Consider the following 144,179-nt stretch of genomic DNA (forward strand, 5'->3'; position numbering starts at 1 on the left):
ATTTAAATAAACACCATTTGTCTTGACATTGTCTCTTCTAAGCAAATATGTATATTATGGAAATGAGAGTTTTTCTCTAAATGCCATTGGTTGAAAGCTGGTAAACCTCAGAAATACTCAACAAATAAAAATCATTTTCATAATGATAACTATTTGGGGTGAAACAAAACAAAAAAGTATGTTTTGAACTTGTTGGCCAACATCAAATACTAAACTGAAGTCAAAGAGTCACACAGATGTGTATGTACAGTAGAACCATTGTGCTGAAATACTAACAATAAAATAAGTACAAGATTTCTGTTTCAAATAAGCATTCATTCTTTCTAATCAATAAAAAAATGTATAATGGTTTCCACAAAAATATGAAGCAGCGCAACTGTTTCAACCTCTGTGAGCATAAGAGCAGATTTCTGTGTATTTGTATATGTGTGTATAACAGTAAAGTTTTAAGAATGTTTTTCCCGCACCTCTGTATGTATTCCGTGAGTTTGTTATGGCATGGCTGAACGGTGAATTAATGTGGTGTCGGCAGCAGGCAGTGAGTCTGTTGGAATTTGAGGTAATTCCTCGGCACTAACACAGGCAAGGGGGCTTTGCTCTGGGAAACAATGTCACTTTCCTTCAGCGTTTCTCCAATTCCATAAATCTCTTCATCTGGAAAAAATGCCTCACGGAAACGAAAGGGAAAAGGACCCATGGAATAGCCGGCAGCTCTCCAGTCCATGATTGGAAAACGCATTAGGCGACGGAGAGAATGTATTTGACGGTATTCTGAATACTAGCAAGAACAAAGAGATAGTTCACCTCACTCCAAGACTACCAGAGTACTCATCAAATGGCGCGTGATTTCATGTGTTCTCTCTAAAGACTCTCACGTGGATGCTCACGATCTTCTGTCGCTCTGATCTAAAACCTCACTTCTTGAGTCGCCTACTCAGAGAGCTTTCTGGCATCATCGGGCGCTTTTTTGTTGTGATGACTGTTCAAAATTTTAAAGATAACTAATTTTGGCCAAATTCCAAGGCAGCACTGCATGTGTCCTCCATATAAAAGGCAACCCCAGAATCCCTTGCAAAGAACTGGAAGTGGGGGAAAAAAGTCTTTTTGGGGACATTTTCATTTGTAAAAACGGTATAGGCTATATAGTTTTTTTGGTTACACTTTTTTAGATGTCCTTGTAAATTATGCACATAAGTACTCAAATAAGTAATATTATTTAACAACAATACTATATAATTAAGTTTAGGGTTATTGTTTGGTTTATGGTTAGTTGCTTGTAACTATGCATCATTTATTCTTATTACTATAGAGTAAGTAGGCTACATGTAAGATGTGTAACAGCACACTGTAAAATAAAGTTGTTTATTTTTTTAACGATCCCTAGATGTCGACACTCAAAACTATATATGTCTAACTTGAGTAATGTATGTGAATTGCATATAAAATTTCCATCCATTTTTAGCACACAGTTTCAACATTAAACAAACTTAATGTGATGCATATTTGTCAGCCCTACATAAATCAAACAAGTAAGTTTTCTGTAATAGCACTAACCATGAGACCTCCTTGACAGGCTCCCGTCACTTTTTCGGCAGAGGCCTGGGCGTACGTAGCTCGTACATCACACCATCCACCTCACTGACTCTACACCTTTAAGACAACAACCTTACACAGCCTTGGGCAGAAATAATATTCATGGATGAGATTATTAACGTTATGTAGTATGTAGCAGAGCAGGATCACTGGAGCGATTTCTAATGAGAGACGATTGTGAGGCGCGACTCGAGAGCAGCGGAACTTTTATTATACCGCAGGTTCATTTGCATTTGTCTGTTGCAATGCGTTAATCTGTGTGTTTGCTCTGCGGCTACTATGAGACACTTGTTGCACACTGCACACGGTCTGTGTCCGGGTTAAAATTGCTTATTTCTCTGGATTTAAACATTCTTGGAAACATCTGGGATAATGTAAGTAGACAAGTCAAAAATATATATAACATAGTGGTTTTTGGGTGCCTGACTTCGTCATACTCATATTCTAGTCAGAATGTGAGTCTGATACCGCTCCATAGAGATTTGATTATGGGGCGTGTCTCAACCGAACCAGGAAAAAAAAAAAACTCTGCACTCAATTGGATAGACCTACAACCAATCAGAGCAACGGAGTAAATGACGCATGTTCTTCATTCATATTTTCAACCAAAAAAATGTCGCGGGCGCGGCTCTCTGTTCCTCTTTTAAAATGAATGCGCTGTTGGATATCTTCTATAACAGACGCAATGGCGGAATCTACACATCATGTTTCATAAACAAAGTTTGGGAGGAGCACGTACAAATAATCAATCCAATATCAACTTGTCATCAAACAATACCATGTCTAACGTTACCCTATCTATCAGCAAGAGGAAGCATATTCACTCTGTCAACTTACCTAACACTCCTTGACAGTTTTTCAGCATCCCTCCACCACCCCGAATCCTCACTCTTGTCTTGTTCTCTCACAACCAGGAACACGGGGGGAGTATGGCTACCGAGCCCACAGCCCTCTCCTCGGACAGCACGTCATACGCATTTATTCTATCTGACTTATTTGTGTGAACTCGTGAAATCTTATATACGCATTTATTCTATCTGACTTATTTGTAAATGTGAACTCGTGAAATCTCAATTCTCCAGCTGCAGTTGTCTTTGTTGTAAACTAATTCAAATCAAGCGCTCTTTGGTGACGTGAGTGATTACGTAACCGCAGACCATCTGTCCATCATCGATTAAAGCCCGCCCTGGCAATTTGATTGGCTCGGCCTTTTGGGAGCCGGGCATAATTACTCCTCAATGGATCGAGTCCAGACCGAACTTCCAGACCAAGAAATGTTGTGGGCGGGGTTCGGGCTGGCACCCAGGCTAGGTTTTTGGATTTTTTTAATCCAAATCTTAGATATTGTTCCTTTAACATATCCCAGAAAGACTACGGAACCCTTTGAAGGGAGAGATACTGTAGAGATGATGATGATCATACATAGACTGTCATCGAAGCCTCCACAAGCGAATGGAGTAGCCCGATCGTGATTGTACCAAAAAAAGAAAGATCGCTGCGTGTCTGCGTCCACTTCCACAAACGGTAAATACCCAATCGAAGTTTGATACCTACCGTATGCCAAAGATCGAAGACCTGTTGGAGAGGATTAGACAGGCCCACTAGATCACGGCATCGGACCTGTGTACGGGGTACTGGTCGACTGGAACTCCAAACCTCCAACCACCTGTTGGACTATACTACTAGTCTACTGTCCTACCCTTTGGTCTGCAAGGGGCACCTGCCACCTTTTAGCGGCTAATGGACCACATTCATGGTCATCTACAGCCACAACAGGGCAGACCACCTGAACCATCTGAGACAGACACTGGAGAACATCCGAGCAGCAGGTCTGTCCTTAAATGTCAAAAAGTGTGAGTGGGCAAAGCGTGAGAACAACAACCTTGGATACCAACTGGGCAATGGCAAACTGCGACCACAGCTTTGCAAGGTGGAAGCAATCCGGCACAGTCCTAGGCCTAGGATGAAGAAGGAGGTTCGATCCTTCCTAAATCTCCCGCGGAATCAAATCGGACTTTGCTATGATTGCAGCACCGCTAACGAAAGCAGGAAAGGACCCGATGGAGTGGACCGAGGCCTGCGAAAGGGCGTTCAGCACCTTGAAAGACAAGATGCGTTCTGAACCGGTGTTAAAAAGCCTTCACTTCAACCAGTGATTCCGGGTTCAAGCAGATTTCTCTCACAAGGGGATTGGAGAGGTACTGGCCCAAGGGACTACCGGTGCTGAGAAGCCTGTGGTGTTCCTGAGCAGGAAGCTTGTGTCCGTGTAGACCAGGTACTCAACCATCGAAAAGCAGCGTCTCTGGTCCCTGGAAGCCCTGCGCTATTACCTCCTAGTACGGGAATTCGACCTGGAGACCGATCATCAGGCACTAAACTGGATTCACACCATAATGACTGAGTTCCCCAATGGTATCTGGCTCTCCAGCCCTACACCCTCCAGATCCGACATTGCCCCGGGAGGAAGAACCTTGTGGCTGACGACCTGTCCAGATTCCCTAACAGTGTGCGGATTGGAGAGAGGGGGGTGGTGATGTGAAGAAGCGACCTTCTTCATTGCTGCATGCGGCAGCACTGGTGCTTATAAATGTACACACACACACACACACACCATGCACCCTTCCGTTACCTGCTGATGCCGCTATTGGAGTAGCGGGTACACACTCGATCCCGATAGCACTTGGTTGTTCATTGAAATTCCATACTGTCTGTTATTCTCTCCGGACATATCACACATACTCATTGTTTATTGTTTCATGTTTTATTGTTGAATTGTTTGTGTTATATGTTGGCGTAATCGGGATACTGGGAGCTGTGCCGGCCAACACGATCCAGTTATGACATCGCAGGCTTGTTTCTATGTGGGGTACCAGAAAAAAAAAGATAATTGTGTTATTCTTTCTTTGTTTACTACGATTGTGTCTATTGTTTAATTAATTAATTAAGTTCATTTGCATTATGTTTATTTTGTTATCATGTTAAGTTATTTTATATATCTGAATGTGTGGATATGTAATTACTTATGAAACTTACCTTGTAATGGTAGCATCCCCTGAAAAGACCAGCGGCATTCAACGAGTCAGGGTAATATTCAACGAGTAACATATTTTTTCATTGCTTTTACTCATCAAAATAAGTCAAGGAATTTTCATCTGTTTTTTTTTTATGTTATACAAGATTAATTTAATTCATTTTTCATTCATTCTTTTTTTTTGTCAGTTTAATGTAATTTAAGTTGCAATGACTTAAATATCCAAATTTATTGTACTTACATTTTTTTAAGACAGTAATGTTTTTTGGGTCTGCCAGAAGTATCAGCATCATACATTTTGCATCACAAAACAGTATCTGTATCACAGTATCTGTATCATACATTTTAACCAACTGAATATTGCTTATTCCACAGTTAGCCATATTTTAACCATATTCATAATCATAACTGAATAAATGTGATTGTTTCCACAACATTAACAGATTTGTGCTGATTCTTAGCTATTTAAAAAAAAGTATTTTAAAAATATGATTATTTGTATAAATAAAAATGTAATAGTTAATAATAAACTAAACTATAGTTTATTTATGTTAAAACTGTGTAATCCAAATGGATGGAAATTTTATACGCAATTCAAATACTTACATCCTAAATCTGAGCCTAAATCATTTTTTCCCAGTTAGAATCTTTTCATTAAGATAGCCAATTAAATTAGTATAAATAGCAAATAAAAAAACTCAAATTAAGCTGGTCTATTTCACCAAATACTATTCCACCAAAACGAGCGACCATTAAGAGGGTTTCTGCCTATATAAAGTGACCATCTGAATTTGTAGGCAAGGAACAGAGCTTGTGTTTTTAGTGGCTTGTACATAACACAAAAGCTATGGCGTCATATTTGACAAAGTAATTGTTCATCGAACATCAAGTAGAAATACTCAGTGATAGCTGCTCTATTCTTAGCATGCACTAAAGGTTGACCCGTCTAAAGGTCTGGTTGCCCCGGGTGACTGCTGATGTCATATCTATGTCCAGCAGACTGTGGCTTTACACAAATGTCATCTCGCTAAGATATATGTTTATTGCTCACTGAGTGTGGCTGCTGTCGAATGCTTGACCTGCTGTAAAAGCAATGGAAGTCACAAAGTTATTGTGGTCGTTCTGACGCAGTTCACCCTAAACAACCTTTCGATTGACCTGTTTTCGGTTTGTGCTCAAAACGTATAATTCAGAGGTAAAAAACTCTTAGTTCTGAGAACTACTGTTTTTCTAGCTGGCTTTTTTTCATGAGGGTCGTCGTGAGCCCCTATAGTCAGTTTTTCCCTGTGGCAACAGAGGCGTAGTTTGCACAGTACAACACCCCAATATATACCGCAGTTATTGGAAACGTATAGTTTGACATAGTGGTGATACATTGGCCATCACCTTAATAACTTTTGATGCTTTTGTGCAATAATCAACTCCGCCCCTAATATACACTATATTGCCAAAAGTTTTGGGATGTCTGCCTTTTTAATGACATCCCATTCTTAATCCGTAGGGTTTAATATGGAGTTGGCCCACCCTTTGCACCTATAACGGCTTCAACTCTTCTGGGAAGGCTTTCCACAAGGTTTAGGAGTGTGTTTATGGGAATTTTTGACCATTTGTCTAGAAGCGCATTTGTGAGGTCAGGCACTGATGTTGGATGAGAAGGCCTGGCTCACAGTCTCCGCTCGAATTCTTCCCAAAGGTGTTCTGTCGAATTGAGGTCAGGACTCTGTGCGGGCCAGTCAAGTTCCTCCACGCCAAACTCGCTCAATCCATGTTTTTATGGATCTTGCTTTGTGCACTGGTGCGCAGTCATGTTGGAACAGGAACATCCCCAAACTGTTCCCACAAAGTTAAGAGCATGAAATTGTCCAAAATGTGTTGGTAGCTGAAGCATTAAGAGTTCCTTTCACTGGAACTAAGGGGCCAAGCCCAACCCCTGAAAAACAACCCCACACCATAATCCCCCTCCACCAAACTTTACACTTTACACAGGAAAGTACCGTTCTCCTGCCAAACCCAGACTCGTCCATCGGATTGCCAGACAGAGAAGCGTGATTGGTCACTCCAGAGAACACGTCTCCACTGCTCCAGAGTCCAGTGGCGGTGGCTCTACACCGCTGCATCTGACGCTTTGCATTACACTTGCCGATGTAAGGCTCGGCCATGGAAACCCATTCCATGAAGCTCTCTACGCACTGTTCTTGAGCTAATCTGAAGGCCACAAGAAGTTTGGAGGTCTGTAGCTGTTGATTCTGCAGAAAGTTGGCAACTTCTGTGCACCGTGCGCCTCAGCATGTGCTGATCCCGCTCTGGCCTAGCACTTCGTGGCTTAGTTGCTGTTGTTCGAGCCCGATCTCACGGGAAAACGTACAAATTCTACGAGGTGGCTTATTCGTACGAATTCATACGACCTGACTCGTACGAATTAGTAAGTTTTTTGCAAAATCGTACATATTTTACGAATTGGCCAATTCGTATGAATTCATACGAATGACCTACCCCTGACCCCGCCCCTATACCCATCACGTGGGTTTAGACAAATCCTACAAATTCGTACGAGTGAGGTCGTACGAATTAGCCAACTTTTTATCATTCGTACGAATTGGTCGTGAGATAGCGTTGGTTGTTCCAAATTGCTTCCACTTTGTTATAATACCACAAACAGTTGACCGTGGAATATTTAGTAGTGAGGAAATATTTACGAGTTATTGCACAGGTGGCAACCTATCACAGTACCACGCTTGAATTCACTGAGCTCCTGAGAGCGGCCCCTTCTTTCACAGATGTTTGTAGAAGCGTCTGCATGCCTTTGTGCTTGGTTTTATACAACTGTGGCCATGGGAGTGATTGGAACACATTGTAAGCTCGCGCTAAATCGGCCCAAAGTCCGGCATCCGACCAGCGCGGAAGGTCTTAACGTGTTACTGTCCTTTTCAAAGTATTTTTTGATTAAATGCAATACATTTGAATATGTATTCTCTCGTTATTTCATCTGACTCCATAAATGAAAAGGTTTTAATGATATCTGTGGATCATTAATTATGAGCGAATGTTTGACTATTCCGTTTAACTCTTCAATGGAAATAATGTCAAAGTCAGTTAATTCATTTCATAATCAATTCAAAGATAATCGATAAAAAACATCAAATGCTCTGGAATAGAGAGAAAAGATGCAACCCAACATTAAGAAATACATGAGGCTGAGAGATCTCTCTCTCAGCCTCACGGGCGAATCTGAGTTACAGAAAAGGCCCTGAACTTCCTGCTGCATTTCATTATATAGATAAACCTTTCTCATGGAAGCATGTACTAACAAAAGAAATGATGTTTTATCAAAAAGGTTCGGGAGGAGCACGTTCAGATAATTAACACAAGTGGAAAGCACTCAGCAATCAATGGTGAGAGGTATAAATACTCAGCAGTCTCACCTCATTCCATTGACAGTTTTTTGCAGCATCCCTCCACCACCCCTTCTCCACACTTCTAGTACTAAACACTTACATACGGGGGGAGTACTCTGGGTTCGGGCTGAACTCCGAGCTCGGAGCCCTCCCTCCGGACAGCACGCCATATACGCATTAAACTTACCCATTCAATTATATGTAAGTGTGAACTCGTGAAATGTGCATTCAGAGGTAGCACCTCTTGGGGGTGAGTCAGTGACCATTTTTCTTGAGAGACCACCTTCCTTTGTAAGTCAGTTATCTTTAAACTCTTAAAAACCTTATTACCGTTTGTTTTACTTATTGAAAATGAGACATTTGTACCAGTCACACTGTGACATTTTAAATGATACCAAACATGAAAAATACTCTGTGGTAATCATTCACATTAAACTATACATTTTCTTGGGTGAATTCAGGTGATCATCTGAGCATGAGAGAGAGGGGGTGAGGGGAGAGGGAAAGAGATGTAGATTCGGATGACTCGGAGGGGAGACTTTCGTCTCAATGGTGCACGAGGGCCAGTTCAAATGGTAATCTCCAGAGAGGTCCTTTTGTCCTCTCAAGGTCTGGTCACCCCCGAAACTGTCCGGCATTTTGTCATTTCTCAATTCTTACAACATGAATTCAATTATTTGGAGGGGTGTCCCAATACTTTTGGCAATATAGTGCATATATATACATGTGTATTTTTATGTTAAATTGCTTTCTCATATTTCATAACTTTTTTGTTTTGCAATTTCATTAGATGCTGCATGTGTTGCAGGAATCACATGAAAAAAAAAAAAAAAGAATAACAGAATACAGTATCTAGTTTCTTGGCAGTTTTGGTTGATTTGGCACAATCTATGGGACAAAAGGTTTTGGTGCATGCAAATCCATTATAAAGTACATTTATCCAGCAGATTAAGCTTTCTTGGTGTAGTTTGATGATAGACCCTTATATTTTATATGCTGGAAACTTGGTCCAAAAGCAGAGAGGTGTTCAGATTTTCTGACATTATTGTCCATGAAATGATCAGATTTACATATTAAACAAAGTTGGGTAAACTGACAATGAGCACAATGAAATGTCTGTGTTGCTTGAGAAAATGTACAACATACAGTTAAATGCGACAAAATAACATTCTGCAACTGGTGCAATTCTTTTTTTTTATTGAAGAAAACTTTTCAAATCTTCAAACAATTGAACAAAACTTTTACACAAAATAAGCAGTTAAAAAAAATGACATTTAGCAGCTTGAACAAAGAAATCAAAGCAGAATGACAATTAAATTCACTGATACAAATAGAAAAACAAGCATAATGTTTGTTTGTCCTTAAAATAAATGTTTGTTTTTTTTTATAAGACATTCGACCACTAAGCGTTTGGCATCATCCGAAGAATGGCAAGAAAGGAACTCCAAACTTCACAGAGCGAGTCAAACATCCCGCTGCCAGCAAAATCCACAGGATACTGTCAAAAATGTTAAGACAAACATAACAACAAACTGGAGGGCGAGTGAGAACCACAAACTGGAGATGCAAATGTGTATAAAACAAAAAAATGTGAGATATGTGAACATGCAGAGGTGCACCATACGGCCCTCCTGATCAGCACAGACCCCACTGGTTAAAAACAAATGTTAACCCAAATTCTACTGACTGATATCAATCACTTTAACAACCATATCTTAAAATCTTTACAAATGCATCCATTGATGTTTTTAAAGGGGTCATATCATGTCATATATTTTGCTTCATCTTTTGAGGTCAAATATTTTGATGCACTATATAAAGTGGGAACTGCATGAGGTTCTCAAGTTCATGAAAATTTTTATCATAAAAATATAAAATCAAAATAAATAATTTTAAAGTTAAAATAATTAAAATAAAGAACTTTAAAGAGATTTGTTTACCTGCAATAAACCAACATTAGAGAACCATGAACATGCAAATGTGTTGTTATTTTTTGAAATATTATCTCGAAATCTTAGAGGATACTTCAAATAAATATTTTAGGTCAAAGGGATTCAGCTGGGAATAGCCTACTATATAACCATACTTTAACTTTTAGGAATCAAAACTTGCTCCCCAGTCCAAAAACAACATTTATTGAAACTAAACATCCACAACTTTCTGACAACAGACAGATGAATACATTATTTACACATCAATGATGTCTACTGTGTGAGCCAAAACTTGCAAAGAATGTGCCATTAAGAAAAAGACAAAAATACCCAAAAGCTTGTGTGTGTGAGCCGAGCAAAGCACAAGGTTTGACAGGGGTTTCTATGAGGTCCTATCAGGAATAATGGGTAAAGATCAGGAAAAGGTTGGAAAACGGTGATGAAGACTATTTTGGAAAGGAAAAAAGTGAAATGGCAGTGAAAAAGTATGATATGACCCCTTTAAAATCGCTTTCAGAAATGTTATGCATCACAAATGCAAGTTATTTCTCCTCATTTAATCTTGATAATGCCAAATAGTGTATCCTTTGATTGATGCGAGCACTTAAGCATTATATGATGGAAACTCGACTGCAAAGTTTGCATTCCATTGAAGATGGATTCAATGATCTGTGCTAAATACTTGTCTGTTCAGCCAAATTGCTCACAGTAATGAAATAAGCTCTATTGATTAAAATACATTTGTCGAGGGAGATAAACCCCTTCACCAGCTGCACCCATCTCTCCAGCCCTCCCTCTCTCACTCCCTCTCGTTTGAGTCCTCGCTTCTCTCTCGCACTCTCGCTTTCCTCTTCCTTCTCCTCTCAAGTCTCTTTGTCAAGTCTAAACATATATGCCACCGCTCCGCCTACTTCCTTCCGCAGCGCTATTAATCAAGCACAGGTTAACACTCTGTTACCAGGGGGGTGAATGAGGGGTCACGTTCAGAGCAGCTGTGAAGGGAGCGCATGAACACAGCCTGTTTTAGTTCCACCGCTTCAGCAAGAGCTGTCGAATTCCCTGCTTGGATGTTACAGCAAATACTGTCCCACCATCAAAGCTGCTTCTGCAAATACCTTTCTTCTAGAAAGTTAGGAAACGAACTTCGCTCTTGGCGCGAAACAAGTCTTTTCTTTGTTTTCAACCATGCATGCATGTGCCCTCAACGCTCAACTTTTTGCATCTACCTAGAGCATCACGTTTCTCATCTGGATGCTGCTCAGAAACAATAAATTAAGAGTTCAATCACAAGACGTACTGCTTCAGAAATAACGCAGAGGACCGCAAGGAAATACGACACTTGCATTGGTTGTAAATCAGGACACATCATGTACATTCACAAGCTTTTAGTCCCTTTGTCGTGTATTTCGAGATTATGAGGTTGCTTTGCTCACCTCAGCATACTGCATTGACATTAGGCACTTTGAATGCATTCACATGTACAAATATAGACAGCACTATCACATCATTTGATAGTCTGGGTATAAAAATACAATCTTAAAATCTTTGGTTTGTACAAACTGGAGTCGTACTTTTGGACTTTTCCCCCTCATTCAGAAAGCTTCTTTGCGATACATCGGTTTCTGTTTGGACTGAAGGGTGCAACGTCGCCTCGTGCTTCCCTTTTGATGCATCTAACGACTGAGATTAAATGTTTTTGATAAGTGTCAACCGGTCAGAAACGCATGTCAGTACGTTTAAAGCCTCACAAATTAAGCAGAAGTTGCCCTCCAAACTGGTGTTAGCAATGGCCATCTTATTTCAGAAAACAGCGCCAGTCTGCATGAACAAAAAACCCACTGGAGCTGTTTTACACTGAGCCCGGTTCATGTCACTCAAGCATCGGTGCACATTGGGGAAGTGAGACAATTGCGAAACAACTTCATCTCCCTTACGACAATGCAATGATTCAGCTCATCTTTTTCACCATCTCTCAGTTGCACGGTAGCCACGTGGAGTAGGTTTGCTGATGGCAGGTAAAGACAGGCTGCACTTGGGCAATGTAATAATTGCTAAAGTTACCATCTGCTACATAAGGGGCAGGCTGGTAATAGCAAGTGACATTGGCCACGTTGGGTATGACGTTCTGCTCGGCCAGCACACGCACCGCCAGCATGGCGATCAACCCTAAGGCCTGCCGTCGCTCGTGTCCCATCAGACACACCGTGCTCTCGTTCACCACCCCGTGCAGAGTCGTCAGATAATCGTACTTGCGGTCCTCCAAGCCCACAAAGTGGTTCTGGAGGTAAGACTCCAGCTTGCGCTGCTGTTCGCTGATGTCCGAGAAGTCGATGAAGAAGCGGGAGCACATGTAGCGCTGGAGAGACTTCATCTCCGACTCGGAGGCGGCGCGGAAACCCCTCACCAGAAGATGGCAGTACTTCAGCAGGCCTCCTCCTCGGATCTCCTCGGGGTTCCTCGTGCAGATCACCTTGTTGCGCAAGTGGTCCAATGCGGCGCCGAAGTCTCCGTACACGCTCTCGCCGATGATGGTGGGGTGAAACGTTTTGGCCATGGGGTTCTCGGAGCACTCGTAGAAAAGAAGCAGAGAGTCTAGCTTGATCTGGAAAGAATCGACACTGAACTCGAACTGCCGGCGCAAAGAGTCCACGAACTTGAGCTCTACATTTTTGCCCCGGTTGTTGGAGAGAGAGATGAGACTCCAGCGGTCCGAATCATTGCACACTTTCACCATCTTCTGCACGTATGCTTCCTGCACAAAAAGACGAGGAACTGTTGTGAGATCAGTTAGATCATTGTTTTATTCAAATAGAATTGCATCAAATACATTTGAATGCCATATCAGTTCTCCACAATTTCCTGTCGCAGGAGATCCAAGAGGCTGAGAATGCTCGATTGGCTTTAACCTGCTTTAGAGCAATCCTCTTAACGACAGAAAACCAACATTTCACCAGCCGATCAGTAAACTACTCTAATTGCATTTCTACTAAATGTCACTGGAGACTATAGGGATCCATGCAGATGATCTTAAATTACACAGTGAATAAACAAAATCACAAACAAAACACATGAAGCAAAGTCAAGCAAGGAAAGCCAATGTACTACAGTGTGACATGCTGTACTTTACACACCATTTTCTTATAAAATGATTATTAAAGATTTGGCTTGAACTGGTTATTCAAGGGTCTACTGATAAACAACAAATATTGTCCCATCAAAGCTAAAGTAACGTTTACTGTACTGTTTGCCTAAATTACTCACCTTTTTACACCCGTTAATAGTGAAAGATGAGTAGAATATCAATCTTAACAATTGGAAATAGTCCAAAAGCAAGATGAAAATAATTTAAACGTTTAAGACGGCAAAAAAAGGTTTTTCATTGGCATTGATGGTTGCACCAAAAACCTTTAAAATCCATGGAATCTTTCATTGTTCTTTAGGTTATTAAAAAGTTCTTCACACTAAAATAAAACATGGTTCTCCTGCCAAACTAAATGATCACTGAAAGGTTCTTCTATCTATGACAGCACTGCGAAAACCTCCCTTTTGAAACCTTTATTTTTAAGAGTGTAAATATAATGGAATGAATATGACTAGTGTTTCTTTATAATGCATGTTATATTTTTATTAATGATTATTTATTTGTTATATTACAAAAAGAACTTGATTCTTTATTATTTTTTTCCAGACACCTACACTCAAAACATTATGCATGGAATTATGAACTCATTGATTTAGGAGACTGATTGGATATTTTACATTTGTAGTTAAAAAATGCTTAACTGACAACTGTAAGTTAGATTAAAGTTTCAAAGAAATGGTGAGCACCTAAAACATAGGCCTAAACGTTTCCTTTTACAAATATGTAGCAACATTTGAAGCTGAAAATGTCAATTAATCAACTACTCTCATGAATCTGAACACTCACCTTCAGAGTCAACGGTGTGATTTTCTCTTTGTTGACCCCATCAGGTAAAAAGTCCAACAGACAGTCCAGCACTATGTTCTTGACGATCTGAAACTCCGTCTCTCCCTTCAGGTCCACGCAGAATATGAGGTCCAGGTCCTTGTAGCCGAGCCCGCTGTCCCCGAGCAGGACGTGGCTGGCGGCGGACCCGTTGAGCCGCGTGTCCCGCACATGGATGCCCTGCTCCCGCATGCGGCCCCGCACCGCAGTCACGATCTCCCGAGGCTTCATCTGCAGCGTGGGGAAGTTTCCTCGGCCGTGGATCGGGATGCTCTCCGTCAGGATGAGGTCCAGGCGCTGGACCTGCTCCCAGCTCAACACGCTAAAGTTCGTGCTGTCCGTGTTTGCGTCTGAAACCCTGTCCTCTTCAGCCATCGTCGGGTCTGTGTGAGGACTCAGAGGAGTGTGTTCGAGCGATCTGGAGATGTTATGAGGAGAGTTGAGGTGCATCACAGAGGAGACGCATAATGCGCTCGAGACTCTACTGAGGTCTGTCCTTGTGATGTGAAGAGCGTCATGCGTCCACAAAGCGTTTGAGAGTGTGTGGTGTGTGTGTAGTATGACAGCAGTGCTGAGGCTTTCTGTGCGCCTCAGGTCACGCCTATCTCACACACACACACACGCACACACTACTGTCACAACAGCAACCCACTGAGACGCGTCTCTCCACAACTGTGCGCTCATAGCACAAGGGTTTTCAAAACCGGGGAGGTCCGGGGACCCCCGGGGGATCGCTCGGGACTGCTAGGGACTAAGTTTAGAGAAAATCGATAAATTAAATAGATAACATTAACATAATTAATGAGGAAATAATGAATCTTACAGTATAGTATTATAAGGATGATGAGTGACTTAATGGAAACGAAATATTTTTTAGACATATTTATAATATTTTTTTCCTCAATATAAATTGGGTCTTTGGATATAGATGCCTTTTAAATTTTAGGATGGGATCTCTTGCATGAGGATGATCATATTTATTTGGAGTTCATCTAAAAGACCCCTGATTTAGCACAGACACAGACTAATATATAAATACATAATCTCATAATTACTTCCATTGTCTTAGAAATGATTAAAGGTTGCAATTTAGCAATATTTATATATAAATATAATCTTAATCTTAATATAAAGAATACTTTTTTAATAAAATAATTATCTTATTAAATTTACATGCAATACTGAATAATTACAGTTACAATTGTAAGCAAGAAATTGCAGTGCTTTAGTAGTCAACACAAAAAAGTGTACTTCGCTAAAGGATGACGATAGATCATTAAAATAATGATTTAAAATATAAAGTAAAAACTTTTTATTTGACATTATTACAAATTGTACTATTTAAAACTTGTTCACCCAAAATGTTTAATTCTGTTATCATTTACTCACCCTCAAGTTGTTCCAAACCTGTATAAATGAAGATATTGAAGACAAAAGAAGATATTTTGAAGAATGTTAAACCAAACAGTTGATGGACCCCATTGACCTCCATAGTATGGGGGGAAAAAGTGCACATCACACAATTAAGGGCACGTTATCTATCTTTTTCACAAGACAGACAGACAGACAGACAGACAGACAGACAGACAGACAGACAGACAGACAGCTTGTTTGAAAGTGCAATAAAACCAGTAATGTAGCTGAAAATGCAATAAAGCCATTCAACAATAGCACATCTGCACCTGAGAAGATTAAAACGTTTTGGAAGAAAGTCCCAACAAGTTGCAAAGTAAATTGAGGGTCAGTGTCAGGACATTTGGTGTCTTTTATTGCCCTCTAGGGACGTGATAGAAAAGCGTCTTGAACAATAAATGACTCTTTCCAGCTGTAGAAAACATTCAGCATTCAGTTCTAGAAACACCAGCAAACATGTCCAGGATTCATAACCTGAAGCCTGAGGTCTGGCTGTCCCGTATGTGGGACTGAGTCTCCAGCTCATGTCAGAGTGGGGCAGCTGTCAGTCAGGATTCATCCGCGGACACAAAGCCCTGCGTCACTGCACTCACCCAGCCCTTTAAATCGCTCTGATCCCATTTAGGTTAACACAGGCTAAACCCTGCGAGCAAGACCAGTACACCTACAGTACAATCATACAGAACCTATTACTGACCACTAACCCATATTCATATCTGTACTCTATCTATCTATCTATCTATCTATCTATCTATCTATCTATCTATCTATCTATCTATCTATCTATCTATCTATCTATCTATCTATCTATCTATCTATCTATCTATCTATCTATCTATCTATCTATCTATCTATCTATCTATCAATCTATCTAATTCCCAGAGTGGGTATACGTCACAGTCATGCTCTGTTTCTTTATCTTGATTAGTTCCTCATCATAGGTTTCCTTGTTACTGTTTTGCCCATGTTCAAGTTCATCTTTAGATGTGGTCACACACCCGTTCTCTGTTTCTTTGAGTATCATCCTCCTTGTATATGAGCCCTCAGTTTGTTCAGTTCATGGTCTCGTGTTAATATTATGTTCATTATTGCCTGATTTATCTTTAAAGTTACCCGTTCATTCTGTGTCCCGCATCTCTCTCTTGGATTCAACTAAATGTCTCAATATATTTTCGTGGTATTCCAAGAACTTAAAAGTAGGCAATATCACGGAATTGCAATGGTACATGACCAAAAATCCCTCACATGGTCCCAACCGCTTGCCCACAAGTGCTGCAGTTTTCAATACGTGACTCAGTCCTGACCGGGCCAGAAGTCTGATCTGTCCAGACAAGAATTGTGTCTCTGCAGCTGTAAACACTTCATTTACTGGGACAAGCCACATCTCTGAGTCACTCCGCTGACAAACACTCGCATCCTAATAAACAAAAAGAGATTGCAGCTGACAACTTCACAAATCAAACTAAGTGGCCAAATGTGTTTGCTGTTGAACTCTTTATCTGAAATAATCACCACGGGCTGTCAGCCATCGACTGCTATTGACACGGCAAGAGATTGCTTACACTCTCCCGAAAAAAAGGTACAAATTCTGTCACTGGGGCGGTACCTTTGTGACAGACCACCCCAGTGACAGATTTTGTGCCTTTTTTTCTGAGAGTGAATATATCTTAGAAATAACATGTGGAGGTGTCCTACATGTACGTGTATGTCCCATGAGGACGGCTTTTTAAGGATGGAGCTTTGTTTATTTTCTGTAAGTTCATAGGGTTAAACATACCCAGATTTAAAGACACCTGATCTTCACCAGTCATCATCAACTGGTAAATGAAACAAACATGTGTTTCAGTGCATTATGTTTACAATCAAGTTAAATAACTTCACTTTTCTTCAGAAACCCACACTATTGAAAGAGCTCTACGGAAAAGCCGAATTATAAATAAATAAGCATCATGTCTATGGTATTTGAATTTGCTCACTTCATGTGTTTTTACTGATCACTCAAACCTTTGATGATGTTTAAGTCTCATACGAGTTAAATGCATTGTTCATTAGCATTGCTATTGAAATTAACTATAGCATATAGTGTGAAAGTCATATTTATATCCCTATTGCAAATAAACATTTGTGTTTAATCGGACAGCAAACCAATAAATCAAGATGCATGAAGTGACCAAGTAATGCACCACATAATGCATTAAATACAAAATTACATAAGATTGAAAGGAAATAACTGACACTATTTGCACAATTTACACTTTTAGTAGTTCATGGATCAGGTCTAGTGGTGTTTAAACCTCCAATTGCTTAGTTAGTTATTATTATATTATATTATGTTAAGCTTTTTGTAAAACACTGGTGATTTATGATAGTCTTTTGCACTCAAGGTTATTCACGAGGTTTTTGTTCTGCTTCATACTTTTGTCTGTATGTGTAGCCTTCATATAAAACATGTGCCCAAATATTTGCCAGAATGTTTCGACTGAATGCATATTTACTAAATACGACTGTCTCACTGCAGTACATGGAGAAAGCAGGGAAATAAACATTAGAGTTAGGATGCGTCATTTGTCCTCTGCTTTTCTGTTGGACCAGTGGTCTCGGTAACTATAGTAACTTTTTCTTAGTCAGTTTTGGGAGAATACCAGAGTGAAAGTCATTACATAATCCCCATTCCCTGCTGAGTTCATTTATTCTAGTCATGTCAGGTCCTTAAAGTGGTGTAAAATAATTTCTCTTGTTCATACTTAAAGGGATAGTTCACGCAAAAATGAAAATAAGCCCATGATTTACTCACCCTGAAGCCATCCTAGTATATGACTTTCTTCTTTCAGACGAATACAATCGGAGTTATATTAAAAAATGTCCTGGCTCTTCCAAGCTTCATAATGGCAGTGAATGGCTTTGGAAGTCCATCAAAGCGCATCCATTTATGATTTAAGTGCTCGACGCGGCTCTCCGGGGGTTAATAAAGGCCTTCCGGAAGTGAAGAGATGCGTTCGTGTAAGAAAAATATCCATATTTAAAACTTTATCGACTGAAATATCTAGCTTCCGACAGACGGCCTACGCAAGTCGACTTACACCAAAGGAGAAACACTTGAATTGACGCACAACGCCATTGTCGAGCACTTAAATCATAAATGGATGCGCTTTGATGGACTTCCAAAGGCATACAGCCATTCACTGGCATTATGAAGCTTGGAAGAGCCAGGACATTTTTTTATAAATCATGGGCTAATTTTCCTTTTTGGGTGAACGATCCCTTTAGTCAACTATACGTGAGACATTCACTGTGTGCCAAAAATAACAGTATGGAAATAATGGAATAAATAATGGAATTATAGGCACACTATGCAGTTTCAGTTTTTCTCAAACGATTCACGTCTGAAATGCGTGCTAGTGTCTTCCATAGAGGCTGCTTCATATGTTGTTGATGTGACGTCGTGCCGTAAAGCAAGTCGTGATTCTCGCGAGATTTGTCGGGGCGCCCCCTCTCAAACCTGCATTGCTGGTTTTGCCAGCGCTTTGCTATCGGGATGATTCGCCCTACTACAAATTCGTTTACCATACAAAATGATTTCGAAGCTGTTATATTAAGGTACAAATCTTGCATAGTGTGCCTTTAAGGGAATTAAAGGACCTTCCCAACTTGCACATGTCACACAAGAGGTCGTGAACTCTATCGCAGAGCTGGACCAAGGCGAGCATTTAAAGTATGTACATTTTTAAATTAGAAAATGACTGATCATTTCACTTGAGATTACCCTTTTTCATCAGCACTTTAAAGCTCCCAAAATATTGATTTTGGAGCATAAAATATGGTTTACATTGAGCATCATTCACTTGCATTAGAGACAAATCCTGAAGTGTTTGCCTACAAAACTCTCAAAAGTTGGGAAACACTTCGGCTGAAGAAAGTCAGTCATAAACATCTTGGAAGGCCCTGAGGTGAGTGAATTTTCATTCTTCTATTAGTTAAAGGAATTTAACTAATTAGGACACTAAACTAAACAGAATGAAACATGATACTAAGGACACGAAAACCTCTAAACTGATGACCAATTAAAACAATATTCCCAAGAAAGCGAGTTTTAGTTTGATTAGATAAAGCCAAAGAGAACAAACTACTGTAATTATCACGTTTAACATGCATTTAAAATTTATTCTAATTCAATTATTTAGAATTAACCCCTTTATACTTTACATAATTATAATTACTGATGATTTTCATCTTTAAAATATAGGTCCGGTTTCACAGACAAGGCTCAGATTAAGCCAGGATTAGGCCTTAGTTCAATTAAAGCATTTAAGTAGCTTTCATAAACATGCCCTAGAAAAATTCATTACTGATGTGCATCTTGAGACAAAACAATGGCAGCATTAAGATATATTTTATCCAGTATTTTAAAACTAGGGAAGGCTGTCATTAGTATTCTCAGGGCTTGCAGGGGAAAAGGCCTATCCTGGCCCAGCAACACATGCTCATTTTCTCAGAGGTCTCTTTCTATCTACACACTAACCTATACGTAATGAATCCGATCTGAGATCCCGAGAGGCACGTGGTGAAACCCCCATGAGCTCAGCGGCGTGGGAGATCAGCGATGTCACTGAAAGGTAAGCACGTTCTGGGCACGCTCAGAATACACTGCACTCGTAGCCGTAATTATTCAGAGCAGTTCACTAACAAGAATCTGCTAATCCACACTGATGCTCCATGAGCTCAATGAGATCAGAAACAAGAGTCAGAAACAAGTCACTCTGACAGAACGGACTGTAAGAGTCGCTCTTCATAACGGCTTCTCTTCGAAAATAAAGAGTAACTAGTGTCAGAGGGGAAAAGTGATGTGCGATTGCTGACATGAGTCAAATAAATGCGGTCATGTAGAGGAATAGTTCACTTAAAAATGACAAATTCTGTCATAATTGTCGCACCCTCAAGTTGTTCCAAACCTGTATGAGTTTCTTTCTTCTGCTGAACACAGAAGAGGATATTTTGAAGAATGTCGGAAACCAAAACCAAACTTCCATTGTAGGAAGTCAATGGGGTCCATCAACTCTTTGGTTTCCGACATTCTTCAAAATATCTTCTTCTGTGTTCAGCAGAACTGACTACAAGTTTCTATGATAGGAGGGATTTAAGAATTTATCTTGCCATGATAAAACCTCAGAGCAAACAAATATGAACATATGAAAAATCAATTCAACACTAAGAGGATTAGGAGATCTAAATGTTTAGTTTCCATTTGCTTATCCAAGACTGTAATGCTTTCATAAAGTACACAGAGCAAATAGCGTTTTTGTTGATGATGGCATGGGTTTCTGGTGTATTTCTCTTTGTGGAGCTCCATATCAGATGTTTCTTCCTTTAAAACAACTACCAGAGTAAGTCATTTAAATCATCCTGCAGGATTTTCCATAACCAGAGTTTGTTGATGCAGCACAGCCTGGATTTTCAACAAACTGTCCATTAAACTGTAATCATGACATAATTCGTTTGTAACACAGTTCCGTGATTGGATGAGCCACGTTCAGAGTGGATGTGGTTGCCAGGCATCAGGCTAATGAGAAACATTACACAGCTATCAGATATGATGGATTAAACATTATGTGACGTAACATGAACAGCATGAAAAGCAGCTTGTCTTAAACATGTCAAGTGTCTGTATCGCTCTTAAAATGCTGATTTTGTTCTGTATCCAACACACACAGGTCATGGTTTTGACAATCTAGTGAAGTCATATTTAATTCATTGTAACACAAAAGTACATTAGAAACCCTTTACCAATTCTAGTGTAATTGTTTTTTTAATTTATGTAAAATTACTGTTTAAAAGTTTGGGGTCGGTAAATGTCCTTCTGCTCACCAAGGCTGCATTTATTGAATCAAAAATACAGTAAAACAGAAATATTGTGAAATATTAGCAGAATTTAATTCTCGATTTGATGATCAAGAAACAATATTACAAACAATATCCTTAATATTTTTTGAGGAAAATTTATTTGAAAAAGAAATCTTTTAATTCTAATTATTTATAACTTTTTAAGTTCACTTTTTTAAACTTTTTTCACTTCAGCAAAGTGTTGTCTTTAAAAAGAGACTAAACTTGAGTCTTATCTCCACAGCATTCAAGATTTATGACCGTTTAAGACCGTTTCAGTTCCATGCCAAAAAAGTGAATAAATGGATTAACTACAGCATAAAAATAATGAAGTACCATAAAATCCTCTAAAAATACAAAATATTAAATAAAAAAACATTATCGAACTAAAATATAGTACAATTAGATCACTGAAGAAAAAAAAAGTCTTTTTTTTTTTTTGAGCCAGAGGGTTAATGCATCCATGCTGAGTAAAAGTATTGATTTCTATATTTAAAAAAGCATACTGAACTGTATAGTGCATTGATGTATATTGTCATAAAACCACAAAAGCTGTTTTAAATGTTGTTAATTATATTAAAACACTGTATTAAGACATGTGGCAGCTTTTGAAACAGCTTTGCATACTTCTTCCCAATCTCCCGGGCATCATATCTCCTCTCTGACTAATTCAGTCAAGTAAGTGATTATCATTCCTCTCACTGCATGTCTGGCAGATGCTTGAACTGAAGCGTCGCAGTCATTACTGCACATTAGGACCCTTAACCATCATGCTCTTATTTATGGAGGGTCATCTGATGCACTCTGTTAACGGCTGCTTTTTAATTCTCTGATGATTGTAACATATGCAAAGAGAGAGGTTTGCTCGTAAGGAAAGGACTGTCTCCTAAATCAAATCACACCAAACATCAAATTCATTAGGACGGGCTTGAGATGACTGCATGAGTGCAAATTTGACAAATGAAAGAGAGGTGACATCACTGAAGTAACGTCACTGGAGACACGTTGTTCTCTGACCCCGATGACTGTAAAAACAGAGAGTCAACAGCGGTCTGCTAAAACAGGATGAGGTGGACAAGAGGTCCTTTAATAACTCATTTTCACATGAGCTGAGCCGATCATTGGGTGTGTTCGGCTTGAAAAGGCGCTGCGCAGACCGATCGCAGAATAACTAAACAGGGCAAATCGGCATAAGAGCGCGATACCACAAAAGTGCCGACGGGAGTGGAAAGTTGTGCACATGATCTACTTAAGACTTGCATATTAAAGAACACAGAGGATCATTTCCATAATGACCAACACAATCTACCAAGAGCAGCGCAAATTAGCGTCTGGTGCATCTTTTGCTCGGTAAATAATGGTGCAAATACCAGAAATCACCTCCCGTGATTCATACTCTCCTCCCATAAATGTTGCACCTGAAAGGGAAACTTCTACAAATGCATGTGTAATAATATCAGCCGCAAAAATAACCGTCCACGCCTTTTCAGCGCTAATTTTTCACTGTGTGTCATTAGTAAATTCTGACAGTATCTTTTAACGGCAAAAGATTTATGTTGGAGCTGTAAATCTGGCCCCTAATTTATACTGTCCGGACAAAATCCCACATCGTAATATATCGGAAACCTTTTACACCTTCATTGTAATTATAGCCATTTAGTGTGTGTGTACATATATATAATATATATATATAATATATATACTGTATATATTAAATTGGCCAATTAATATATATATATATATATATATATATATAGAGCATTGACTCATGTGGATGATTAGGCGACACAATTGAAATGGATCACTGAAAGATTTAGAGGAAAGATGAATTTTTATTCTAGCCATCACATTTTCAGTTATTAACAAAAACATAAATTAGCTTATTATAGTGCCACCTAGTGGGCGATTCTCATCAAATATAGTGCATAGCCTCATGTAGGAAAGTTATGCAAAACAAGATAATGCATTCTCTTATCGACCTATTTAATTTGTCTCTGTCCACTTGCTCAATACCTTCCATATGGAAATGTGCTAAATGTGCTACCCCTCTTTTTAAAAGCGGTGACCCATCTGATCTGAACAACTATCCAATTTCTATTATTTGCACTGTTGCGAAAGTTTCCGAGAAACTAATTTTCAATCAAATATCAAAATACATTAATCGGTTTAAAATTTTATCTCCATCTCAGTCCGGTTTTAGACCCACCTATTCCACCACTAAGGCCTTAATGAAATGCACCAATGATTTGTTTGCTTCCTTCGATAAAGGCCAACTTACCAGTGCAATCTTCATTGATCTCTCTAAAGCATTAGTCATGGTGGACTAAATTGCACTCTACAGGCTTTGATATAAACTCTCTCCTCTGGTTTAATTCCCATCTCCATTACAGACGCCAATATGTTCCTTTTCAAGGCTCTTATTCTGTTTATTTGGTTGTTGATAATGGTGTTCCTCAAGGCTCAACACTGGGTCCTTTGCTCTTCTGTGCCTTTATTAATGACCTTGCTCACAATCTTTCATTCATCTTTATGCAGATGACACTGTTATTTACTCTTCCCACTCTGATATTTCATACATTCAGTCCTCTCTGCAGTCAGAATTTTACTCATTACTGGATTGGTTTTATAAAAACAAACTTCTGTCTTGCAGTATGGTGTTTATCAAAAGATGCGTTTGTTCGCATTCCTTTGATTTAAATGTTAGTTTTGATGACGGTTCACCCCTCACTAAGGTTGATCTATTTAAACGTCTTGGTCTTTGGCTTGACCCTGAACTGTCCTTTAGCCTCACATTGATTTTATTTTCAAAAAATCATATGGTTGCTTGTTTTCCCTTTATCGCTCAAAATGTTAATCTCCTAATTAATTCTTCCTATTATTGACGGATATTATTTACCAAAACACTTCAGATACCAATTTAAAACCTCTAAATGTCATTCACAATTCTTTCTGTATTGTTTTGAGAACACACCATTGTACGCTGTATGAAACTCTTGATTGGCTCCAACCAAAATCCCGAAGGCATTACCACTGGTTCCAGTTTCTTCTCAAATGCGTTCATTTTAATGGCCCTTCTTATTTAAAACAGCTTTTGGCTTCATTTACATCCTCCTATCCCTTTCGACACACGCAGCATCCGTTTCTTTGTGTCCCGAGAATTTTTACTGCAGGTCATTCCAGGACAAAGCTCGACCGGACTGGAACAATCTCCCTCCTCGTCTCTAATCTAGGACTAATCTATTTTCTCATCTGAAAACAACCTGCTCATGTTTTTAAATCAAGGCTTTTATACCAACGCTTATCATCCTGTTCATTTTATTTCTTTCTTTATTTTTATTTCTGCCACCTCTCAGGGTGCAGGTATACATTTAGATTGTCATGTTTGCACTAAAATGTATGTCCTCTTGTGTGTACATGCTCCTGTTTGTCTAATACAGTTGGAGACTGTAGCTGGGAGAATAGGGGAGTGAGCTGTTTGTCTGTTCAAGTGATTTTTTTATTCATATATTTTTTTTGTTATTTGTTTGTTTGCTTTAAATGTGTTGTATTTTGTATTGTAGTGTGTATGCGTTATTGCGACCCCCTCGAAAATGTGGTGTTACATCTCAAGGGGCTATCCTTTCAATAAATTCAAATACACATCAAATTTCATTATTGTTCATTATTATTATTTCATTAAATTAAGTTATGACAGGTTTTCAGTTGTAGCGCCCCCTATTGGCAGATATTGATACACCTTGTCAATGTGCATCAAGTTTCATCAAGTTTGGACATTGCATTGAGCAGATTCAGGTCGAGTAGTCAAAATCAAAGATGTCAGACCATTTAATATACTTATGTCTTCACAACGCATTATTGGATCAGAATTCTTGTAACTTTTTGTCTTGAGGATATTGGGATGATACGTGCCAAGTTTGGTGCAAATCGAACCAATGGCCTTGGAAGATTTAGTAAAAGTATGTTTTTCAGAAAATGTTAAATGGAAAAAATGTCCCAGGGATAAACAATATTGGATATATATGTACTTTTAGAGCCGAAAAAGAATAACTGGCAAAACAGTAAATGCAATAGGGTTCAGCATCTTGGTTTCACGGACCCCTAAAGAAAAGAAAAGGAAGTCAATGAATCAAGGGCAATGAATTTAGGTTAAGGGTTTGGCGAACTTGATTGTCTGAACCAGAGCATAAAATAAATAAAAAAACCGAGGTACTAAATAATATTATAAGGTCTAAGGCTTGACCAAGCCACAGTGCAGAAGTTATGCTAGAATGACGGTGAATATTTTCATGTTAAGCTCCAATCCTAGATTAATATGTTACAATTGTAAGGATATGTAACATTGTATGTAATACGCAATTGTTGCAAAATGTATCAATCTGTTTGACCTACAGTACCAATGGAGATCTGGAGACTTTCACAGACCACAACATGTGGGTGAACTTTCCCTTTAGAGATGCATGAAGACAAAACAACAATCGCTGATGCTCACATTCACCTCTTTATTGCATGCCACTGCAAATATCTTCTCTTAACATTAAGCAAACATGACTAAGAGGTATTCAAAGAAAGAACAATAATCTTTTTTTTTAAACTATAGTGCCAATCATATTGTGATAATGACTTAAACATAATAAAGTATAATTACACCCAGCCCCAAATGAGAATGTTATTAATGTGGATTGCATGAGGAAGCAAAATATAAAATGCACATTTGTAAATCTCAGCTCCTTTCGTCGTGCACAAGTTTCTTTTAAACCAGCGGCCTCGAACAGACCTCGTGAGCAGCCTAATAAAGTCTTTATTGCTTTTCACGGCTGATTGGATTTTCTTCATCTTGTCACAATGGGTGAGTTTTATGTGTGTGTGCCTAGCCTCCATAAGACAGACAGACACACACACACACACACACACACACACACACACACACACACACACACACCTGTGAGATGTAGATCACTGCACCACAGGATCATCAAGAAAGAAGAGATACAAACATCCTTTGGCACATGCGGCGACTCTTCGGAGCTGAGAACAACAGATTACACTTCACGTTCCAGTCTTTTCTTAAGAGAAAACAGCTAAATGAATGAAAAAAGTGCACAGAAAGAAAAAGCAAGCAGTCTAGGAGAACAAGTGTGCATTGGAAAGCAGGACACGGCTTGAGATGCAGCTTAACACTGCTTGAAACTTAAGCGTGATGTGATGTGATGTGATGGGTGTTACGGTAGCGCTGTGCTAGTATCAGCGTTTGTTCCAGGTGGGGGTGGCGATTGGACCTTGTGGAGCTCTTTCCACCAAGATCAGCTCCTCTGGGTTATTAACGGCCTTGTAATGGAGTAACAGGTCCTGAATGGCTCGTTCTTCAATCTAAAGTAAAATGAGAAAAACGGAATTGAAGGGTAAATGACAAAAATATAAAAAAGAAATCTAGTGTAATACACATTTGCACAGTTCGTAGAGGCTGATCAAAGCTGAATTTCCAGCATCATTACTCCAGTCTTCAGTGTCACATGATCCTTCAGAAATCATTCTAATATGATGATTTGATGCTCAACAAACATTTATTATTATTATCAATGTTGAAAACAGTTGTGCTGCTTCATATTTATGTAGAAAACGAGATACATTTTTCTCAGGACCCTTTAGAAAGTTCAAATGAACAGCATTTATTTGAAATGGATATATTTTTGCAACAATGTAGTCTTTACTGTCACTCAACAGTGTCTTTTTCATAGTTTTACAATTTTATAACAATTTTATCCAAAGTTGAGATTTAAATACGACGTCAAGCGGTGTAAAGCTAAACGTACATATTTCCTTTTTAGTGTACATATCTTAATCATTATCATTCAAAAGTAGAAAACGTTTGAAGTAGCTTGGATTTTTAACCATTTATATCACGCTGTTTCCTCGCAGTTATACCATTTGACAACCTGAACTAACTAATGTCATTGCCAGGTTAAAGTTCCTGTTTTTAAGTCACATGCATTTACATTTACATTTATTAATTTAGCTTTTATCCAAGGCGACTTACAAATGAGAACAATAAAAGCAATTAAACTAACAGGATGACAACAGTATGAAAGTGCTATGACCTAACGCAGTACATGTAAAATTATTATTATTTTTTTTTTTAACATGCAGATAATGCCGAATCTCGTGACCTGTATGAGTGCTAGCGGCTTCTCGCGGCTGCGGATCAGTGCCGCCTCCTGTTTTCTCTCCTCCTCCACAATGGAGGCAAACGTAGAGGTGGACGGAGGGCTTCCGGCTGCTCTCAGCACCCAAGGGCTGATGGGAAGAAGAAAAAACACAAGAGAGAACAAGGTTCAATGCTGAGTAACTTCCTCCGAAGCGGAATAACGAAGTTGCTTCGAATGCTTCAATTGACTCAGGCGTGTGAATTGTGAGGAATTTAACCTGCTTCTTTTTCCACTGTTTCTTAATGATTCAGCAAACGACAGAAAACAGGATCGTCACAACAACGGCTCTGACACTTATATTGCGCACACACACACACACACACACTGTATATATATATATACACATATATGTACGCACACATATTATATAAACATTATTATCATACATGCGTTTAATCCCGATTAATCGATTTGAAAGCCCTATTTACTTCCTAAATCCCATCTCAAGCTCAACCAGTTGAACAATACCAGCATAGACATGAAACTGCTCTTAATTCTTTCAAATAAATAAAGTTGCATAAATTATTCCCTAGCTTTTAACGGGAGATGGTTACATTAAGAACACACATTTTAACATTAGATGATTAGATGTAAAATGTTTATGTAAAATCCACTACTGTTTTATATAGAATTGTTCTATAGTCTATACAGTATTCATTTCAATTACATCAGAAGTAACTAATTAAATTACAGAGAAATGAAGAGTAATCCCTTACATTACTTTTTCAAGGGGAAAGTAATTACACTGGTTGTGTTTTAATTTATTATTTTTAAATTTAATATAAAATATTTAATGCTCATTATTTTTTACATTTTTGCTCATTTACATTCTTCCACGATGTCTACAGAACAATGTTTGATTTGACTGACTTTTATGTTAAATGCGATTAATTTATTTGACAGCACTAGTAATAAGTAATGCATTTCTTTTCAGAGAGTAATTGTTACAGTAATGTCACGGTTGGAGATGTACTTCGTAGCTAGAAATTATTTACATCTGTAACTCACCCAACACTGTACACAACACAAAAACACCAAAGGTAAAACAACCGCTTTCCACACACTGATTTCAGCCTGCCTTCTCATCGCGCTCGTAAACACAGGTGACGTCGAGCCCCAGGGATGAGTGTGTTTGTGACAAAGTGTGCCCTTATCAATATAGATTACAATCACAGACGGGCTGCTGATAAATATTCAGACCTCTGCTCGAGCGCTGGACTCATAAACACAGGCCCAGCGGGCAGCTGATGTGACCGAGAGACGCCGGGCCCAGGGTCAGGTCAGATCAGTGCTGACACATGATGGAGGAGGACACGTCACACTGGACGTCCTGGAGAGCAGAGCATCCCAGAAAACACCACAGATAAGCACCTCTCGTGCACCACATATAGTAGACGGACGTCCTGTTGCATTCGGGTCCGTTTTTACCCGGAAGAGGTACATGAAATGTCTTTAAAAATTCCATAGTTTCTGGTTCAAAGATTTTTTTTAAGTGTGTTAAGACTGTCAAAATACACTTTTTTTCTTTTCTTTATTATTATTTTTTTCCACAGAAATAAAACGAAAAATTTAATTGTTACACCTTTTGCTTTCAGGTCCGTGTCTTTACACATGAAATTATGCTGTTTTTTTGTTTTTTTTTACATTAGATTTGTCTCAAATTACTTCTGTAAAATACATTTAGCGTTTTTCCTACACTGACACGCACATCATAAACAATAATTCAGAAAAATAAATAAATCAAATAATGTCTTAATGTTGAAATAATAAAAGTTCATCCAAGTAAAATGAATATATTTCGTTTGAGAGTACATTTCAGAGTAATATTGATGTTGTATTGGTGTTGTTTTGTTAGAAAAAGAATATGTAGGTTTCATAAATTTAGGCGGTCATGAGTTATACGTTTCATATGAATTTAAGTTAATTGAAGTCAATGGTGCTCATACTGGAAATTCTACTATTACATGCTCTTATAAATGTCATCTAACGATATATTCAAATACAATTTCTCATAAATATTGATAACTTGTTTTGCATCACACTGGGTTTTGCTGTCATTCTTGAAAAATTTGAAATTAAAAATAATTTCTCAATTTCTTTTATTAATACAAGGGGGTATATGAGTAATAGCATGGAAAAAAAACATGGTAACAAGCCCAACTTTAAAACCTTTTTTTCTGCATTCACTTATTAATGATAAGTTACTGATTTAGATAAAACATGGTTTTGAAAATATTAAGTTGTGACTTTTATAAGCTTTCGGTCCACCGGCTCCAAGCTGAAGGTATATACTGTTTTTTAAATGCATTAGGAGGGTTAAATGCCACTCTAAATCAGGGCTATTCAATTGGCGGCCAGCCAATCATCTCCATGCGGCCCGACAGCACCAACCTCCCTCCTCCTCTTTTCCTGGCGATGCGGCTAATTCAGTTTAATACTCGCTCCAATTGACCTGAGAAACGTTTTACGTGCGAATATTTTAGCAGTTATTCTATGTGTCCCGAATTTATGTCGACTGAACCAGCGATACCAATTCGTGAATGAATCATTCTTTTGGTTTGATTCTAAACGCGCTTGCATAACGGTCTAAAATTCGGATTCATTCGGACTGCTCCGTCACTGAATCATCTGAAGCGGATTCTCGGTCAGTACAGTAACAACAAATAGCGATGTTTTCAGTTGTTTCACTAGTTGTTTCAACACGGCCCAGCACGGGAGTTGCGTTTACTCCCGGTCACTATATTAAACAGCGTTGCGACAACCAGTAAGCGTTTCAGTTCGACAGAGATGTTTCGGATGAAACAGTCTCAACATTCCCAACAAGACTGATGAGGAAAGCAGGAGAAACATTGTGGCATGAATGAAATTAGAAGACTTTAAATCCCCTAATCACCCTTACAAACATTTACCATGAATGTACTGTAGTAAATTACCATGGGTTGGGCAGAAATGTATGAATACTATGTAGTAATAAATAAATATTGTAAATATATATACTATAATATTATATAATAGTAAATATAGTGTTTTATATTGCATTAGATTTATTAGGTGGGTAGAGGAATATAATTAATGTTTGTTATGAAATTATGTCAGTTTCTTTGTAAAGGTGCGTATAGTTTTTAACTTGTGTTTAGGCATTTTTTATACAGTGGGAGCGAGTAGCCTGTGGTTATCAAGTCTCACTGTCAGAATATTTTCATTTAAGCATAACTATTATAAATAAAATAATTATTATTTCTCACCAACAGCTATAAGTTTGTATAAATAATTTATTTGTTCCATGGAAAAGAGTTGTACACAGCTGTAAATTATCAAGTTTTTATTTATTATGGTTTTATATATTTGCATACTGTTGGGTATCACATTTCCAAGTAAATAGGCCTACCACACTTTTTTAGGGTTACTTTAACTTATTTATTGAAACTGTTATGTTTCAATAAATAAGCTAAACCCCCAAACCAACCCACCGGCCCACCTCAACTTTTCGATTTGATAATGCGGCCCTCGAATGAAACTAATTGAATAGCCCTGCTCTAAATCAACTGAACTTCAGACGACACTGGGTTTGCATAATAACACAGTGTACTAACCGCGACAAAGCAGATAGTGCCAAGACATAATCACTCTGGTTTCCATTTCAATAATTTCCAGATGAATATTTCAACACTCTATCGGTTGAAATCGTGTGTGTGTGTGGGGGGGGGGTCTTACTAACCCAAGAACAAAAACATCCGTTACTTCTTTGAGAAATCAGCAAATTAAAAGTATCAGCCTAGAATCACACCTAGAGAACACACCAGTAAAATGTCAACAGATGAACTGTAACCATATATAGACAGTATAAGAAGTGGACAGAGCCATCTCATTGGAACTCAATTGAGACAAGTGAAGCCCATTTTTAGCGATTTTTTAGCGATTTTAGGACTTCCGTTCCTGACGCGCAGACTCAAACCGACTCAAACTGAGCTTGACGACGTAGATGTGACGTGAGCAACCCGACTGTCTTCTAGTAGCTGTGCCGAGAGAAATCTGAATCATTCCCTTCCCGAATCTTGCAGAGACGGAGAGCGTGAGTAGGAGCTGTCCATGAGCTAGGAGCAGGAGAAACTTTTGCTAGGTATTCTGATTAATTATTTTGTCATTTTGCCTCCACGTCCTCCCGATTGCCCGCGAGCGTCTCCTCCCGTCCATACGGTAATCTCTCTACTGTGCGACAGAGAGTCGCGTGGTTATGACGCAATCGTTAGCCTATTTTTACAAAAACTGCTTCTACGGGGCCATAACATAAGCTACAAGGTAATGGAGCATTTTATACATTGTCGTGTTTCTTTAGAAATAAATAATGGACAAATGGAGTCTTCAAACGCCTCAGATGTAAAGTTATTCGCTGTCAAAGTGACACCAAAATGAATGGGAGTCAATGGGATGCTAACAGCAGGTGAAGTTCTGCTACAAGATGGTGGCACGCGGCCGGCTTCAACTTCCGGTCGACTTCCTTCGCGCTTGACTGTAACATGTGGCTTCAGTCCTCACTGACTACAGCATCTCAGTCACATGACCGATCACTCACAGGCCTCGTTATGAAGAAGCATTACAGCGCCATCTAGTGGAACATACAACTGAACAAGAATCAGAATAACACCTAATCTCACACACAAGGTCTGATCCAAAAACTGGTGAGTGTTCAGTTCAGTTCAGTTCAGTTTATTTGTCATTGTTACAGGATAACAACGAAATGTTGTTAGAGCAAAAACAGACAGGCATATAGTTTTAAGTTGTCCACCCATTTGCCTTATCAATATATGTCCCCATAAATTAAATTACCCATACCTAATTTAACACCCCATAAAGTGCTATGTCCAGTAAAGTGCATGGTGCAATTAATACATCTAATAGAGGTAAGGTTGTTGGAGTGTTTTTGCAGCAATGCAAAGTCCAGGTCACAGATATTGAGGGTGTAGGGACAGAGACATTATGTCACAGAGGGATGTCCGATGGGGAATGGGAGGGTAGACTGCCCATTAAGCAGCCTGACTGCATGGGGGTAAAGACTGTTGGCCAGCCTGCTGGTTTTGGCCCTGATGAACCTATATCTTCTCCCCGAAGGCAGTAGTTGGAAGAGGTGAGTGTCTAGAAAAGCTGAAAATTAAGTTATCATCGGTGCACTACAAGCAGCCCGTTTCAAAGGGAGGCAGCGAAAGACACCTTATTTTGGCCATATTGTAAGGAAGCACTGCATGTGTGCTTCGGGAACACAGAACGCACAGAACTATTTTTGTGCTTGGAGAATTGTGGCGTTTCAATTCCAGATGATCGATATCCTTGTTGCTAAAATCGAATGACCATTAAGAAATGGTTTAAAGGTGCAATGTGTAATATTTCTGAGGATCTATTGACAGAAATGCAATATAAGATCCATAACTATGTTTTCAGTGGTGTATAAAGACCTTACTTAATGAACCGTTATGTTTTTTTTACCTTAGAATGAGTCTTTTATATCTACATAACCGAGTGCACCCCCCTTCTATGAAGGTCAACATATCGTGACGTCATGTTTCTACCGTAGCCGACAGCGAACAAACAGCGCTACAGAGTGCGCTTCGTCACTAACTTGAATGAGAAGCAGCAGAATACTCAGGTTGTCCCTGACTCTGCAAACGTGGAGAAAACATGCTGTCTGAACGACGCCTCGGACATCGTAACATTAGCTATTTCCCCTTACCTGCTGCTTTGATGCTCTTATCTTACACTAACTAGCATGGAAACAAGCTATGGTAAAGTCAGTGAATAAAAGACTAACACAATGATGAACAAGTAAAAAATAACAAATCGCAATATCATGTGGTTTTACTGAATATTTAAGTAAATATAATTTAATATAAAATATAATATAAAGAAACACCATTGCTTGACTTGCTACTACTCTCTGATGACTCAGACTTAGACGACGACATCTTCCGATCCTACGTCGGCCACCGTAGCTTCTCCTTCGAGTTTGCAAAGGGAGGGATAGGCAGTGAGTGACTGTGTTTGCAATTCGCAAACCTCACCACTAGATGCTGCTAAAAATTACACACTGCACCTTTAATAAAAGCGGGTAATTGAGTAATAGCATGGAAAAAACATGGTAACATGCAAAACTTTAAAACCTTTGTGCATTCACTCATTAATGATAAGTTACTGATTTAGATAAAACATGGTTTTGAAAATATTAAGTTGTGACTTTCATAAGCTTTCAGTCCACCGGCTCCAAGCTGAAGGTATATACTGTTTTCTTTTTTTTAATGCATTAGGAGGGTTAAATGACACTCTAAATCATCTGAACTTCAGACGACACTGGGTTTGCATAATAACACAGTGTACTAACCGCGACAAAGCAACTAGTGCCAAGACACGGTCACTCTGGTTTCCATTTCAATAATTTCCAGATGAATATTTCAACATATTCTTGTTCTTACTAACCCAAGAACAAGAACATCCCGTTACTTTTTTGAGAAATCAGCAAATTAAAAGTATCAGCCTAGAATCACACCTAGAGAACACACCAATAAATGTCAACAGATGAACTGTAACATGTGGCTTCAGTCCTCACTGACTACAGCATCTCAGTCACATGACCGATCACTCACAGGCCTCGTTATGAAGAAGCATTACAGCGCCATCTAGTGGAACATATAACTGAACAAGAATCAGAATAACACCTAATCTCACACACAAGCTTCACAGAGAAAGCAATCCCAGAACGCACTTTTTGTGAACAGAGAACGCACAGAACTATTTTTGTGCTTGGAGAATTGTGGCGTTTCTATTCCAGATGATCAATATCCTTGTGCTAAAATCGATGTCCATTAAGAAATGGTTTAAGAAGTCTTGTGTGGACTAATCTTGTGTACCTAGCTAAAAGGTAAAGCATGTCAAGCGATCAATAAGTTTATGGTGACGTTTAGGGGTGGGTAAATACCACTACAATAACACAATGTGCAACCACACATCATTCATTCAAGATCGCAACACTCTTCATTAAAGGGTCATTTCACCCATTTGAACATTGTTTTTTATTTAAAGTGGGTCATATATGTAGTCGAAATGTAAAATAATTTTTGAATTTGGTGCCTTCGTGACCGAGGAAAGACAAAAAATAATTTCAGGACGCATTTGTATGAAAGACAACAACTCCCACAATGCACCACATTGCACAGCTCCGCAAGCCACTCCCACTAATCCAGAAAGCGCATATCTGCCTATAAGAGAAATCACTCTTCCGACTACAAGGCTAGCTACTACCAGAGCTTGAAATTCATTTCACATTCACACAAAATGTCTAGTTAGTTGGCGAACTCATATAATGCATTACTCCTCGTTTGTATTTCTTTCGAAAAGGTGAATTATTGCATGGTACCTGGATGTTCAGTCAGAACATATGCGGAGCGAAACTTGGATAGTTCTCAACACAAACGTCCGTGTCCTCGTCTGATTCAGAGATTTCGTCCAGGAGAAATTGTCATCGTTGAAATTCTTTGCCGCAGACGGACTCTATCTCTGTGTTCGTAGCGGTTCGTAGCTGCATTGTGAGATCACCGGCGCCACCGGTCCGCCCTAACTCGAGCCAGTCCGGGCTCCTCGTCCGCGGCAGGCAGGTCTTCTGCCTCGGCTGCTCTTCGCTATAATGCGGCTTGTAAAGGTAGCCACAAACACCTGATTCAAGCATCAGACTTCCGAAATCCTCTTCTTCTATATCATATTGAGCACTCTCCTCCGCTATTGTCATAACTTTACATCTGTCTCCACAGCGCCTGTTAGCTTAGCTACAAACAAGATGGAGGATATTGCTTTCAGTTTCAGAGAGTAAAGTCCCACCCACTGATCTGTAATAGGTCTGTAGCGTGAGCGCGCCCCACCCTGGGAAAGATGAGAAACTAGTGTCTGTAGTCTTAACAGAAATCCCCCCCTCTAACACTTCCTCCTACAATGACGCAAAATGACGACTTTTGCGTCATTGTAGGAGGAAGTGTAAGAGGTAAATAACAGATTTCTCCCATCTCAGGGGAAAATGAGAGAGTGTTGCACGACCATTCAATAGTATGACTGGGTTTCTAACAATGCAAAGCTTAATGCAAATGGGTGAAGTGTCCCTTTAAAGCACATGAGAAATTTGTTCATGTATTTGTTGATGTCAGTTTTTTTCTCTGGGTTAAAACTTTTAACCCAGTTGTTCTGTGATAATATGAATATTTGTAACACAGAGATAACGACACTGTGTGTTTGTGAAGCTGTTTCATACCTACACATGACAACTGCTCTCTCTGGGTCAGCGCCAACACAGATCACAGAATGTTTCGCTGTGATTTTGTCAAAGGTTTAATAGACACAGGCGAATCGATGTCATTTAGGAATGAGAACACGATTTTTTAACAATTAATCGTGCATCTCTATTGTGTTTATTTATTATTTTCATACTTTTATACCCAGCTGAGTGAAACGACACTTGCGTCTGCTGTTTGTGTGGCAGGCTTTCTGCTGCTGTCATACCTTACATACGTCTTGTTGAACTAATGATGACGTCATCAGCTAAAGAGCAAGCACAGGTTTCTTTACTTCCTTAACAAGAGCGCACCGAGTCACGCCACAGTTCCAGTGCATCTGAACTCAACTTTCACTTTAACAACAATTTCATGCGAAACATGCCATATTTCAAACCAAACTGCGGGTGTGAAAGCATCATCGGACTTCTGACTTTGCGAACCCATTTCCAGTTTAGTGTGCCATACGCATCCATCATTTAGTGAATGGATAATGTGCACTGAATGAGATGTTCCTCACCCCGCGGGTTTATCCGGGTCGCTGCCCTCGGCACATTTAAAGGTCACTCTTTTGGCACACAAGGGCGGTCCTGCAGTGGCCACTGGACTGCTGGCCTTCACTGGGGAAACTGGAGAGGGTTTTCCACGCTGTTCCTCCTCCACTAAAAGATCCCGGAAGGAACAGGAAGAGGGCGGGGACTGAACTGCTGTCGACCTGACAACACAATGATGCAAGGTGAGTGAGGAACTGACAACAACGGTAGGACAAACATCATTAGACAATCACTGTTTCCAAATGACACAAAGGTAATGGCTCTGGCAAAATCCTTTTCACTAATTCCCCTTATACAGGGTGACACTTTGTGTATTTATGTTCCCACCTTTTATTTTTAAAATTGATGGTCTTGTACTTCTTAATGATAAAAAACTGAGATAAAATTGTTAGCAATAGTTTAGGCACTATTTAATGCATTAGGTATCACTGATCTAGCTATAAATATGCTATTTATACAACATATTAAATGTTAAAATGTATTAGTATCAGATTTATTAGTTTAATAAGGTTGTTCACACACTTGTAGTTCGGTTCACTTGGTCCAGACCAAAAAAACAACAACATTTAGTCCTGGTCTGCTTAGCGTTCACATTGGCATTTTATCACCGAACCTAAAGATACCGAACCTAAAGGCATAGGGATGCATTCACAACCTGGTCGGCTTTTATTACATATATTTCGCAACAGAACAATACTGTGTTCTGGGATAAATGCGCTCACTGTATGTGCATGGCTACATATGATGTTATTCTGACATCAGGGGACGCGGTTCTGATGCCTGTAATGAACTCAGACGGGCAACATCGAGACTATGACGAGAAAAAACCGGTACTTGAGCATTCTGTCCTTTATAGAGTCACATGTTTATGACATCATGTCCGTCCGTACCGCACCAGAGTTCGTTAGGACCGAGACCCATCTTTTCAGCGTCTCGGTCCGCTTGTTTGGTGGCTCCAAGGTTCAGATGGCAGCGTTCACACTTATTCACATGAACTGCACTAACAATCGCACCAGAGTTCATTTTAATCGAACCAAACATGCCAATTGTGAACACACCCTAAAACTTAAACCAAACCCAACAAAAAACATTGTTACTTGAAATAAAATAAATGTTAGCTGAAATAAAGTAAGATTCTTAAAGAAAAAAGATGTTCATGTGGTTTAACTTCCATCCATTCATTCTGCTTTTATCCTCTACAGGGTCACGGGGATGTTTTGTGCTTTGCTGGACTATAATGCGTCTTTGTAAATGGTTTGCATCTTCATTTGCTACTGACACCAGTTACACTTGCAGGGGGCAATGACTGAAAAGCGATTTGACCAGTAGTCTGCAGGCATTGTGCGAGAGATGATGGGATCAGAAATTGATCAAAGCAATGCAAACACGTGTACAGCGTTTAGAAGACACTTAATTATTCAGTAATATTATTCATTCAACTCCACCAATACTATCAATACTTGAATTGACTGAATAATGACACTATTGCGATATGAAGAGCTGCTTATAGCTGAATCAAATTTGCAACATTGATTTTACAGCATAATTTGAATTTGTCTCATATTTGATGAAGTTTGCATCACTGAATTTGTTATTTTCCTGTTTATTATTGTGAGGCTGCTATGAAACAATCTGTATTGTATAAAGTGCTGTATAAATAAAGGTGACTTCACTTGGCATATTATGTATGAGGACTGTAGAGAGCATGTCAATAGGAAAGCCAAGCCAAATTTAGAAATCCCAAAGAGGCCGTACTGTCACCCTACCGTTTTCCCATTTCTCAGGCATAATGGAATAAGGAAAGCAGAAAGTGATCAGGCTCTCACCAGGTCTTCACAGGTTTCACTGGAGGAACAGATGGTGGTGATTTCACAGACATGCTCTCCGTGCTTCCCTCTCTGGAGGCCAGAGCCATCATCTTCCTCTGCTTCTGAGACATCCTACTGGGAGTGACCGCGGCTTTACTGCTGCTCGATCTGGCATTTAAAAAAATAAATGAAGTAGAGACACTATAAGGAATAGTTCACTTAAAAATGAAAATTCTGTCATCATTTACTCACCCTCAAGTTGTTCCAAACATTTATTAATTTCTTTCCTCTGCTGAACACAAAATAATATATTTTGAAGAATGTTGGTAACCAAACAGTTGATGGACCCCATTGACTTCCATTGTATTTTTTTTCCCTACTATGGAAGTCAATAGGATCACCAACTGTCTTCTTTTGGGTTCAGCAGAAGAAAGAAATTCAAACAGGTTATTCCTTTAACTGTGTTCTGTGAACTACCATGACTTACGAGCTGGGACCTTTGGCTGTGGCACCCAGGGTCAGTGAGTTGGCCTCCATCTCCATGATGGCCCTGAGGTCCAGGACAGGAGCTGGTCTGGAGAGACTGAACATACATTCAGAATTACAGCGACACCAATGAAGAAGATCAACTGCTTGCGGTGACGGATATTTAAATCACCTTGCTTTGACTGTCGGGATGGGTTCAGGAGTGGAAGACTTAGTGGGAATGGGGCCATTTTTCAAAACAGGGTTGCCAGGAGGTGTCTTTAGTCCCACTGGTCCACGTCTCTCCTCCTACAAAAGACAATTTTTCTTAAATGGAGAGTTCACGCAACGATGAAAGTTCTGCCATCATTTACTCAGCCTAATGATATATGAGAACTCTCGCGGGAGGAAAAATGTTCAGAGAAAAATGACTTAAATTTTGGTACTTTCACAGCTATTTTATTACAAAAGATGTCCGACAGCAATGTTAGAATGTTTCTGTGTATCAAAGAATCCTGAAAACAGCACAACTGTTTTCAACATTGATAATAATTGAGCAGCAAATCATCATATTAGAGTGATTTCTGAAGGATCATGTGACACTGAAGACTGGAGTAATGATGCTAAAAATTCAACTTTGATTCAAAGGAATAAAGGAATATATTCACATAGAAAACAGTTCTTTTAAACTAATAATATTTCATAATATTGCTCACAATTCTACTGTATTTTTGATCAAATAAATGCAGAATAAAAGACTTCTAACCCCAAAATGTTGAACTATAGTGAATATAAAATAAAAAATAAAAACTTTAAAGGTCCCATGTTATGCCCCTTTTCACAAGATGTAAAATAAGTCTCTGATGTCCCCAGAGTGTGTATGTGAAGTTTCAGCTCAAAATACCCAACAGATCATTTTTTACAGCATGTTTAAATTGTCATTTTTTGGGCTCAGAAAAACGCGCTGTTTTAGTGTGTGCCCTTTAAATGCAAATAAGCTGCTGCTGGACGACCCAGGGGGCGGAGCTTCATGAGCTAGCGCTCAGTCTCTCAGGACAATTTCATCTCATGGAATGATGATAATATCAGAAACTCTCAGTAACAGTGTTCATTTCGAGTCGGACAATAATGCCTACAGAGTCAGAGTGCTGTATAGAGATGAAACAGGTATGGTTTAGTAGTTTAATTACGGTTATTATAACGTATTTGTCATCTGCTTGTATGTATCCATTATTTATTAATAGCCTACAAGTCTGCTGTCTGAATGATGATCAAACATACTGATGAGTTTAATAAAGTTTATTGTACATCACACAAAAGATGAAGCGTCAGTTTTACTTCAGAAAATCACCGTAAGAGCTGAGTAAACACACTAAGTTATACGAAGTGCGCATTCCTGTGGGCGGAGGTTAGTCAAAAAACGGTTCTAGTGACGTCATTAAAGAAGGAAGTAGAGGGATGTAGTCCAAACGGGCCGTTCGATGTAGTCAACTTCTGTTAAATAAAATATCTCGCTTGGCATTGAACTTTGAGCTTTATAATTTTACAGATATTATTTATATTCTAACAACAACATTACACACTAACTAAAGTTTGAAACATGGGATCACGAAGAACGGGACCTTTAAAAGGACGTAGCTGACATGATCAGAATCAGAATGTAGTAGTACATCTTTAAATTTTACTAATGGTATTGTTAAACTGTATATAAGTGTATAGAGTACAGTATATATTACACTAAGAATAATATCTTAATATTTAAATATTATATTACACCAAAAATAATTAACATTTTTGGAAATCATCTTGGGTTAAATATTACCCAATAAATAATATTATTGATATTAGTGAAACTGAAAACAACATTTAGTTTTTTTTTTTATATTAACCCTCTGGGGACCAAAAACGCGCCCGCGCGTTTTGCTCGTTTTTTTTTTTTGCAATGAAAATAAACACTAAATGCTCTGTTAATTTTGATCTTTCATTTTCGTGTAATACATCAATCGATCCTGTTCAGTTTCTATTTTTTTTCTGTATACTCATAAAAAAAATAAAGTGTTTTGCTTTTTGACAAATAAAGAAAAATTAACATGATGCGATTTCTGCCTTCTCTCTGTCAGTAAACTCCCATTTGAAACGCGTTCGAAAATGATCTATAACTCCGCGAAAATTCAGTCAAACAGGCAAACAGACCCACGGGCATAAAGCTTGAGATCACATCTTTTAAATGAAGTAATTTATATAAAAAACAAATATGCTCAGCTTCTGTAATCTGTATAAAAAGAGAGCGACTCCAGTCAAGCTCATTACGAGCCATTCAAAAGTAATGTGACCACTCCCCGGAGAGCGCGTGCTATTCAAATGCAAATTCTGAGAACCATTTCACACCTGTGAAACGCCCACATCAGCTGTAAACAAAGCGCGTCGCGATCGAGTGAGGCATAATATAGCCTACCTTATGGAGAAAAGATGTTGCTGATATGAGGAGCAATATATCCTGATATGAGGAGCAGATCCCGCTGAGGAGTGAGGTAGGTTGTTTTCTTTTCTCAAGTGTGGAATACGTTAGTGTAGGCCTATGCAAACCGCAAAAAGATGAATCGCATTTCTATAATATGACTCGCCTTTCTGTGAGATGAATGAAGGGTACATATTTGTAAAGACTGTTTAGCCTAAATATGAATCGCGCGTCTGTGTGTGAAAGAATAAACTGCTTTGCTATAGCCTACTGAGATGAGTAAAAATCGACTGGAATATGTTGAAATAAAATTTATTTGTATAAGCAACGTATTAAACTGCAAATTAGCATTTATATGCCCTAATATTTCATAAAAACAACGTTACAGTCAGTCACTTGTTGACTAGATTTGGGTACAGTTTTTAGGCTACTGTAGAATATACTGCCACATCAAATAAGCTTTTGTTTAGCAATTTCTGCTCATATCTAACGCGTTATATATATATATATATATATATATATATATATATATATATATATATAATTGTCAAAAATAAAGTCATAGACTAAGATGTTAGATGTTCCAATGTTGGCTATATTCAAACTAATGAATACATATGATAAAATGTAGGCCTATAATCTTTTTTATAAAGAAAGAGTACACTTGAAATATTGTTGAAATTGTAATTATTGTTGTAATTGTAACATTTTTTATAAAATAGCAAAACATATTTACAAGAGAGATGTAAGCGAAATCTTAAATGGTCAATATAAGTCTTCTTCTAAATACATCTTTTGTCCTTGCATTGTGGCTCAGTCAGTGTCACACCTGAATGAATGGCTAATTATGCAGAGTCATTATGCAGAGTGGGTGGGACATTGAAATCTAAGGTGTAAACTACTCCTCCCCCTCGCATATTGGCTTTCCAAGCAAAACCTGTTTTACACCATTTAAATCAATGTATTTTTTTTTTGTGAACGATAAAGCAAGACTATTTTCACATAATTTTGAAGCTAGAACTCAAAGGGATAACATCCATTAGTCAAAAGTCTTGTGGACACATATTTAATATGTGTTTTGTGGTCTTAATTCAGCAACTTTCATTTAAATTTTTTCCAATAACCACGCATAAACATTATTCTCTTAAAAATACAAACATCTACATACACGTTGCTCGCATATTATGGTAGCCCGGTTTGTGCTATATAGAGTGAATTTACACCTTAGCCATTAACATGTTTATAAATAACTGAAAAAAGCACAAATGTGAAGGCATGTCAGAACATCTCAAGGACCACAAAAACAGCTTGGTCCCCAGAGGGTTAAAGAATGAAATGTCTATACTATGGAGTATTGTGAGTTGATGGTAAAGTGTTGTGCTATTACCTGTGTATCAGGCCTGTCCTGGAAGATGGGGGACGGCAGGTCTCGAGGGCTGCCCACCTCCATATAACTGCCCTCCGAGTCAGACGTGATGAGCTCCTGCAGAGACTCCACTGAACTGGCCTTCACCGAACGACACAGACCTGGGGAAACACAACAGTCAACTAGATCCAGTCCAAACTAAGAGCATCTGTATTCAGGAAAACTACTGGAGTGATAGAAATGACTGAATCATTTACATTTGCTTTGTGGTCACATGATCTTCAGTGTACAGGGCACCATTTAGATCAGTGGTTCTCAACCTTTTTGTCTTAAAGGCCTTGATTGTACAACATTATATTCAGAGGCCCCTGATTCTAAACAATTCAACAACTGAAAATTCTTCTGTATGAATTTCTTTCTTCTGCTGTACACAAAAGACATTTTGAAGAATCAACAAACAGCTGATGGACCCCATTGATTTCCTACTATGGAAGTCAATGGGGTCCATCAACTGTCTGGTTACAGACATTCTTCAAAATATCCTTTTTTTTGTGATCAGCAGAAGAAAGAAACTCATTCAGGTTTGAAACAACTTGAGGGCGAGCAAATGATGACAGTATTTACATTTTTTGTGAACTACTCCTTTAATTTAAATAATTGTAATTAATCCCGCAACTCATATAGATGTTTGCTGAGGCCCCTGGTTTTTTAGATGAGGCCCCACTCAATTTAGATGATCAATATTCATTTTCGGAAGAAAGTGTGAGTGGTATTTATCTGTTGCGAGGGTATTTTGGGGTGGTTGCACACTGACCCAGCTCAAAAATGGCCACAGAGGGATTTGAATAACTCCCTATTCCTAAGTATAAGCAATATTAAAAGTGATGCTTGCCTTAGCAAACACAACTAATTAGTAGGGGTGTAACGATACCCTCATGTCACGATTTGATACATATTGAGAGACTAAACTCATGATATGATATTATTGCGATACTCCAAGACATATGGTAAAAGGGTAACAAAAAATGCACTGTTGATTAAAGGGTTAGTTCACCCAAAAATTTAAATTCTGTCAGTAGTTACTCATCCTCATGTTGTTCCAACCCCGTAAGACTTTTGTTCATCTTCGGAACACAAATTAATATATTTTTGATTAAGCGACAAGAATAGTTGAATAAAGTTGTCATTTTGGGGGGGGGGGGGGGGGTTTGCGCACAAAAAGTATTCTCGTCGCTTGATAAACTTATGGTTGAGCCACTGTAGTCACTTGGACTATTTTAACGATGTCTTTACTAATTTTCTGGGCCGGCAGATATTGATTACATAGAAGCCTATGGAGGAGTGAGACAGCTCTCAGATTTCATAAAAAATATCTTAATTTGTGTTCGGAAGACGAACGAAAGTCTTACGGGGTTGGAACAACATGAGGATGAGTAATTACTGACAGAATTTTCATTTTTGGGTGAACTAACCCTTTAAAATGCAAAAAAAAAAATTATATCTGAAATAATGTAGGCCACTTTTTACTGGTAACATAAGAGATTTGGCATTATCAGGACCCACAAATATTTTCCCATTGCATTATTATACATTATATTCAGCAATGCATATAATAGTTTAATTTCATTTTGGTTGAACTACAAACAATAAACATTGCCATTATCCCCGATACGCATTGTTGCATATTTGTATTGCGAAGTAACACGATATATTGTTACAGCCCTACAAGCAGGTCGGAGCGCATTAAGGGTTTTCTGTTAGAACGGTGTCGTGTTAGCGGCCCCTAAGTTAATAACTAATGATCTTTGCAACGGAAGTGAATCAATCAAAACTAACTTTAGCTGGACAATAACTTTATTCTAGAGCTGCTGTAAAGCCAAAACAATCTCTGTTACTGTAATTTCCCATTATCACTGTAAAGCTGCTTTGAAACAATCTATATTGTTAAAAGCTCTGTATAAATGAAGATGACTTGACTGACCTGTAGTGTTTGGGCTGTGTGTGACGTCAGTTGGAGAGCTCTGAATGACATCAGACAGGTTGTATCCGCCAAAGCTGTCAGAGCGGCGCCGAGGTTTCCTCTTAGCCCTCATTTTGGCCTTCTTCAGCAGGATATCACTAAGTTAAACACAGTGAGAACTCTTACAGATGGACAGTCCTTCATATCCAGATTACAGTGTTTCAGCAGGGCAGATTTCACACCTGGAGTGATCCGCTTCAGAGCCGCTCTTACAGTCCACAGCAGAGTCCCAGTCTCCGTCCTCATAGGCGCTGAGATCAGGAGCGTCGGCGTATGGTGTAATGAGGCGTCTCTGCATGGCGGGGATCTGATGGAGGAGTTCGCTGTCAGGATCTCTGTGCAAAGCTTTAATAACCCTGATAAGAACGATGATTTAAAACTTACCATCCTCCTGTACGCAGATGTTAGATCCCGGAGGACGTCATCACTCAGGATATCCAGCGATCTGATAGACAGAGAGACAGACACTTGAACAACATCTTTGATACTGTCATTACAATCTGTCATTAGAAAGCCACGTTTCTAGCATCTGTAAATCCGCATTCTTGCAAAAAAAATGCGTAATAATTAGTTCATGCGTTCATGACCTCAAGGCTAGATTATTGTAATGCTCTACTGGGTGGTTGCCCTGCACGCTTAATTAACAAACTACAGCTGGTCCAAAACGCAGCAGCTCGAGTTCTTACCAGAACCAGGAAGTATGACCATATTAACCCGGTTCAGTCAAAACTGCATTGGCTTCCTTTTAAACATCGTATAAATTTAAAAATCTTGCCAATTACTTACAAAGCACTAAATGGTTTAGCTCCGCAGTACTTGAGCGAGCTCTTAACGCATTATAGTCCTTCACGTCTATTGCGATCTCAAAATTCCGGCCAGTTAATAATACCTAGAATATCAAAATCGACTGCTGGCGGTAGATCCTTCTCCTATTTAGCACCAAAAGTTTGGAACAGTCTTCCTAACATTGTTCGGGAAGCAGACACACTCTGTCAGTTTAAATCTAGACTAAAAACACATCTCTTTATACATTTCTATAATTCAAATCAAATAAATGATTATTAGGCTGCATAGATTAGGTCAGCCGGAACCGGGAACACTTTCTATAACACCCGATATACTCGTTACATCATAAGAAGAATGGCATCTATGCTAATGTTAACTTTTCTGTTTATTCCGAGGTTTACTGAAGTCAGCCGGATCCGGGCCGTATCCTGATCAGATGAAGGACCAGCACCTGGACCCATCCATGACGCATCCATGAAGTGCCAGCCTCATCAGCCCTGTGAAGGCCTCATCGACACAACAGCCATCAGCACTGATCCTCAACAAACTCGTCTCCATATCGCTTGAAGTTCAGTTCACTTACGATAAGGATGTCATTACCTCGACAAAATGATCTTGTGGCCACAAAATATATTCTCACACTCCCACAAGTTATGTCATGACAACGATAAATCTAAACCCTTCCGGTCACCGTAGTAAAGGATCTCTGGGGGTTTAAGATTCTCGATCTTACTTGGACTCCAGCATTGCCGCCATGTTGAGGACGATGAACTGCAGGCAGGAGAGCTTGAGCTGATCAGCGTTGAACACGGTGGCGAACTCCAGCAACTCTGCTGCGTTCTTCAGCGTCACTGCACACAATACAACACTGAGAGATTACACTCGATATTTACAAGACGTGTCCAGGAATGAAGAAGCTTACTGGACGAAAGCATCTCATTTCCGTGTCTAGTTTGCACTGCAAGAATTTTAGACTATGTATAGTATGTTATATGCGATTTAATAATAACAAAAATCAAGTCAAGTGAAAGATAAAAGCTTAAAGGGGACCTATTATGCAAAATTCACTTTTGTATGGTGTTTGGACATAAATGTGTGTTGGCAGTGTGTGTACACAACCACCCTACAGTGATAAAAATCCACTCACTCCTTTTTTTTTAATCCCCATAAATCATAAGCAGTCTCTCCAAACGACCTGTTTTCAGAATGTGGCTTTAGTGACATCACTAAAGCCACAGGCCCCGCCCACAAGTGTTGACTGACACTGCAGTTATAACTTAGACCCGCCCCAATCGAGTTCACTGCGAGTTGTACACATCAGCCATTGCTGCAGCACTGCACTCACGAGAAGCGTCAAAGCATCTCCCAAGCGTTGAAGGTGTTGTAGCTGGATGCATTCATTCACATAGCTCTCTATTTACTCTTGAAATCTGCCAGCCACTGAAGACGAGGTGGATTCATTTTGTTTTCAAAGAAAATGCTCCCTCAACTCTACAGAAATTTATGTAAGTTACTTATGCACTTATACTGTTTACTCAGCTCTAACAGTGATTTTCTGAAGAAAAACTGATGCTTCATCTTTTGTGTGACATACAGTAAACTTTATTAAACTCATCAGTATATTTTGTGTCATCATTCAGACAATTCAGATCGTCAGACGGAGTCCTACAGCAGTCTTGCATTAATAGTGTATACAAGCAATGCCAAATAGGTTATAATCGTAATTAAACTAAACTATACCTGTTCCAACTCCATACAGCATATATTCTCTGACTCTGTAGGCATTTTTATGGTCGAAATGAACACCATTACTGTGACTGTCTGTTTTATTATTATCATCTTCCCTGTTCTGGCTCTGATCGCGGCTGCTTAGGCTCTGCCCCCTGTGCCGTGAACCAGCAGCTCATTAGCATTAAAGGAGAAGCACTAAAACAGTGTGTTTTTCACAGACCCAAAAAATGATGATTTAAACGTGCTGTAAATAAAATTCTGTTGGGTATTTTGAGCTAAAACTTCACATACACACTCTGGGGACATCAGAGACTTATTTTACATCTTGTGAAAAGGGGCATAATAGGTCCCCTTTAATAGTTATAGTTAACTTCCATGCAATTCAAAATTAAAGGGGCAGTCGTTCTTGGAAGCTATTGTTTCATCTCTAAACTTTACCAGAAATTTGATTTCTCTTGTTTTGTGTCGGTTCCTTTAAATGCAAATGAGCTGCTGCTCCCGGCACAGGGGGCGGAGCTACAACAGCTTGCATTCACACAGACATGCACTGAAAATTTCAACAACTTTTATGTTCAAACCGGAGTCAGACAATGATGAGAGACTCAAGAAGAAGTGACAACTTGTAGAAGCAACCGGTCATTTCTGTACGGTTAGTTGATGAATTTTTGTTGCTGATGTGTCTATCTTCTAGTCACTGATTAGCATATTCTGTCTTGATAATCTATAAATCGTGTCCCTACTAGAGGATGGATACGGACAGATATTCGGACAGATATTTAGAAATTATGTTCGGGTCGGGCTCGGTCACATTAGCGCGATAAGGCATTGAACATTTTAAATTTAAAACAGCTTATTTTGTAGGTAGCCAATGTACCTGATGCTTTCACTTGATGCAAACGTTTGTTTTTGTGATTAAAATACATGTAAAATATTACCATAACATCTGTCTTCCTGTGTGCGGAAATTTGTTTATGTAGCCGTGACAACGAAACACGTGCATGCGCGCCTGTGTTAAGTGCGCTTGTTGCTCCGTGCGCGCTGATGCACTCATCCTGTTGACATTTCTGAATGCCTTCCTTAAAGTTGCTTAATAAAAGCGGGCTTTCCACACAAACAAACGTACATGTGTCATTAGTATGAGAAAAAAATGGGATTTTATCTGTCGGTCTCGGGTCGGGCTTGGACATAAATATCTTTATGTCTGTCGGGCTCTTGTCGGGTTCAGTTACTGCTCTGTCGGACGTGAGCCGGACTCTGACAGAAAAATTCTAGTCCCTACCAGCCGTTTGTTGGAGTCCTTAAAAAGCAATTTCTTTAAAAGAAAATTTCTCCCTTTGCTTTGAACTTTGAGCGTTGTAACTTTGCAGATGTTGTTTATGCTCAAACAGCAACATTACACACTAACTAAAGTTAAAAAAGTTAAATTATTATCAACCACCCCTTTAAGGTACAAATTATACAAAACGAAAAAACTTCAAACAAACTTATGAAGTGGTTAAAAATGGTCTCCGAGCCACTCCATATTTCCCGACATATTGTATTCAATCCATTTCCACACCCTTTATGACGTATCCCATTTTCGATATTTTCTTTCTTAATTAACAGATTAAATTAAAACAAAACAAACAAATAATATCATAAAATTGTAAGGAAAATATGAAACCAAATAAATTTACTTAAATGGCTTGAACAGTAATGCATTACTTTTAAATTTACAACAAAATATCTGAACATGAACAACTTTCCCCAACACTGAAAGAGAGACTTACAGTTCTCAGTGATGGCGACCTCGCAGATCTCCTTCAGCCGAGTGATCAGCAGCTGATCGGCCACCACAAGCACGTTACACACGAACTCCACATTCACAGATTCTGAGATACACAGAGAGACGAGACATGGGTTACACAGGAGAGAGGAAGAAACAGCAGGATATGACAGAAAAGCACAACATCTGGGCTGAAACCTCTGACAGTGGGAGACTCGTCTGTGTAGATGTACTCCAGGATAACCTGCAGGACATCAGAGGTGGTGGGCATTTCGAGTGCAGTGCAGCTGGTGGCCTGAAGAGGGCAGAAGAGATTACGTTAAAAACACAGCTCCAGTTCAGAAAGACTAAAGATGCTTCATGTTGTTCAATCGTACCTCTATCCAGGGGCTGCCCAACATACTGTTGAAGTACTCTGAAAATTAATTAGTGCATCTATATTAAAATATGATCATCCACACTCCTAATAAGAACAGGAATCGTTCACCTTAAAATTAAGCATTTAGTTACGTTTATGTCACTTAAAATGTGTATAAACTTGTATAATTTGTATAACTTTGTCTAAGCTGCTGAATGAAAGTGAATGGGGACTTTCAACCATAAAATTAAGGATCTTCAGCAAGGAACTTAAATTTGAGTGTTTCGCACAAAAAAAAAGAACGAGTTAAAAGGTAGTTTTCTGTTTTCTAGTCATTTTTAGAGCTCTCCACTATCAGCTTAAAATCTCTTTGCTTCCACAGAAGTCATTAAACCTGTGTTAAATGTCATGAGTTTAGACAGAGTCAACAGATATACACTACCCTTCAAAAGTGTGGGATTGGTAAAATGAGAGGCATTCTCTCCTCCCTTTTAATAGTTGATAAACCTGTTTATTATGTTATCTTAACAATATTTTTAAAATAAGTCTCTTCTGCTCACCAAAGCTGTATTTATTAAATAAAAAAATAAGTAAAATTGTAAAGTTTTACAATTTAAAATAAGAGTTTTCTATGTGATTATTGTCAAATGTAATTTATTCCTGTCATCATTACTCAGCATCAGTCACATGATCCTTCAGAAATTATTCTAATATGATGATTTGATGCTCAAGAAACTTCTCTGATTATTATTATCAGTGTTGAAAACAGTTGTGCTGCTTCATATTTTTGATGAAACCGTGATATGTTTTTCAAGATTCTTTGATGAAATCAAAGCAATGATTCTGAGAATTAATTCTTTTGTAACATTATTAATGATCAATTTAATGCATCCTTGCTGAAGTATTAATTTCCAAACTTTTAAACGGTAGTGTATTTATTTGACAAAAATGAAACCGAGGCGGTGTAGGTCAGACATATACTGAGCTAAGTTTATGATTTTCCTGTCCAATGAAAAAAAAATATTTAAAGACATATTTTCAATGCTTCATCAGCAAAATGGTTAGTAATCCGTAATCAGAACACAATGTAACAGACTTCTTCACCTTCCTTCCAACACTCACAGCTTTATTTTCATTTAAGTCAGATTTAATATGGTATCTGAATCATTCTGAATAAAGTCTACGGCAGTGGACACAAGTGTGAAATAAAACATTTGATCTCACCCAGCCGAGCGCACAAAACGCATTTGTGACAGGGAAACTCTTTCCCATCTTCAGAGCGCAGTGTGACATCACAGAGATACAAGCTGAGGACACACAATGAGCAGATCTGTATTCACAGCCAATCAGAGAGTGAATGACATCGACTGATGTTTCTCAAAGGAACAACACACACCATTTTTTCTGGTTGAGTCGTAGTTTGTTGCCCGTCTTCTTCTGCGCCACATTGATCTTCCCATTTTCAAACTTCACTCCGTCAAGCCTAGTCAAACATAAAATACAGTTATTGATTACAGCAACAGCCAATAACAACTCATTTATTTATATTTATATATATATTTATCTAAAACAAACTTACACATGACAAATCAACAAAACATTATCCTGAATGTGCGTGAAAACTTGTGTTTGTGCGTGTGTAATGACGTACCCTCCCCCTTTAGAGGTGCATATTATACGCTTGTCAAAATGAAATGTTAATTATGATTCGTCAGTTTCTATTGGTCCTATTCCACAATGTTATCTTTACGACACAAGGTTGTAATACTTGTAATAGTGATTTGTGCAGTTGAATTTGAAAATGGAATCAAAAATATCAATTAGTGGATACTTCAAAAGCCTAAACTTGATTATGATGTGTTTATCTCCGTTTTTAACCATATTGCAGGAGTATGTACAAACATTTTCTCAATGTGTGTAGTTAAAATTCTAAACATTAATATATTAATGTGTATACTGACAAACTTGATATAAAAGGAAGAGCCACTGTATTGTTTCATGCACTGTAAAAAATTTTATGATCAGTAATTCATGGCAACATCTATAACTCAAATTATTTAAGTAATTTCAACTTTCTTTTTTAAGTTATATGGAACTCAACTTGATTTTACTGTCAGTTTTAATATAATATATATAAGTTTTATAAATATAAAATTAAAATTAAATATAAGTTAAAATGACTTACACAGCCAATTTGATTACACTTAATTTAAAGCAGAGACAAAGGTAATTTGGCATACAGTTATCATACTCTACACTTTGCCCACCCTGTTTTATTAAGGCTGTTTCAATTTCACATGTTTCAGTAATGTTTTTGAACAAATTATTTTAATGCGTTAAGAATTAGGGCTGTCAACGTTAACGCATGCGATTAATTCAAAATTCTTAACGCATTAAAATAATTTGACGTAAAAGCACTAAGATACCTTGCTTCCACTTAAGATACCTTGTTTTTACCAATTTATAAGGCAGCATGGCATGAATCCTTCATACAGATTGCATATAGGCTGACTATCTGACTTGTTAAAGCAAATAATGACTATTTTTGGAGCAAGACACCTTGATTGACATTGTAGGTGAACTTTACGCTAAAAATACGCTACAAAAAGCGTCTCACCGTGCGGAGAGACTCCCCAAGCCCAGTTTTTTGGCCACTCCCTGCAGCATCTTCACAGGGTTTTGTCCCGGTTGACCAATATTTCCGTTCTTGGCTTTTTTCCCAGACTTAGTGCTTTTACCCTTGGGCTTGTCAGCTTCCTCACAGGTCTTCGCAGGCAGAGAGCGGTACACCTCCAGAGCAGAACGGTTCTCCAGACCCAAAGCCTGGAGACTGTGGATGAGCTGCTGCTGTGGTTCGGGATCAGAGCTCGGGTTGGAGCGGGGCATGATGGGCCGGGTCCCATGCACCAGCATCTCACAGGAGTCTGTGTAGATGAAGTGAAGCGCTTGCTCCAGCATCTCAGGAGGAACCTTCTCCAGAACCAGCAGATCACAGCCCACTGCATCTTCCCCTTTCTTCACCTCTCCATCTCCCTCTCCCTCTTTGCAGCCCTCGGGGAGAAGAATTTTCCGGAAGAAGTCCGAGCGCATGGACAGAATGTATTTGTGCGCTGCAAAGGTGCGATCGCCAGCCTGCAGGGTCACGTCATGGATGCTGTCGGTCTCATCGGCTTCGGACAGGAGGCGCTGGAAGTGCTGAGAGAATGTGGACCCAGAAGTGGTGGGAACTTCATACAAGCTGAAGAAGGGAGAAGAAAAGTGAATGTAGGGCTGCGTGATTAAACTAAACAAAAGCAATATCGCAATATAGCTTAGTGCGGTTATTAAATCACAAAGGGTGTTATTTAATTAAATAAATATAAGCACTGTGTGTTTAAGAGTGAAGTGCGGCACTGTGTTCATTTACACGTGAGCAGATCATGATCCGCCGCCATCTCCATCTGCAGGGCTCCCCGCGGTTTCCATGAAAATTATGGTTTAATGTTTGAAAATGGAGAAATTAAGATAAATATTAGTATTGCAAATTTACATTTGTAATGTAAAATAAATTATTATATTATTTTTCTTTATTTCACAGTGAAATCACAATAGTAATCTTCCTTATTTTGTTTTTATTTTATTCGGCACTTTTTATGTTTAATAATTATAATTATTAAATTGCATTTTAAAATTGCAATAACAATTTTTATTAGAAAAAATCTTAATTATTTTTCCCCCTATTCGTGCAGCCATAGGTGAATGTATAACAAGACATGATTAAGATTGGGATCGGTTCAGAACAAATTACAGGATCTGAATGATTTTCATGAAGTTTGGTTCTTGAGAGTTTGCATTCTTACACTGGTGTAGACATAAATACTGTTTATTTTATTTTTTTGTACAGTGTTTACTGTACCTCTTTACAAGCAACTCTACTTAATTATTTACTCATATTTGAGTCATTGCAAAGGGGTTTGCTGAAAAACTACTCAACTTACTACATTACGAAGTACTTTGGTATTATTTTTCTATTTTAACCAAAATGAGGCGATGTTAGCAATATGGAGAGCTAAACATTCTCATGTAATTTCTGTTTCATTCATACTGGAAGCCGCAGGGTGCCCTCGTGCAGAAAATCCACAAGTGAGATTCATAGAAGTATTTAACTTATGACATTCCAGGAAATCCCTTAGATAGCAATCATGTGTTTATTGTCTTCCATGTTTCATCAGTCAAAATGTCTCTATCTGCATGTTATTCATGGCACATAGCAATATCTGATTTCCATGTTATATCTGTGTTAGTCTGTGTTCTTCAAGCCATCTCGGGTATATTCATAAGCATGATGTATATCTATAATACAACGTTAATTGACATTAACGTCACAGTATAGAATTTTATAAAATAATATAAACTGTCTCACTCTGTGTTAAGAAGCAAACTGGGACGACAGAAGTTATTTCAAACATGACTGACAAAAAAAAAACTCCTTGCTCCTTTTTTCTTTCTACTGAAAATGTGCCGGGAGCCCACTGTTGCTATAGTAACTAACTACACTTTCACATGCATCTAATTGACAGATAAATCATGCGATCTAATTTCACTGTTGTTGCTAATGTTGAGGTTATTTCAGCTCCATACAACGTTTGCTTTGCACATTTAGTTTAATTGCATTGTTAAAGAGGTCAAGCTTTATCATTAAACTGAACTGCGTGCATGGATTTTAGACACTTACATTGTTCTTGCTTTGTCCATGCAATAACTGCATCCTTGTATGTGCCCAGGTTTCTACTTACTTCAGCTGCTCAGAGCTCTGATAATATCAATAATGAGCATAGCTCACTTACATGCACTAAAATATTGAAATGTTAGCGATACAGATTCCAAAACGCGAGCGCCAGTGATTGAATGTCATAGTGCAGTTTGAACGCCCCGCCTGGAAGTTTTGATTGTTTTTGCACCCAAGTCAGACCTGTCTGTTATTGGCTGAAGCTCATCAGACCTGTCTGTTATTGGCTGAAGCTCATCAGACCTGTCTGTTATTGGCTGAAGCTCATCAGACCTGTCTGTTATTGGCTGAAGCTCATCAGACCTGTCTGTTATTGGCTGAAGCTCAGAGCTCCACCGCTGTAGTTTGAAAAGTGCCCTTCAAATAATAAATAAATAATACAATTGCTCAGTTGCTCCGTAGGCACCTTTGTCAAAGTACTTTGTACTTCTGGTGAAAAATAAATGTAGCGAAGTTGAATACTTTATTTTTATTCAACTCAAGTAAAAGTACCACAATTTAATTATAAAAAAAGAAAAAAGAAAAAGATGTACTCAAGTACGGTAAAGAATTATTTGTTATTAGTTACTTTCCACCTCTGCCATTTTCTTTAATATGTAGAACACTTGTATTATTTGATTGCTATCAGGATGTGTTTCAGTCAGTTTCAACCAGAATAACAAAATGTGTTTATGATTTTTTTTTTTTGCCTACCCTACCTTATTTAACCATAGAATGACCAAATAGTTAAGATAACATAATAAACAGGTTTATCAGCTTTTAAAATGGAGGAGAGAATGCCTCTCATACCTTTTGCTGCTGATATAAGGCAGTGAAAGAGTGTGTCCAATAAAACCATACAGAGTTTAGGCAAAGATTTATTGGGCTATTGGTAACATGGCTGATAGTGGTGTAATGTTTTATACTTCTGGTGTTGTTTGTCTTGAAAAACTGCAAATCTGGTTTTAAGGACCTTTTGTTTACCTTTGTACGATAAACAGCTTTGATGATCAGAAGGAACTGGAACCATTTACTGACATCAAAAAACTCAAAAATTCCAAACATGTCTTTAGTCATACACATCTGTGACCTTAGTCATAATTAACCGCACCTGGTTTTGGGATCGGCTTGCAATACTCCGAAGTTTCGTCCGTTAGAATCCATGGTGATGCTGACGGCTCTGTGGACGTAATGAAGCTTCTCCAGGCGGATTCGTTCATAAACAACCCCTCCGTCTGAGTGGCCGGACACCTCCATGTTATCTGACACAACACAGCATATCTAGTGTAAAAATTCTATTTTATTTATAACACATTTAGTTAAACTGATGGTCCCAGTACCTTTTTTGTCTACAGCTTTCTTGTACTGTCCCAGCCACTGTCCACTGAAGCCCTCTCCATCCTGAGTAACAAACATCATGCTGTTCTTACTCAGGGCGATGTCTGACATGAAGACCTGTCGTCCATAAGCCCAGCGACACTGCCTCACTGACGTGCCCGTGGAGCGCCAGCAAAACACCTGCAAGAACATCAGAGAATAAACTGAATGAATACAATACCAGCTAAATGGTTGTTAAAGAGATTGATAAAGTGGTTGAAAGGTGCCTTACTGGCTCAAGTCAAATGAGTCCAAGAAAATATCTAGGGCCTTATGAAATCGGTTTTACTTTTTCTCAAAATCAGTTTTTTACATTTTCATTTTTGGATTCCGGGACAAACTTTTCCGGGAAATTTATTCACAAGACAAATCGCACTAATCCACAGGAAACTGTGTGTAACGTAAACTGTGACTGACTGTCATAAAAAGTGTAATGGCTAACTTGTGAGGCGCCTCAGCCTATCATATAATGGCAGTGATGTCAGTGACGTTCAGCAGTGACATCACTGCCGTTATATGATAGGCTGAGGCGCCTCACAAGTTAGCCATTACACTTTTTCCAATGGTAAGAGCCACAGACCCTCTCATCTCCCAATAATAAGACAATCTCTGCTTACAAACTGTGCAGAACGGGGAGGCACAAGGACTGGAATTGGGAACCCCTGCACCATTCCATATCGCAATTTGATTAAGTGTACAGTCCTACTTTTTATTTATTCATCCAAAATTTACCAAATTCCATGACATTTCAGTCATTTTTTGTACGACTGGAGTATGCGATTCAGTCCATGTTTTCAGCATCACAGAAATCAAAGGGCCCTACATAATCTTAAATTAATCTTAATTGACTACTCAGAAAAGTAGCAATGCATCTCTCCTCAAAAAAAAAAAGCCACATGTTCAGAGGGATACAACATTAAATAAACTGATGGAGTGACAAGCTGTAAAGATATAAAAGCCTAAAACTCTGGCATATAACCAGACAATTACGCATACATGCTAGGCAACTAACTGGTGGCACAAGATTAAGCTTTTATTATAGTTTTTTTTTTTTATTTTTAATGTATAGATAAGAAAACTGGTGCAAAATTAACTAAACATTACTAAAAACTTGGATCCCATTCCACTAACTGGCCTGGTGCAGCTGATAGTCTTTTATCAGGCACGTATTGGCCCACAAGACTAAACATCTTGATTAAGCAGACATTATGGGGGGGGGCGACATTTGGACACTTAATAAGTAGCTGGAATGGTTAAGGGGTTCAACAAATAAAGATGAAAAACCGCACTCTCTAGTTATATCTCATATATTATAATATAATAATACAGTATATGAGATATAACTAGAGAGTGCGGTTTTTCATCTTTATTTGATAACTTCTTTATAACTCGCATCCATAAACGGTTTGGGAGTTGAGCACGCCTGTTCTCAGTACTAAGTGGTTCAACAACCATTCTAGTAGCCAAGTATTGCTCACAGCATTTTAAAAAGAACTTGACAGACAGACAAACTGCTAACTTATGTCATCTGATGCTAGTACCTTGGAACAAAGTGCTGATTTTGATACAATAGAAAAATGATTTTACACGGGCTAGGGAATCATGTTGGCAAATATGGACAGTCACTAGCTTGGTTTAGGTCTTACCCGTCCGACTGTTGCCACCGATTTGTGTAAATGAAAATATGCCTGACCTATTGCAAAATATGGTGTGCCACAAGCCTTGGTCTTAGGACCTTTGTTGTTCTTGCACTTTAGGTGATAATTTTAGGAAACAGAGCATTAGCTGTCACTGTTATGTAGACCACGAACATCTCTATTCTTCTTCCAGAACAGATTATTTTTTTCCAAAGATTGTATGTCAAGAAATTTCCATTTGCCAAATCCTGATTAAAAGAAGTACTTTATACAAAAGAAAAAAAAATCTAGTAGCTGTATTGAGAGTGAGACTTTTTGAGACTGACGGTGTGTTTACATCAGCATTGTTGTTGTTCCCCCCCCCCGAGAATAGAAACAGCATCTTCATCAGACTCTTGAATGATAGATTCTCTCCTTCAGTAAAATAACAAATATCACAACAGGCACTGTGCCAACTCACTCATGAACATTTTTAGGGAGGAATTTTTGTATGATAATAACACATCAGTTGATTATTGGAAAATATTTTTTTTAGGCTTTAACCCAATACCAGAAGTTTTAACCCAATCTCATCTTAAACTTAGTTATACAAGTAAGTATTGAGTAATATTTTTATCCTGTTAGAGTCTCTGATGTGCATATTTAAGTTCAGTTCAGTGTCGTATATCACTCACCCTTCCAGTTTCATCTAGAGCCAGAATCACCAGCTTCTCTCCTCCACCATCATGCAGAAGCTGAGAATCAATACGATGATCCAAACTACCACCGCTCACTAGCACTTTTTTCAGATTCATCTGTCTGGAGAACAACACAAATACAGTGTTGGACTTCCATCCAACTGAACTTTGAATTGTAATATTGCATAAAACATTTCCAAACAAAGCACCATTTCCATCTGCATAATTTTTATATAGTACCTCAAAATTTGCATAAAATAATGTGGATGGAAACCTAGCTTGTGTTAAGTGCCTGTTGCAAATTACATTTCAAGATCTAAAACTGTACAAAATCTGTATTGCTAAGGCAACATAATTGTCAAACTCTAGTCTCTGAACTCCACTCACTTGGAGGCCAGTTTCTTGCACTGATAATCTGCCAGCAGGTACACATCCCCCTTTTCGGACACACACACAGTGGCCCCATTGCTCGCAGCCGCCATAGTGATGGTCAAATCCTTGTGGTGCAGAGCGGACACCTGTCGAGGAACAGTCACGCACTTCTCTCCGTTGGGCTCCAGCAGGTAACCTGAATGTATCACAATGGTAGGACCACAACTTTTCATATGGGAAGAGGCAAATGAAGCAGATGCTCTGGTGAAATTGCACGCACAGGATTTGCTATACACCTGAGAGATTTTAGATCAGTTAAACAATCTGGGATGCGTTTCCCAAAAGCATTGTAAGCAGATTGCCACCAATGGCCTCTACGATCAACTTAGCTCACAATGCTTTTGAGAAACGCAGCCCTGATTGTTTTCTGTAAAAACAGATCTGGGTACTTGAGCCTCTTACCAAGTTGGCCACCATTTAATCCTACGGTATAAACCGCATCTCGGGTCCAAAGAACAGTGTGGAACCGGCCGGCTGCAACACCAATCACGGACCTCCCTTTCAGGGACTTAGATGTGACCTGTGGTCAATAGAAAATAACATAAAAAAATAAATGTATGGAATTACCTAGAGTTTATAAAATTTGTGAAACAGTGCGTCATACATAAAACAAGGGTTCGGATTCACAAAAATCTTCTTAAAGGTACACTATGTAACTTTTTTTTTTTTTAAATGTACAATTTATATAATGAGTGAGTACACCATGAATAATAATACAAATAATTTTCAAGAAAGTTCATTTCTTAAGTTGTCTTAAGAATGTGTTAGGCATAAACGATAAGAAAAATCTTAAGTATTTTTGGGAGTACAAAATATTCTTGTGTTTTTCTCTTAAGTAAGAAAATGGCAGTTAAGAAGAATTTTATTTTTAAGAATGTTTTGCAAATGTGGCCCCAGGCTGACCGACCTGTTTGGGAACTTGGCTGGATGCAGGAGGAGGTGCCAGACCCAGCTGATGGTGGGTGTTGAGCCCAAAAGTGTAGACGTACCCCTCCTCTGTCAGAACGACAGTGTGATCTCGGGCCGCTGCAATCTGTGAGCAGTGATGGGACAAAAGACCCTCCACCATTCGGGGAACCTTTGACGTGAACATGGACACCAAGTCTTAGAAAGCAGATGTGCAGAATATATGCGTTACCCCACACCAAAACATCTTACCAGATATGTCTGTTCATCACCATGTCCCAGTCGTCCGCCCTGTCCGTGTCCACATGTGTACACCTGACCCTTCTGGGACAGGAAGACCGAGTGGAACTTACACAACACCACCTCAAAAGACACAAACACAACAATGATGCCATCATCATCATTCAAGATCATGTTTAAACAGGCAGACATGGTCCTCTTTCTGATATAGCTCATAACATAAGCCACACTTATGTAGCACAAGCACGTTATTTTCAGCAAAAGATAAAAAAAATAGAACTTAGTAAAAGAAGTTAATGTAGAAGCTTTAAAAAATTAAAAAAAAAATGATAATTTGGTAACAAACATGTATTCATTACTTCAATGAGCTCATTGTTTCTGCCTTAAATTAATACATTATTAGCTAACTTTGTGATTTGTATACCGTATGTATTTCTGAAATAAATAACTTTGGACACAGTCACCTATGATAACAGATCACTCTAAATTGTAACAGACGCATTTTCTGTGAAGCTGCTTTGAAACATGTATTGTGAAAAGTGCTATACAAATAAATGAGAATAGAATAGAATAGAATAGAATAGAATAGAATAGAATAGAATAGAATAGAATAGAATAGAATAGAATAGAATAGAATAGAATAGAATAGAAAACAACGTGACAATTAGCATTTTGGGGTTTTTGGCCCAGTAAGTCGAGAAATTTGGATTTTGGTCAATAACTTTCACTTCAAGCATTTTCATTTTATTACCTTGGTCGATTTTTAGTAAGAATGTAGAAGGCATTAAGGAATAAATAACATGTATGTAACATCCTGCACACTAATATGCCTTAATCTGATCAATCTGAAACCAGAATACACTACAGTTCAAAAGTTGGTGAGAATTTATGTTTTTGAAAGACATCTCATATGCTACGGGGGCTGCATTTTTAAAATAAAAATACAGTAAAAACAGTAACATAGTTAAATTATTAGTTTAAAATAACTACTTTCTATTGTAATATATTTAAACAATATAATTTATTCCTGTGATCAAATCTGAGTTTTCAGATTTGAATTACTCCAGTCTTCAGTGTCACATGATCCTTCAGAAATCATTCTAATATGATTTGATGCTCAAGAAACATTTCTTATTATTGTCAGTGTTGAAAACAGTTGTACTGCTTCATATTTTCACCGTGATATACTTTTTATTTCAGGATTCTTTGATGAATAGAAAGTTCAAAAGAACATTGTTTGAAATAGAAATCTTTTGTAACATTATAAATGTTTTTACAGTCCCTTTTGACCAATTTAATGCATCACTACTTAATAAAAGTATTAATTTCTAGAGGGAAAAAAGTACTGACCCCAAACTTCTGAATGTTACGTATATGTGCAATGACAAAGAAATTAACCCATAAAATTTTCATCTTTCATCTCATAATTCTATTTTAACAAGAAATAAGTATTGTTGTCATTAAACATTTGCTCAAGATCCTTAGACAAGAGGCTATCATTGATATGAAATCATTTTACTTGGGAGGTAAAAATTCATTCACACAAACACACTTTCTGAAAAGACACTGACTAATTTGGTAGCTTCAGTTTTAGACACAACCATTGAGACAAGCTGGTTAAATGTCACTGCAAAAATATCAAAGCAAGTGCAACTGCAAAAAAGGCCTTTCTCTCAGAACCATTTCTGAGCTATGTATGCAATGACAATTAGATATCTTTTTAGACAAGTGTACCAAACACTTTTGATGCCACTGTAAAAACGACAGACAAATCCATAGTGGTGAGAATATTGGTCAATTAAGAACTGAGAGAGGAAAACTACAGAATGAATGAACCTGCTGCGTTCTGCTCATCATAAGGGCTTGACTTTTAGCCATGACAGCTTTGCCCTTTCTCTACAGAGCGTGCCAGCTCTGGATTGGCTTGGAGTCGACTACAGCGGGGCAGGGGTTTCGAGGGTCAACATCATCATTAATTTAACACACTCCTCAAGGCCAAAACAGAAGCAAGAGATGTTCTGTAAAGTGTCCAAACTCTGCGCCTGAAGAACTGACTGGCACCCGCTCTCCCTCGCTGCCATACGCACGCATTCACAGCGCTTATTTAATCTGCTGCTGTTATCCCTGAATGAATATTTTAATATTTAACTGAAAGCATCTGCAGAACAGCATGGCAGGACACAATGAGCTTAGGGGGGCATTGGAGAGCTGACGAAAGGGTCGGGAAACAAGATCCGCCATTACAATGGGCACTGTAAAATTAAAGGCCTGCCCTGCACTTCAGAAATTAATCACACACAACCGACTAAACAATGACAAATGAAAGGAGTTGCTGAAGTGTCTTTACATAGGTCAGAAGCATCTCTGGAGGTTTCCCATCATCCTAAATGGTTGACAGATTTGGCTTACTAAATTCGTTTTGATCGCACCCTTAACCTTCTTGTTCTTCTCCTTTCAAAAATGCCAAAATACCAAATGAAAGGCTGACAATGGGATCATGCAACACTACTGGATCACATTTCCCATCCACATATGAGCACATGTTGGTTATCCATCCAAAATGCAAATGAGTCCCCGCTATGACCACGGAAAAAAGGGAAGCTTATACGCCGTTCAAAGCATGATGTTGGCATGAGTTGAGCTGTCAGGGTCAAGTATGCCAAAGCGGTGACAATCACCTAAGTGCTCATGCAAATCTGCTAAATGCCCGAGTTCCAACACAAAGAGCTTCTCTCCATCAGCTTGAACATAGTTTTCATCCTCGAGGGCATTTTCAAGAACAATTTACAGAGAAGCAAAGAGGTCTAAAGCCCTATTCGCACTGGATTAGTATTACCTGGTGACCTCTAGTCATTTGTAATAATTGCGGAGGTTGTCTGTGATCTTAATCCCGTGTGAATCGGCCATGTCTGTAATTTGTAAAGTAAAAATTCCCCCGTAAATGCCCTACCATATTTCGCCGAACACCGAGGTCCCGTGATAACATTAGTCCCATGCGAATCGGCATCACTGTGATTTGGCAGGGTCGCATATCATTTTTTCAAGGTTTTTGTTTCCTGAGCGCCTTTTTATCTATCTTTCGTGAAGAATGGAGGCTGTGTTGGAGTGTTTGGATAGTATTTGGGGTGCTGGGTCATATCGCTATAGGCTACACCATTCAACTATAGAATTTGCAGAAAGAGAAAGCTGAAAACCATCAGAAGAGCAAAAACAAAAAGAGTGATTAGCTGGAGATTGATGACATATATAGCAGTATGCGGTAAAGAACATTCTTCTGTTTATGATATATCATACAGACCTATAACGACAAGACATTTCCAAGCAATAGCCTATTGACATCATATCCGGGAGATAAGTCAGTAAATTCGAGTAAAATCACAGGCTTCGCTTATCTCGTGCGAATGCGCCACACGAAATTCAGATGAGGGGGGGGATTTCTAAATCACTCGTGGTCCCCAGATAATACTAATCCAGTGCGAATAGGGCTCAAGTCTCCTCAGATAGTTTGCAAGGACTCTTGGAGAACTTTGTTTTGAAGGAGTTCCCCGTTGAGAAGCCCGTTATCAAGGCAACACTAGCAGGTCCTCTGTTTTTCACCGTCCTCTGTTGTCACTCATAACCCTGGGGAGTTTTAGACCCAGTTTGCATAAATAAACCCTGAGGAACAGCATTGCAGATGAGGATTTCACTGCATTATGTGCCTCATCAGCAAAAATGTATCTAAATAAGTAATAAGATGAAGAGAAGTTTGAGTGACCACATCGTAAATATTATCATTAAAGTCACCAAGAGATCAAAATCTTGTTTTTTTATTGCAGTATTTATAATTAATTATATATCAGTGCACATTATCTTTTTTTTTGTGGATCAAAATAACTTCTCCCTCTTGCAGCGACATCTCTCCTCTTCTCTGATGATGTGTTGACTGGCGTGAGGGCGGAGCAACCTGTCACTCACATGAGATCCACCAATAGCAAACCACAACCATCCAATCAATTCCCAATGGACAAAAAGAAGTTTGAAGCCTACATTTTGTCTTGCTACAGAAGCGGTTCACTCGTATATACGTCACAGTGGGGAAGAAAAAGTCTATCGCAACTTCCGTTTCATGGCGACTTTAATGAAAACTTTTGAAGAAGAAAACCAGCAAAAAAATGTGAAAATAGTAAATGAAAAAATTAAATAAAAAAAGTTACACTTTATTTAGATGGTTCTCTTTAAACATTCTACTAACTATAAGAATCTTTGCAACTACATGTCAACTAACTCTCTAAAGTCCCGATTATCTTGATGGTTCTACAGATTATCTTAACAGATTCTCCTGTGGTGTGAGGTGTGTTAAGACTAAGAGTGATTGAATCTGCTCGGAGGAACGCCGGGGCCTCACCGATATCAAATTGTAATCCAACATGTTGATTTTTGACGTGTGTGGAAGAAACCCAGAGGACAAACCCGCGCAAACTCTATAGATTGTCACGTGGAATGAAGCGATACCCAATCAGAAAGCAAGATGATGGGAGACAGACGCATAACACGACTTAATTCAAATCTTTTTCTTGAATTTTCTGTAAAACCCAGTGCAAAACACTATTATCGCCATTTCTTCTTTCCCGTCGTCCACCATGTTTGTTTACTCTAACGTCACGCAAGATCGTGAGAGACTTTGTGAGATTTCCTGTGTTCACAGTCGGGACTCTGGCTGTTTGTGAATAGGATCTTGGTCTACAGACTATGAACAAAACTGTTAAATCTATGATTTTATTTATCGTTATGTTTACGGACTCTAGTGGACCATCACAATAAAGTGTAACCTAAAAAAAAACCCTAAAAGACATTTACCTGCTTCACATAGATTCCAGACCTTGAAAACAGGTCCACGATCTCAGGATGGTGTCTGCTCTCCTGGTTTCCATGTCCAAGACTAAAATTTGTGTTGTTTCCCCAAGTGTACACTTCAGTAGGGTCTGAAATGAGATCAGAACAAGGACACAAGTTATCCACTTGCTTTAATGCACTGAATACTGTTTCTAGGTCCAAGCCTTCAGTCCATTTCATATCATACATATTAAGCTAAGCTTTTAAAACTCATGGTGTACACTACAATCTTTATGCTCACGGCATCCCAGACACCAATATTTTAACCATTCATAAAGAGATGAATCACTGCCTGGCCAACTGAGTTTTCGGTATAGAGATAAAGATTAAGATCATGCTATTTCTGTAGTATTACAGTGTATATTAGCACCATTTGTCATTTGCTTTTGGTATCTGATAGAGTGTTGGACCCGGAAATGTGACGTGTGACAAGTTTTGGTTTATTGATTTAAGGTTTAAGCCAAAAGTAAACTCTATCATTTTTCTTTCTCCTCATGTCATTCCAAACCAGCATGTTCCCTATATTTCATTTTGAACAATATTCTTGTCGTTTTTTTTCCCACTGAATGAAAGAAGTCAGTGACCAGGGACCGTGAAGCGTCCCAAAAGAGTTCTACGTGATTGCCAAATATCATTCACACTTACACTTTTTATGCTGCAAGTTTGAATGACGCAAAACACCAGTTTTGACATCAATGAAACCAAACACCATTGGTTCTGACAGGTCTCATAAGAGGATGCCATGCGTCAGCTACTGTTGTGGTGTTTTGTCATCATTTTTGGAGCATGACAACCACTGGTCACTGTATGCTTTTACTAAATAATAATATTTAAACGCATCATATTTCTCTAAAGTTCTAACTTTGATTTTAACTAAGAATCATGCAAGTTTGGAACAATATGAGGATCACTAAATGAGGACAGAATTTTAATTTCGAGGTTTTATAATTAGAAGTACTACATTAACACGGGCACAATCATAAATATAAAGAAGGTCATTGGCCCATTTTAATTACCAGTGTTTCGGAACACAACATGAGCGGGGCGGTCCTTCATGGTGAGGTCTAGGACAGAGAGACCCTCCTTGTCCTGGATGGACAGTCCTCCACCATGCTGGAACACAAAGATACATAGACCAATGAAAGACAACAATGCAAACCAATAGAATTGGGAGGAAAAGATAAAGCAGTTTCAGTGACTCTCAGTCCACTGGGTTTCAAAATCTGCAGGAATTTTCAACTGTGATTGACTAATATATCATCCAGGCCAATTAATCAGGCATCATTTGCTCATTTTGAGATTACTGGCATAAAATGATAATACCCACTTGGCTAAATTAACAGAAGTTTTACATTACTTGTGTGACAGCTCCAGAATTGCCCATTTTTGGATGAAAATGCACATTTTTGGTTTTCATATTTTAAAAGTTGAAGTGTCCAACTGCAATTTAATTTAGCAATTTCTGCATAATTTAAAGGCATAGTTCACCCAAAAATGTATATTTTGTCATCATTAACACCCTCATATTGTTCCAAACCTGTATGTGTCTTTCTTCTGTTCAACACAAAATTAGATATTTTAACGAATGTTGGTAATCAAACAGTTGGCGTCACCCATTGACTTCCATAGTAGGAAAAAAAAAAAAATGCAATGGAAGTCAATGGGTGACGCCAACATTCTTTAAAATATCTTCTTTTGTGCTGAACAGAAGAAAGACACTCATACAGGTTTGGAACAACATGAGGGTGAGCAAATGGTGACAGAATTCTCATTTTTGGGTGAACTATCCCTTTAACTTCATTAAATTCCTTTAAAATGTGTATTGACATTATACTGGCCATTGGTCACCCATCTCGCTAATATTGGCATAGGTTAATGAACCAGTTCTCACCTTGATGAGTGTCATGAGGCAGTGAATTTGCCCATAGAAGGCACTGCGGTGCAGTGCGGTCCACCCAGACTCCTTGTCCTTCGCCAGCAGGTCGGCATGTTTACGGTCCAGGAGCCACTGAAGCAGGTCCCGTTTCCCCAGGGAGGCAGCGAGGTGCAGAGCCGTGCGCCCAAACTCATCCCGCAGGGTGGCTGCGTTGTGACAGTGGACAGAGAGAAAGCCCCGCAGACGCCCCTCCGAACCGCTGGTCAAAGCGGCGATCACTTCATCGGCGTGCCTTTCAGAACGGCACTTCGGTGTGCAGTCTGGGCTTCCCAGACTCATTTTAGCTGAGTTACAACACCAGAGTTATCCGAAACACCCACAAGCTTGAGCTTAGATTTCTCACACTTTCTAGCAATAAATTAAGGAAAACAGAATGAAAAAACAGGGAATACGTTTAGCCTTGCTGTGAATTTCAGGGCGCTAGAATTGTGCGTGTGTTGAGGTTCCACAGCACCCTAGCGGCCCCGGAGAGAAGATCTACCTCATCTCAGTCCACCATCTCAGCAACACACTCGACAAAACCTTTGGAACAATCATTTGCATCAAAGAAAAAATAAAAATAAAATTCTGTACAAAATCATACAAATATATTCCAGTTGACTCAAAAATAAGTTAACCTGTAATGTGTGTATCGTATTTTACAAAAGGCAAATCCTTCAGTTCTTTGTACTGTCCAGCCAAAAAGTCCATCCACTTTGAGGGGAAAGGCTCCTTCCCCCCAAAACTCTCCACCATTTAAGCCTCCATAATTGCAAAATGTGCCTGAAAAGAGAGAATGTCTTTCAGATTAATATCCACAACAACAATCCCACCAAAACTCAAATTAAGCTGCACATCACCCTAGGGGTTGAACGACCTCAGAATTTTTGAAGTCGATAGGCAATGTGATTAAAGTCAAGTTGACGTTGACTAATCGCTGATGACGTTTTTAATAAAAACACAAGAGATGCGAATGCTTTGCAACATGCCACAATTTGCAACTAGAGGCTAAAGTTTGATGTTGGCTTGAGAAGCATGAACCTCGAGCTGGGCATATGACAGAACGATGCCCACAGTGCCATTGCGCTGACATAACAGCTTATTTTTATCAGTAACTTTGTATATGGGTCGTTATATTTCTTACAGCTAGTCCTAAATGACATACATATAAAGTAGCACCTAGTAAGATTACATTTATTTGAATGCATTAGTGTGAGAACAATTGCGTGCGTATATTAAACCTACCTGTCTGTGCAGTGTCTCTCTACTTATAGTAAAGCTGTGGGTTTTAGGTACTTTAAAAACAGAAAGAAATATACAACAGATCTTTTTGATTTTTAAGCTAATTGTTTGATAAATAACAGGACAACATTGATAGTAAGTTTCTGCGCTACAAATTCATTTGAACAAATGTAAAATGTATTCATTTTACAAATGTAAAAATTCATTTGTAGAGCTCTCTAATTGGAATTGTTACTAGTAAGAATTGAATTAGAGAGCTCTGTAATTGTAATTCTTACTAGTAATAATTGAATTAGAGAGCTCTGAAATTGTAATTCTTACTAGTAATAATTGAATTAGAGAGCTCTATAATTGTAATTGTTACTAGTAAGAACTGAATTGTAGAGCTCTCTAATTGAATTCTTACTAGTAAAAATGCATTTAGGACGAGTAAGGCTGGGTACAATTTAAGCTAAAACGGCTTGCCATAGGGTGCCAGCTGGTTGATAAACATGGCTATTTATATTTATTTTTATTATTTAATGTGTAATCAATTAGAAATAATGTGAAATTTTAAGATTTAAAAAATAAATCTGTAAAATAAACAGACTTATAGATTTTTAGATGACAACTTCTTGATTCTGTAATCCTATTACACTATTTTTTCACAAATAAAGAAATTATTAATAAAAAATGAAGTGAACACTGTAACCAAAAGGGCTCTCAGTAATCAGGTATGTTTGAGCACACTGGGAATCATATTTTTTTCAAATAACTAATTTAACATATAGCACACGGTGAAAAAGAAATGAATATGACATTGAGGGTGACTGGATATAGTGCACCATAGTTTGAAATCAAGGTTTTAAAGTTTGTTGATCGTGCGATTCTAAGATTACATTTTTATTAGATATATTTAAAGATTTGTTTAAATGATATAAATCCATATTTGCTGAATGATGACGGTAAATTAGATATTATTATAGTGCTTTCCTTTCTATTCTTTTTTGTATTTTAACTGATGGAAATGGAGCGTAAAAATTGACTTAAAAGATCTCTTCTCCTGTGGCCCCCTCTAATGGACAGTATTAGTATTATAGTCAAAGCAAATCTATGGGATTTTTGGGCATTTAGATTGTCATTTATACGAAAACCTTAAGTCCGATCAGCTAGAAAAGATATGGCACACTAAGTCTGAAGGTCTTCTGTCAGTAGTCTTCTGCAAGGCGGCCATGTTGTTAGTGTCAAAAATGCTTAAAGCATCATGGCAGAGCATTAAAGGTGCAGCAAGAGTATTCTGAGAAACGCTGTTGAAAGTGGATCGGACCGAGTACGAAAACACACTTGTAGTCAAACAGCAGTAAGGGGCGTGTCCACTCATGAGGGGGGAGGTGCCTGTGTTGAGATGCTTCTGAAATCACATACTTCCCTACTATATAGTAGGTGAAAGACAGTATGTGACAAAAGTAGTATGTCTGAATTCACAGTACTCATAAAAGAGTAGGGTATGAAAAAAGTACCCGGATGCCTTACTTCTTCCAGGAAGATTTTGAAGTGTGCATACGATGGACTTTACTATCTTATGAGTCCACGGGAGAGGATTTGTGAATGGCAGTGAAGCGACGTAACTGGTACTGGTAGGTCACATGATAATGACAACATGGCGAATGTAGTACGTCCAGATTACATTCATACTACACACACTCATTCTAAATAGAACATACTGTTTTAAAGGAGAACTCCGGTCAATTTTAACATTGAGCTCATTTTTTTGTACATTTGGAGTGCTGTCAATACAGAGAACAACGACAAAAATCGGTGTTGCCTACACCGTGTTATCCTCTTTTTAAAATTTGCACCCTGTTGACTTCAATGGGGCAAGTACTAAACCTGCTTTTAGCCTCTTAACATCCTTGATGTGTCATTACAAGTGCACAGCCATGTTGAGTGATTCCTTCAGAGTGAACACGGTGAATCTGACTGCAGTAGATGTGAAAGATATGAAAGAAGGATGTTAAGAGTCTAAAAGCAGGTTTAAAACTTGCCCCATTCAAGTCAACAGGGTGCAAATTTTAAAAAGAGGATAACACAGTGTAGGCAACACCGATTTTTGTCGTTGTTCTCTGTACTGACAGCACTCCACATTTACAAAAAAATGAGCTCAATGTTAAAATTGACCGGAGTTCTCCTTTAATGGTCGTGAAGTAATTTATTCAAAATAAGTACACTCAAGAGAGTATGCGAGTTCGGATGCAGCAATAACGAACTTGTGAATTAGGAGCTATCAAGAACGGGGTGTGATCCTGTTGACTAGGGGCGTGTTTGTTTTGGTGATTTCAAATATCAGCAGAGTTTCTCAGAAATTGCTTACTGCGCCTTTAAAGTCGACAAGTCTGTGCAACCCCTACATCATACTAAAGCACTTCTGTTGTGCCTTTATTTGTGACTAGACAACACACTTTGAAAATGTAGTCTAAAAATATTATCTGATTTAATAATGTAAAATTGTACATGTTTCTTCAATTATGAACACTTTTGGTCATATAGATTTTTTTTTTTTTTACCTCATTAGTTTGTCCACAAACAATATTCAACAGTGGACCCTGTTGCGGTAATAATAGTAATAAAATGTACTAATTATTATACATTTTATAGGTCATACTTTAAGATTAGGTTTGGTCTTATATAAAAAGTACGGTGACGCATTGCTGCCACATACTTATTATTTTTTCCCCTCAATTATGTCGTAATAACGAGATCTTATGTCGTTTTAACGACATCTTTTCTCGTAATAACGAGATCTTATGTCGTTTTAACGACATCTTTTCTCGTAATAACGAGATCTTATGTCGTTAAAACGACATCTTTTTCTCGTAATAACGAGATCTTATGTCGTTAAAACGACATCATTTTTTGCCCTTATAAGGACATGTGTAGTCATGTACAAAATATGCCTTTATCCACATACAATTGACAGCCTATCGCGCTTTTATCACACATTCAAAAAGCTTAAGCAAATAGTAGCAGCCCCCAATCATGCAAAATTAATCAATGAGGCTCTTTTTGAAAATATATTTTAAATAGGCCTGTAAGTTTTTTTTTTAATATAATATATTATATATAAGATTTATTTTTGTTAATAGGCTATATATATCTTCATTCATTACCTAGAGATATAATTAAACAAAAAGTAGTCAAAACACATCTAAAAGAAAATTTTACAACATTGTGTTCTTATTTTGCTTAATTAACGAAATGTCAATCTTCGCCTTTATAACAGAAGATACAATACAATACAAAAATCTTCAAGATACAGCCTACAATCTTCACATGTATAACGGATTGTCACCTTATAAACAGTCCTTTGTGTGGTGGAATAAGCAATGCTATATAGAAATATATGGTTAGTATTTTAATTTAAATTTTATTTTATTATTTTATTAGTTCATTAATTATGCTAACTCAGCTAATTAAATGTGACGAGCTGGATACTTACTAATAAAATAATGTCAAATATTAAATGTAGGCTATTGATTAGAGTTGCCATAGACTAAAGGATTTTTCTAGTCATTAATTTAAGCAATTAGGACTAATCGCACGTTTATATTCAATCCTGGGTGCATGTAGGCTATATAGCCTATATTCCGCGCTCAAGCGCATGCATAAAACTCGCCGCAAAGCACCAGCAAAAGTAGGCTAATGATATAATAAATGTATCTGAAAAAAATAACGAAGCATTTTAATTGTTTATTAATTAACTAGTCTTTTCTAAATCAGTGTAGGCTGCCTGCAAACATATCTCCATACATCTCCGCTGTAATGTAGCCTAGATGCGCCTTTATTACGGACAGGATTACTTAATCAGATAGTAGCTACCGTATTGCTTTCGATTGGATTTTTTTTTTTCGTTGGTGGGAATTTTTTTTATTAACTTTATAGTTATATTTCTCATGTCTGTGAGGCTTGTCTATACACTGTTTTTCAGTTCATTTTTGAGGCGCGCTCCAATTCACAGAGATCATGAAAGCGCGCCCTGTTCGTTTTATTTTGTTTTACAAAGGCACACCGTTTTCTTGTTGTTGTGAGTTTACACAAATAAAAGTAGTTGCGACTGATGTATTATTATGTTCTGTATGACCAGAAATGATGGAGTATTTTAAGTTGTTTCCACTGTTGATAATGCGAGACAGAAAATGCGAGTGATGGCACCGGCGCCTTCATCCATGTCTAGTGCGCGCTCCACACTCCGCACAAACACTGGATATGCGCTTCATAATAGCGAACATTTATCTAGGTTAACGTTAGAGCGAGCGGTCATGCCAGACAGATAATCCTCCTCATGTTTAACTAATCAAATTCTGTTGCATTTTATTGCGCCAGTTTGAAAAGGGCGGCTGAAACACTTAGCCTACAGATAAACGCCCAAAGCTGGTGTTTTTCTTTAAACAAATTCGTTTAGACTTTAAAATAAATATTGTTTATGGGCTAATTAATGCCACAATAATTTGTTTATTTTATTGGCTAATTGTATTTTTCATTTTTGTTTTGCATTGAATACCATTGAATATTTTCATTGAATGCATTGAATATTCGCTGTGCACCGCAATACCACCCTCCCATAGAAAGACACGTTAAGAGCCACCTATTTTCTTTATAATAAAGGGAAGGAAAACGCTTAATGTATAATTAAATGCATTGCGTTCATATTCTTTATAACTGAAGCGTTTTCTTTATTATAAGGGTGTATTATTCCATTAAAAAAAGGACTGTTTATAAGGTGACAATCCGTTATACATCTTGAAGATTTTTGTATTTTATTGTAGGCTATCTTCTTATAAAGACGAAGATTGACATTTCGTTAATTAAACAAAATAAGAACACAATGTTGTAAAAAATAAACAACTCAGGCTATGTTCTGTTAGATGTGTTTTGAATACTTTTTGTTTAATTATATCTCTAGGTAATGAAGATATAGCCTATTAACAAAAATAAATCTTATTAGGCCTATATAATATATCATATTAAAAAAAACTTAGCCTATATAAAATATATTTTTAAAAAGGGCCTCATTGATTAATTTTGCATGATTGGGGGCTGCTACTATTTGCTTAAGCTTTTTGAATGTGTGATAAAGGCGCGATAGGCTTTCAATTGTATGTGGATAAAGGCATATTTTGTACATGACACATGTCCTTATAAGGGCAAAAAAGATGTCGTTTTAACGACATAAGATCTCGTTATTACGAGAAAAAGATGTCGTTTTAACGACATAAGATCTCGTTATTACGAGAAAAGATGTCGTTAAAACGACATAAGATCTCGTTATTACGAGAAAAGATGTCGTTAAAACGACATAAGATCTCGTTATTACGACATAATTGAGGGGAAAAAATAATAAGTATGTGGCAGCAATGCGTCACCGTAAAAAAGGATCAAATCTATACAAAATAAGCATTAGAAAAGTAGTAAAATAAATGACAAAATAATGCAAAGTTTCTATATGACCATGTGACCATAACAAAAAAAGAAAAGAAAAATGTTAATCTGTGAACTAATTAATGAAAATAATCAAAATTGCACATAGTTGAAGAAACAGCCCAGCATAATCAAGTGCCTCACTTGGCAGAGCTGTAGTTTGACACCTTCCCAATCCCTCCACCAGTTAAATATGGCCTTAGTCTTGCATCAGTTTCTGGATATTTCATAACTTTGTGACCCTAAATCCAAAATCCAATACTTTAACCTATTAAAATCACATATTTGAACAAATAAGTCTGTTGAAAGCGTTTGTTTACATTTGCAGACTGCAAACCTCTCATGTAATGTCAGTCAGGGACAAACAAGCTACACACTCATCAAGCTTTAATATGTGGTGAAAATGAACTCGTTACAGCACGGGACAGTTCGTCAATATCAATAACAGGACATATGAGATGTGTGACGAAGTCTCTGTTCTGAGTCACTGACACATCATCATATTTTTATGAACCATATTGGGCTGAACTATGTACTGAAAGACTGCCAGATTAAACGACAACGCGCTGATATCTCTCACTCACCTGACGCTAGATGAAAGAAAAGGCCATGTTAGTGTTTTTCCCTATGCGACAGATCCAGAGAAACATCTTTAAAGGAAAGACTGGTGTTTTGCGGTAAATATGTTGCAGCAGAAGATACTAGTCGATTAAGTAAGATCTAGAGGCGGAGGCACACAAGAGTAAAACGAATTCTGATTGGCCCATTAGACAAGAATCCTTACATTTTATTGGACAATTCACCTTGCAGCCTTGTATTGTTATTTGTGATAGGACAGTTCGACATGTAAAAGACTTAGCAGTATATAACCAGTCTTGCACTTGACACACATTTTAATGGAGGCACTCTAGTAATTTATGATTATGCATCCATGGCTTGTTAGACGGACTAGCGAGTTGGCAAGGGAGTCCCCTCTCTTGCGTAGGCGCTGTGGGCGGGGCTTACGGGGCATACCTTCCACAGGAGTCACATGACTATCACGTCAACCAGATAATTGGTATGTTTTTTTTAAAAGAAGGAAATCTCTCTGCACGAATAAGTGTGCATTAATAGCGGTGATTAGAATGGAAAATTATTAAAGTGAAACATCATCCTTATATATATATATATATATATATATATATATATTTTTTTTTTTTTTTTTAGACTACCATTTTTTTTCTTTTATTATTTTTTTATTAGGCTATCATTGAAGCTGAAGAGTTTATAGTACCTCTTCAGTACTGACTTATTTAATATAGTATATATAATATATATAATATAGTACCCTGCCTTTCTTTATTGATTATATCAAAACTTAATTTAGGTGAATTTAGGTTGGGCACTTTATTCCAAGTCATCTCAATAGCAAAAATAATTTATGTAAAAAAATAAGTACTCGTGTTTATAAAGTAATAAACACAAGTTATCTATTTTATTTGTCCATTACTGTTGATAAATTGAGGGACATTTATGTTGGATAAAAAATTTAAACAACCTCAACATGTAAATGTAGTGTTGAGCTCATAAATCAGAGGTAATGTAAATCTTGTCTGGATGTTACAGGGACAGATGAACAGATGTGTGTTTATCCGGTGGAGAGTGGCTCATGAAGCTGAATGCTGCCATCAAAGGCTTTGAGTGAGTATACTACAGAAATGAATAACAACAACTATTTAAATACTAAGTTGTAGTTTATTTTAATTATTGTAATTTCAAACAGAGCTATTACAGCACTTTTCTGATTCTTGATTTCTGTGCATTTGCTGCAGATCTTTTGTGGTGTAGCAGGACCTGCAAGGGAAGATGATGGCGGCATTTGTGGAAAAAAAAAAAACATTTTTGTCTTCTAAATAATACTGAAATCAAATGACATTGTGTGGTTGAAATGACTGCTTTTGTGTTATGTTTGTGCATTTTTGTAGGATCTGAAATGTCAGCAGACTGGTGTGAGCACTGAGGATGAGGAGCCCAGAGCTGAATCCTGGAGATGGTGCCATGGACGAGACCCTCCATCACTCCACCTGCCCTTACGAGACCCTCCATCACTCCACCTGCCCTTAGGAGACCCTCCATCACTCCACCTGCCCTTACAAGACCCTCCATCACTCCACCTGCCCTTATGAGACCCTCCATCACTCCACCTGCCCTTACAAGACCCTCCATCACTCCACCTGCCCTTAGGAGACCCTCCATCACTCCACCTGCCCTTACAAGACCCTCCATCACTCCACCTGCCCTTATGAGCCCCTCCATCCCTCCACCTGCCCTTATGAGCCCCTCCATCCCTCCACCTGCCCTTACGAGACCCTCCATCACTCCACCTGCCCTTAGGAGACCCTCCATCACTCCACCTGCCCTTACAAGACCCTCCATCACTCCACCTGCCCTTATGAGCCCCTCCATTACTCCACCTGCCCTTACAATACCCTCCATCCCTCCACCTGCCCTTAGGAGACCCTCCATCACTCCACCTGCCCTTAGGAGACCCTCCATCACTCCACCTGCCCTTATGAGCCCCTCCATCCCTCCACCTGCCCTTACGAGACCCTCCATCACTCCACCTGCCCTTAGGAGACCCTCCATCACTCCACCTGCCCTTACAAGACCCTCCATCACTCCACCTGCCCTTATGAGCCCCTCCATCACTCCACCTGCCCTTACAAGACCCTCCATCACTCCACCTGCCCTTATGAGACCCTCCATCACTCCACCTGCCCTTACAAGACCCTCCATCACTCCACCTGCCCTTACAAGACCCTCCATCACTCCACCTGCCCTTAGGAGACCCTCCATCACTCCACCTGCCCTTATGAGACCCTCCATCACTCCACCTGCCCTTATGAGACCCCTCCATCACTCCACCTGCCCTTACAAGACCCTCCATCACTCCACCTGCCCTTACAAGACCCTCCATCACTCCACCTGCCCTTATGAGACCCTCCATCCCTCCACCTGCCCTTATGAGACCCTCCATCCCTCCACCTGCCCTTGCAAGACCCTCCATCACTCCACCAGCCCTTATGAGCCCCTCCATCCCTCCACCTGCCCTTATGAGACCCTCCATCCCTCCACCTGCCCTTATGAGACCCTCCATCCCTCCACCTGCCCTTGCAAGACCCTCCATCACTCCACCTGCCCTTACAAGACCCTCCATCACTCCACCTGCCCTTAGGAGACCCTCCATCACTCCACCTGCCCTTATGAGACCCTCCATCACTCCACCTGCCCTTATGAGACCCCTCCATCACTCCACCTGCCCTTACAAGACCCTCCATCACTCCACCTGCCCTTACAAGACCCTCCATCACTCCACCTGCCCTTATGAGACCCTCCATCCCTCCACCTGCCCTTATGAGACCCCTCCATCACTCCCCCTGCCCTTACAAGACCCTCCATCACTCCACCTGCCCTTATGAGACCCTCCATCACTCCACCTGCCCTTATGAGACCCTCCATCACTCCACCTGCCCTTGCAAGACCCTCCATCACTCCACCAGCCCTTATGAGCCCCTCCATCCCTCCACCTGCCCTTACAAGACCCTCCATCACTCCACCTGCCCTTACAAGACCCTCCATCTCTCCACCTGCCCTTATGAGACCCTCCATCACTCCACCTGCCCTTACAAGACCCTCCATCACTCCACCTGCCCTTATGAGACCCTCCATCACTCCACCTGCCCTTGCAAGACCCTCCATCACTCTACCAGCCCTTATGAGCCCCTCCATCCCTCCACCTGCCCTTACAAGACCCTCCATCACTCCACCTGCCCTTACAAGACCCTCCATCACTCCACCTGCCCTTACAAGACCCTCCATCACTCCACCTGCCATTATGAGACCCCTCTATCACTCCACCTGCCCTTACAAGACCCTCCATCACTCCACCTGCCCTTATGAGACCCCTCCATCACTCCACCTGCCCTTATGAGACCCTCCATCACTCCACCTGTCCTTATGAGACCCTCCATCACTCCACCTGCCCTTGCAAGACCCTCCATCACTCCACCAGCCCTTATGAGCCCCTCCATCACTCCACCTGCCCTTACAAGACCCTCCATCACTCCACCTGCCCTTACAAGACCCTCCATCACTCCACCTGCCCTTACAAGACCCTCCATCACTCCACCTGCCATTATGAGTCCCCTCCATCCCTCCACCTGCCCTTACAAGACCCTCCATCACTCCACCTGCCCTTATGAGACCCCTCCATCACTCCACCTGCCCTTATGAGACCCTCCATCACTCCACCTGTCCTTATGAGACCCTCCATCACTCCACCTGCCCTTACAAGACCCTCCATCACTCCACCTGCCCTTAGGAGACCCCTCCATCACTCCACCTGCCCTTACAAGACCCTCCATCACTCCACCTGCCCTTATGAGACCCTCCATCACTCCACCTGCCCTTACAAGACCCTCCATCACTCCACCTGCCCTTAGGAGACCCTCCATCACTCCACCTGCCCTTACAAGACCCTCCATCACTCCACCTGCCTTTATGAGACCCCTCCATCACTCCACCTGCCCTTACAAGACCCTCCATCACTCCACCTGCCCTTACAAGACCCTCCATCACTCCACCTGCCCTTAGGAGACCCTCCATCACTCCACCTGCCCTTACAAGACCCTCCATCACTCCACCTGCCTTTATGAGACCCTCCATCCCTCCACCTGCCCTTACAAGACCCTCCATCACTCCACCTGCCCTTATGAGACCCCTCCATCACTCCACCTGCCCTTATGAGACCCTCCATCCCTCCACCTGCCCTTACAAGACCCTCCATCACTCCACCTGCCCTTATGAGACCCCTCCATCACTCCACCTGCCCTTGCAAGACCCTCCATCACTCCACCTGCCCTTACAAGACCTTCCATCACTCCACCTGCCCTTATGAGCCCCTCCATCCCTCCACCTGCCCTTACAAGACCCTCCATCACTCCACCTGCCCTTACAAGACCCTCCATCACTCCACCTGCCCTTACAAGACCCTCCATCACTCCACCTGCCCTTATAAGACCCCTCCATCACTCCACCTGCCCTTAGGAGACCCTCCATCACTCCACCTGCCCTTACAAGGCCCTCCATCACTCCACCTGCCCTTATGAGCCCCTCCATCCCTCCACCTGCCCTTACAAGACCCTCCATCACTCCACCAGCCCTTATGAGCCCCTCCATCCCTCCACCTGCCCTTACAAGACCCTCCATCACTCCACCTGCCCTTACAAGACCCTCCATCACTCCACCTGCCCTTATGAGACCCCTCCATCACTCCACCTGCCCTTGCAAGACCCTCCATCACTCCACCAGCCCTTATGAGCCCCTCCATCCCTCCACCTGCCCTTACAAGACCCTCCATCACTCCACCTGCCCTTACAAGACCCTCCATCACTCCACCTGCCCTTACAAGACCCTCCATCACTCCACCTGCCCTTAGGAGACCCTCCATCACTCCACCTGCCCTTACAAGACCCTCCATCACTCCACCTGCCCTTATGAGACCCCTCCATCACTCCACCTGCCCTTATGAGACCCTCCATCACTCCACCTGCCCTTACAAGACCCTCCATCACTCCACCTGCCCTTATGAGCCCCTCAATGCAATTCATTCTGGGGTAATATTAATTTTTAATATTAATGATACTTAAATTTTTCAAGTATAAAATCAACAGTTTTCTCCAAAGCCGAACCTTCGCACACCTGCCTTTTGTGTAGACATTACAAACGCTGAGGAAAACCGTTCTAGGTAGGGCTGTTGAGTTATGTTATGAGGTATATATATATATATATATATATATATATATATATATATATATATATATATATATATATATATATATATATATATATATATATATATATATATATATCATGGGTTTGCATACATAATATGAGATTTTATACACAGGAAAAAAGAACCTACAAGGTTGAATTTCTTAATATATATATTCTTAAATTATTAATTACAATACTTAAAAAAAAAAGAACTTTTTTTTTTTTTATTTATTTATAGGCCTAGACCTGAGGGATGAAACGAGAGTTAAATTCAACAAGAAAAAAAGGAAAACATAAAGCAGTTAGCCACTTTTGCTTGTGGGTGAAAATGTTTGGATATAAAATAAAGAAATTAACAACATATTTAAGAGATGACAATTTTAGGGTTTCGTAATAAAATAAATAATATCGGATAAAAAGATAAAACGGTGGGTCACATTAGTAGGGTTAAATATAAGAACTTAAATCAACCCTAAATGTATTCACAAAATAAATGGGCAGCAGTTTCTTCAAAAAGACCACAAAATGAGTAAGTTTATCAAGATATTTACAGACAGATGAATTAAACGTGTCGTTCAAATATTTTAAGTTGTTGGGCATGTGATACGCGTCATAGGTCACATATGATAACGTCAACAAGGCAGATGCCCGGGTTCGCATTCATACTCAACGAGATCTGGCTATAAAGTACCTACTCTTTTAGCGCTCGTTAAGTAAGTACTTATTGAAATTAAGTACCTACTCATTGAGTATGCGGTTTCGAACAGCGGATGTCATCAAAGTCGTTGATCCATATTGGCAGAATTGAGAGACTGTACATTTTGAAATGCTAATTTTGTCAATTATTTTAGAGCACACTAGTTTATAGATAACAGTAATGCTAACATATTCACACTAAAAGCCAAAAAATAAAAAATAAAATATTTCATGGGGACTTTAAATACATAACACCTCGCCCGTTATGATTACTTGTATTTACAATGTCAATTTGTTATATCATAACTATATTTAGTTATTTAAATGAATGTACTCGTGGCGTGTTTATAGTGTTTTATGCCAAGAATGTTTTTATTTACTTGTAGCCTACATTCCCTCGAAAAGAATGTACCACCTGGCTGGAAAACTTCACAACTCTGCTGCTGGTAACGTGTGTGGTCCTCGACGCCCCCCGTACGCGTCTAATGGTACAGTCCGGTGAATAGCGTTCAGTGTGGATTCAGGGAGCGGCGGGGGAGACTCATTTACCGCGAGCAGCGCGAGCGTGTCGGGACGCTGAGATGACGAGCCCCGAGAATAACTCAACAAACGCGACGAAAACACGTTCATAGGTTTGTGCCCTTTTTAACATATCAAGACCTTTAATAACAAATCGGTATTGTTTTGGACAGGAATCGCTCGTAGAATTTGGGCACTAACGTTACTTTTGGTGGAACTCATGAAAAGAAGAGAAACATATTTGGAACTTGAAGAAACGTGCGGTTTTGATGCACATGAACTAAATCCATCTCATCTCTTTTGCGTTGTACTGGAACTGAGGAGGTAAGGAAGCTCATCCTGAATGAAAGAACAAAGAAAAATGTGAGACTTTACGTTCAACGGTCGTTTGAGAAGCGCGTTCGCGTTCCTTTCATCTCTGTGGAGAGAATTGCTTTCACGCAGTTTGATTTATATCGCTTCAAAATGTTCAATGGTGGATTATTGCGTTTGCTTCAACTTCAGGGGAAACACAAGAATATGTGTAACCTGACTCTCTGTGTTTTACTCATCCTGACGTGTTCCTGCTCATCTTTATCTTTATGTCCTGCCCATTGCTCGTGCGAAAGCACAGTGGTGAACTGTGTTAGCCAAAACTTGAGCTCCATCCCACAACCCCTTCCAGAAAACATCACCACACTTAACCTCAGTGGAAACAATATAAGGATTCTGAACAATGAATCTTTCCCCAAGCCCTTGGAGCATTTAACACACCTTTATGTGTCTGGAAGCCAAATGGAGCAATTGGACTCTATGGTGTTTAAAAACTTGCCAAGTCTGCGTTTACTAGACCTCAGCAACAACAGGATTTCAGAGTTTAACGTTGAGGCTTTACCTCAAGACAGCAAGATTGAGGTTTTAAACCTCAGCAAATCCTTATACAATAACTCCTACATGGGTGTGTTTGCAGTTATTTTCAAACGCAGCCTATCTAAAGTTTCCCATCTTGATTTGTCCAATAATAACCTGGTGATCCTTCCGGAGGGCATATTCACAGATTTGTCAGACTTAACTGTTTTGGATTTGAGGAACAACACCCTTGTTTCATTCGGGAATGAGACATTTGTGAATCCTGCACTTAAAGAGTTGGACTTAAGAGACAACTCGTTAAAATTCCTGTCAAACGTGACCCTGGCGGAGCTCAGTTTGATCCCTGATTTGCGAGTCAGTCTCTCAGGAAACCCCTGGCGCTGTGATTGCCACATCGAGGACATGTTGATTTGGTTAGAGAGACATGACTTTGTGGTGGACAAATTAAACTTGACCTGTTCTTACCCAAAAGAACTGAAAAATGCACCACTTTTACATCTAGAACAAACACATATCCCATGCTGGAGCAACAATGGAGATATGGATCGTGCTCTGGAGCCCTCATATGTGTTTTTGGGGATGGTTCTTGCCCTCATTGGGGTCATTTTCCTCGTGGTCCTTTACCTTAACAGGAAAGGAATCAAGAAGTGGATTTACAATATCCGAGACGCGTGCAGAGATCATATGGAGGGATACCATTACAGATACGAGATCAACTCAGACCCACGGCTAGCCAACCTCAGCCTCAACTCCGATGTGTGACGAGACATTCTTGGAAAACTGGCTTGCACAACTGGCACGCAATGATCTGACTCTAGCTTTGCATGAATACATATATAACTGTAGAGGTTTGCTGTGACATGCATTCTTTTCTGTCGGATAGGACGGTAACTGGATTCTGCAAGGATCAACCCTGTTATGCTCGCCTTCAGCTCAATCATATATGCTGGTGTGTTGCTATAATGTTGTCCAGTGATGCATGAATCAAGAACATTTACAATTCATATTTCCCTTTTTTATACAATGGATGATGGGACTGTGGATGGGTTTGTCTTTTCTGATGAAATCCGAAATTCTGATTACAGAGTAACCGGCAAAATGTCTGAACAAACTGTAATTGTTTAATGTTATTTTTATAGCTTAATTAATTTCTTCTGCAAAAAAAAAAAAAAATACTGCCATGCATGTATTTAAGTATTTTTTCATTGATGTAAAATTATGGCAATATCCACTTTTTTATGATGAGTTATTTGGTTTTATATTTACATTTGTTGACTGGACATAGATCAACTTTTTTCTCGGGATGCCCTGTTGAATTAAAGGTCTTGCACTGATCTTTTTTTCTCCAGTCCAGTGATTTTTAGGTTTAGAGAGGTGCGTAAAGTTAATGACACTTCATAACCACTACTTGATTACATTATCTGGTAAATAGGTCTATCACATATACCCAGTTTCACATTGAAGACTGTTTTATAGTATTTGCAAAACTGTTTATTATCCTTCAGGCTGTGAGGATAGACCACAGTAAAACAGGACCTTACATCTACTCAAGGTGCTGAAGCTGAAGAGATTTGCATAACAATCAAAAACATCTGTTTGTGAGAGGCCTAATGCGGATCCTCGCATTATATTAAAATGACAAACATTATAGACATTCATGCAACGCTAATCATGCCTGATCATTTCCAGAAACAGAACTAATAGCCAGCATTTATTAGCTTGTTATTTGTGATGTTTATGCTTGTGAAGCACTGCACATGAGTTAGCATGAAATTAAAATGGACTTCTTAATGCACATACCCTGGTCTTGTTGGGCATGTTTTTTTGAAAAATTATTTATTTATTTTTTTTCCGTTTTTATCAGTGTAATCATTTTGCTATCTCTGATACACAATTTTTTTTTTCAGCCAACATCAGAAAACTTTGAAGCCCCTTAGGGCTGTTTTTGTAAAAAAAAAAAAAAAATGTGTTGTTTGCATCCTATCTCATTTTTTTACCGTCGCATTGTCCCTCCCCTCGAAACCACCTCATTTCAATCTTTTACACAACACTCACTTGTAAAGATTCAATTAATTTCTGATGAAAAAAAAAACCTAATTTAAATTGTTGCATTTGCTAATATGTTGGACTACACAACTAAAAACAGCATTGCACATTGACTTGAGACACAAGCTATGCTCTCATATGTTGGATTCATTGGCTTTTCTGTCCATAACATGCAGGCAGTGGTTTGAGATTCAACAATAAGAAAATATGCTGTAAAATAATGTTACAGATGGTGTGATTTCAGTGTAACACTGGTAGCAGAACCTGAGCTGAGTGCCATATGAGCTACTTTTGTGGCCCACACAAACAATAGCAAAAATATACATTTTTTTCCCATTCATCATTTGACCCCAAAAATTCTCTGCTCTCATTTATCTTTGAATGATGGGGGAAAAAAAATCATTGTGATGTAGCTTGCCAAAAAAAAAAAAAAATAATAATAATGATTTTGTGTTCAATAACATGAAATATTTATTAACAAAGGCCTTGTTTTGTCTGTAGTTTTATAGTGATTCGAATTGTAACCATATTCCTGGTTTGGATGTCGTGACATGAACTCTGATCAGGTCCATGAAGTTAACCGTCCAAAACACATTTAGCATTCAAGGAATGCAGTGCATCAGTATGTGTGTTAACTGGCAATTGCACCATTGACCTTGGCATTGCAATTGCCATTTGATCTATGCAGGCAAACATCTTCCAGAGTAAGGTAAAGTTCATCTGTTTCAATGCCACATTTGAAAATAACTCCACCTGAAAGTATATTCCCACCGAACTAAAACAAACAGCATCATGTGCCTCCAATGAATGGGCCAAGCATCCACATATGTGTACTTGCATAGTATGTTTGTGGCCTAGTGTAGCATTAATGACAACTTTCCAACTGTTTGATGGATTGTTGACATCGTTGGTCTGAGCAAGAGCTTGATGGCTGCATCAAATGTGGCTCTTTGTGTTCAGTTTAATCTGGCAGCCGATGACACTCCAAGGATTCCTCTCTCTTTCCCTGGAGGAAAGGGCTTGGTCGCCCCTCTCCAGGGAAGGAACAGGTGCTTGCTATCTCACGTTTCCACGGTGACAATCTCGAACTTATGAACTCTCTGTGCGGCAGGTGACTCTCGGCAGACTTTTAATAATGAGTTTGAGTTACGTAGCTCAGACATGCTTGGTAGAGCAGGTGTAATTTGGATGGAGCCATAAAAGCTGTTGTACAAGAGAACCTTTAAAGAGGGAGGGAAGGAGGGGGGGGGGGGGTGCTTTCACTTTGCTATCCTCTTAATAACCCCTTGTGCATAGTAAACCTGGGCCCGTATCCCTAAAGAATTTTTGTGCAAAAAGTGGCTCCTAGCGGCCAAATTCTAAGAAAATTCTCAGAGTCATGACGTTTTCTTAGAATTTCCCCTAAAAGTGACACGCAAATCCCAGTTAATATAAAAGCTATTCCTCAAGATTCCTAGCGCTTAAAAGGGCTCCTAAGGCGAGATCTGCTAAGAGCAGGGAAGAGGACTTTTAGTGGCTTAGGAGTTCCCCTAAGCAGCTGCACAAAATGGCCAACAGAGGAGGCAACCTTTATGTTCGTTCACCAACTGGGCCAGCAACAAACCTTGCTCCTCAGTCCAGTTCGGCTTGCGATTCCTTTTTTTCTCCATTTTCTGTGTTTGTAGGATATTTGTTAACAAGCCTTCATAAATAGGCCAGCCAGCAATCACAGACATTGATAAAAGCTGAGCCGTGTTACCCTCGTTAAGACCACACTGAGTTGTAACGTTGCAATTTCTACTTCATTAAGGACAGCCCCTTGAGATAGGCCATCTTGTTTTCAATGGGGTCCATATGGGAGTGAAAGTACAAAATATGCCAGCTAGGATATTAATGTGAGCAAATAAGACACGAATCAATATTTGAACAGGGTGTAATGAGCTTAAGTTTTCACATATTTTAGATTCTAATGTTAGGCTATAACCCCTACAGCTTACTATTCATTTTTCAGATATTTTCTTGAATGTGAAATATTTACAATTACAGTCTGCATAAGATTAGAGTGTATAATTATGTTTATTGATCTGAGGGTACATCCTTTGCTCATTATCACCAAAAGTTCATTTTCATCAAACTTGTAGGATCAACCAATCACGGCTTTTGAAATGATGACTCATACCTAGCAACGGGGTCAACCACACCTCCTCACTAAGATAGGATTTTCCATCCATTCCTTGCTCAGAGTTCACTGAAAATGTTCTGGAATCACTTCTAAGCTAAAACTCCTGGCAAGGAATTTTTAGGTTAAGTTAGGAGCTCTCTGAGAGGATTCTCAGAATCTTTAGGGATACGGGCCCTGGACTCCAAATAGATGAAAGTAGCATTGCATATTTCAGTGTTTTTTCCCCTTACTTTGTCTTTTGACACTGTAGTAGAATCTGCTTCTCCTCCCATCACTCCCAGCTGCTTTTGTCCTCACTGTGTTGTCATCTGTTTTCCAATCGATGCGCTTACTGTCCGTTTAGTTTGAATGTTTAACCAGGAATACATAGCCTGCAGCATGAGATTCACATTCCCTTTCATTATTTCATTCTAGGGCTTGCCTAGGCTCGCAAAGCGGGGACATGGCACAGAGTCTGGCCCATAGTGCAGCTTATTCACGCCCACTGGAAGAGGACGTCATCTGACTGATATGTAAAGTCTGGACCTGTCAAAATACCCACTTTTTTGGGCTTGGCCACTTGAGTTCACGTGACCGGAAGTAAGGCTGCGCTTAAAAGTATTGCTAAGTTATGAAACGCATGCTGTTGCTGATGTAGAAAAGTTCATGCATTCATGCCTTCAAGACTAGATTACTGTAATGCATTACTGGTGTGATGTCCTGTAGGTTCCATAAACTCCTTAACACAAAACTTGAGCATATTACCCAAATTGAATCGTCGCTTCATTAGCTACCTGTTTTGTTCTGAAGAATGTTGTTGTTTTGGTTGTTTGCTGATATTTTATTGATCCTTTACAGGAAATTACATTGTCATGGCAGTTTCAACACACACACACACACAAAATCACAGCACCACACATTACAAACAAGTCATTTCTGACTCTGTACTGATCTGCAATATAAAAATGAAAAAGAAAGATATATAAAGATTAACAAGAAATAAGAAATGAGCTTTGACGTACTAAGATAAGAATGTGCAAATGATGTTATCATAGCACATTAAACTGTCTGATAGAAAGGACTTCCTGCTGCGCTCAGACTTGCACGTTGGTGCGATCAGTGTGTGACTGAAGGTGCTGCTGGTAATCACCCGAGGGCCTGGAGTGGATGTGAGAAATCGTTCATTATTGATCTCCGCTTAGAGAGTATTCTTCGCTCCGCCACCTGCTGGACCGTGTAGAATTTAGTCCCTACAACAGAGACAGTCTTCTTAATCAGTTTGTTGATTCTGTTTCTGTCTCCTGTACGGGCACACTCTCCCCAGCACACCACAGCACTGGCCACCACTGTCTGGTAGGTAGACGTTAGGGATGGGCATTTTCTTGCACTTAACTGCATTTCATGAATAAAGTGACTCCAGGCATCACTGCAGTGCGTTTCAAGTCCAGTTTCACTTTATTTTGCCGGTCTGGAAGGCGTGCTGTCTAATGCTAACCAATCAGACCTCAGGAACCACTCCAAATGCTGCAATAACCAATCAGAAAAAATATAGAGAGAAATATATTTTTTAAAGTTAGTGCGATCATCTTTTTCATGATTGATCGTCACTGTCACGAACGAGTACTTGAGTACTCTTACCCATCCCGAGTAGATGTTGCACAGTAGGGGACGACAGATGTTGAATGACCTCAGCCTCCGTAAGAAATGAAGTCAGCTTTGACCCTTCTTGTACACCGTCTCCATGTGGCTATTCCAGTCCAGCTTGTTGTCGAGCTGCTCACCAAAGTGTGCTCACTGTGGCTGGAGACCATCTCCACCTCAATGCCCTGGATGGTGATCGGAATTGATTGTCCTCCTCCTCCTAATATCCACATCCATCTCCTCAGTTTTTGAGATGTTAAGGTGGAGATGGTTGTGTGTTGTTCCAGACCATAAAGTCCTTCATTGTTTTCCTGTACTCCTCCTCACCTCCCTTAATTACTGATCAATAGATTATAAAATACTATGAAGCACTTAGTAAGTCTAGCTTCTCACTAAGCCGCGTTTCCATTACAGATTTGCGCAAATGTTTTGCGCTATTATTTAAATATCGCAAAAAAACTATTGCGAAATGGCGGCGTTTCCATTAACCGATGTTATGCGACTAATGGTGCGTTCACACCGAACGCGAATAGCGTGTCAGGCGCGAGTGATTTCAATGTTAAGTCAATGCAAAGACGCGTTACGCGCGTAAAAATTCCTGCGACGCGAATGAGGCGTTTAGTGTCCTGGAGGGTGATCCTCGCTCCGATGCGGGACAGCAGGTCATCGAACTGGATGCGGGACAGGCGGAAGTACCGCTGAAAGCGGCCGTCATCCAGGCGCAGCTCCTGGAGCAAATGATGAAACTCGCCGAACTGGGTTCGCCTCCGAAGGGTCTGGTGGACCCAAATACGGCGACGGTGATCCCTACGCCGCTGTTCTGCTCTCCAGAGCAAATACAGAGCGGTGACTCTCTCGATAAATGACCGATCAACAACAGACATCTTGTAAAAATATGCCCGCCAACGGGGTTCGAAACTTTTGAAACTTTCGCTTCTGACGCGTGTAAATTTCGCTTCAAACTTTTGATTTTACGTGCGTCAATTTCGCTCTTGACGCGCGAATGCACACAAAGTGGTCAAGCGTATAACTAGACGCGGCAGGCGCGAATTTGACGCGCTATTCGCGTTCGGTGTGAACGCACAGTAAAACGTCCTTTTTTCTCTCGCGATAAGTCATTCCAAAAATCACGGCAATGGACGTTGGTTATAATATCACAGCCACCGCATTAGACATTATTATTATTATTATTAATGGAAGGAGACGTGGCGTGTTATCCAAGCATTAATGGCATGGAAAGACCCCGAACGACACATATAAGGAGTTTCTGGGTGTTTCGCCCTCATTTCTGCTCCGAGGATTTGATTGTGGCATTTCTTTGAGATTTAGAATCCAGTATTCCTATAGGCTAATTATTGTTTCTTTTATGAATTTAATAAAGAATTCTGTCTTGTATTCTGTCCAAACAATCCATGTCGGCTACTTTTGTGTCCATTCGGTTTTCCTTTTTTAACCCCTAATTGAAAAACGAAAAATTAACGGTTGTTGTCTTTTTAAAACGCAAAGTTGAACACCAAAATTTTATTTTGAACTGGCTACACCAACTGCTGCGAAAAAAGTAAATATCGATGAATTTTCAGATTTTTGTTTATGACTTTTTTCCCCTTTATTAAACATTTAAAATATTCACAAATTAATATGGAAAACGTCGATTTTACTGGTTTTCTAAGGCCAAATTAGATGAGATCCAAATTCCTGAATGAGAAGAGCCATTAATATTATTAATAAACTATTGTTTTCTAAGTGTCGGCTAAAATCACATTTCCATCTCCGCTGTTAAGCAGATGCGCTTTTAGAGAGAAATGCACCTTTCATACGGATTACATAATCAGAAGGTATTAGCTTTCGATTCAAATTTGTTCGTTTTAAAGTGGACATTTCAAGCTTTAGCCTACATAGGCTATATTTTGTTTCAGTTTTCGCCCTCCAGTTTACGGAGATCATGAAAGTGTGTCTGATTGTTTCTTTTATTTTACAAAAGCACAGCGTTTTCTTGTTATTGTTTACACAAATAAAAGTAGTTGAGAATAATGTATTATTATTTTCTGTATGATCAGAAATGATAGAGTATTTTAAGTTGTTTCCACTGTTGATAGGAAAATGCAAGTGTTCGCGCCCGCGCCTCCTTGCCATGCAGTGCGCGCTCCACACTCAGATTTGTTCCTTTTTTTGCATAAAAGCGTCTTCTAAATATAGCCTATTAAATGTTATAATAAAATAATATAAAATTATTATTATTTGCGTAGCTATACATGGACTTCAAACACACCGCGTTTAAGTCAGGTGACTGTAAATGCGCAAAAACTGTTTCCATTGCAGTTTTGCGAAATATTCCTTTTTCGAATTGCCTGAAAAACCACCTCATGAGAGCGTAACAACTTTTTTTGCGATAAATGGGAGTTTTTGCGAAATTGACGTGTTTCCATTAAGCATATTTTCAATTCGCAATTTCAATTTGCGCAATTTGAAGGGTAATGGAAACGCGGCTACTGTTTGATCTTCTATCATTCCATAATCTGGCACACTCATTACGGTTGCAAAGCCTCTGTGGATCTTCTCTGAAGTAAGCTGTCTAGAAATGTTTGTTACCCACTCTCTGTAACGATGCATGCAGGGAAGCTGAAGACAGAAGACTCAGGTTCTCACAAAACACTAGTAAGTTTAATTCATACTCAAAAAGCAAGCAAACAGGCAGTGCAAACACATCTTAACATAACAGAGATTGGACCAAGAGTGAAGGCAAGGGTGAGGCTTAAATGAAACAAACTGAAACGAGCTAATAAATGACACACAGCTGAAACCAATGAACTAATAATGATGGAAACCATGGAAACTGAACAAAGGAACATGATCAAAACAGGGAAACAGATCAAAAACAAACATACTGTAACCCTGACACTCTCACAGTTTATAGCGTAGACTAACGACTAGTATAGATAATATCACTCTGGTTCTAGCCTTTACTGACCACTGCCTGCGTCTTTAACTTTAAAGACGTTAAATTAATCATTTTCTTTACAATTAAAGCATTGTCATCATAGACATCTTTGTTTGAGGGTTTTTGTTCTTTTCCTCATAGTTGCATTTGCTGTGTTTACTAGAGGTAGTAGGTAGTAGTTGAAAAGTTATAATTATTTTATTACTTATGATTACTACTTAGTTCCTATAATTATTAGAATGTCTAAAATTGACTATAGAAATAAAGTGTAATCAGGGATTATTATTTAAGATGCTTTGAAAATATATTGTGAAAAGCTTAAAAAAATGTAATTGATTTGTCTCAAATGCATATAGTGGCATATATACTGACATACTCATAGAGCATCCCTAGTCCTAATTCTAGATCCCATGTCGCTAATTATGACATTAAGTGAAAAGCTCCTCCTGCTTAATATGGAGTTATGATGCATTTTACAGTGCCAGTTCATCCCTCCCTGCTGAGTTTAATTAAATGACCATTACAATAAATGAATACAAATACGTGTCGACAGCCATGCCATTCTATTGAGGCAAGATTCCTGGGCTCCACAGGGATAACAGGAGAACAAAATGAGACATGTGCCTGGAGAAAGAAAAGGATGGCCTTCATTTATTCTGGTAAAACACTGTTCTCAACCCTTAAAATAATATCTTGAAGTTTCCAAGAAAGGTCAGCTATTACTGTGAACAGAGGAGAACTGAAATTCCAATTTGAATGGGTTTGGGCCATAATTGGAAGGCATACTTACTTTTTCAGTCAAAATGAGTGGTATGTCGTTACCATTTCCACTTTCTAGCCTTTTATACCTGCAGAAAATAAATTCAGAGGACCTATTACCACTTAAAGGTACTGTATGTTTGTATTAATTTATTTATTTTTACTGTACTAAAGGATAAAAATACCATATGTTTGCAGATATTTAGGAAACATGTTAAGTTCACATACACGTTTCTCCAAAAAACAATACTACAGCCAGATATTTTACTTTGAAATGTGCGTTCCGTGTCGGGTTTTTGTTTGTCAACGCTACCTCACGACCAATTCGTACGAGTGAGTAAAAGGTGGCTAATTCGTACGATTTGTCTAAACCCTGATTGGTAGGTTTAGGGGCGGGGTCAGGTGTAGGTCATTCGTACGAATTCATACGAATTGGGCAACTCGTAAAATATGTAAGATTTAGCAAAAATTGTATGAATTTGTACGAGTGAGAAATTCCGTGAGATCAGGTTGGGTCTGTGTGATCCCGCCCACTGCCAATTTACCCAATAGTATTTCGACACCCCGGGATGCCAGTTGGCGAAAAACGCAGCATCAAACTGGGCCAGAGATCACAGATTCTACCTGACCTTTTTTAAAAAGCCTCTGCATCCATCTAAAAATCTCTAGGAATGGGAGGATATTAAAACACGGCCAAATCAACTCATCAACTTACGTAAGTCTCCGTGCCTTCCTTTGTCAATTGTGGGGACGGGGTAAACCACCCTCCAATATTTTTGAATTTGGACTGCAGTACCCATTTCAACCGATAGCTGTCAATATTCCATAATGCACCTTTAAAAATGTGTTTGGCTGCAAGTTTTTTTAGTAAAGAATTGTTTGTGTTTAATGCTGTTGTGTTTGACATTTATAAAAGTTTCTGTTTAAAGGTGCTCTAAGCGATGTTGGGTGACGCCACTTCTTGTTGACGTTTGAAGTATTGTCAAACAAAACGGAGGCTAGCTCGACCCTTCCTCCCCCTCACGTTCCTTCTCCTTTTTCCTCTTCTTTGCTATTTGGTCATCGGAACGTTGTCTCTTTGGTCGTGTGTCGGCCATATCAAAATTCAAGAGAATATAATTCTAACGTTAGCCGTTGTTGTTGTCTAGGACATCTGTCCTCTAGCTAACTTCCCTCTTTCTCTCTCCTCCACTCCCCACACCCCCCTTCAAGTGCGCGCACTAACCCCCCAACCTCCACCCCCAAATCATTCTTGTCGGTTATTGGCTGGGACACTGTTTGTGGTCCAGGTTGGCCCAGTTTGTTTTTGTTGCCGTTTGTGGAGCCTGGGCTGTCTACAGAGACCATGTTTTTTTTACAGTGTGTTCAGGGGACAGGCAGCTAGCGGATAGTGAGGAGAAGTTTGCTGTATGTGACAAAAAAGGTTTCAGCCTAAAAAACGTGTGACATCGCTTAGAGCACCTTTAAGTGTTTGTGGTTACCATTGTGCTGAAGAATGATCTTGTGGTTAATTTGTGAGTGGTTATGAGTGCTAAGTGCATACAAGTCAGTGTTAACCTATAAGCAGAGCTGTACTGTTGGCACAAACCCAGCCCAGCTCATCGCACAAGAGCCCTCAACCCACTTTCAAGTACTGTGCTGATAGCGACATGCTGCAGCCACATTTCTGGGGGACGTCATGTTATGGTATTTAAGATTTCTATTTTTAATTGATCTCGATTACAAGATGCCTACACGTTAACCTTTAAAGTGTAGTTGTGCAATGCATAAAGTTTCAAAGAGAAACAGTTTCCTTTGGAGGTGCATTCATACACAAACGCTACTGGACATCTTTAAGTATTATAAAGTATTATAACAGAAACAGCTATAATCGAGCTGCAGTCTTTATCTGTCTTTCTAAATAGTCACTTTTGAAGGATTAAATACACGTTGGCCCCTCGTTAACGCAAATCATTTATCAATATGGATGTGAGCGATGGCTACAGCGATGACTCACGTCATGGTTTCAGCTCATGTATGCAAGCTTTTGAGTTAGCGTGATTGCCTGCAGCATAGTAAATCTCGAGAGTTGTAATGAGCATTTTGTTAATTTAGATTGTTTTCCTGACCTGCAACCAACGCTTTTTAACCATTCATTATCCGTTAAACAAAAAGATTAGATTAATTAGATTAATTAAGACAAGATTGTCAATTTAAAAATTAAATTGAATTAGAATATAGTTGTCTGTGACCCATTAAAAATACCACAATTTTTTTAAATAAATAACATGCTCCACAAACAAGTTCACAGAAACTGAGAAGGCAGAAAGTGCATTGTTTTCTTTATCTCTTTATTTTATTAAATCTAACTGATCATGCAAGCGCCTCACACGTGCACACACAACATACCAGTTCTACCTTTGCTAACTTGACATTTCAGCGAGTTTATCATCAAACCAAAATGCAGTAATTGTACAGCGTGCCCAACCAAACACATATTTTGGATGAATTACAAATTTTCAAGGATGATGTTTTACGTGGATATTGGTTAGGACATGACTAAAATGTGTATGAATAGCTATCTCAACTCTACACCCATCACACAACGAGTCTATATTTGGGGAAAATTTTGCTAACTTTGCTTTTGTCCAGTGTAGGCGGTAGAATACTTTAAATTGAATAATTGTATGTCTATTGTGGCTATTATATATATATATATATATATATATATATATATATATATATATATATATATATATATATATATATAAAAAATTAACAGCCCAATCATACATACTATAGAATGGTGCACAAACAAATTTATAAGGAAAAAACTGTAAATAATAAATCAGCTCCATATTGGATTCCAGCGATCAAGGGATTAGTGCGTTCAGTTTAAACACATTGTAAGGGTTCTGCCAGTAGTGGGCGCTCGTGCAACGTAAGCAATGACGTACATCTGTGTGAACGAGACAGGGAAGTTTGCGAGGGAAGGGCATAAACAATTGGACGTGAATGTTTAGGGCATGACGATAAATGAAGCATTTTTTTGAGCCGCCACATTTATCAACATACAATCATTCAAGTTTCAAGTTAAATGATTTATATAGCACCATTAAAACAGCAACAGCTTACCAATGTGTTTTACAACATCAGATAAAATAAATAAAAGGCAAAGGAAAAAAAATTAGAAATTTTTATTGATGAGAATCCTTTCAAATTTCTGAAAGAGAAAAAAAAATCTAAAGACAATTAAATCAAATTTAAACATCATAAAAAAAATAAAGAAAAAGGAAGTAAAAAATTTAAATTCCCATTTAAAATCAGGGACAAAGGCTATAACAAAAAATGAAAATCTAAATGACCAACAGAAGTAAAATGCAAAAATTGATCATCAAGGGACATTAAAAGCAATAGAAAAATTTGTTTTAAGTAAAGATTAAAAAATCTGTAATGTAAGTGCAGACCTAATGTTAGCTGGTAAACTGTCCCAGAGATCATTCACACAATGGGATTGGCAACATACAAATATTTCATGAATCACATGCACGTGAACCCTGTCGTAAGATAATTTCTGTGTTCGAATCTGCGCTTTTTACATTAGTTTGATAAATGAGGCCCATTGCATCACCCTCTTTTTGAGCAAACTGAATAATGTGTATATATGTACTGGATGAAGCTTCATTATCTCTGTCTGTCCTACTTCGAAAACAACAGATTGATGTGATTTCAGATAGACTAAAATGTTTACAGCTCAGCACTGAACTCGGAAGACTGGTGGAAATATTTTGCATGAGTCATATGGACTAATTAAAGTAAATATGGTCTCTTTGGAGTTTGACAATAAATTAGCATCCACTGTCTTTCTATGAAAAAGAGCAGCTTGCACATTCTGCTTTGAAAAGAACATAATTTGCTATTGCAACAACATGAGGCAAAGTAAATATTAATTTGGGGAAAACTGTCTTTTTAATCAGTAAATGGGAAGTGAATACACAGCGTATCTTTACAGCCAGGGGGTGTCTTTTTTAAGTTTGACATGGATCAGATAGTGTGACTAAGCATGGGTTTGTTCTCTGCTATATACAGCCCTATTTGGACAGGACTAGTTTTCCATGAGGAGATAAATCACCTACTGTTTTATTTATTTTTTAATATTTCCTTTTCACTTACTCCTCTGAGAAATCTAATCCTGTCCAGATAAGTGTCTCGTGTGCTCTTCGTCTGCCCGTCTTTAACAGTCCAGTCATCTCATAAGAAACTACATTTCCCAGCATCCTTCCTGTCCCTCACTGTTACTCTGGTAAAAAGGAAAGAAACACTGTTATTCTATATTCGTCTGCTCATCATTACTCTGACTGCTTTTTTTTCATACACACACAAACATAAATTGGCCCCCCATATTTGGAATCATATCGTTCCAAACTACTTTCTGAAACTGTGTGTAATGTGCAGTTTATCCTGTGGTGGTAGTGATGAAAAGATGAATTTATTGTGCTATAGCCTTTTAAACTCCGCAAAGAGGAATTACTCTGACCAATGAAGACAAGCGAAACCACATAAAGAGGCTGCGACACAGGAGTAGTAGTGATGGCCGTTCATGAATGATTCGTCACCCTGTCTGCGTTTTGTTCAGACTTTTAAAACGCAGAATATTAAGCAATGCACTTGATTATAGCCTACATTAATAAGCTCTCTTAGACAAGTTGTGTTGTGTGTAACTTTACTTATGTGCAGCAATTTTACTGACTTAATTTTACTGACTTGATTTGATGACTGAATTTCATTAAGCAAAACGAAATGGCTAATCTTTAAGTCATTTCATTCATTTGAGCGGAGTTAAAATGCAATTTTTCAATAGCTAATTTCTCAGAACACGTCCTCATACACAATCTTTGATCATGTTATGAATTATAAAGTCATTATAATGCAGCCAAAGATAAATTATGACTAACTGTTCATGAGTGACCCACCAATATCACAGAGACAGTGTTTCACATCTTCTGCATATGGAGATACTGGAGAAAAGATACAGGTAAAATTAAATATTTAGTCATGTTCACGTATTGTGAGAAATAATATTAATCTATCCAATTGTACTTATACTGTCACGGAGTCACTCACAACATCCACTCAGCCATCAGCACCAGATCTGCCCCCTCGTTCATCATCACCGGAATTCTAGTCACCTGCACCTGTTCACCCTCATCACCATATCAAGCCTGCACTCCCTTCAGTTCACTGTCTGGTCTCACGTTACACAGACTCTTCATGCTCTCACCAGAGATTACCAGCATTCCTGTACCTGATCTTCGTCTTCGTCTGCGGATCCTCATTACCTCCCTGTGTCTTCGTTCTCAGATCTACATCATCATCAACCTCACTTCCTTCATCTTCATTTGTGTTACAGTCAGCTAAGTCCTACGTGTCTTCTTGCTCTGTCAATAAACTGTTTATTTAACATCCACCGTCTGTTCCCTTCTGTGTCGTGACAGAAGACCAGACCCACCATGCAGAGCACCGCGAGCACGAGTACGAGCACGGATCCGTTTGCCGAACTGGTTCAAGCAGTTCGGCAATCACTGACACCAACTTCTTCTGCTGCTGCCTCTGCCAGTCCCATGGCCCGTCCAAAGACATTCACCGGCGAGGCGGAGGATTGCAGCGGATTTCTCCTTAAATGCTCACTGTACTACGAAATGCAGCCACATCTCTACCCCACGAATCTGCTCACCGCACCAATCCACACTGCATCCTCCGCCCACTGCAACATCTGTCGCTCTTCCAGCACCTGAGCCGATGCAGCTCGACTCCAACCATCTCACTCTTGCGGAGCATCAGCGGAGGATTAACAACCATCTCTGTCTATACTTTGGGGGAGAAGGACACGTTCTACAGAACTGTCCCATCCGACCACCACGCCCAGTGGTGAGTACAGTCCATCTTCCACCTAAAATTGCTCCTTGATGTTCCAGGATGTGTTCAGCAAGCGATTGGCAACCCAACTACCACCACATCGACCATGGGACTGCGCCATCAACCTTACCCAATGGCCAACAGCCATATCACCCTCTAGCCCAAGACTGGTTGCTCACTGAAGCTAAGCAGGGTTGAGCCTGGTCAGTACCTGGATGGGAGACCTCCTGAGAAAACTAGGTTGCTGCTGGAAGAGGTGTTTGTGAGGCCAGCAGGGGAAGCTCACCCTGTGGTCTGTGTGGGTCCTAATGCCCCAGTAGAGTGATGGGGACACTATATTGTCAAAGAGCAACGTCCTTCGGATGAGACATTAAACTGAGGTCCTGACTCTCTGTGGTCATTAAAAATCCCATGGCACTTCTCGTAAATGAGTAGGGGTGTATCCCCGGTTTCCTGGCTACATTCCCTCCAATGGCCCTTGCCAATCATGGCCTCCTAATTATCCCCATCCATTGAATTAACTCTATCACTCTCTCTCCTCTCTTCACCTATAGCTGGTGTGTTGTGAGCGCACTGGCGCCATTGTACTGTGGCTGTCGTCGCATCATCCAAGTGGATCTTGCACACTGGTGGTGGTTGAGGAGAGACCCTGACATGATTGTAAAGCGCTTTGGGTGTACAGTAATACATATGAAAAGCGCTATATAAATGCCTCATTCATTCATTCATTCAAGGGAAGGGTGTACCCGCTGTCCATCCCGGATCAGAAGGCCATGGAGGAGTACATCAGAGAGGCTCTCCAACAGGAGTTCATTTGTCCTTCGACATCCCCTGCCGCTTCCAGTTTTTTCTTCGTGGGCAAGAAGGACGGAGGCTTGCGGCCGTGTATTGATTACCGGATCCTGAACTCACAAACGATCAAGTTTAGTTATCCCCTTCCTCTGGTCCCAGCAGCATTGGAACAGCTGCGTGGGGCTTGCATTTTCTCAAAGCTTGATCTTCATAGTGCCTATAACTTGATCCGCATCCACAAGGGAGACTGGAAGTGGAAGATTTCCTTTGTGACCCCCTCAGGGCGCTATGAATATCAGGTCATACGATATGGGCTGTCCAACTCACCTGCCGTCTTCCAGAACTACATGAACGAAGTATTTAGAGACTTCCTCAACCAGTTCGTCATCGTCTACATGATATACGTCTACGACAATATTTTGATTTACTCCAAAACCCTGTCGGAACATCATCAACATGTGAAACAAGTTCTCCAGCATCTTCAGGATCACCCACTTTACCTCAAGCTAGAGAAATGCGAGTTCCACACTTCTTCCGTCCACTTCCTAGGGTATATCATTGACCAACATGGTTTCCAAATGGACCAGAGGAAGGTGGAATCCATCCAGAACTGGCCACAACCCACCACCATTAAAGAGTTGCAGAGATTCCTGGGATTCGCCAATTTTTACCATCGTTTCATCAAGAATTACAGCTTAATCAGTTCACCTCTCATCTCTCTCCTGAAAAACCAGCCCAAGTCTCTGTCCTGGACACCTCTTGCCCTCCTTTCCTTCGAAGACCTTAAGACAGCATTTGTCTCCGCTCCAGTCCTCCGCCATCCAAACCCTCGACTTTGTCGTCGAGGTCGATGCATTCACCACTCGGAGCAGTGCTGTCGTAGCGACAAGGTGATCCCCTACGCCTCCATCCATGTACCTTCTACTCTAAGAAGCTGTCCCCGGTGGAGCAGAATTACAACATTGGGAATCATGAACTCTTCACCATAAAGCTCGCTCTAGAGGAATGGAGACACTGGCTGGAGGGAGCAACTCACCAATTTGAAGTCATTACTGACCACAGAAATCTTGAGTATTTAAGAGAAGCTAAACGACTCAACCCTTGTTAAGCCTGATGGGCTCTATTATTCACGAGATTCGACTTTGTAGTCACCTACCGACCTGGAAGCAAGAATTGTAAGGCAGACGCACTCTCTTGTCTTCATCATCTGGATCCTAAGCCTGCAACACCTGAACCCATTCTCCCTCCAGCCATGATGGTCAGCCCCATCCAATGGGCACTCGATGACCAAATCCATCAAGCCACTTCGAACCTGCTCCGCCGGGAGGCCCTGAGGCTCTGAGGGACGTATCGCCTCCAGCTGCATTCCCACTTAAGCTCTGTAGCACATGAACTCCTTGTCGCATGTTTGTTTTGGTGTCTTATTCCTGCTGCTGCAGCAAATATAATGTTTATTGTATTTTGCCATGTGATAATCAACTTGTTTTACCTATTACCTATTTCCAGGGTGCCTACTGTACATCTGGCCTAGGACTACAGATGAAAACTAGCCTTTTGGCTAACTCTGGCATATTTTACAGTTGAGCTGTTATGTTAATATGCACTGTCCTTGCAAATAAATAAAATAAATAAATCTTTGTACCATCGGCCTATCGTCTGTCCCTCATGGACTCAGAGCCAGCGAACCCTTTCACTCCTCAGCCAACGCTACTGGTGGCCCTCTATGGCCCAGGATATCTCCCGACACGTCAGAGGATGCTCAGTCTGTGCCATTCGCAACACTCCCCGTCGACTCCCAAAAGGTAAACTCACATCATTACCCATACCCAACCGTCCCTGGTCCAATCTGGGCATCGATTTTATGACCGACCTTCCATCTTCAAACTCCCATACCTGCATCTTCCTCATACTCGACCGGTTCTCCAACTCCTGTAAGCTCATCCCCCTAAAGGACTTTCTACCACCTTTGAAGCCACAGAAACATTATTTCAACACATCTTTCGTCACTTTGGTCTCCCAGAAGACAATATTATTGTCTCAGACAGAGGCCCTCAGTTTATCTCCCGTGTCTGGCAAGCCTTCTTCAAACTTCTCGGTATCACCATCAATCTCTCATCTGGTTATCATCCCCAAACCAACAACCAGACAGAGCGGAGGATCCAAGAAATCGGTAGGTACCTGAGGTCATACTTTATTGGCACTGATCCTCAACAAAGTCGTCTCCATATCGATGTGATGACTCCGTCTTCCAACCAGATGGAACTGGATAATATTCTGAATGTTCTGATCCAATCTGACTTCTGACCTGTAATGCTGCCTGAATCATAATCATACACTGTTCGCTCGTTGGCTAGAGGAGAACTGGCCCCCGCCTGAGCCAGCATGAAATGCTTGAATGTAGACATGTAGAATGTAGTCCATATTTGTGTAGCCTATTACTGTCTGAACAGGGTAGGTTTTAGTTAAAAAACTAAGCATAGTGTTAAAACAATGTAAATCAATGTTCACGCATCTTCCCTGCTGCCGTAGCAGTTTCAAATGATATAAAACTAGTATGTTTGCATAGCGTTCTTCTTAAAATCTGATTTTATGTTTATATTTGTCAACTCAGTTTTTTACACATTTTGTTTTTTCTCACTTCAATATACTACAGTATATGGTACACTTGAATGATCAGTAATGAGTAGTGTAGCTATCAGTGTACAACAAGTTTTGGTAATAAAATAAAACATCCATCAGTGTGTCTAGATGGACCCCACTTTTGTACTTTTACTCAAGTAAAATTAAAAAGGAATACTTCATATTTTTACTGGAGTCATATGCCATATTATAAATATACTTAAGTACTCAAATACATAATTTGTGTACTTTGTCCACCACTGATATATATAAAAGTAACTGCATAATGGTGATTAGTGTTCCCTTTAGTTGGGCACTTGGCAATTGACAGAAAAAAAACAATAAGTAAAATTGGCTTAATTCTATATGTGAAATTTACTTCTTCGTGCAAAAATTTGCAAGAGAAAAATTAAGTAAACTCTCAACTAAGTAAAATTGAAAATAAGTAATTTTAACTTGGCCAGTAAAAGGTTGTTGAGTAATTTGTACTTAGTTGAAGTTTCCTTTGCAATACTGTAAGTGCACCTTCATTATGGGCTTTGACCTTTTTGCCAACTCTCATGGGGAAAATAATCTGGAATCCCATCTGACATAAGAGGAAAATTAAATCAAAGAGAGTCTGATCCTGGAAACTGCGCATGCAGAGCACTCACTGTATCGTCATACAATAGCTTCACATTAATAAATTTCTTTCATGCTAACACTTTATTGGTCAATATGTTAGAATTGGCATGAAACAGAAGTTATGGTAGTCTTTTCTTCCCTATTGTGACGTATATCTGTGTCAAACGGCTTCTCGAACCAGAAATAATGTAGGGCAGGGGTCATGGGACTTGATTTTGAGGACTGTGGTTTGCTATTGCTGCCATGCAAAGGCATTTTTAGATAACCAGAGGCCCCTGGGCTACATCATTACAGTAAGGCAAGTTTATTTATATAGCACATTTCATACACTTTCATTCTAAGTGCTTTACACAGAAATTAATTAAAATAATCACAAAATAAAAGGAATTAAGTAGGCCGACCTACCCCGAATAAAAATGCTGCTAGGCCATTATTCAATGCATAGACATTTCAATTTGTGCTCATGCATGAAAAAATTCAAATGACATAACTTTAGAAACTTTTTTCCTTGTTTTTCTAGCTTTGTTTGTTTTCCTTACTAAGGCCATTTTTGAGAATTTGAGTGTCAAAATATCCTCATATATGCATGAGCGTTCAACTGGATCCATCAACTACCAAAGTGTCAGTGACTAAAGTAATATCAAAGATGGTGACGTAAATGAAACTGTAAGGTCTTATCACATTTGAAACGACAAAAATGATGCGGAAGTTCATCCGTCAAATTAACCGACTGCAGCTTTGATACCTGAATAAAAGCGGAGCATTTTGAGTCATAGGCAGACCACAAGACTGACAGGTGGAAGACAGGAACTGGATATTAAAACATTTAGGCCCTGTTTACACATGGTATTAAGATGCGTTTTGGTTGATCGGATAACAAGTGTACAACACTAAACACAGGTGTAAACGGGGTCTACAATGTTTTGAGCTTCCAGAGGTAGATGAAAACACGTTAGACAAGATTGCTTTCGTAGTGTAAATGCTCATGTAGATGAATCGAACAGCCACAAAAGATGAGTGAACATTATGGGAAGAGCACTAGCCAGACGGGATTTTAACTTTTGTCAGCTGAAGACCCAAGTTTGGTTTGAAGATGAAAAACGTACCAAGCACAATATTCTCTCACAATTCCTGATTTCTAACACACACTTACAGCGTTCGGCTGGTCTTGCGGCTGTCAGAGCAGAAACAAAAGCTGATGTTCTTTGTGTTTTCTTCCGTCGTCTCTGGGCGCGTTCATATGTAAATTATGCAAACTTTTTTGTCCATTAGATCAAAATACCTGAAAAAAAAAAACATTTAACCCTCCCATATTTTTAAATTCACATTAACCCATATTAATAAATTCTGTTTGCTGTTAGTCCATGATACTTAATACATTAACTGAACTGTTAACGGTAACACTTTATTTTAGTGTTTTAGTGTCATTGTTACATGCAGTTATACTATAGTAATAACTATAAATTATGCATAATTTCATGCAACTAACCCTAAAACAAACCAAAACCTAATCCTAACCCTATAGTAAGTACATGTAGTTACTTAATATTACTACTCAGTACTTAGAGTTTTTCTCAATTAATTTGACACATTTCTCCAAATTAATGTAGTGCTCTCAAAACAATTAAAACAGCAAACTAAACACACTTTTATGTTGGCAAAACATTTCAGTATTCAATGGATAATGAAGCACTGCACTTTATTCTAGTAATGCATTTAAATAGATAAAAACATAAATAGTAAAATCAAAACTACAAGTGTGTAGTACTCTTGATTTTATCAATTCTGCTGTAGATAATAATACATGTTTTTCGTGTTCTTTAATCATGTTCTTCAAAGTTCTTTTATGACGAGTTTAGTTGTATAATGATGAGTTTCACCCCCGAAAAAAATAAATAAAATAAGTAAATAATTAAATGTACTGCAATCATTAAATCAATGAGCTTTATAGATCTTGCCTCTCATTTACATCTGGTCAAAGACTTTCATCAACATCACAGCATATATTTTCATGAGTCGTGCATCATGGGGAAAAAAAAAGCCATGAATGCTGGATCCACCCTTGTGCCTCAACTTCACCACAGGCCTCTTCCATCACTTGAAGAAGACTTACTTGGTTGTAAGGGTTGTGATCATATACTTTCCATCTCCAATTGGAGAATATGCTGGAAGGAACATCATCCTGAAACGTGGGTGATGCTCAAAACACTCTGATGCTGAATGGTGAAATCGGAAACTCTTCCTCTATCCTCTCCAAAAACCTCTCCCTCTTACACCTCTTCCTTTTCCCATTCTTCTTCTTTTTTATGCCATTTTTCTTTTCCCTTTTTATAGCTTTTGTAATTGAGATAGCTGTGTGAACAATTAGGAAATTTGCATTTCCTGTGTCGTGATTATTACTAACTAAGCAGATATTTATTTGTGGCTAATTGAGAACATTCCAAGTGCAACTGACAATTTAACAAATAACAGTTTTTGTTTTTTTGTGTTTTGGAAAAATGGTGCACAAATTATTGTGATTTTTGTAAAATCAATAAAAAGAGCTGCAATAGTTTTTTCCTGACATATTAAAGTTTTGGTTGGCTGTATGAACTAGCTGTATGAAAAGATGCATGTGATTTCACATGAAATTAATGGAATTTTACAACCTGTTTAGGACAATTACGAAGTGTTCAGATTACTGTATTAACTGTTTTGAGAACAGTTACCTGAGTTTTGGAGAAATGAGTCAAATCGGTTGAGAAAAACTGTAAATATATAATTACAGTGTATCAAAGATACCTTAAAATAAAGTGTAACCCTAATGAAAGTGTTAGCCTACCTCAATGCTTGATTATATACATAATGTAAAAGAGATTACATAATTATGTTTTTTTTTTGTCAGGGGTTTGTGTGCTGTGGTGCATATGCATCTATGACCTTCCATAACCCCTCATCCAGACAGTAGACACCATTTTAGTAAATTTACAGAGATCCTAATCCCGTCCCAAATCACTATGGAATAAGGAAATAACTAGCTCAAATGTTGTGCTGCGACAGCTGTGCTGTTAAGTTTGACAATCTGAAGTGACTATGAGCTTGTGGAAAGAGAACATTGTCATCAATCTGTCCTTACTGCTTGTAAAGGTAGCATCTGAGATAGAAAGCAGATTCATTAGGAGTATTGGAGGATATGTTTTCATTCTAAAGGCTCTGATGATTCAGAATCACTCTTAAGGGGCATCACACTATACACTTTTCGTTCTATTGACATTCATACGCATTCATACGAATGCTGGATACCGAAAACGCAGAAGGTTTGCATTTCAGCGCATTCTTCTAAAGTTCAAGTTTGGTGAACTCTGTCCTGGAAATGCGTATCATGTAAAGTCGTGTGACTGATAGAAGTTAGATAAGCCATGGCTTGACCTCTTAGCTGAATAATTTTTTTTTTTTTTTTTTTTTTTTTTTTTTTGCAGTAAAGTCGAGTAGATTTTATATTTTTACTTTTTGGATATATTATTATTTGTCATATGTTGAATTTATGTTTATAAAAAAGGCTTCGCAGAGTGTGATTTGATCACGACCGTTGCAGTGTCCGTAGAAATTCCACATCCTCAAAGTCTAGTGTGGCTCTGCATTAGATGATAAGGTTCTATATACAGTGGGGAGAACAAGTATTTGATACACTGCCGATTTTGCAGGTTTTCCTACTTACAAAGCATGTAGAGATCTGTAATTTTTATCATAGGTACACTTCAACTATGAGAGACAGAATCTAAAACAAAAATCCAGAAAATCACATGGTATGATTTTTAAATAATTAATTTGCATTTTATTGCATGACATATTTATTGCTCACCTACCAACCAGTAAGAATTCCTGCTCTCACAGACCTGTTAGTTTTTCTTTAAGAAGCCCTCCTGTTCTCCACTCATTACCTGTATTAACTGCACCTGTTTGAACTCGTTACCTGTATAAAAGACACCTGTCCAGACACTCAATCAAACAGACTCCAACCTCTCCATAATGGCCAAGACCAGAGAGCTGTGTAAGGACATCAGGGATAAAATTGTAGACCTGCACAAGGCTGGGATGGGCTACAGGACAATAGGCAAGCAGCTTGGTGAGAAGGCAACAACTGTTGGCGCAATTATTAGAGAATGGAAGAAGTTCAAGATGACGGTCAATCTCCCTCGGTCTGGGGCACCATGCACGATCTCACCTCGTGGGGCATCAATGATCATGAGGAAGGTGAGGGATCAGCCCAGAACTACACGGCAGGACCTGGTCAATGACCTGAAGAGAGCTGCGACCACAGTCTCAAAGAAAACCATTAGTAACACACTATGCCATCATGGATTAAAATCCTGCAGCGCATGCAAGGTCCCCCTGCTCAAGCCGAAGCATGTCCAGGCCCGTCTGAGGTTTGCCATCTGGATGATCCAGAGGAGGAATGGGAGAAGGTCATGTGGTCTGATGAGACAAAAATAGAGCTTTTTGGTCTAAACTCCACTCGCCGTGTTTGGAGGAAGAAGGAGGATGAGTACAACCCCAAGAACACCATCCCAACCGTGAAGCATGGAGGTGGAAACATCATTCTTTGGGGATGCTTTTCTGCAAAGGGGACTGGGCGACTGCACCGTATTGAGGGGAGGATGGATGGGGCCATGTATCGCGAGATCTTGGCCAACAACCTCCTTCCCTCAGTAAGAGCATTGAAGATGGGTCGTGGCTGGGTCTTCCACAGCATGACAACGATCCGAAACACACAGCCAGGGCAACTAAGGAGTGGCTCCGTAAGAAGCATCTCAAGGTCCTGGAGTGGCCTAGTCAGTCTCCAGACCTGAACCCAATAGAAAATCTTTGGAGGGAGCTGAAAGTCCGTATTGCCCAGTGACAGCCCCAAAATCCTGAAGGATCTGGAGAAGGTCTGTATGGAGGATTGGGCCAGAATCCCTGCTGCAGTGTGTGCAAACCTGGGCAAGAACTACAGGAAACGTATGATCTCTGTAATTGCAAACAAAGGTTTCTGTACCAAACATTAAGTTCTGCTTTTCTGATGTATCAAATACTAATGTCATACAATAAAATGCAAATTAATTACTTAAAATCTTTATAGATTCTCTGGATTTTTGTTTTAGATTCCGTCACTCACAGTTGAAGAAGAGTACCTATGATAAAAATTACAGACTTCTACATGCTTTGTAAGTGGGAAAACCTGCAAAATCGGCAGAGTATTCTGATGTATCAAATACTTGTTCTCCCCACTGTAGAACCTTAAAGGATTCTGTCAGACGCTTCATATATGAAGAACCTTTTAGCGGTTTTCCATCATGAGATCATTTTATGGATTTAGTTTGAATTCATACCTTGTTTTAATTACATTTTAGGAATTCATTTTTTGCTCATAAATCTATTTTATCAGTAGAAGGGGGAAAAAAATGATTAAACACAAGTATTATGCAGACATTTTTCCTTATATAGAACCTTTTTTGTCATAAAGCGTTCTTTAATATTGAGTCAGGAACCCTAGGGGTTCTGTACTGAACCACACTGAACCTATGCCTTCACCTTCTAAGGCCTCATCCTAACTGAAATGAAACCTTATTTTGAACACTGCAGTGGCGTCATGCTAATCCTCATGTGAAGTGTACTCGACTCAATTGATTTCAAGAGCATGTTGCTAAGCTAATGATGCAGGACTCTAATGAGCATAAAAATACACAAATGGAAAGGAAAAAGGAAAACATGCTGTTATAATTAGTTACATTCTGCTATCGCCTTCCACGTAAATTATATACATTTACTGCCTAATGTCCATTGACACACACCGCTTTAAAAAAAAAATCTTGATGCTTGCAGAAATTTCTGCTATAGTTTTAACTTCCTTTTCCATCAGTAAGAAATTCAAAGTTAAAAAAAAAATCTAAAGGTTTCAGTGTTACTGGGCTATATATATATAATTATATTTTACACTGTAGACTTTTCTTTGTTGTTTTTTTAGTTCAAGTTGCTATTCCTTTGGGAACAAGTTGGCAGGGGCAGGGGACAGGTCAAGGGAAAAAGAAAGTCTATTTCATGCCTCATTATGCTACAGCATAAACGGCTGATAAACACTGAATATTGCTTTTACCATAAAAGTGGAAATAATCGTACTGAGGAACAGCTCTGTGTGACAGTCGTAAGCCCACATTCACCACCATCCAACACACACATACACGCACATACACGCATTGGGTTTTCATGTTATATGGGGACATTCCATAGACATAATGGTTTTTATACTGTATAAACTGTATATTCTATCCCCTCACCCTAAACTTACGCCTAAACACAACCCTCACAGAAAACTTTCTGCATTTTTAGATTTAAAAAAACAACATCCCATCATTCTGTATGATTTATAAGCTGGACAAGGACAAGGATTTTAGATATTGCCATCTTTGTGGGGACATTTTGTCCCCATAACATAGAGTATACCTGAACCAAATTGTTGACAGCCACAGAGAGACAGATAAGTCCACAAATAAGTCCATATTTTCCTTTCATGTCCAAACAAAAGCAGGCTCATATTATGTTCTGAAAGTCATAGAAAGTCAAAAGTATCTTTAAGGGCCGTTAAACCTAGTCAAAGTAAACAAAGAATGTCAAAACACTACAATATTTACTATTTGCTAGAAAGCAAATGGTCTCATATTAATTATTCATGTAATTAGTAATAGTAATTAATAGTACATTTTGATTTTGATTTGTGAATGCATAGCGAATTAAAAACATATACTGGACATACATATTTCTCACTGGCCAGAGAAATGTAAATGATGTATATTGCTTTCCATTAAAAATATATTGTAGCCATGACAAAGTAATGTTAATGGCATTTGCCTCCCTCAGAAGGTTGGCATCTTTGCTCATGGGCATGGCATTAAGTAAATGCCATGCAGTCGCTTTGGATCCACAGCTAAATGACGTCCTGACATGCTAACAAAAGATTGTCTGCATAAGAATGATCCTGCTTTGTAGTGTTTTCCCCTTAGGTCCACTTTTTATCTTAGTCAAACAACTCATAATGAAGCTTTCTATGACCATATTCCACCCTCTCTTTGAATTCAAGTCGCCATGAAATCAAAAATTACCTTATTTATTTTCCTAATGCATGTTAGTACTACCAGTTAAATAAACGTAGCCACTATGTTAAGAATGAGTCTTAAAAGCTAGTTTGACCAGCTAGTAGTTAGTCACGTCCTACTTTTCAGGTTCATATTAGACCAAACTAGTTTTTACTTCTAAAAACTAGAACCAAACTTGAAGAAAAACAAACATGTGACTAACTTTTAAGACTAATCTAAGCAGTTTATGCAACCGACCACAGCTGCTGCTCTTATAAATTATTAATCTATGCATTTACCTGGTTTTATATAATTTGTTTTGTTTTTCTTTGAAATCTTAAAATGAATGAAATTAATCAAGTCTTGTCCTGTTTGTATCTTTTTCATTAGCTGTTTTACTCAGAAATCCATCACGATATAGTAGTACAGTCGGTTGCACAATCCATTTCAAGCCGACATTTAGCATTTTTGCATTTAACAGACGCCATGACGGGTTTTGCCTGTGTGTAAGAGAGCACGAATGACCAGCAGCCAGTCAGCGCAAGAGGAAAGGGTTTGGGAAGTGGGAACAACAACAACAAAAAGAAAACATCTAACTGCACGTCTCCCCAAGCACTGTCTTGTCTACATTTTTCGCCCTTTTTTTATGTTTTCCTGTTCTGTGCCAAAAAACATCCACAAGCCTTTCTTTCCTGTTGTCTGTTGGCATGTTGTCAAGAGTCAACTCTCACGCTGCCGTTTGTGTGAGAATGTATTCAGAAACAGTCAGGGAGAGGAATGATTATAATTGACTATAATTGAATGCACCAAGTCTGTGATTAGTTGTGTAGTGTCTGCATCAACATGACAGATAACAAGAGATTGTGAGTCTGTATATGTGTGCATTGTCACGGTTCAGGGTGTATCAGCGGCTTCCCCTGTTGTCTGTGTCTGTCCTGTCATGTTCTACAGCCCGTGGCCTGGTAAATCAACATTGCCTTAAGCTATTCTAAAGCCTGCTACAGATTGTGTAATTTCAGCAAACCTATAAGATCATCACAAATCACACTGTACAACATAGATCTAATCAACTTGGGTACGACATGTATGTAGACTGTACGATGACGACATCTATTGAATCGTAGTCTACAACGCAATTTTGTTTAGAAGTATAAAACGTCATCAGCATTCGCCAGTGGTGAACAAATAGAGCAAGGTGAATCGACCATTGGCAATTGTGGTTTTTATGTGCACTGAAAAAGAAAAAAGAAGAGGTAGAGGAGAATATGGACACGGTCATGGCTAGAGAAAAGAGGCCAGTTTGGCATGCCAACCTTGCAAATTGAGCTTGAGGTAAGAAGTTTTAAGTTTTAGTGCCATGTCGCGTTGATCAATGTGCCTTCATGTTGTATTTTTATTGACTAGTCAGTGGAAGTAGTTCGTAGAAGCAAACACACTGTGAGATGATCATGCTAAAGTTCTGACACTGTCAGAAAACAGACTAACAGATCACAGGCTAACTTTGGTCGCAAGACCACTCTCTCACTGTATGACGTAGGACCACCATTTATGAGGCACGACCACAGAAATCGACACGATTGGTCATCATATGGGACAGCCCGAAATCATACAATGTGTACCGGGCATTAATAGCGCTGGCGTGTGCAGATCATGGGATGATTGCCCTCACCTGTCGCTGATTCCATTTTCTCTTTATCTCCGCTGTGTCTACCCCTTGTTGTCAGTAGATCACATGTGCTTCGTCTCAGGTGTCAGTCAGGGCCCTATCATACACCCGGTGCAATGCTGTGGCAGGCGCGACACAAGTGTTTTTTGCTAGTTTCAGCCCGACAAAGTTATCATTTTCACGTCCTGCACCACGTTGTTTAAATAGCAAATGCATTTGCGCCTATTTATGCATCCATGGGTTGCTGGTCTGAAAACAAGGTGTGTTCAGGCGCATTGTTGGCACGTTGCTATTTTGAGGAACTAAAATAGACTGAGCCATTGACCAACTGAAACCTGGTCTAAAGTCAATGGCGCAATATTTTTTTATTTTATTTAAAGCGCACATTAGTATTGTGTGCCTATAGGCGGGTCCACAACGCCAGTACACTTTGTCCCATAGAGAGTCTGTTTGCGCTTTAACCTCGCGCTCGAGCAGATCCGTTCTCTCGCAAGAGAAGTTTTCAGTCTTTCCGCTTCATCATGTAAACAGTGGGGCGAGCGCAACTGGCTTTTAAAGGGAATGGGAGATGAGACTCTGATTGTTTTTTTTGCACGTTACGCCTAAAACACACCCATTAGTCATTAAGAGAATAGGGACAACCTTTTTAGACCATGCGCCGGGAGCACCGACCATTTTTCCCGTAGTTAAACTAGCAAAAATAGATTCGGACACGCTCTCAGTGCACTTGCTCCCTGCGCTTTAGACCATGCGCTTAGATCGTTAAAATAGGACCCTCTGTGTTTTTGGACTGATTTGTGTCTTACCTTTTGTTTGCTGCTGTGCCCAGAACATTTAGACGAGGAGCTTCTCGTTCACTCGCTGTACTCGGTCTTGTCTTTTTCCCCGTCCCGTTGGACACTGCATCTTGGATGGTCTCCACAAACTGTGTGTCCGCTGGTTGTTGTACAGATAGCACTGGAGCTCCCATACTATCTTTTATATTCTCCATGAGTGTCTGTATAAGTGGGACTACTGTTGTCAACTATTGTTAACAAATGAAACCTTATTCTAAAGTGTTATGCAAAAAATACTCTTTTGAACTGTGAATTATATTTCTAAAATTTGTTGTTTTAAGGTAAATTTGATTCCTCATGATATGAGCCCTTAAAACAAGCCATTTATTATAAAGAAATGTTACTAACCCAGTCGTTTACTATCTTTGCTAGGCAAGGGTTAATTTTGGCCCTGCTTATAATCAGTAACTACTGGGTGTAAAGAACAAATTTTCTGCATTTGAGAAATGAGTGGTGGTTCAGTCATAAAGAAAGGAGGGCTCTGGAGCGTCACGGCACACATTATTAAGTTTCTGGTAATGAGATGTGCATCAGTGGTGCATGCGAGACAGAGTAATGACTGCAGGCGGCCCACACAGAGACACACACTCTTATTACCACTTATATTTCAAGATATGTATTTTCTTCTTATTAAAATACTCAGCGGAGCTTAAAGTGGCAGCGTGACTGAGCTTCCCCAAGATGTGAACTGTGTGTCCTGGTCTCTGTCGTCTCCTCCTGCCCCAGACACACACACACACACACACACACACACACACACACACACACACACACACACACACACACACACACACACACACACACACACACAGGTTTACGCACCCTGATCCTGTCAACAGGGAGATAAAGCAGTGTTCTTTGGGATGCACAATATGTGGGAGATACTTAACAAACCGCTTTTAATTACTTAAATGTACCGCTTGCGGTCTGTTCTCAGGAGAGATGAACAAACAAGTTCCACTGTGACTCTTTAAAGAGAAGCTTGTACACACCTGTATACATTGTGAAAGTATACAATCAGGGGTGTGTTTCCCAAAAGCATTGTTAGCCAGCTGTGTATGCCAAATACTGTAACATACTGTAATATGATTAAAAAATGAACGACTTTGTAATTTTTGCAAATTAACTATCATATTACTTCAGCATAAATTATTACTCCACCACCTGCATGTTGTCACATGTGTGCTCTGTTTTGTTTAGCTTCTGTGTTCCTGTTTTCCTTAGTTCCTTGTTAATCTCTTTGGTTCTTAATTAGTTAACACCTGTTCCGTTTCAGGCAATTATCCTCTTTATCCTCTGTATTTAGTTAAAAGCGTTGTTAAGTGGTCCTAACCTACAGAGGATTGTTGTCACCTAGCAACTGTGACAGCTGCCGTTGATGAGTGACAGTAACATTTGTACTGGACTTTTTTGAAAGTTATTTTAAACGGTCTGAAAGCAAAAAAAGGGTTCACAACTTGTCTAAATATGTTCACCATGGTCCATTTCTGAATATTATAAAGAGTATAAACTACATTTAATTGCATTTTAGTAAGATATGTCAACATTTGAACGGCTTAAAGTTTTTTTTTTTTTTTTTTTACATTTGTATCATTAGATATGTCTGGAACCCAATACTTGTGTTTAAAAGTGTAATTCGTAATTTCTCTCTCCAAAATATTCCTGTCGTCACTGGTGCGCAATAAACTCTGGGATAAGCAAGTCTGCGAAGGATCCATCTGTTGTAACCTTCATTTCATGGTAAACGAAGGACACATTTGGAGGACCCTCCGAATTGGGACAGCCTTTGTCACGACGCAGTGAGATGAAATAACGTGTTTTAAACGACAGAGGTGCAAACGGTTTCGATAAACTAGTTAGATTGTCAGGGATATTCGGTCATTTGCTTGTTTAGTTTCATTATCATAGACTTTTAGTTTGCTTCTCATTATTTCCTGTTGTCTTTGTTCATGTTTCCCGCCATCATTAGTTGCTATGGATTTTCATTTGATCATCCCACCTATTAGTCTTTTAGCTCAGTGTATATTTAAGTCAGTATATTCTTTTTCGTCAGGGCCGTAAAAGACAGAGAAGTGACATTGTATGGGGATGGGAGAAGCCCACCCAAATAAGCTTTGGTTAAACAGGTTTATAATAATTTTGGTAAATGTGTAAGCTAGATTTATGCCTACTTTTTCACATCTGCATGGACACCACAATGATTTCCCTTGTGTGGAATATTTTTCCTTGTAATTATGTATGGTTTGCAAAAATGTCAACTGCTGCGTCTAGAATAGATAATCAAAGTGTATGCGCGTTGTGCACACGCTACATTATGGCCAAGCATGCGCCCTTAAAATAGCATCTGAATAACGTGCCACTGACTTTAGACAAGGTTTCTCCTGGTCTGTGGCGGAATTGTTTTCTGGAACTGCAAAATAGTACCAGGGAACGTTTGCGCCGGAACACGCCTCCTCTTTGCGCTGAACCGCCCCCAGGAGCGCAAGTTCATTCCCTAATTTACCAACGTGCGTCTGTGGAGGGAAAAGTCGGCTGTGCGTCGGGTGCAAAATAGGAATGATACATGCGTCGGTGTACAAAGTCAATTGTGCTGGATGCAAGATAGGGCCCAAGAAGTACATTGTACTTATTTTTTTATGTAAGTACATAGTAGTTGGACACCGGTTACACTTTATTTTAAGGTGTCATTGTTACAATGTAATTATATATTTAAGTACTGAGTAATATTAATTAACTACATGTACTTACTATAGGGTTAGGGTAGGATTAGGATGTGGTTTAGGGTTAGTTGCATGTAATTATGCATAATTTATAGTTATTAATACAGTAATTACATGTAACATATGTAACAATGACACTGTAAAATAAAGTGTTACCAGGACACCTAATATAAATTGTGACCAAAAGTAGTCAATACTTTTATGTTGTTTTGTATTTATTTAATTATTTAATTACTTTTATTCATTTTTTGGAGGTTGAAATTTATGGTCATTACGAAATGTCATTTTTTGGAAAAGAGATGTTTGAAGCATCTTTTTTTTTTAAAAAATCCAAAATTGAGTTTAAGCAGAGCAAGTCCTTTAAAATGCTTTCCCAGTAAATTCCTATGTCACACTGATCTAAGAGCCGATTAAAACAATGGGTTTCAAAATGGTTCACAATACAATCTTGTTAGAATGCTTTTAAGCAGGACCCACGCTGACTCTGAAGCATGGTACTGTACGCCTTAGCTGTGGCATTACGACTAATGACTTCTCTCAGAATAAATCATGAGATGGACTCATTCATTACTTTGCACTTGTTCAAGATTACTGTACTGAGAAAATGGATATTCCGCTCTCTCAAATATTGGGTCTTATTCACTAACCAGTGTAAGCACGCGTTTGTGTGTGATATTTGCGTATGGATGTTTTCACAATCTCCAATAATTTCAATAAAATTTGGTGTAGGATTTACTTCAAAACCATTTAAACTTCGAAATGGCTAGAAAATTAATTAAAAGTGAATTTTCAAGTCAAAAGACTGAAATTGTTTTTTCTTCTAGAAACCTAAAGTTCGAAAAATCATTTTTACAGTGTACAATTTATTCAAAATGTATGAAAAATGAACACACAAAAATCACATACTAAAACCATACTTTAAGATTTTTTTTTTTTTTACATATGTATTTAATCTTAATCTTAATTAATCTTAAACAGATTGCAAGTGAGCGACCATTTATGATACTCAAAATTCATTAAGAGTACAACAAGGTTAAGAACAAATTCATGTCCATTATAATTCAATGAACACATAGAGTACAATATTGTTATCTTAACAAACAGTGTTATATTTTCAGTTTTTATATTCAGGTTTAATTTTTAGTAATTGTCATTAAATATTGTTTTTTAATATATATTGCTATTCCAATTAATATTATTATTATTATTATAGTAATATTATATTACATCAATATATATATTAATTGTAATGCTTCAGTCTATTTCAGTTTATTGCCAAGGCAAACTTTCTAATTTTCGTTTAGTTTAAGTTTTTCAACTAATGGCTATTAGTATTAGTTTTATTCTGTTTCAGCTTCATTTAAATTAACTGAAATATTTTCTATATTTTTTTTATTTTTAGTTAACGATAATAACCCAGTTAAAAGCAACTAGCAACTTTTGAAATAAATGAGTCTCCACTGTAAATCAGTCATTGGATTTTTTCTGTGTAGACAGCAAGGCAGCTCACTATAGGTTTGAAAAACAGCTCCTGTCTTTTAAAAATAAAAACTTGACATAACATCTCTTCAGACGATAAAACCCTGTTTGTAGTTCCCTGTCCTGTTTGCACAGCTTGTCTTGAAGTGTTCTGGGCCTGTAAGTCTCACAAACGTTTGACATGCATGTGGGTGAGCAAGGTGAGCCACGCCAGACTACTGCTCCATGCAATTTGAGCATGTTTTGATATATTATCAGCCATCATCTGGTTACAATCACACTCCCCTGCTGAAAATTGGTGAGTGCTTCTCTTCAACAAGTGTCTTATAATTTACCTCCATCTGTGTGGCACAAAACTTCAAAATCAGAACTTAAAACTTCCTTGTAAATACAAAGACAACCTTTATTGAAATGGCTCACTCTATAGTTCTGCAGCTTTCCAGTGTTAGAAAACCAAATTCATTTACATCAATTTTAATGGCTATTCTGTGCTCTGAAACTTGGCCCAACCAGTCATGGTGAGAAGGACGATATTAAAAGAGGAATTCACCGCTGGCAAGATGGGATTTTTATAAAACTTCTATGCAGTAGAAATAAAATTGGTGCTAGTGGACTAGTGACAAGGAAAAAGGAAAAAGGGCTGTGTTCCCTTTTGCTAAAAACCTCAACGCACATAATTCACTTTTGCTTATGCCGCCACCACTCTGTTAATCCAACAGTGCATGTGTGGAAAAAAAAAAAATTTGGATCTATAGTTTAAACAAAAGTCCTGGAGCTGTCAAAAGTCTGCCGGATGACACAAAATAACACAGTTTTGCTGACAAATAAATGGGGATATCTGGATGCAGGTAGCATGGAGTAGCAAGAGTACACATTGTTCATTTACATATACTACAGACACTGTAACAATACAAACCTGGTTAAAAATCAGCGAATTTATGATGGTGAAGAGAACAAGTGCAATTTATTTACAAACGAACCAGAATCCAAAACAAAACATAAACTCAATCCTGACATGAAACAAAACATAAACTATGAACTTGACAATAAACAATGGCCTGGGACATGGGAACAGCGTAACGTTCTTCAATACATGACAAAGTTACATGGCAAACATAAGGACATAAATACAAGGCTATGGGGATCACATGATAAAAACAACCAATGAATAGACAGTACTAATAAAACAAAGGAAACAATGAAAACAAGACACATACAAATAAGCCAATTAGAACATCACACATGAAACAAGTAAAAACCAAACATAGACGCCCTCAAAGGATGGCCCCAGATGCCCTAACAGGACACAAAAATTCCAGGAGGGAAGAGGAAGCGGTCTAGGGGGCATGATGGAGGCCCAGACCCATAAAGGGAAACTCAACCTGGATCATAACATGGTGGAGGACATGGGCCGTGAGGCAGAGACAGACCTAGAGATCAATGCAGAGCCGGCAGTTTAGAGAGCCAAGGCTGAGCCGTCAAGGCTGGGCCTAGCAGGGATCCATGGAAGAGTTGGCACAGCAGGTGTCCAGGGCGGAGCGGACAGAGCAGGTGGCCACTACAGCTAAGCAGGCAGAGCAGAAGACCACCATGGCTGATCAGGAGATCACCACGGCTGAGCAGGCAGAGCTGGAACAGAGAGCATAAAGAGTTTATTGATGGCCTTAATGGCTGTGACAGGGAGCTTAGAGAGTCCAAAAGTGGCCTCCATGGGCATAAAAGGGAGCATAGAATCTTCACAGACAGCCTCCCTAGCCGAGACATGGGGCACAGAGTGTTCCAAAAGGGCAGAAACGGCCTCCTTGGCTGGAATAGGGCAGGCAAAGAGGTCCTAGATGACCTCCTTGGCTGGGATAGGGCAGGCAAAGAGGTCCTAGATGACCTCCTTGGCTGGGATAGGGCAGGCAAAGAGTTACTAGATGGCCTCCTTGGCTGGGACAGGGCAGGCAGAGAGTTACTAGATGACCTCATTAGCTAGGATAGGGCATGCAGAGAGTTCCTAGATGATCTCCTTGGCTGGGATAGGGCAGACAAAGAGTTACTCGATGACCTCCTTGGCTGAGATAGGGCAGCCAAAGAGTTCCCAGATGACCTCTTTGGCTGGGATATGGCAGGCAGAGAGTTACTAGATGACCTCAGTAGCTAGGATAGGGCAGGCAGAGAGTTCCTAGATGATCTCCTTGGCTAGGATAGGGCAGACAAAGAGTTACTAGATGACCTCCTTGGCTGGGATAGGGCAGGCAAAGAGTTCCCAGATGACCTCTTTGGCTGGGATAGGGCAAGCAGAGAGTTACTAGATGGCCTCCTTGGCTGGGATAGGGCAGGCAAAGAGTTCCCAGATGACCTCTTTGGCTGGGATAGGGCAGGCAAAGAGTTCCCAGATGACCTCTTTGGCTGGGATAGGGCAAGCAGAGAGTTACTAGATGGCCTCCTTGGCTGGGATAGGGCAGGCAAAGAGTTCCCAGATGACCTCTTTGGCTGGGATAGGGCAGGCAAAGAGTTCCTAGATGATCCCCTTGGCTGGGATAGGGCAGACAAAGAGGTACTAGATGGCCTCCTTGGCTGGGATAGGGCAGGCAAAGAGTTCCTAGATGGCCTCCTTGGCTTGGATAGGGCAGACAAAAAGTTCCTAGATGGCCTCCTTGGCTTGGATAGGGCAGACAAAAAGTTACTAGATGGCCTCCTTGGGCAGACAAAGAGTTACTAGATAGCCTCCTTGGCTGAAATAGGGCAGGCAGAGAGTTACTAGATGGCCTCCTTGGCTGGGATAGGGCAGGCAAACAGTTCAGATGGCCTCCTTGGCTGGGATAGGGCAGGCAGAGAGTTCAGGAAGGGATGGCGCCATCTCAGGAGGAGCTGTAGCGGATGACCCCACCTCGGGAGGAGCTGTAGCAGACAGCACCGCCTCTGGGGAAGTGTGTGTGGCCCACACACACAGAATAGCAGTGGCCAGAGAGATGATCTCTGGGACCACCAGACATGGATGTGCTTAAACCACCAGACTTTGAAGCGCTGAGACCACCTGATTTGGGACCACCAGACTTGACCTTGATTGTAGAGCAGCCGTGACAAGGCTCTAATGACAGAACTAATGAAACATGGAACAAAGGAACCAATGAAAACAAGACACATATACAAAGGAACCACAAGATCTCATCAGGGGAACAGGGAATCACAGGACATGAAACATGACTATGACTAAATTTCAAAATAAGAAACATGAAAACACGAATGTGAACCAAAAAACACAGACGTGACAACCGACCAGTGTATAAATGTTGTTTTATCCACATCAGAGTCAGATAGCCTCTCTTTTGGCTGCATAAGGAAAGAAGCACAATTGACTTTTTAACAACACTTTGTATTTTATGGGAAAAAACAAGCTCAACTAAATGAACTATCATTATTTATAGCAAAACTTCACTGAAGCTTTCTCACTGCAATATCTTCTAACCCAATTTCATACTTTTGAATTATGACCCGAAGTGAAAACATCCATTATTAATATCACTATGCTAGAATATTAAGAATATTACTGCATCAATTCAGTCTTTCATGTATTCTGTAGCAGATAAATTTGAACCATCAGTATTGGACGCCGCAAAGATAAACTGCATCTCATCTCTGTGTTTGTTAGAAGCACATTTTGTGAATAAGAGGTTGTTTTCTGTAGTCTTTAACACACTAGGCTAAACTCTTTGGTTGTGTTGACAAATGAATATTTTGTTAAATGGCTGATTGACTGATTCCCCCAACCACCCGCAAACAAAAACGTCTTGGTTCTGCAAGCTAAATGACACATTTTGGCTTCAAATGGCAAAATTCACCAAAAAGCCATAACTTTTTGGGCACTGTTAATTTTTTTTTTACCCACAGTAATGGTGAAACTTAACTGTCAAATATAAAAATATTTATTTGTTGTTATTTGAAAGTTGCATTTAAAATCTATTTGACTCAAAAATCTTATGGGACATGTGCGGGTTTGAATGCGCATGACACCTCTGCATGGCTGGGTGTACATTAAAGGGGTCCTATTATGCCCTTTTAGCAAGTCTTGATTTTATTTTTGGGGTGTACTAGAATATCCTTTTAATGCTTGATTGTTCAAAAAAACACATTACTTTTCATATATTTTACATTTTTACAGCTACTCTTTCCCCAGTCTGTCCCGAACACGTTGTTTAGTTCAGGTTTCTATGAAGCCCCTCCTTACGAAATACGAAATGGGCTGTGATTGGTTAGTTGGCACAGTGTGTTGTGATTGGCAGCACTTAGCGTGTGTTCAGAAAATGTCCCGCCCCTCCATAACCGCAAACTCTGTTCTAGTGTAATTATAAAGGATGGCAACAATTGCAAACCCGATTCAGACCCTGACAATGTTAACAAACAAGAGGAGCATCCAGAACGGATTTCACAGGACGTTTCAGAGTGGTATGTTTTTCTTGTACATTATAGGTATGATTTTATCCACCATTTAATCATGATATTTGTCGGAGAACTATGGTTATACAAACAGTAATCAATCTCAAAAACATGGTTAATTTTCCTAAGGGGGGGGTGAACATAAAACTTCAAGTATGACATATTCACAAGTTGTGATCCATAAACAACAGATTGTCCCAACAAATTGGAAACTGCTTCATTTTAGGAGAAACTTTTGACTGTAAAATTTGCATAGCACAGATAAACATTGGGATTATAATGTTCAAGAACAGTGTTTAAAATACATTTTACCCATTATAAGTTCGTCAGCCTTAGGAAGGTCAAACAAATGAGTTGTGGAAATAACAGCGTCTCTTTGGCATAGCAGCAGATCTGCGAATCCCGTGGGCGGAGATTATTTAAATGAGGAACATTATAACTTCATAAGATCTGGAAAAAAATGTGTTGTAGTCCAAACGAGCCGTTCGTTGTTCTTGGAAAGTGAATTTTGTTAAATAAAATATCTCCCATTGGAGTGGACTTTGAGCTTTGTAACCTTGCAGATCTTTTTTATGCTCAAACAGCTACATTACACTCTAACTAAAGTTGAAAAAAGTGAAAAGCATAATAGGACCCCTTTAAACGTTTTTAATGCATAATTAGCAGGCAAAAAAAAAAACATTCAATGGAAAATATCTCTTCAGAGAGGGTGGAAATAGTCGTACAAGCCTTAGTAATGACTGGCACAAAAACTTTAGGGGGAAAAAAATTAAATGAGAAATACAGACTTATATGACTCCATTAAAGTTTATACACGGCCAATGTAATTTGTGATAACAGAGACAGGCCCATCCGAAGCTTGCTATAATTAAACAGTACATGTTGGCATGTAACAGGAAATGCAATATTGCTAAAGTGCCGTGAAACCTGAGCGGGCAGTCTAGATAGCAGATGTGTGGCGCTCAACTGTAACACTTACCTTCATCACACCGCTGATAGAGCCAATTACTTGTTCTCTGGTTACGCTGGCTTTCTGATAAGAGCTTATTGATATGTTTACTTATAGTGAGTGATTTGACTCAAATTTAAATACATGAGTTCGTTTTTTTTTGTCCAAAAAGGACAAGAAAACCCAATAAAAGCATAAATCCATACGAATCTTGCAGCATTTCCAAATCTTCTGAAGTCATGAGTGAAGAACAGACCAAAATTTAAGTCATTATTCACTGATAGTCTTTCCCTCTTTCAAAGGTCTCAAATTTCATGCAATGAAAAATGCAAAATTGTGCAACATAATTTTTGGCTTGGCTGTTATACAAAGAAATTATGAACAGATGCATAAACAATGGAATATTAAATAACTGATCATGTTGCAGTACATTTTTTGAGCTTTTTTTTTTTTTCTATGCATTTGTTGTTGTTGCATGTAAAATAAAACCTCTAGGTAAATTTGTTAGATAAATTCTTTTGCCAAGTTAAGCATTTTGTTCTTCCCTTATTTTTAAAATATTAAAAAAATATGTAAAACATTCTCCTCAATCTTTGATGGATTCATCAGATTTGTATGGCTATTAAAAACAAATACACCCTGCGGACATCCCTTTTTGGCCACTACTGTATACCACCTCTAAATAGACTGAAAATTATGTTTGTGTAAACTAACCTTTTTCAAGAAATATTTAAAATTATTTTTGAAATTATGCATCATTTAGCAATGAAAATACATTTATTTTATTTCTTTATTTTTCTTCAAATACTGATTTCTTAAAAGCACTAAATTAATCATGGAATCGTTAAAGAACCAGAATCATTACAATTCAAATATCTTTAGATGTGAAGGAAAAAAAAAACTTGGCTGTGTTTCCCAAAAGTTTTGTGAGCCCAAGTTGATCTTGAAGACTATTGCCACCAATGTTATATGATCAACTTAGCTCACAATGCTTTTGAGAAACGCAGCCCTGATTGTTTTAAATGTGGCCTGTCATCCCTGTTCATTCATCTCCACTATTCTCCATTGTGCGGATTTGCTCTATACCTTCAGCAGTTCACTGTGTTAAATGGATACAGACCATTTTACACAAAGACGAGAGAAACAAAACCTTCCGTTGGCAAATGTGGCAGGTGAATGGTCTAATTAGGGAATGCGGCAGAAAGGAAGAGAGAGAAAAGTGAGAGATACAGAAGCAGCCATAAATTACAGAAGAATGGAGAGTGGAGAAAGCCACATCTGGTGTGTTAAATGAGATTACATGTTAACAGAACAACATTCAACAACTGAATGCACCCCTGACAAGAAAACTTGACTAGAATTGACAAAAACACAACAAAATTACTGAAACTTTAACTAAAACTAAAATGAAAACCAAAAATGTAAAATATAATTAAAAATAATAAATACTATAATAGTATCTCAATAATACTAAAATAACACTGGTTGTGGCAACTACGTTGACATTAAATCTGTTATTAATGCAGTGATGTAGTAAGTGTATATGTAACACTAATAATTATAAACAACTAATAATTTATTAAAAGGTACGAAACGGAAGTTGCAATAGTCTTTTCTTCTCTATCGTGACGTATATTCCAGTAAAACGGCTTCTGGAATAAAAAAAAAAAAATAAATAGGGCGGGACCAGATTTTGTCCTCTGGATTTGATTGGATTATAGGAAGTTGGGCGTTGCTAACTAAATAAAGGCAGATCTGAATGCCAGTTTGCAGTGAGTTGTGGAGGATGTTTAGTCCTACTCTCCGAGACACACGTCATGAAGAGAACAGATATTGTTTGAGGGGAGGATAACGTGTTTGATTAAAGATTACCAGTGCATATGAATTAGCCTATAAAAATTATGATGCACTGATAAATCATTTATAATAAATAAAGAATTATAAAGAATTGTTGATTTTGATTTCATGGTGACTTTAAGAAAAATTTCAGGTGTTTCTTCATTTTTTCTTTCTCTGATAAAATAAAAGTTCAACATTTGAAAATACACTGTCTGAGAAAAGCAGAATCTCTCAGTAAAGGCTCGGACTGTGAGTGACCATAGTGAAGCCGAAGAGAAGCAAAGACAACATTTTCAGTGTTCATTCATTCATGACTTTAAATTTGTTGGCCACAGAACCCACGTACAGGCACAAATGCATAAACATTGGGAGAATACGACCCCACGGCCACATCCGCTCGGTCTTATTTGATTTCATGCGGAGCTCTCATGAAATAATCAAATGAGTGAGATATTGTTGCTGTATCCTCAGGCTCTGTGTTCTACACACAAAACAACACTCATTTATTTCTATAAGAGAAAGAGGAGGGACAATAGAGATAATTCAGTGGTGAACTATGATGCACTCATTTTTCTGAAGATATTAAATCACACACAGCCGCTCGCAGAAAGCATTCGGGCCCTTAACCATTTCTCTCATTTACTGAATTACAGATCTGCAAGTGAAACGCTGTGTTCGTGATGTTCGTGTTTCGAAGCAATAAAGAGACTCAACATTTATTTGTATCTTTTATTTTCTGCTAGAGACATTTTTTAATAACCTCAAACAACTGAAAGACATTGCTGTCATGAGTGCCATTCATTTAATGTTTTGTAGCATCAGAAACGGCGGAAATTAAAATGTATGTTTACTGCATTTGCTGGCTTTGCAAGCTGTTCAAGTGTGTTTTGCTCAAGGTTGTTTGAATGGACCATTGAGATATAATGTGTTTGAGAGTCTTAAGAGATGGTGTTTGATTGTGTTATTACTCTCATTTCTTGTCGGCAGTGGTCTTGGAATGGGCAGAAAGCCACGAGGCAGGAGCACTTGACTGCTTTAAATTGGGCTATTTATCTTGGCCGCGTGGTGGCAAACGGATTGGCTCCTGCCTTACTGTCCATCTATCATTACGACTTCCCTCGGTGGAGGTCAAAACTGCAATTCTATAGAGCCCTTGAGTTTTGAAGAGAGCAAGATATTTTTGGAAATTAAGATGCACTATAGTGTATATACTACAGGCTCCCTGTCTTATGGAAAAGACTACATTAATACATAAGAGTACATTTCAATAAAGTTACTATAGGGATGTCAGTTAAACACATTAAAGTGGTCATGGCATGGATTTTTTTTATTATGTTATTAATATGTTCATTGAGGTTCACTTATAACATTAAAATGTTTTTTGCACATATATATGTGTGTGAAAAAAATATATATTTTCAACCCTCATCTCTGAGCCTCTGTCTGAAATGATCAGTTTTTTAAGGTTTGTCATTAAACGGCCATTGTTATGATTGGCTTATGCCATTGCATAATAAACAGTATCAACGTTTACTCGCTATTGCATGCAAGTAAGTGTTTTGAAAACATTATCCATATAAAACCATCATTTACAAACAAAGCATTACGAAATAATTTACTTGTGATGCAGCTGCTGTCAGATTCAATACAGTTGCTGCTTCATCTTTCAACCAAATTTTGTTGTTGTTGCAAACTCTCCATTACACTGTGCCTCATTTACGAAACAATCTGCAGTCAAATGCTCCGAACAAACATTTAATCCTCTAAAGCGATCCAGGACGCCATTAAAAACAAACCATCCACTTTAGGGGTGGAGCCGAACCCGAATACGGTATTCGGAAAGGCACAAATAATGTGTTTTTTACGAATACTTATTTCGAACAAATACTTTTAAAAATATTTGTATTCGGGAACAAGAAAAACTTTATATTAAAAAGCTGCGTTTCCTCATGAGACATGGCGACTGGCGGTGCTGCTGATGTGGTGGCTGAAATATTTTGGATTAGGCTAATGTCACGTTGTCATAAGGGGTAGTTCACATAGCGTGTTTTTTGCGCGTGCAGATTTCAAATGTAGGCGCGCGGCAAGCGCGCTTATAATAGAAGCGAGCGGCGCGCTGCATAGCAACGACAGACGCCACAGGAGGGCAAGCGCTTGTGGAAAGGAGAAAACGGTGCGAACTGCGCTCTTCATGATGACGAGGAAGTATCAGCAAAGAATTCATTGATTTCTAGCCCTTGCATTAGCTTTAGATATATTTATGGAGATGAGAAATGAAATAAAAAGCCGTCATTATGTCATTATCAGTCCGTCAGAAAAGCAGTTCTAGGCTTATTCTTGGCTGGATAACTCTTAGCAGGTTTAAAAAGCTCTTTTAAAATTAAATATGAATGCAGTTTTGGATTAAAATGTATTTTTAAATTAACCCCAAGGAGAATAATTGCGACAGTATATAGCCTAACTATTGTTTATTGTTAGGTCATTTTATCTAATGTTATCTAACAAATGGAATATTATTGTAAAGTGTTTTTAATACTACAGTTTCCATCTTTGTAACCGTGATATATGCTTTAATATATGTAAATTTAATCTAAATTAAGCTTCGGTACCGAAATTGTTACCGAGAACCGTGGATTTTCACAGGTATTGGTACCAAATACTGAAATTTTGGTACCGTGACAACACTAGTAGCTCTGTTAGCTCGGTAATTTAGACAATAGGCTGTTGACAGAGTAACGTTAACATATGGCTGTTATGTTATTTTCTTTTCAATGACGTTCCTTGTTACATGTTCATTGCTGGATTTATGGAAAAACATCAACCAATATTGCATATCCATAATTATTATAATGGATATAATTAAAGAATACTTACACTATAACGTAAATTAGAAGTGTAACGCAAAAAAACTGGATTTTTACACCTATTTTGAATTTTACTCGAATACAAATACAAATACAAATACTTTTCCCCTCTCAACAAATACAAATACAGATACAAATACCGGCTGCTTTGCACACCCCTAATCCACTTGTTCCTGACACTGGGGTTCTCCTGAAATCTGTACTGAGACGAGCTGTTAAACGAGCTGTTTAAACTGGACATGTCAAAGAAAACGTTCCTTTACGCTCCTATTTGTTCTTCCATTTGTCCTCTTGCTGGCAGACTCAAGCGTGTTGAGTAGAATAAACGTGCATGTGTATACTGTATCCGGTGTAGACAGCATCAGTAATTATAATGGGTTGTGTTTGCTTTTGACATACAATGCGATGCTCGCATTCGCTGTAGGCAAATGTCAGCAGTTAAACGACTTAACGCCAGTGGGCGGGGCCTATGCTGCGATGATGTATAACAGGGATCAGCAACTCCGGTCCTGGAGGGCCACTGTCCTGCAGAGTTTAGCTCCAACCCTAATTAAACACACCTGAACAAGGCAATCAGTGTTTTCAGGATTACTAGATAGATACAGGCAGGTGAGTTTTTATCAGGGCTGAAGCTAAACTCTGCAGGACAGTGGCCCTCCAGGACCGGAGTTGCTGATCCCTGATGTATAACAATATATTGTAAAATGTAATGTATTCCTGTGAGCAAAGCTGAATTTTCAGCATCATTACTCCAGTCTTCAGGGTCACATGATCCTTCAGAAATCATTCTACTATGCTGATTTGATGCTCAAGAAACATTTCTTATCAATTTTGAAAACAGTTTTGCTGCTTCATTTTTGTGGAAACCATGATACATTTTTTCAGGATTCTTTGATGAATAGAAAGTTCAGAAGAGAAGCATTTATTTGAAATTTAAATATTTTGTAACATTATAAATGTCTTAACTGCCACTTTTGATTTAGTACTTGTTGAATAAATGTATTCATTTCTTTCTTTTTTTATCTTACTGACCCCAAATCTTTGAATGACAGTGTATTTTGAAAAGGGACTGAAATTGATTTTGAGTCAGTAAAGCCATTAACCACTTAGCTCTCCCACTCTGACTCTCTGATTCTCCAAATGTAAATGTTCATTGCAGAATTCGTCAAATGTAAATGAGGCTGGAAATCGACTAAAAATGGCTAAAACATTGGTCAGATCAATTTGATTGCAAAATGAACTATAGGCCTGTGACCGTTTTCAGTGAATATTAAGACTGTACATAGGATTGATTGACTTTTAAATGCAATGGATATGTACACTGAACAAAATTATAAACACAACACTTTTGTTTTTGCCCCCATTTTCAAGAGCTGAACTCAAAGATCTAAGACTTTTTCTATATACACAAAAGGCCTATTTCTCTCAAATATTGTTCACAAATCTGTCTAAATCTGTGTTAGTGAGCACTTCTCCTTTGCCGAGATAATCCATTCACCTCACAGGTGTGGCATATCAAGATGCTGATTAGACAGCATGATTATTGCACAGGTGTGCCTTAGGCTGTCCACAATAAAAGGCCACTCTAAAATGTGCAGTTTTATCATACAGCACAATGCCACAGATGTCACAAGTTTTGAGGGAGCGTGCAGTTGGCATGCTGACAGCAGTAATGTCCACCAGAGCTGTTGCCTGTGAATTGAATGTTCATTTCTCAACCATAAGCCGTCTCTAAAGGCGTTTCAGAGAATTTGGCAGTACATCCAACCAGCCTCACAACAGCAGACCACATGTAACCACACAAGCCCAGGACCTCCACATCCAGCATCTTCACCTCCAAGATCGTCTGAGACCAGCCACCCGGACAGCTGCTGCAACAATCGGTTTGCATAACCTAAGAATTTCTGCACAAACTTTCAGAAACCGTCTCAGGGAAGCTCATCTGCATGCTCGTCGTCCTCATTGGGGTCTCGACCTGACTGCAGTTCGTCATCGTAACCGACTTGAGTGGGCAAATGTTCACATTCGATGGCGTCTGGCACTTTGGAGAGGTGTTCTCTTCACGGATGAATACCGGTGTTCACTGTACAGGGCAGATGGCAGACAGTGTGTATGGCGTCGTGTGGGTGAGCGGTTTGCTGATGTCAACGTTGTGGATCGAGTGGCCCATGATGGCGGTGGGGTTATGGTATGGGCGTATGTTATGGACAACGAACACAGGTGCATTTTATTGATGGCATTTTGAATGCACAGAAATACTGTGACGAGATCCAGAGGTCCATTGTTGTGCCATTAATCCACGACCAGCACCTCATGTTGCAGCATGATAATGCACAGCCCCATGTTGCAAGGATCTATACACGATTCCTGGAAGCTGAAAACATCCCAGTTCTTGCATGGCCTGTAAACTCACCGGACATGTCACCCATTGAGCATGTTTGGGATGCTCTGGATCGGCGTATACGACAGTGTGTTCCAGGTCCTGCCAATATCCAGCAACTTCGTACAGCCATTGAAGAGGAGTGGACCAACATTCCACAGGCCACAATCAACAACCTGATCAACTCTATGCGAAGGAGATGTGTTGCACTGCGTGAGGCAAATGGTGGTCACACCAGATACTGACTGGTTTTCAGAACAAAAGTGTTGCATTTATAATTTTGTTGAGTGTATATTCGATGCATGAAATTATTTGTCTTCAGTCTCTATCTAAAACGATAAGATTTTTTAGAACGTATGTGATTAATTCAATACAATCATTTGAATTAATTAATCTGAATATTATGTATTATATATTTTAATCCTGAGTTATGTCCTCAGGAATCATTTTAAAAGCTTAGCTAACTCTTTAAGATCTTATATGATTTTAAAGCCCTTTCTTGCTCTCATATTCTTTGTCATCAAGTTTATTGGTTTTCTTTTTTTAATAAAATTCACACAGAGACTGTGGGTCTGCAGGTGGAAATTCGTTTGAATTAAAGACACTACTGGACAGGAATGTTTTATTTGCTACAACAATCTTAACAGCTATAAACATGAATATTACTGCCACATTATCAAGGTTGCATTTCAATGCAAAACAAACTCTTTATATGAGACAGTTGTGCTGCTCACTGCTCTGTCCTTCAGAGGTAGGGTGTAGAAATAATCACTTTCAAATGCAGTTTGCCTAAGGACTAATTCTAATGATAGCGAATAGGGTCGAACTCAGATTCTGCTCAGAGCTCAGTTTGAAGGACTCTTATAATATAACCCGTAATGTAATAATCACTCTTTCTGCAGGACTCTTTTTACACTACTTCAGGGCTAAACGTTTGATGTTTCTTCTTTGACAGCTCTTTCATTTTCTTTGTTAGCTGTTTTCTCTGGATGCATGGCAGACACCCGAAAGGCCTTTTAGAGACAGTTCATTAAAAAATATTAAGCACCCGAGCCAAAAAGTTCTGCAAAGTTGATTCGTATTTATTTGCAAAAGTAAGTGTAAAGTTCTCACTATGTGCTTCTGCGACTCCCCCGATGGCGACACACTGCTTGCACTGCAGGTTTGTTTCATTATGACATCTGTTAAAGAAAAAAATTCCTCAAACCGCTGCATAGGAAGGTTGTATTCGCTAGCAGACTTTGCCCGTAGGCTTGGCCTTTCTCTAGGTTCAGCGCTGGCAGTCCTAATGAGACACGAGGGACTCGACGCTTAGAACCAGAAACTTCTCCATCATGAGAGAGAAGGGCTGGAGACTTTCGTACAGGATCTGATTGATGAACAGGACAAGATGACAATGCAGCTGGAAAGTGCAATCTAAGAAGACTAAATCTGAGCTATCTTCACTGGAGAACATTCCCAACTCCAGAGGAACCAGGGGCGCAGCAGAGTTACATTTCGGCCCACTGTCATTATATGTTAAAGAACGTGTTAAAAACTTGGGTGTTTATATTGAAAGCTCCCTGAAGTTGAATGCACAGATAAATCATGTGGTAAAATCTGGCTAAGATGAAATCATGTCTGACGTATAAGAGCCTTGAAATTGCAATCCATGCTCTTATATCATCAAGACTTGATTATTGTAATTCTTTATATAAGGGTATTAGTCAAGAATCTATTCTACGGCTGCAAAAGGTTCAAAACGCTGCAGCAAGATTATTAGCGAATATTAAAAAACGTGAACACATCACTCCATCCTTGGTCTCTTTACATTGGCTCCCTGTACAATATAGGATTGATTTTAAACTTCTTTTATTGGTGTATAAATCTCTTCATGGCCTTGCACTGACTTATTTATCAGATCTGTTAATGGAGTATCAGACAGGAAGAACTGAGATCATCAACTCAAAATTTGCTGAAAATTCCCAAGGACCAAGTTAAGCCAGAAAGGGGATCGTGCATTTGGGGTAGTAGCGCCAAGACTTTGGAATAGCTTATCTTTACACGTTAGGAACGCTGACTCTGTACATGTCTTTAAAGTACAACTTAAGACACAATTGTTTGCCATGGCATCCTTTTGATGATCATTTTTATTATTTGTATTCTATTACTATTGTACTATTTTGTCTATCTTACTGAGATGATGTAAAGCACATTGGTCAACGTGTTGTTTTAATAGTACTATACAAATAAAAGTGACATTGACATTGACAGAAGCACAAACAGGAACACATAAGCTCTGTTCCAAAACCTAGTGAGCTGCCTTCCTAGACAGCATGTTAAAGCATCACAGACAGACCAAACAAAGCTTGTTTAAAGGGTGTGTTCACACTTGTAGTTCGGTTTGCTTGGTTCGCTTGGTCTGGACCAAAAAAAAACTAAAACGTTTAGTCCTGGTCCGCTTAATGTTCATATTGGCATTTTAACACCAAAGCCAAAGATATCAAACCTAAAGACATAGGGATACATTCACAACCTGATTGGTCGGCTTTTATTATGTATATTTCACAACAGAACTTACCGAACATCCAAAACAATACTCTGTTCTCTGGGATAAATGCGTTCGCTGTATGTGTGTGGCTACATTTGATGGTATTTTGACCAGCTGAGAACTCGTGGAGAGCTTATAAAATGTGTAAAGGAGTCAAAACAGCATCAGGAATCCCTCCGTCACACACACACAGATCTGCTGTGAGGAGACGCGGTTCTGACGCCTGTACTGAACTCTATCGGGCAACATTGAGACATTGACGAGTGAAGGAAACCAGATTTATTAAAATGTTTAATTTAGGTTTACATTGAATTTAGCATGTTAAGGTTAGGTATAAATTATGATTATCAGAGTCTTCTAGCAAACGACTCTGGTCAGTCCTGTTTTACTGAAACTCTTGGAGTTTGTGTTTTAGCAAGAAAGTCCAGCCAGTCCTGTACTCAGGTCTCAGTGTTTGAATAGATATGCCGAGTGCATTAGGGTGGTCAGCGCTTTCAGTCTAGAACCGGTTCCTAAACCTGTCTTTTTGGTTCCTGCCCCTAAATGTATATAAACTGTATAAGAGAACATTCACGTCAGACTTTGGTGACTGCAGCTAACGACAGCTCGTGTTCTCAATAAAGAATCCTGCTGAAGATACAAACCAAGTCTCCTGGTCTTTCGATTCTAAGTTCACAACAGACGAGAAAAAACAGGTGTGTTTTTTCTGTCCTTTTCAGGATCACATCTTGTGACATAATATCCCATTTTTGGTTCGTTTGCATGTCTTTGGTCTGTATTGTGTTCATATTTCAGTCGAACCGCACCAGAGTTAATTAGGACCGAGACCCATCTTTTCAGCGTCTCGGTCCGCTTGTTTGGTGGCCCCAAAGTTTAGATGGCAGCGTTCACACTTATTCACATGAACTGCACTAACAGAGCAATCGCACCAGAGTTTGTTTTAATCTAACCAAACATGGCAAGTGTGAACACACCCTAAAAGTTAGATAGAAACCGACATTCAAAATGTTTACCAATAAAATAGCTTACCCTTTATTTCAATGGTCCAATTTAGATGTTCTACTAACTATAAGTAACTTTGCAACTGCATGTCAAATAACTCTCATTAGATTATTAGTAGACTGTTAGGATTCAAGTTAGTTGACATAGTTGCAAAGTTACTTATAGTCAGTAGAATATCTTTTGGGGAGCATCTGAATAAAGTGTTAGCAGATATTTTACAGACAGTCTACTAATACTCTAGTCTAATGAGAGTTAGTTGACATGTACTGACATGTACATTACTTATAGATAGCATATGTCTAAAGTGGACCATCAAAATAAAGCGTAACCCTCACAAAATACCATTCAGAAGTGTTGGGGTCAGTAAGATTGTTTAAAATTTTTCAAAGAAGTCACTGATGCTCCCCAATGCTGTAATTATTTGATAAAAAAATTCAATTTTTTTTTTTTTTTTTGCAGGATTGTTTGATGAATAGAAAGTTAAAAATACAGCCTTTCTTTGTTATAGAAATCTTCTATGACATTATAAATGTCTTTGCTGAATAAAAGTATTAATTGTTTCATGTATGCTCTTAAAAGTGCAGTAAGTGATTTTTGAGAAACTTTGAGATCACCAACACAAACACGCCCCTACCCAACAGGATCACACCCCTATCTTGATTGCCCCGCCCCCAAATTCAAGAACACACAATACAACACAGGCATCTTCCGGCACGAGTGGACATTCCCCTAAACTGCTCGGTCCGGTCACATATTGTAACAGTGTTACAACTGCTCCCCACTGAGCTCATTGGATGTTTGCATGATTTTCACATCAACCTAATAGGCTAGGTGTCCCAAAAAAAAAAAAAAAACTTAATTTGATGAGACAAATTAATAATCACCATTTTTTTTTTAATGATCAAACAAGAACAACAATCTAATCACAAAAAAAGTGAAGCAAGACAAGGAAAATCTTACCCACCCAAAAATCTTCCTCTAATATCTTTGAAGGAATGTGAACTAGACGATTCAAATTTCCCACGCAGAGAGAGGATGCTAATGTAAATGTGAACACAAGCTGAAGGCAAATATTCAGTGCACTGTACTCAAATTAGTATAAAAATAGTCATAACACACAAATATTGGATAAAATTGTCATTTTTTAATTACATGGAACATTGAAATTTCAATTTCAACTTTTCAGTAATAAGTGAATTATAGGGTATTAACTCATTGCTGGAAAGTATTGATTAAAATATATCAGTGGCAGTAAACAGCTCACTGCATGTGTGTATTGTCACATACATTTCTCCCTTATTTAACTCATTACTAAACTAAATAAATAAGTCAACACAATCACAATCAGATCACAATCAATAGCAACCCTATAAAGCCCAATGTATCATATTTGATACACTAATTTCTAAGTCCTCTAAATGATCAACATGATCAAAACTTTGCTGAAAAACATCTTGCACAAAATCTACTATTTGCTTTCTGTCGTCTAGATTGTGTCACGGTCACGTTCTTCAGCCTTCATCTGTGTGTGCACTTCATTCCCCAGAATCCTCCATGGCGCACACCTGCACTCACTCACCCAATCACCAATCATCATCACCTGCACTCCCTCATTAACCACCCTTTATATTCAGCACTCTCCCTTCACTCCTTGTCTGGTCTCGTCGATGTTCACATGACCCACAGACTTCCGAACACTTACCTGGATTCCTACCTGTCATTTCATCCTCTCCAATCCGTCCTGCCTGCCATCCTGTTCTGCCTTCAGCCCGACATCATCTGCAAAGAGAAAGAAAGACAAGGACATTACCAACCAGCTAAGCATCCACTGTTATTCTGTGTTTCTGTTACTCACCATCTGTCTGCATCTCCACACTCCCTGAAAATAAACTATTAACCTTACCATCTTGTCTGCATCCTCTGTAAAACCCTGACAGAAGACCAGACCACACGAAGCATGGAAGTTGCTCACTTCACCCTAACCCCAGCTGATCGTCTGATTCATTGTTTTCAAGATGGCTGCTCAATCGAGGAATATGTCGCCGGCTTTCTGGAGCTTTCTGTTGGGGTAAGCTGGACAGATGATGTCCTAAAAACAGTATTTTGGGGCGGACTGGATAACCATCTGTACCAGCAAGCTCCAGCGGAGGCAATCCCAGGCTCATTTGCCCAGTATCTAGATCATGTGTTGTGGTTGAGTGGCTCAAGGTTCACCGTAGGTGAGGTTGAGGACATCGCCACTCAACCACCATCTCCAGCCATCTTCACCACGCCACCCATCATCATCCGGAATTCAGTCACCAGCACTAGCGAGCCTGCATTTGACGCCAGTCCAGCCGAGCCTGCACTTCACGCCAGTCCAGCCGAGCCCGCACTTCACGCCAGAGCTGCCGAGACCAAGGCAGTAGGCGTCGTGCCCGCCGCCCCTGAGTCTATGAGCGTCATGCCCGCCGCGCCTGTGACTGTCAGCGTCGCCTGCCCGCCAGAGCCAGAGCCAGTCGCCTGCCCGCCAGAGCCAGTCGCCTGCCCGCCAGAGCCAGAGCCAGTCGCCTGCCCGCCAGAGCCAGAGCCAGAGCCAGTCGCCTGCCCGCCAGAGCCAGAGCCAGTCGCCTGCCCGCCAGAGCCAGAGCCAGTCGCCTGCCCGCCAGAGCCAGTCGCCTGCCCGCCAGAGCCAGAGCCAGTCGCCTGCCCGCCAGAGCCAGTGAGCGTCGTTCTCCCCGAGCCAGAGCCAGAGTTTTCAAAGCCCTCATCGCTGGTCCCGTCCAGCACAAAGCCCTCATCGCTGGTTCCGTCCAGCTCAAATCCCTCTTCATCGCTGGTCCCGTCCAGCTCAAATCCCTCTTCATCGCTGGTCCCGTCCAGCTCAAAGCCCTCATCGCTGGTCCCGTCCAGCTCAAAGCCCTCATCGCTGGTCCCGTCCAGCTCAAAGCCCTCATCGCTGGTCCCGTCCAGCTCAAAGCCCTCATCGCTGGTCCCGTCCAGCTCAAAGCCCTCATCGCTGGTCCCGTCCAGCTCAAAGCCCTCATCGCTGGTCCCGTCCAGCTCAAAGCCCTCATCGCTGGTCCCGTCCAGCTCAAAGCCCTCATCGCTGGTCCCGTCCAGCACAGAGCCTTCTTCGCCGCTGGTCCCGTCCAGCACAGAGCCCTCTTCACCGCTGGTCCCGTCCAGCACAGAGCCCTTTTCACCGCTGGTCCCGTCCAGCACAGAGCCCTCTTCACCGCTGGTCCCGTCCAGCACAGAGCCCTTTTCACCGCTGGTCCCGTCCAGCACAGAGCCTAGCACAGAGCCTTCACCGCTGGTCCCGTCCAGCACAGAGCCCTCTTCACCGCTGGTCCCGTCCAGCACAGAGCCCTCTTCACCGCTGGTCCCGTCCAGCACAGAGCCCTCTTCACCGCTGGTCCCGTCCAGCACTGAGCCCCCTTCACCGCTGGTTCCGTCCAGTACAGAGCCCTCTTCACCGCTGGTCCTGCCCAGCACCGAGCCTTCACCGCTGGTCCTGCCCTGCACAGGGCCTTCACTGTTGGTCCCATTCAGCTCAACACCCTCTTCACAGCTGGTCCTGTCCAGCTCAACGCCCTCTTCACCGCGGGTCCTGTCCAGCTCAACGCCCTCTTCACCGCGGGTCCTGTCCAGCTCAACGCCCTCCTCACAGCGGGTCCTGTCCAGCTCAACGCCCTCCTCACAGCTGGTCCTGTCCAGCTCAACGCCCTCCTCACAGCTGGTCCAGTCCAGCTCAACGCCCTCCTCACAGCTGGTCCTGCCCAGCACAGAGCCCTCATCGCTGCCCAGCACAGAGCCCTCATCGCTGCCCAGCACAGAGCCCTCATCGCTGCCCAGCACAGAGCCCTCATCGCTGCCCAGCTCAGAGCCCTCATCGCTGCCCAGCTCAGAGCCCTCATCGCTGCCCAGCTCAGAGCCCTCTTCGCCGCTGGTTCCGCCCAGCTCACAGCCCTCTTCGCCGCTGGTTCCGCCCAGCTCAGAGCCCTCCTCGCCGCTGGTCCTGTCCAGCTCAGAGCCCTCCTCGCCGCTGGACCAGTCCAGCTCCAAGCCCTCTTCGCCGCTGGTCTTGTCCAGCTCAGAGTCCTCTTCGCCGCTGGTCCTGTCCAGTCCAGAGCCGCCTTCATCACTGGTCCTGTCCAGCCCAGAGCCGCTTTCGCCCCCTGCCTCTTCCAGTCCAGTGTTAAAGCCTGATATTTCCCCAAAGGAATTTTGGGGGGGGGGCTATCAGTCGTCTCCGCCATGGCCACCTGAAGGGTCCTCACCGCCGTGGCCACCCGAAGGGTCTTCTCCGCCATGGCCACCCGAAGGTTCTTCTCCGCCATGGCCACCCGAAGGGTCCTCACCGCCATGGCCACCCGAAGAGTCCTCTCCGCCATGGCCACCCGAAGGGTCCGCACCGCCATGGCCACCAGAAAGGTCCTTACCGCCATGGTCCCCTGCTCAGCCTGTATCACCATGGTCCCCTGATCAGTCTGCTTCACCTTGGTTCCCTGCTCAGCCTGCACCGTCCTGATCACCTCCTCTGTCTGTCCTGCCACCATCCTGGAGTCCGTACTCCTGAACCTGCTCCACCTTCCCGTCACGGACTCCAGGGTGCCCACCCCCCCTCCCGTATGCTGCCTTCTTCGGCGCGGGACGCGCCTTACGGGAGGGGGGAGTAATGTCACGGTCACGTTCTTCAGCCTTCATCTGTGTGTGCACTTCATTCCCCAGAATCCTCCATGGCGCACACCTGCACTCACTCACCCAATCACCAATCATCATCACCTGCACTCCCTCATTAACCACCCTTTATATTCAGCACTCTCCCTTCACTCCTTGTCTGGTCTCGTCGATGTTCACATGACCCACAGACTTCCGAACACTTACCTGGATTCCTACCTGTCATTTCATCCTCTCCAATCCGTCCTGCCTGCCATCCTGTTCTGCCTTCAGCCCGACATCATCTGCAAAGAGAAAGAAAGACAAGGACATTACCAACCAGCTAAGCATCCACTGTTATTCTGTGTTTCTGTTACTCACCATCTGTCTGCATCTCCACACTCCCTGAAAATAAACTATTAACCTTACCATCTTGTCTGCATCCTCTGTAAAACCCTGACAGATTGATAGCTTATACTTTTTTTAGGAAGTTAAAGGCCTTTTAGTATCATTGTAAAAACGTCCACCTTCAGCGCGTGTCTTTTTCCTGTGAAATATTTACTGCTTTTTATCAAGTAAATGGAAGAATAACTGCAATATTGTTAGTAGTATTTCAAGATGAACACTTACTGAACTGTAGCAACTTAGGTTTACACCCAAGAAAAAATCATGTAAAAATGCATTGTGCTGGACTTTTTTTAAATTAATCATAACTAACATGTCTTTTTCTTGCAGGATTCATTTTTATATGCTTTTTAAAACTTAATGTCCCCAACACTTTGACCAAAGTCAACGTGTGTCTGAATCATGTCCGAATATAACAAAAGGCGAAATTAAACTACACAGATGTCTAAATATATAAACTCATGACTTTGAGTAACAAAGTAAAGCTTCTACCTATAACAGAAGGGTGTGCTAGAAAAATGATGTCATGTATCATGGATTGATACTCCTATACTATAAAAGCTGTTTTATTCTTTTTGCTGGTGGGATTCTGTCTGAAATTGATCCTCCGGCCAGGATTAAAGCATATTCGAAGGTATTGTCTGGAGTCTGTGTAGTTAGAGGAACACTAGACCTTATTCCCAAGTGAGAGTGTCAAAAAGGAACGAGACGTTGTTCGACTCAGTGTGAGACTCTTAGGTGGGGTTAGATACGGTCAGGTAACTATAATTGTTAGGCATTATATGCGGGCAGAGTAGCTACACTTAGACGTCATCCAACGCGGTATCCAACGGGTATAATATTGCAGGTAAACTTCAGCCAGGAGCGTAGGGGAAAATCTACCACAGTATCCAATATGATCATCAGGCTTTTGAGGAAAGTTTATTTGTTCATCTCTCAATCATCATTTTATTGCATTTCATTATATCGTTGAAACTACAGAGCTTTGATGATAAAACTAAGCATGTAAATATCATCTTACTAAGACATATTATTGGGAGATATAAAGACAGCTGATATTTATATGATTTTATGTAAAGTAGTTTATACTGCCATAAAGATCTCATCTTACTTTGTGTGTGTGTGTGTGTGTATAGATGCGTGTATATATACTGTATATCATATCTTCTCCAAATTTCATATTTTTAGTTTGAGCCACTGAATAAAACACGTTTTTCCTCTTCTAGCATGAGTATGGTGTTCTCACTATATCAGATTATATGAGCCATAAAAGCCTGATTTATCAAATATGATCCTCAATATGCAAACTTTTTTTTTTTTTGATCTAAAGGTTAAATAAACTTCCTTTTCAAAAAATGTGTTTTCTTTTCTGACTATTATACCATATGTCATGCTTTCCAGGGTTAGGAGCTAAAGGTTTTACACCTCTACTTAGAGAGAGAAAAAGAACAGATGCACTGTGACTTCTGAGATCATGTGTGCTGTGTTCACACTGGCTGTCGGATTTTACACATTAAAAAGACACACTTTGTCAGAAGTGTAACATATGTGGTGGATGCATGAGAAAACGGGTGAAAACGTGTTTCAGGAGCAAACAAACCTGCTGTAGATGCAGTATTTCTATTTATATTCAGGAATCTGTGGATTATTGCAACATATACATTTACAAAAGTTTTTAAAGAATCTGAGGCTGGTTGATGAGTGATGATGGAATCTAAACCAAGAAGAAATATTTAATATTTTTGGTCACCACATAATCCTCAGACATAGAACATATTCACACCAAATGATGGCTATTGTTTAGACATGCAGACAATATTCATACTAAATAACCGGTAGGTGTGTCCAAAGTTTTTTCTGGTAGTGCAAAAAACAAACAACAACAACAACAACAAAAACCAGTATATATAAAATAACACAAATTGCAAACTAGTTCCCAAAGCATTTTGCAGGCGTCTGTTGGAAGCACTATCTCTGTCTCTAGGCTGTTATTTGTCAAAAACACAAGTGCTGGTAGAGAAACAGTGCAGTGAGTTTGCTGGCCTAACTCTATTCCTCAGTGGAACTGAACACCCCTGTGACTGATGGAGTTCTTGATGGAGTTCAGCCTGCTGGCAAATTCTGTTTCCTCTAAATTAGGCTCTGAGTGAAGCGGTGCAGGGCATTATCACAGCGCAGGAAAGGCAGAGGTGGCAGTGGTCAACCAAACATAATGCAAACAGGACTATAAATAAGTTTGAGCATCTTTGTGCCATTCTTCAATTAAAAAGAGACCTTCATACTGTCCATTAGAGGGGAAATCCTTTGGACATGTTTGAACGATGAACTACACCTGGAATATAGGGCACTTGTAGGAAAGGTTATTTTCCTATTTTTGTGTTAGCTTCATGCTGATTTTGTCATTTTTGGAGCCTGGTGTAAATATGTGCATCTGTTGGTCTTTAGATGGAAAAAAAAAAAACAGTTCAGACATTCTGGAAAAATATACATCATCGTGTTCCATAGAAGAAACTCTGGAAGAGTAGAAAATAAACCTGTGAAATTTAGAAAAACGTGGATGCAACGTTTTAAGTTTTATGGATTGAAGTTAAATTTAAAATTACAAAACTGCATATTTTATTACCTGATGAAATATTAACATTTTCATAGTTTATCACAATTAGCTTTTCCGTAAGCTGAAGTTAACACTAATATATAAATGGTGACATGCACACAAATACAAAACTCTATCATGGTAACACATGTGACGCTAATATAATGCAAAAAAAAACATTCACTTAAAGTCCTCCTGTGATGAAAATCTAGCTTTTAATGTTGTTTATGTGGTGTTTTTAATTTGCTTTAAGACAAACCATGTGTAAATTCATAAGTCGACAGCATTGCTGAGTATTTTCTCCTTAAAACTGCAGTGCACCAAAGACAGTCTCAGAAACACAGTTTGAAATCGCTGGTGTTTCTGACGTCACAAACTACCTTGTAACCAATCAGATCAACGTGTGATCGTCAACCAGTGGATCTCTGAGCTGAGTGAGTGGGGAGGCAGGGCTCATTTGCATATTCATAGAACCGCGAATACTAAATGAGGCAAGAGTGTTGAGTTACATTCAAGCTATTTTAAGGTATGAGTCGCATGACAATTTTTTTTTTTTTAAATATGTCATTGTGGTGATCAAAGATGAGTTTTAAGGGATAAAATGTTTGACTACAGGGGACTTTAACAACATCAGATGGAACATTAAAAGAACAAAAAGATTCAAAATCTGTACTTTTAACAGTATTTTACTGTAATATTACATAAGATCTGATCTATAACTATTACAGTTTTCCACTATATGTAGAATATGTAGAAAAAGAACTTGCTGTTGACCAATTAACAGTTTTTTACCATTAAAATTATTTAAGAACAATCTATCTATCTATCTATCTATCTATCTATCTATCTATCTATCTATCTATCTATCTATCTATCTATCTATCTATCTATCTATCTATCTATCTATGATGTTAACATTGTCCACAGTTTATAGTATGCTAGCGGTACTAATAAAATGTCAAAGATCAGATTGTGCCATTTTTCCTGCAATTAGTGAAGTATTGCTATTCCTAGGTTTGAGAAGAGCCCTGTGACGCTCACTAGGACGTGTGCTTCATTATCTCATTCACCCCTTCAGTGCCCACACCAGCTCTATGCAAAACATCACCTCCACTATACTACAGTACTAACCTCACACAGCACGATTTATCCGAGCAGGACATCTTTTATTGGCCCTGGAACAACATTCCCATGACACACAACAACCTGCGTCTCCTCTTATATTGAGATGATGGTGCTCGGATAATCAGAGAGAAATTATGGTCTATAAATCTTCAACCAGCCAATCAGCAAAAAATGCTGTTTTTAACCTTATTTTGCAATGCATAAGTAAGCTATTTTCTATGAATGTGTATGAACAGCAAAAAATGTTTTTCTTAATTTTTTAATTTCTTAATATTTTTTGCAGTCCAAACATTCTTAAATCAAGATGGATTTACTTGACAAGTAAAATTACATAAGCAGGCATGTGATTGGCTAAGGACAAAAAAGCAGGAAAATATACAAAGTCCTCCAACCCCCCCCCCCCCCCCCCCCTATACTCCTTGGGTTGGAGTATAAGGTTTTTTTTTTTTTTTTTTTTTTTACACCAAACTTAAACTGCTTAATGTGCAATATCCAACTTGTGTCATAAGTATGACACATAACAACATAACAAAAAAAATGCAATATTGTGATATATTATTACAATTTAAAATAATTGGTTTTCCATTTATTAGCCTATACTTTAAATTATCATTTTTTTTCTGTGATGCAAAGCTGAATTTTCAGGATCATTACTCCAGTCCTTTAGAAATCATTCTGATATGATGATTCATTATCAAAGTTGGAAACAGTTCTGCTGCTTAATATTAATAACCTGTGATACTTTTAGGATACTTTGATGAATAAAAAGTAATAAAATTAAAATAAAAATAAAAAAGAAGAAGAATGATTTTTTTCCCCCAAAAAATAGAAATCTTTTGTAACAACAATATACACTACTGGTCAGTAATTTGGGTTCAGTAATTTTTTTCTTTCTTTTTTTAAATAAATCAATACTTTTATTCAGCAAGGATGTGTTAAATTGATAAAAAGTGATAGTAAAGAACATTTATATTATTAGAAAATATTTTTTCTTATTTTGAATAAATGCAGTTCTTTTTAACCTTTGATTCATCAAATATTTTAGGCAGCAGAACTGTTTCCAACACTCATAATAAATCAGAATATTAGAATGATTTCTAAAGGATCATGTGATAGACCGGATGTCACATGCTGAAGACTGGAGTAATGATCCTGAAAATTCAGCTTTGCTTCACAGAAATAAATTATAATTTAAAGTATAATAAATTGAAAACCAATTATTTTAAATTGTAATAATATATCACAATATTAAAAAAAAAATCTGTATTTTTGATCAAATAAATGCAGGCTTGATGAGCAGAAGAAACTTCTTTCAAAAACATTAAAAATAGTAATGCTTCCAAACTTTTGACCTGCACTGTATTCCCCCCAAAACATTAATAAAAAAGTGATAATAAAAAATGTGTCTTAAAACTGACATGATTGTAACAAAATCACACAGTCTGGAGAACTCAGAACAACTGCTAACATTAAGTTTAAGGTAAAAATAACTGCCATTGAAATTATAGTATCTTACTCCTATGCAATTAGATAAACTGTTCATTCACTACATCACTTTACCTCTGTCTTAATATCCCCTTTTATCCTCTTCTCTTCTTTTTGGCACTGTATCTATCGCAGACTATAATGCTCATTTATAATGTGTCATGTAAATTCGGCCATCCGTCACAATCAGGAAAATTTCACCGCGTCTAGAACTGGCGCGAGCTGCCAGGCCCGTTTCTACGAGCCTGTGTGTTAAGCGCCCTAAAAAAAAAGCAATGCTGTCTATATTGGATGCGGCGTCGCGCACACTACACAACAAATTACCAACAACTGATCGCGCGCGCGCTCTGTTTCTGACGCACTTCAAGCACTGGCTGGGCGGGGAAAGATTACATCTCCCTGCCATCTGTAACCATAGACATAATATACATAGACGCCCTATTGGCCGCTGGATCGTACGTCAACGGCGCCGCCATACTGCGGAGGGCAACTTTCCCATACTTCTCATAACGAGAATTGAGAAAAATGCCTATTTCTTGTGCTGCTTGGGGCTTTACAAATCGCCACACAATTGAAAACAGGTCTCAGGGAATTACCTTTCACAAGCAAAATTGAAAATTTGTTTCTGGTTGCATTTCATTTACTATTTTTATTTTCAGAGGAGAAAGGCCGCGAAATTTAAAAATACTACTGTTATTGTGTCACGAAATGTAGTTTTAAGAGTTTTTCAGTCGACAACGTAGTTGTTTAAAGCTCAAATCTGTGGTTTATTTATAATGAGAGCGCCTTTTTAAAAATGTTATCTGACGGTTTCGGAGTTGTGAGATCCAGCGATCACCGCTGGCGCTCAGCGCTCATGTACCCCGCCGAGAACAGCCTTGCCTCGGCTATAGTGCTTCTGAGTTCTGACGTTCGCCGCTGTCAGTCTAGAGAGAATAATTCGTCTTGTGTTTATCTAACGGGCGATCTTTGGTTTCATTAATCTATAATTTGTTCCTTGGCAGATTGTTTTGGCTGAGGGCAAAGTGAAGTTTCATAACTTTATATATTTAGGCTATTTAACTTTAACAGTGTAGCCTGCTGTATGTTTGACTGGATCGTTTACTTTATTTCTTGACTTGTATAGCTTCTTATACCTTTTAAAAACTGAAATTAAACAAAAAGAGACAGGGTTGCGTCATTTTATTTTATATAGCCTATGTAATAATATTTTAAAATGTATAAATTTACGTGATTTATTATTGTTATTATAATAATATACCACTTGCGATTATCAATCTATTATATATGCTGTTAAATTATTTTACTATTCATAGTAACTATTTAACTTATTATTTTTTATTGTCTATATTCTGTAATTGATATTTCATATTCTATTGCTATTATTATAGTATTATACATAAACTATATGCTATTATCAATATATTATCATTATTATATTAGTACTTATGATATTATAATTATACTTTTCATTACTATTTTATTTACTGTATACTGTTTGTTTATTTTATTGACTAAACTATTTACTGCCTACCTCTCACTTTATCTTATATTTACTATTTGCATTGCACTGTAGTTGTACCATATCATATGTATTACCATAAAGGATCCATCAGTTATCTTTGTTATTGCTAAAATCGGGTCAATGACAGAATATGCTTTTCCCACAATAAGAAAACTTTATTTAATTTAATGTGAAAATTAAATTATATCTCAGTATGGGGGTGTTCACAATTCTTATCCAAGAATGAAAAGCTAAATACATGACAAGCCTGAGCTTTGGCCATTCCTTATTAAAATAAATAATTATAAGTCAAACTATCGAGAGTTTAAATTTCTACAGATGGAACTTTTTTGTACACCACATACAAACCACCGAAATCGGTTGATAAATGTAATTTTTTTTGGTTTTTATACAGAAAAACCGCAGCTCACCTGTTAACTTGCATTTGATTACAGCGCAGTCTTGCCCTCCACAAAATGGCGGACGCGTTGACGTATCGCAGCAACGTTCCAAAGCGGCCAATAGGGCGTCTATGTATTTATTATGTCTATGTCTGTAACCATGTTGACGTGCCGCCCGGTGTGGCCGCGATTCGCCGGCTCATGGGACCTTAGTTCGGAAGAAATATGTATGGAAGTCAATGGCGAGAGATAACTTATCTTTTTATTCCGTCTGAACTGTGCCCTGAACTACACATATGATGTTTGTCAATTTAAAAGGTAATTATGAAAGTCAAGAAAGTCGCAGTTTGTCATAAAACAGAAGAGTAACGTTTAGTTTTATGTGAAAATCGCTCAATGAACTACATCTCTCGTCTCGCACTATGTACGTCACAAGATCCGTTGCTCGTATGTGTGTATTCTGGTTCAAAACACTCAGGCATGACGGCGTTGCGTTACGATTATAATGTAAGACTATAGAAAAAATGACAGACGTTAGCTTCAGTAAAGTTAGCTTCATTCATTGAGAGAAAAGGTATGACGTCGCATGTGCGCCTTCTGGGTTTGTAGTCTTTGTAATTACGTATTTTCACAGTCTTATACCTCAGCAGTTTTACATCAAGCTGCGACTTTCTTGACTTTAAAATGTATCTTTTAAATTGACAAACATATGTGTAAATCAGGGCACAATTCAAACGAGATCAAAATATTTGTTGTCTCTCGCCATTGACTACCATACAATATTTTTCCGAAATAAGGTCCCATGGTGGTCGACCGGAAGGGGAGGGACTTAGGCTCTCGTCCCGGGTTACCATGGTGACGGCTGTGAGATTACTAACCCCCCCCCCCCCCCTTTTTTTTTTTTTTTTTTTTTTTTTTTTACAAATCTGCATGATTCACGTAGGTCACATTTTCAGGTCGGAAAATCCGGAAAAATCACATCCCTGATAAGATATTGTTTTTGCTTAAAACAAGCAAAATTGCCATTTGGGTAAGAAAAATATTTATCATATTGGCAGATCATTTAGCTTGTTTAAAGCAAAAACTCAATTTATTTATATATTTTTTTCATTTTACTTAAATGCATCTTGATTAAAGAATTTGTACATATTTGGTATTAGATGGTATTCGATATTTATTCAGCATCATTACTCCAGTCTTCAGTGTCACATGATCCTTCAGAAATCATTCTAATATGCTGATTTGATGCTCAAGAATAATTTCTCATTATTAATACTGAAAACAGTTGTACTGCTTCCTATTTTTGTGGATACATTAGAAAGTTGAAAAGAACAGCATTTGAAACAAATATTTTGTAAAAATTTAAACTTTTTACTGTCACCTTTAATCAATTTAATGTCTCCTTATAAGTAGTATTAATTACAAAATAATAGCATTCATTTATTTAATAAATGGAAAAATGAAACCCCAGACTTTAGTGCGTGTGCCAGACTCATCACAGTTCTTCAGGCGGTTTTCATGTAGTGTCCTTTACTCTTCAAACCTTCAAATTATTGTAAACTTGGCTTTTTCAAGCCAACGTTCCTTTTATAGATCAAATTACTCAATTTGCATTATCCTCACATTTATATGCAACTGCTTTTATACAGAAAGATTGTGGTCAGATTAACCTTGTCCGCATGTATAATGCTTGTTTTTATGGCCTGTGCCAAAACCATTTTTTGGATTATTAACATGCATTTTGTCTATTTGTACCTCTCAGTGAGAGCAACATGAAGGCTTGTGAATTTCAGAGCGTGAGCATTCAGATCAGGGCCTAAAGTTCTTCAGACTGCTTTAAAAATCGTCAATAAATAACATTTTCTGTAGAAAAATGTGAGTGGTGTTTGCCAGTACAAAACTCACTGCCACAGTGTTGCTATGTGGTTGCTAAGGCATTCTGAGTGGTTTCTAGGGTGTTGCTATGCAGATGCGAGATAAAGGTATGTCATGTACATTCCACTCAAAGCAAGCACCCTGATGACAAGCGTTTTTAAGGAAAAGTGTGTTCCCTCCTGTCATAACACATTGGCATCATGATGCGTTATTAAGCACGGTGAACTCTAAGCTTACTCAGGATGCTCTATGAATACATTTACTCGGTCACGTCTGGGAACGCAGTGTTTCCAGTCACTCGCTGCACCGCACACTCAAGAACTCTGACACCATTCCTAAGATAGACAGTGAGTCAAAGTACTGGTAACATGTTTTAAGAGTGCATGGAATGATGTTCAATGTCCTTGTAGTGAAGCATGATGGGTATTTACACTGGTACAGATTGCAAGATACGACGTCAATAAAATCCCAATTAAAAAGATACACAGGCCACTTCCTTCTCATATGCAGATCA

General features: G+C 39.2%; 3 protein-coding genes across 3 annotated transcripts; 1 reads left to right on the forward strand and 2 right to left on the reverse strand.

Moving 5' to 3' along the window:
• Positions 1 to 9,217: 9,217 nt before the first annotated feature.
• On the reverse strand, positions 9,218 to 14,457 carry tent5aa (terminal nucleotidyltransferase 5Aa). Its single transcript, XM_081388485.1, has 2 exons — positions 13,879 to 14,457; positions 9,218 to 12,702 (listed from the first exon to the last, which is right to left on the reverse strand). The coding sequence occupies exons 1-2, from the start codon at positions 14,365 to 14,367 to the stop codon at positions 11,923 to 11,925; spliced, it is 1,269 nt and encodes a 422-aa protein (XP_081244611.1). The 5' UTR covers positions 14,368 to 14,457; the 3' UTR covers positions 9,218 to 11,922.
• Positions 14,458 to 25,686: 11,229 nt separating this feature from the next.
• Positions 25,687 to 73,264, reverse strand: ibtk (inhibitor of Bruton agammaglobulinemia tyrosine kinase). The gene is made up of 28 exons (XM_081388082.1): positions 73,111 to 73,264; positions 65,807 to 66,613; positions 64,932 to 65,028; positions 63,880 to 64,004; positions 59,053 to 59,163; positions 58,802 to 58,972; positions 58,297 to 58,414; positions 57,850 to 58,030; positions 57,460 to 57,583; positions 55,112 to 55,289; positions 54,883 to 55,033; positions 51,642 to 52,262; positions 50,421 to 50,507; positions 50,249 to 50,331; positions 49,044 to 49,081; positions 48,865 to 48,961; positions 48,671 to 48,772; positions 45,904 to 46,021; positions 44,769 to 44,829; positions 44,567 to 44,691; positions 44,346 to 44,482; positions 42,386 to 42,525; positions 38,734 to 38,849; positions 38,563 to 38,658; positions 38,094 to 38,243; positions 36,234 to 36,428; positions 27,372 to 27,498; positions 25,687 to 26,574 (listed from the first exon to the last, which is right to left on the reverse strand). The coding sequence occupies exons 2-28, from the start codon at positions 66,128 to 66,130 to the stop codon at positions 26,449 to 26,451; spliced, it is 3,999 nt and encodes a 1,332-aa protein (XP_081244208.1). The 5' UTR covers positions 66,131 to 66,613; positions 73,111 to 73,264; the 3' UTR covers positions 25,687 to 26,448.
• A 6,279-nt stretch (positions 73,265 to 79,543) lies between these two features.
• Positions 79,544 to 82,199, forward strand: tpbg (trophoblast glycoprotein). The gene has a single exon (XM_081388232.1). It carries the CDS (start codon positions 80,021 to 80,023, stop codon positions 81,164 to 81,166), a length of 1,146 nt encoding a protein of 381 aa, XP_081244358.1. The 5' UTR covers positions 79,544 to 80,020; the 3' UTR covers positions 81,167 to 82,199.
• Positions 82,200 to 144,179: the final 61,980 nt, after the last annotated feature.

The sequence above is a fragment of the Scardinius erythrophthalmus genome (genome assembly GCF_964197995.2).
Source record: "Scardinius erythrophthalmus genome assembly, chromosome: 16".
Lineage (NCBI taxonomy): Eukaryota > Metazoa > Chordata > Actinopteri > Cypriniformes > Leuciscidae > Scardinius > Scardinius erythrophthalmus.

Excerpts from the sequence above, each read along its gene's own strand:
- tpbg (XM_081388232.1), top strand. The coding sequence starts at position 80,021 with ATGTTCAATGGTGGATTATTGCGTTTGCTTCAACTTCAGGGGAAACAC.
- ibtk (XM_081388082.1), bottom strand. The coding sequence starts at position 66,130 with ATGAGTCTGGGAAGCCCAGACTGCACACCGAAGTGCCGTTCTGAAAGG. Across the intron at positions 44,830-45,903 it reads GCGGCAATGCTGGAGTCCAA|ATCGCTGGATATCCTGAGTG; the intron begins GTAAGATCGAGA and ends TCTGTCTATCAG. Across the intron at positions 36,429-38,093 it reads GTGAAACCTGTGAAGACCTG|GTCGACAGCAGTTCAGTCCC; the intron begins GTGAGAGCCTGA and ends TTGTGTTGTCAG.
- tent5aa (XM_081388485.1), bottom strand. The coding sequence starts at position 14,367 with ATGCACCTCAACTCTCCTCATAACATCTCCAGATCGCTCGAACACACT. Across the intron at positions 12,703-13,878 it reads TCACACCGTTGACTCTGAAG|GAAGCATACGTGCAGAAGAT; the intron begins GTGAGTGTTCAG and ends CTTTTTGTGCAG.